At 38.2% G+C, this 144,179-nt stretch overlaps 1 protein-coding gene across 3 annotated transcripts; it reads left to right on the top strand.

The window, feature by feature from the left end:
• The first annotated feature begins 50,796 nt into the window (after positions 1-50,796).
• LOC114479812 (netrin-G1-like) lies at positions 50,797-142,733 on the top strand. Of its 3 annotated transcripts, none has more exons than XM_028473697.1 (7): positions 50,797-50,923; positions 63,898-64,483; positions 102,540-103,183; positions 119,495-119,667; positions 127,708-127,734; positions 129,517-129,561; positions 141,832-142,733. In XM_028473697.1, the coding sequence occupies exons 2-7, from the start codon at positions 64,238-64,240 to the stop codon at positions 142,068-142,070; spliced, it is 1,374 nt and encodes a 457-aa protein (XP_028329498.1). In that variant the 5' UTR covers positions 50,797-50,923; positions 63,898-64,237; the 3' UTR covers positions 142,071-142,733. The 3 variants fall into 3 exon arrangements, with proteins under 3 accessions (XP_028329498.1, XP_028329497.1, XP_028329499.1); XM_028473696.1 differs by lacking the exon at positions 50,797-50,923 and adding an exon at positions 51,468-51,891; XM_028473698.1 differs by lacking the exons at positions 50,797-50,923; positions 129,517-129,561 and adding an exon at positions 51,468-51,891.
• The last annotated feature ends 1,446 nt before the right edge of the window (positions 142,734-144,179 follow it).

The raw sequence follows: 144,179 nt of genomic DNA, 5'->3' as shown, positions 1-144,179 counted from the left end.
TCTCCTTAGATGCTTTTTCAACTGGACGGATTAATAAAAGACATCATGCCTTTTTTTTTTTTAACAATGACTACACCCCTTTTAGCTATACCAGACAACTAGAAATTATTCACAAGAATTTGGATTTCCTAAATACCCTCAGATGAGAAAAAAATAATGTGTAAGCCATAAGATAGCGAGCACTTTATCAGATTGATCTTAATTTCCAATCAATAAGTATATTCTAATTACACAAAACAAAATAAACATGATCTGAAATGTTAAAAATAAATGTTTTTCCATTTATGTTCTTATTTTTTCGACTTATTTGCAAAATGTATGCCATTTGGTGCATTGCACATTATAAAATCCTGATTATTACAATTGGCAAAAATTTGCCAATTTGAAGGGGTATAGATCAGGCTGACACTACGCTTATGGGTACCTTGAGTCTCCTGTTTTGGTTGGGAAACGCACGTCATGCTAATGAGAGGTGTGATGTCATTATTATGACATCACACCTGTCATTAGCATGAATATGATGTCATGAAAACTGTCATTGTGTTGTTTGCTAAATTATAGCATCTTTGGAGCTATGTTGGCCATTTTTAATTAGGGCTAGGGTTAGGTAGGGTTATGGTTAGGTTTTAAGTCTGACATATGGTTCAGCGTAAAGTCAAAGACGTAGACACACATAGCGCTCTACGTAGACGTAGACCCCCTCCTCGTAACCTGACGTGCGCCTCCCACAAGTGCGACGTGGAACATAAGGGCTGTGATTGGTCCGTTCCAAACCTCAGCCCCGGTCACTGCTAGGGATGTAACGATTCACTCAACTCCCGATACGATTCGATTCATGATACTGGGTTCACGATACGATTCTCTCACAATTTATTTTACAAAATGGGACTGTAGACAAAAAATTTTTTTGGGAAAAAAACTAGAAAATACTGTATTTTTTTCCTTTTATTTTTCATTGTCAAAAGAATTCTTTGATAAACTATTCAAAACAATGCAATTTAACTAAAAATAAATCTTGAATGAAATAAATAAAGGAATAATACAAATGAAAATGAAGCCTATTAATTTAAATTCTGGTTCTATAATAAACAATGCAAAACTGCATAATAGTTCTTTTTCTTTTAAAAGTGCAACTGAAAATGTATTTTGTGCCTTAAAAAAAAAAAACAGTGATTACACTGATTTACGTCATATTTGTTTGGACCAGCAGAGGGCGCTGGTAACACAGTGGTCGGTTGGCATGCAGATATCTTGCAGTGAAGAAGAGAAGCTATGCTAGCAGACAGAGCTAATAGAAAAACGTGACTTTTACAGATATTCAAGTAATATTACAGATATTCTTTCGGTGCTAAAGGGGCAATGAATCATTTATTAACATATTTAAGAGTAGAAGGTGCCTACACTTGTAGTACTGCGATTCAATTTTCAGAAAATCGATATCAACCGTGATACCTATGAATCGATTTTTAACTGCCTTACGATTAATCGTTACATCCCTAGTCACTGCCTTTTCCAGTCACACCGCCGTGTTTCAACATTTTGCAGAGTTGTTTCTACAGTGGATTGAGTGAAAGAAAGAACTGAGATTGACTGAAAGTGCCAGAGTTTTATTATTTCCTTTCATGGCTGCAGCACACATGAAGCACCGCCAAATGGAGTCAATCACAGAAAAAAGGTGTGTGTTTACTGTTATCATCACTACTATTGTCTCATCTCTGTACCCACAGTGTGTTTGTGTGTGTGTTTTATTACCAGTAAACAATGACTGATATGCTGTGGAGGCTGCAAAATGAGCAAACATAACATTATGTTTAAAGCGAGTTTTACAGCACTGCACTGCTCCAACGCCGGGGCCGTGGTCCAGGTTACCTCGCTGCTCCCTTTCCGCCCTATGGCGAGGTCGGGGTCTCCTCACCCCCGGCGTGACTGTCGACTGGAACGGTCAACAGTCCGCTCGATACACTTTTATACTTTGTTTACGTGTTGCATATGTTTATATTGAAAAATAAAATGCACGTTTTGAATTCGTTGTTTTAATGTTTGCGTCCAACAAAATGCACATGTTAGGTACAGTAGGTAAGTAATAATCCAGAAATGAATTACATTTAGGATTCTTAAAAACATAAAACATTGGTTTCTGTGACCGGAAAATGAACAAGGGCTTTTTAATGCTCATTTGTAACAACACGCAACCACACCCCTCTAGTGGCATGGCGGCTAATCGCAAGCAAATTGATGCGTTCCCTCAATGCAGAACTACAGTTGGCCAACCTCTCTGTCACGTTGACGACGTAGGTCCTGGTGCAAAACCATATACCAGGCTTCAGGGTAATGAAGGGTTATCATTAGGGTAACTGTTTAAACACTCACATAAACTGACAAAACAGGGTTTAAAGACACAGACAGGATTACATAGCCAACCCATAAAGACAAAACTAGGAAGAAAATACTAAAATACTAAAACCTGAGCATAAAAAAGACACCAAACTTATCCCAATTGAAACATAATTTATCAATAAAAACAAAAACAACCCACTGTCAGAGTCAAACATTTAATGCTGGTGTATCTAATGACCTGGACATGACTACATGTCTTTCTTTCATTACCTTGAACAGATAACTAGATTTATTGACGTAATCAATAACCCTGATACATGTCGTAATTAATAAAACTGATACATGTTCATCAATAACCCTGATAACAAGTGAGGATACAAGCTTGATCGAGGTTCCCTGCTTCCTTCACAGCAGACTGCCCTGGATGCAATAAGACCTCTGACTATCTGACTCCGCCCCCTTTTATGGTGTTTCCATCAATAGCTTCTAGATTTCCAGGTTCCTGCTTCCTCTCATCTACTTCCTGCTCCAATAGTCGTTATTTTCCGCGACTTCTTGTTGACTCCTTTTCACAATGCTGTGGGAAAAAGGAAACTGTATATTTATTGGAAAAGAAAGGTACTTAAAGTGGAAAAAAAGGTAGCTTATTTGAAGAAAATGACAAAAAAACAAGGTTAAAAAAAGGACAAAAATTGTAAGTGTAAAAACAATTAGGAGAAGAGCTAAAGTCCAAGCAGTCAGAAAAACTTTCTGTCTAGATGATGATAGCTTGTGGAATTATCAATAAAAAATGTTTTGGGATGTTTGTAATAATAATAATAAAAATACTACTAATAAATTAAAACAGAAAAGAGTAAGAAAAAGTTAAACAAAAACAGTTCAAATTACAATTGCATTATTATTAAAGATTATTTGAGACATTTTAGGCTAAAGTGTACAAATGCTCATCTTAGTAAATTATAACAAGACTCACTGTATTCAGTCAAACTAAATACAAGCATAATAATATAATAGAGTCTATAGAGTTTTGTTTATAACCTTGTCTTTGCTGGTTTGGAGGTGGTCACCATGGTGTGTGATAACCATCGGAATGCAACAACATTTTTGAGGCAAAGATGGGTTTGTAAAACCTTACACACATTTTGTCAAAGCGTTGCAGTAGAGGTCACTATTCAATTCTAAGTATTTCATAGAGTTGTTTCCTTTCATTGATTGACAGAAGGTCTGTTTTTTTCCCAGTGGAAAAATGTGTCCTTGTATTTGATGGTTTGGAGATGGAAGAGGCGTCTTCAGAATAACACCCATGCCTATCAGTGTGATTGACCTATTTCCCCATCTTCACTGAATCCCTGCCTCTGTACAGCAGGAGCTGCACAGGACAGGTACTGTAATCCCACCGATACAGTGGGATTTATGGTACATCTGTTATCCTGCCTTATCTTTATCATAGGGGGGAAAACTAGCAGCCAAGCACTGACAACTTTTATCAGATTTACTGTCAAAAGTGGTCATATCTTGTTAGTGTTGAAGAAGATGAACATTAAAGTTCTGACCATGACAGAGATTCAACGATAGTATGTGTAGAGTAAAAAATGTATGGAAAGTAAAGAGTTTACTGTAAACTTAGAAGAAAGGCACAATAGTAGACACTGACCAGAACCGTGTAGATAGAAACCAAAAGGAAGGCAGGAGTATTTAACAGGCATGTTTTTAGACCTTTAGGAGCCTTTTCAAACACGATTTTGAGCTTCATTTATTAACAGGACACACAGAGATGCCAAACACGTGGGGCGATATATCGCGCAACAAGATATTGCAACATAAAAATGCCACAAGATGCACTGTCAAGGGTACGAGTGGTATCGGGAGAGGTCAGATAAAAATCCTCAGGTATACTACACACTAGATTGTTACGATTTGTTTTTAATGTTTTTTAATATTATAAAAAAGGTCATTCCTACAGTAAGTATGTCTAGGGTTAAGGTCAAATAAAAGCATGGTTATTTTTCCAACTGCAATTTTTTTGGCATTGCTGACTCAGTGTATCTTCCCACCCCTACGAGTAAGTGTATTTACGTTTGACTGACAGGTTTTAGCTGTCAGCTTTACTGGCTGCATTGATGCAAGGAGAGGATGTAAGCAAAATAAAAGGCGACAGAGGGAACATATCTTTTCTGCTTGATTAATATTTCTGGACTGAATGAATCAAGAATAATGCAAACATTTCTCCTGAGCTATTTTTTTTCCCCCCGTTGTTTTGATTCCTCCATCTATCCCTCTTCTCTTGTCTGTGGTTATTCTTGTTTCCCCCACCCCCCACCCCCACCATTGACATTCTCACAGCTAGCCTTCCATTCTCCTTTTTTATTTTCATATTTGTGTACTTTGAATCAAAAATATGTTTATTTTTATCATCTGCTACACCTCCATAATTTGTCACTCTGCGTTCCCACACCAGAGCTTACGTACAAGTGAAAAAAGCCCTTGTTTAAATTCTGTGGTTGCAACCGCTTTTGCACCTGTTTTTATTTGCATCGGCAGTCTTAGCAAATCACACACATACAGTAAGATGAACAAACTATTGCAATCTGTTGTTGTGCTCACATAATTTTTGGCACTTTATATTTGGGATGCTATCCCAATTTGAGAAGTGTCTTAAGATCTCTGGGAGGGCTCATGCCTTCTCCATTTTCTTTTTTCTGGCATTCAATTGACTTTAGGCCCATTAGTGCAGCAGATTAATTGCATATCTCAAGAGAATCGTTCACTTTGGTATAAAAGCATGACAGATGCTCTCTAAGAGCCACTATTTTGGAAAAAGGCGTTGGCCACTCAAATATTCAATAAGGCTTTTTTTTTTTTTTTTTCAAGATGGCCGCTATTGCTATTAGTTATTTTATAACTAAAAAAAAACAAACAAGGAGTCAGTGGAAAGGTCTGGTCCCCTCGAGTCTGAATATGTGCATCACCTCAGGTAGAGTTAGAACTGCACCTGCTAGAGGCAAAACACTCAATTGCAGTGCAAAATAGCGGACTCTACCCGAGAGTGATGCACATATTGGAAATCGGGTGCACCAGACCTTTCAGCTGACACCTTGTTTGGCCAGATCCGAACATTTTTAAATTATAGAATAATCATTGAATAGTAATGGCGGCCATCTTGAAAAATAGTTGCCATATTTAATTTTTGTAGTGGCCAATGCCTTTTTCCAAAACAGTGGCCTTAGAGAGTATCTGTGCCAAATGTTTTGCTTTTTATACCAAAGTGAACCATTTTTTTTTTTTTTTTACTAATCAGCTGCACTAATTACATCAGTTCCTTCCAACGGAGTGATATTTACGATGCAACTTGGACAAGCAGTGATCAATAGTGATAATGTAGTGTAAAAAGCAACCTGTGCCAGTTGCAGTGAGTTTGTCCGGTAAAAGGATGGGCTTAAAAGGAGGAAGTCCTTTGAGCTTCAAAGCAAACCATGTGCTTTTCCCATTACTAAATAAAAAAAAAAAAAAAAACTTTGCTGAACCTTTCAAGATACACAACCCCGATGACTTGTAACTGCTATGTTACCCAAAGATAAATAAGTAAAAAAAAAACTGTGAAAGGAGTCTGAGCATGGTCACTAAAGTTAAACAGCAAAACATAAACAAAGTTAAATATTGATGGAGGATGCAATTCTCCCGGGAAGGAAAGCGAAGGCATCTTTTGGTGCCTTGACGTCTGTCTGAGCTGCAGCACAGCTCGGGGAGCCTCTGTAGCTATAAAAGATGTGAAGCGGTGCATGTAGTCACTATCTTTACTAAGCCGCTATGTGCTTAACTCGTTTTTTACTCATTTTATAACATAATGTGCACTTTGTTTTATCACAGCGATGAAACTCAATCCATGCAAGAGTTGTCCACTCATTCTATTAATCGATTTTGCTGTCATAAGCCACTCTCTTCTGCTCTCTCTATCCTCTGCAGTCTCTCTTCCTCTCTGGGCTCTCTGTGGAATATTGATGGCAGCCAAACGGTCATTGCCCAAGCCCAGCAGGTATTTAAGCTTTCATCAGCTCAGGATAATGTGCATTTACTCCGTGAAGCTAAAAATGTAGCTACTCAGACCTCTCTAATTCATTTAGCAACGCCCAAGGAGGGTGTGCGGCGCTGCATCTGCGAAATCCATCAGCTGATGGAAAGAGTGTTACAAAGAAAGTGCCAAAGGTAGCTCAGCAAAGTGTGTGCAGTTTTAATCCTTTGTCACAACGCCTACATCTCTTCAGATGTGGAGCGATAAGTCACTTTAACTGACTTATTGGAAAGACGCATAAAAGGAAAAACGGGATGAATAGTTTCAGTACATTAGGTTCGAGGTAAATGGTTGGAGCTTCCTCCCTGGGTTATTTCTTTCCTGTGCTGCAGGCAGGTATTCTTGTTGTTGTGGGGCTGCATATTTGGCGCTAAAGAAACCAGGACAACCACCTTCTGACAACTCCCTCACACAGCCGACACAAGCATGCACACACACAGGCACACGCCAACACTACTGAAGGTTGTGATAGGCAAATAAGAGCACTCTCTCTTTCACTCTGAGTAGAGGGAAGATACTAAAAAATAAAGGTGCTATTCACACAACCATATAATTTCAAGAACTGAGCTCTGACATTGTAAGAAAAATATAAACATAAGTTGTAATTTATCAAAAACATAATTTCCTTTGGTCACTATAATTCAGCCAGGAGCCATTAATATGGTAGAGTTGATTGAAAAATAGGTTGAAGATTGTAAGCTTCGAGATATTTGCACTACATCATAGAAAAAATTTAATCTGCAAACTTGGTGGGTTCCCACTTTTACATCAAATGTTCAGTCAATATACTGGGACCTATTTGGCAGATTCACTCCTGCACTGGTCTTCTGCAGACAGGAGGACTGTTAAGGGTTTTTGTCAGTATTCACCAAATATCTTCCATAATGCACGTGGGAGAAGGATGCATAGAAAATATAGTGTCCCCACTAGACGGCAAAGTGATCGCCTGCATCATCAAGGGTAAATTTGAGAAAGAAAAAATGCACACGCCATATCAGATGCAGTGAACTGCAGCGAGACTTCAAGTTGCTTCACCGTCACACAACCTTCTTTGCACAAAATATTGACTGGCTTGCTAGAGTGTCTTAGTGTGTGTTCACACTTTGCTGAGTAAATGGAAGTCTGAATACTGTGAGCGGACACTTTTGCACTCAATACAAGAATAAATGGTAAGCATCTAAACTACTTTTTGCTTCAAATGGGAGCTTAAGTCATGCAATATCCTAGGGTTATTTTTTAATTTTCAATGATTTGAGAAAATACCTCTTTAACTTCTATTAACCTCGGTTTGCACCTAAATTTTCATGTGATTTCATGTCCTTGCTTTTAGGTTAAGACTAAGACACCTACACATGTAGTTGATGCATATTCATGTGGAATTGTTGGGTTTTTTATTAAGCGCTATACAAGATGACTATTGCTGTAATTGGCGCTATATAAATAAAGTTGAATGGAATTGAATGATAGCCCCAAAATAGGTACACAAAGATGTTTGTGGCTATAGGTACAGTAATAACATGTAGGCCTACTGGTCTTTATCTCTTACATCTAACAATAATCCTAGGATATGAGTATAAATTAAACCATGTTCATAAGCCGTAGTGTTTTCGGGTGTAACTCATTCAAAACCAATGGACATTTACCAAAATTGTGCAGAATCTCTCTAACTGCATGCCCCCAAACAGCATCTTGCACAAGATCTCAACAAGGATTGAAGCAGCTCTGATGGTACAGTTTGTTCTGAGAATGATGATGTATTACAACAATATGCATGCTTCCTGACCAGTGCGTTCATTAACTATTATTGATTTGCCTTTCAATGACAAACTACTATAATCAGTTATCATACAAGCCCCAGGGACCTGACCTGACCCAATGGGGACACAATGTTGCAATCTGTACAGTTGTTCAGGCCATATTTCTTTGAGTTATGTTAACTACATTTTTTCACCTGACTAAAACCAGATTATTAATAAACATAAACTGCCACACAGGCAGGATGTCTAAAACAATGACTAATAAAATGATTATTGAATCTGTGTTTTAAAAGAGTAACTAAATCCCAAAACTGCTGAATACAGATATATTTGAGTATGAAGTAGGGCTGTTGATTCATCCTGGTCCAACTCTCAACATTTTAGTCAAAGTATTTCAATTTGGCATATTTTTTTCTTCTACATTGTCTGCACATGCTGTCGAAGGTCAACACTTCAAGAAGTGTAATCTTTTAAAGACAACAATGCATGTTTTGTTATTGAAATTAAATAAATGAATTTAGGATAGTGGGCGGTGTTACATCTCGGTGGGAGCAAGGGAACAGGGAAGAGAGACACAGGGTAGGAAATGGAAAGGGTGGGGAAGAGTTGACTGCTTTAGAGTGAGAGTGAGATGTGATGTTATAGTTGTGCTTATTGTGTTGTGTAAACCGCTCAGCCAGTCTGGTGGCAAGTGTGGAGCTAAAGCATAATGGTAGTGGCTGTGAAAAGAGGGAAGGAGTGAGTGGTAATACCTAAAACTGGTATTTGGGATCAACTTGTCTAAGGTTAAGCCCAGTATGAGTTTATCTCACAGCCCAAGACATGCTAGTGCATTCATAACCAATGTATGTGCCAGAACCACTTCTGCGAACCAAAGCACCACCCCGGGCCCATAGACGCAGCCAGATCGGCAGAAAGAGCGGGGGCCAAGAAGCACCAGGCCACCCTCCCTGTTGTAACTGCTCCAGCAGCCCAACCCATAATCAAGGCATTTTTTAAATTTCCCTCCTAGTGGCAGGTCAGGAGAAAGCAGGGGTTTAGTTACTCTAAGTAGTTATTTTGAGATTCCATGTAATGGCAAGACCTGAGGTTTATTTACCTTGATGTGAGTTCGAAACATCTCCTACTTGGAGACAAGTTTGCCCATCTCAACCAGGAATACATTGCAAACAATAGGTTTGGGTTTTTGTTGCTCTTGTAAGACTTGTAAGCTGTTTTTTTCAAACAAATTTTAGTTAATTCAATACTGTGGTCCTACTGGGCCCTGAGGTGATAATAACATTCCTGTTACTAATAAAAGATTGTGTGAATAATGAAAGTTGTGATAAGGAACAACAGCCATGAGGCTGAAAAAAAAGAAGAAAAAAAAACATTATCACAAAAATATACTGTAATTAAAGTTGTATAGTCATAGTTTTGAATCATTTGTTACTTGGGTTTTGAGCTCATCAGCATCTTGGATGGAGTCTTTCCTCAGTGTTAAGCTGCAATGCACCATAACCAAAGTAAGTACACATCAACACTCTGGTAAATTGAAATCTCAAACTGACGGTGCTGTCCCTGGTGAATTAGCAACATGGTTAATGGCCTTGCTCAGGGCTTGCCGAAGCATGGCTTGTCAATACAATTCCCTTCCGTTTTTCCCACTTGCAGTTCCCATCTGAAGCCGATACATGAACTGTGAATGTGCGTACCTTTCCCATGAGGTCGCCGCCTCTCTCAGCCTTTCACTTAGCCCCAGTCCTCCCCTCCAGATCCCCTGAGGTCCTCTCCTCTCTCTCGCTCCACTGAGCCTCTGTTCATTGTGACAGACAGTACAGTGCAGTGCATTGCAGTGAATCACCTTCCTCTCTATTGTAAGGGCTTTATGTCTCACAAAGCAATAAATCTGCAGCTTCAGATCAGAGCGCTGCTCACTTTCCTGTTGTATGCAGAATGTGAACAAATGTGGTCACAGTTTTGAGGAAGTATTTTATTAAAAACACAATTTACATTCCGAAGCATTAAATAAAATTAACATTTTTTTTCATACTGCCTTGAAGTGTTTTATTTTTATATCAGGATTTGACACAGAGTTGCATTATTTGATTTTTTTTAAGCTGGATTTTTCAAGGCTATCAAGTGTCCAGTAAATGCCCCCTGATTTAAGAAGTGGTGAATATCTACAATAACCACGGAGGTTAATGGGGATGCTTGCAGGCTACAGTGTGAGCGTGGAGAAATGAGAATAGGCTGGGTCAAAAACATCACATTATGTCGGCTGCTGTTTGCCCACAGGATGAGATGCTGTTGCCAATATATAGACAAACAGATTTCAGAATCTCTAATTATGTATCAGCGGCTAACCTCTCCTGTGCTCCTATACTGCATCCCTCAAGTGGCATAATTTGCTTGAGAGATCAGTTTATTCTTCTGATATATTAAATGTGACTTCTTTTTTTTTTTAAACCAATTAAAGCTATATATAGCCCATTATACAAATGCACTCTCAATGATAGGTCTAAAGGTAAAAAAAAAAAAATAAATGAATAAAACAGTGTTACTAATTTGTGTAAATAATGACTTTGGAGGCATTGACATCATCATTTTGGAGATTTTAGCTAATCAGGCAAACCTTTTGTAATTCCTCTCCTATAGAAGCCTATGGAGGAATACCATTCTAATCCACCCTTTTCCTCACATTCCTACTACTAAAGGTCAGAGCTGAAAGCATTAGATTACAAGTACTCACATTACTGTAACTGAGTTGCTTTTATGGGTACTTGAACTTAAGTATGTTTTAAAAGAAGTAAAGTAATTCATTACATTTCTACATCCAACCGTTACTGTGTAAATTATTATTATTATTATTATTATTATTATTATTATTATTATTATTATTATTATTTTTTGTTTTAAAATGATCAACGAACATTTTGAAATTACAAAAAAATGAAATGACCAGACAACAATCAAATGCATCGCATTATAGTCGACCAACCAGATTAAAGGTAATGCATCGCGCCAAAACAGCATTAAATGATAGATGGTTAGAGCCTGAGATTTATTTATTAAATTGAATTCATTGGTGTTATTTATTTATTTAAAAACAAAACATTACATTTTGACAAACCATGCATCTTATGGGACTTCCGGTGGAAAGGGGAATGGAGTAGACGTGCGCACCGTGTGCTCCCACACCAACCTGACGTCATATAACCTTTTCTTTACAACCCATAACGCTGTAATATCAAGAACAGTGCTTGAACATACCCCATGGCTTACGGAACAAGACTGGGGAAAAAAAAAAAGACACTAAGAAGGATGACTCGTCTGCGGCGGCTAATCAGATTAGCATGCCTGCTTTTACTAGCTTACTGGAGGAGCACCAACAGACCATAGCAGCAGAGATTTCGGCAGAGCTCAAATCGGCGTTTGTCTCCCTGGAGACTAGACTGGACTCTTTACAGGCCACAGTCATCGACTGTGGTGAATGCATTGTAAGTGTGGAGTCTGGCTTTACGTCAAATGAAGAACGGATTACTGACCTGGAGGCCTTGGGTGCTACGCTAACCGAAACTTTTGCTAAACTTTGTGCCAAGAATGCAAACCTGAAGGGACCAAACCGGCGTAATAACATTTGTATCATTGGCCTACCGGAATCAGTGGAAGGGCCTTTTTTGCTGAAGCCCTGGTGGAGATATTTAGAGACCAGCTGCTACCAACGCTGCCGGAACTGGACCGGGCTCATCGCAGCCTTGCCGCTAAACCACGACAGGGGGACAGGCCCAGGCCAGTGATTGCATGTTTTTATCAATATCAAACTAAGGAACTGATCGTCCGGGAGGCCAGTAAACGGAGAAACGACCTCAAGTACCATGACTTGCAAATCCGCATTCATGAGGATTATTCACCTGATGTTTTGGAGCAACATGTGGCCTACAGCGACCTCATCACCTTCCTGAACTCTATGAGCGCAACTTAAATTTGTTTAGTGTCCCAACTCACCATTAGCTGAAGCCAACGCCATTGCTATTGGCTAATTTTGTCACCATTACTGTCTCAGACTTTTAAAAGATCCATCAAACTGTTGGATTGCAGGAGTTTTGGCGTGTTATTGTTTAAGTTTAGTGAATTATGAACGCATGTGGCTTATGGCGTTTTGGGACTATTTTTTGTTTTGCAGTACTGTTGTATATCAGGGATTATTCTAAGGGACTATTTTTCTTTATAGAGAATGCCCTGTTAAATATATACAACAGGGTATCCTTTATATATATATATATATATATATATATATATATATCCCTGACACGAAATGCTTGTCAGGAAGAGCATCCATATACTGTATATATTGTTTTTAGTCTTTTCATAACTTGTTTATTGAAATGGTTGCACTTTATTTTGTTACGGCTGAATTTACGGTTGACCTCATTTGGAGACATGATTTATTGCTCTGGTTGAATGAGAATTGAATTGGAGTCCAGGCGAAGCATTGATGGTTTTATAAAAAAGGTTTATTCTAAACTAAGTTAAAAAGTACAAGATGGAACAAAAGAAGTGACCGTCCCGGCCGGAGGTCCGATGATTGAGAGACACACAGTTCTGATCCAACACGTATATTCCCCCCAGTCCCCCTCCCTCCTCCCCCCAGGAGATAGAGATAGAGGGGTGTGCGCTTATGTGTTTGTGTGTGTGAATGAATGTGTATGGCGTGTGTATGTGTGACATGTGACTGTGTGAGCATGTGAGTGCGCACACAGAGTGCCTATGCGTCCTTGTGCGATTATTGTTTTGGGGAGATATCGTGTGCTTTGGACAAGGCAATCTGACCCAGCAAAGTTGAAGACATGAAAATCAGACAATGGAAAGTTACCCAAGGCTTAAGGATTAAAATATATGAGTAAATGTATTATTAAGCCTAACTAATAATTTCGCCCCCCACAATTTGTATTGAAAGGGTTACACGTGATCCTGTGGGAGTAGTAAAGGTATGGGAATTAGTGGGTATGTATAGGAACTGGGAGCTATATACAGTAGGTATATGTTAAGCATGAGTGCTGTGTATGCCTGTGTGTTTTTGTTTTTTTTTTTATCATTTTCTTCCCCTCCCCCTTTCAGGGCATCATTGCTTCTTATCGCTCCAAAAAGGTTGAGTAATGTCTTACACTTTCACATCACGCATTCGTGGCTGTCGGTTTGTGTCATGGAATGTTAGGGGGATTAATGAGACTACTAAGAGGAATAAAGTACTTTCACATTTGAAACAACTTAGAGGTGACATTTATTTTATTCAAGAGACGCACCTTAAAAGCTCAGAGGTTTCTCGCCTTAAAAGATCCTGGATGGGTCATGTATTTCATTCAAAGTTCAAGGGCGAGGGGTGCAGCAATCGTTATTGGCAAGAATACGTCCTTCGAACCCACAAAGTCTATTGAAGACCCAAATGTACGTTTTGTTGCAGTGTCAGGCAAGCTGTTTGATATTCCGGTTGTCTTAATGAGCGTCTATGCCCTCGTGTGGGACAATGACCAATTTATCACTAGTCTTTTCTCCTCTCTTCCTGACTTGGATTGCCACTACCCGATAGGCGGTGATTTTAACCTTCTCCAAGATCCCGCGTTGGACAGGTTCTTTTTTAAGTCTTTTGCTTTATCCAATTCTGCCAACACATTAAAGGCATTTGCGGACCAACTTGGTTTAAGTGACCCCTGGAGATTCCTCAACCCAGCCAACAAAGTTTATTCATTCTATTCCCATGTCCATTGCACATATTCTATGATATAATTCTTCTTAATAGATAATAGACTGTTGGACTGGATGGAGCCCAGTAATGTCCAATCATGGACCCACCTTGGTAGACATTAACTTCCCAAAATTCAATGCCCCAAATACACATTGGAAACTTTCTTATTTTTTGATGAACGACTCAGACTTTAGACTTTTTTTTCAAAAAGAAATAAATTTTTTTCAAATCAATGACACCCCCCCGTTATCTCAAGAGGCACTTTGTGGGAGGCTTGCAAAGCCTATTTGAGGGGGCAGGCCATTTAATTTGCCAGTAGTTGGAAAAAGGCTGAGACTGGGAGGATGATTTGGCTCTCAGATCAGATCTTAAAAATTGATTCACAATATGCCGTTGCGCCCTCGCACGATCTTTACAACGGGCGTCTTAAACTTCAGGCGGAATATGATCTCTTGTCAACAGCAAAGGTGGAACTTAAAGGGTCCATGTTTAGGTAAATTGAATTTTCTGTGCTTTAAACATCATAAAAGTGTTATTTGGGCTTCATACACACGCCCAAAGTGTTTTTTCATTGATTCCCTCAATTGTTAGTTAGAGGTGATTTGTTCCTTTCTGACTGCCTCGCTCAAATTTGATGAATTGACGAATTTGACGCGGCACTGAGCTGGAGAAGCCACGCCTCCAGGAAGCTCTCTGCCGTGATTGACATATAAACAGACACACCTACAAATGTGAGCATTTCAGCATTCTTCATGCAGAGCTATGTATGTATTTTCTACAGTCTATGTATGTACCGGCAAATGCCCCGCCCCCATCCTCTGTCTCGTGTTTATAAAGCAGCATGAGCTTGGCTACGGAGTGGGTGGGAGGGGGCAGGCCGTCCTCTGGCCCTACGTGCGGGAAGAAGGAAGTCAGTGTCCCGTCTATAGACACGCCCACTCATGAATATGCAAAAGTAGGCCGCAAATCCACCCGTTTATGTAGAGTTGCTCAGAAAGTGACTTTCCAGAGTGCTAAAACTCCGGAAAACAGGCAAGTTTGGGAAAATAAACCTCAAATACTGTGTGTGGGGTTCTTATAACAAATGGAGATGGGTGAAAAATAGCATGACATGGGACCTTTAAATTGCTAAGAACCAAACAACGTTATTTTGAAACGGAAGATAAAGTTGGGAGACTTTTAGCTAATCAATCTAGGTTCACATCCCTCTCGAGGTTAATTCCCAGAATGAAATCAGGGGCAATCATTTCTGACCCTAAAGTGGTGAATGATACCTTTTTAGATATTTTTTCCCTCCTATTAAAAAAAGATAAAGCTCCTTTGGAGTGCGGCAGCTATAGGCTCATTAGTCTTTTAAATGTGGATCAAAAATGTTGGCTAAGGTCCTGGCCATGCGTTGGCAGCAGTCTTTGCCAATGCTGATCTCTGCAACCAGACCAGGTTTATGGCTGGGCAAAACTCATCAGTTAATACCAGACAACTTCTTAACATTATTGGCTCTCCCGGGTCCGACGTGCCCTAGGTGGTGATTATGTTGGACGCTGAGAAAGCTTTTGATAGGATTGAGTTGAAGTCCTTGTTTTACATTTGATCAAAATTTGGTTTTAGCTCTGATTTTATTGTGTGGATTTGGGTGCTTTATGATTTTCATTTGTTCTTCGTCGTGGTACCAGACAGGGATGCCCCCTATCCCCTCTTCTATTTACTCTGGCAGTAGAACTTTTGGCTATTTGGCTTTGGGGGGAGGACAGGGTCTTGGGTATCACGAGGTACGGCATCACCACGTCTTCCTCTCAATGTGTTGTCGTCAACACATTTAAAATTTTGGTTCAATTTTGTAAAACTTTTGATCAAACTGAACCATCAGTTCTTGCTCCGATTGTCAAAAATAATTTGTTTCTGCCATCTAATTCTGATCTGATTTTGTTAACTGGCGTCGCAAGGGCCTGGTATTGATTAAGGACCTTTACACAGATGGACATTTTTACAGATTTTAATGGACTTGCAAATAGGTTTAACCTACCGAAATCACATTTTTACTGTTTCTTTGTTCAAGCTACCTACTCTAATTACCCCAACTCATCTTGGTTGACTTGATGCTCACCTTTGATTCAGCTCAGAAGCGCTCTATATCTGTTATTTATAACTCTATGGTATAATTTAATCCCCAGCATCTCGATAGTCTAAAACAGAGATGGGAGGAGGAGATTGGGGTGTCCATATTAGACGGTCAGTGGGAACAATTCCTTAAGCGTGTTCATTTCTCCTTGATCTGTGTCAGACATGGTACTGCAGTGCAAGGTTCTCTTTAGAGTGCACTACACTAATGCTAGGCTTTCTAAGATTTACCCTATCGTCAATGACAGTTGTAATAGGTGCAATCAATCCCCTGCAAGTCACACGCATATGTTTTGGTCATGCCCTAGTCTTGTCGGTTTTTGGCGTCAGGTCTTCGATGCGCTGTCGGTGGTGCTTGGCGTGGACCTTGACCCGCACCCATGCACGGTTCTCTTTGGGTGCCCTCCCCTCTCTACACTCAGTTTGCCGACGGCGAAACCCAGTGTGCTGGCCTTTACGACGCTACTAGCGAGACGTCTTACTGAAGTGGAAACATGCCTCCCCTCCGGCGCATAATAGCTGGCTTCGTTAAGTTCTGACCCACATTAAACTGGAAAAGATGAGATTTTAGCTTTCTGGTGCTGGCAGTGTTTTCAACAAGACCTGGTGACCCTTTATTGAATATTTAGATAAACTTGTGATTCACCCAGATAGTGACTGGATGCCCCCCCCCCTTACCAATTGAAGTGTGTAATGTTTTTGTATTGTACACATATTGACCTGTGTTTAGGTATGTGTGATTGTTGATAAATTGTTTGTTGGATAAGCCATTCACGTTTATGTTCTTGTACTTTTTGTTGGTTGCTGTCCTGGGAGAAGAGTCTCTTTTTCCTTTCTTACGGGAACACTTTGGCTGGACAGTATGCTTATGTATGTATATTTCTAGAAAAGCTGTGAATAAAGATATTTGAACAAAAACAAAAAAAAAAACATTTATCTTATACAGATGCCTTTGTGAAAAATAAATTAAGTTCCAATAGCGCAAGATCTCGTCTCTTCCTTTTTAAGTTTATACATGAGATGTTTAATGTATGCAAGGGAACCGTGGCAAGATTTATTACCAAAAATAAACATTGGGGGTGGAAATAACTTGTGCTTTGAGTACAATTTAAATGAGCAACTTTTTACCTATAATTGAGTATTATGTATGGCTTATTTGTACCTGTACTTGAGTACAATTTCAATCAAGTTGTGTATCCTTTTAAGAATATGAGCATTAAAGCAAAAAGGTATCTAGAGGGGATTGAATGCATGTAATATTTCCTTTGTCTGGTCAGTGCATAGATTGCATTGTAGCTTTCCTGTCAGAGGTCTAAATAGCTTCCCTGTCAGTGATCCAAAAAGTAAAGCTATAATTTAACCTTAGAGCTATTAGACCTCATACAAAGTTTAAAAGCAGCTCAGCTTCTGGGTTAGCAAACATTCTGTTTATAATGAACAAAAAATCTTTGTAAGTCAAGTGCCGAACAGCAGGAGGCTGTCAGACAGGCCTGGCCAAGGGGGGTCTAGTTCCCACTCACCCAGTCAAAGTGCATATTCATTCACACGGCTCCGTTATGGTTCACCACTGAACTATTCAGCTGTGTCTCAAGGGTGAGCGTCAAACAGGCATGATTTCAAGGCCGTGCACTTCTGCTCTCATTGTTATGCTGAGCCATGTTTACCTGTTTAGTTCAGGGAGGAAACAGCAAACGGCTAAGATCAATGTTTGGTCGGAAAAAGAGCATGAATTGTCGAAAACAGCAACTGAACCAAACTATGATTAAACTTGGATGATTTTTTTTTTTTTTTAACAAATCCACCCGAGTAATGTGACAGATTTTATAATAAGAACAACTACATGAAAGGAAATAGGTGCAAAACGTTGCCACATCAGTAACAATAAACAGTATGTATTGACAGATTGTAGAATAGTGAACACAAACAGGGTGTCTGTTCTTTGTGCAGAGTTGATTAAAAAAACATACCCTCAACCTTCAAAAAAAAAAGAAAAAGCCGGGTTGAGTTTAATACCAACTTGACATTTACATCAACTCACAAGTAATCCTTTTTATTCCAACTTGAATCATTTTTCAAATAAGCCATTAGAGCTTTATTCATTTCTCTAATGAGAATTAGGCTATAAAAAATGTTATAATAGTGATTGTAATTTATAATGCATATGATTTTTTTTTTTTTTTTAAAAACAATGAATTTCTGATGCCCCCCCCCCCCCCATTCAATTGTAACCAGAGACATTATAAGGTTACATAAAACAGACCATGAATCAAAACAGTGGACACTATACAGATGATACAAAGGTCATGTCGTAAACAAAAACCCTCATTTTTCAACCTGCAGGTCTCTTTCCATAGCAGGCTGAACTGTACCTGATGTACACAAACCATTAGGGACAAGTGTCACTTCCCACGAAGCATTGCCTCCCAGCAAGGGTGGTGAAAACATACAATACATCACAATGTGTTGGATTCAGTGCACAACACCTTAGGCGCAGGCATCTGTCCCACCTGTCTCTCTCCAACATCAGCCTCTCACAGGCAGCCAAAGCCACCCACCAGCATCCATAGCTACCAAACTGTAGCTGCTACAAAGAAAAGTAGGCAGGCTTTCCATAACTCCATGCACAACAGACACAAGGATATGCTAGTTTGCAGAGATGGAATAAGTACCACATGTACACATTGGTAAATAAAGAAAGTTAGCTGGGATTCTTATGGTTAAGTGACCTATAGAAGTCTATCAAAATATTAGTTTTACACTGTGACATAGAAAAAATAACCTTTTTATATAAAATAAAGGATGTTTTTAAAGTGCAGAACACAAAATGTTTCAAGTGCTGATTTATTGAAAGGGCGCATTGCACATATCGATGGGAGAGTTATTTACAGTAGTTGGCAAAAAAGGGATATATTTCCTTGCACTCAGGCTAATAATTTATAACTCATGTACACACCAACTAATTTGACTGTTTTCTGGTATTGATTTGAACAGCTTCAGGTCAGAAACAATTGGCTGTTTTTAGCAGCAGAGTCAAGTTTCACATTGAACAGCTGATAAACTGTTTTGTTAAGTCACTGTGAGAGTTTTGGTGCAAATGTACATATTTTACACACTTTTAGGACATGTCGTAATATCATATATGTATAAAAACGTGACCAAAAAAAATCTGTTTTAGCTTTCAGTGTGAGCTTGTGCATGCGAGGGCTCGAGAACGAGCAGGGAGACAGGGAGACATGATTGGTTAAAAAAAAAACTGTTTAAGCTAGCAGTTGTGATGGGTTTTAATTCTGTGTGTGCGGGGACGGTGGGTAGAGGGCGGTTACTGAAAGTAGCTGGGTGTGTCTTACTGCTACAGCAGTAACACCCATAATTAAGTATTTTTTTGTATTTCCCTACTAGTGGCAGCTCAGCAGAAGGCAGGGGTGTATTTACCCTTTAAATTACTGCTAGTTTTCCTTAATATCTTAATTAAAGTGAAATCGAGAACATTTAAGAAGTGTATCTTAAACCAGTAGTCCTTCGAAATATTGATTACCTTTGAAGTAGCTCACAGTTTCAGAAAGGTTGGTGACCCCTGCTTTAGGGAGTCTGTATAAAACATCAAATAGCAAGACAGCATCATCTAATCTGACTTGTAATTTGTCACTCTGCTCTGCTTCAGTCCTTTCTTCTGTGTGAAAAACTTTGTTTATGTTTTAAATGTGAAATGCTCATAGGCTGTCTGGACCCATTAACAGAAACCTCTGGCAAGTCCTTCGTCAGAGCTGTGTTTTCTTCATTCTGGAGAACAAAAGCATTTTCGCCTCAGTATCCAATTACTGAGAGCAGAGGTTTGTCACAGGTAATGAGTTCAGGTCAACCCTCACCTCTCAGTCAGTGTCAGTGCCCTCATTTTCATCAGCACCCTCATCCTCAGCGCTCTCAACCTCAGATTCCAGCATATAGTAGCACGTGACTGTTCCAACCATATTATCTTGCCTGCTTTCTATCCATCCATCTTCCAAACTCCGTTATCCAGGTGAATGTCAGGAGATGCCAGTGAGTGAAAACTCAGGCGGCAAATACCAAACACTCCAAGGAAATACAAAAGGCTGCTTCCCAAATTATTGGTCTCCCCCTTACCGCCGACTTCACAAGTATAAAAATGATGCCTTCACACTTTTCAAATACAATAGCACCTAATGCCGCTCATCCACTCAATCTGAAACTTATACCTTCTGAGTAGAAATACTGGGCTCAGAGAGTCAAAAGACATAGGCGTGCAGAACAAAAGGCCGTACTGCAATTGTCTTGTTTGTCTTGGTTACAGTATTGTTTCTTTACTGGTACTTCACAACATATGGCTGTATCTCTGTATAAGGTTCAGAAGTGGAAATTATTATATATATTTTTTTTTCAATTGGGACTAAAAAAATAACAGCTTATCCTTCCCCACTAGAAATGTTACTGATGGGTGCTGAAAATATGACAAATCAGGATACTGCAGACCTCTGGGTAAGAAGCTTTTCCCCATTCTTGTATCACATACAACATACAATGTGTGCATTTGTGTGCTACTTTTGTTTGCATTCATTGTTGTTTGACTCTACGTTTTCTCTGCACCATCTCCCTATTGGTTGTCTATCTTTCTGGCACACTGCAGAGACTTTTCTGTTTGCACTCAACCTCTAGTTCTAAATTCTTGAACAGGAAACACAATCCTGACCACTTTGATCTGTGGTCCATGAGAGCTATAGCAACAATTGTTTCTAATATTTTTTTACTACCTAACTTGCGCTCAAGTTTAATCAAAGGTTGTTATGAGTGTGCACAAAAGTCAGAGGAGAGAGTTTGTGATATGAACATTCTGTACATGGTACAACACCTTTAGAGGTTCTGCTTAAAAGGAATAAGATACAGCATGTGGACAAACCCATGTCTAGCCATATGGAGGCCCATTGAAAGTTGTTCTTTAGGGGTCCACAGCTTGCAAAACTACATTGGGCGACTCCTAATCCAATAAAATGTCAATGAATTGCTGAATGATTGGTACCTCTCAATCCAACTCCCATAATATCTGTCAGTTGATGCCACACAATGCCCACTTTTAGAGTTGAAATGTATGTATAGCTCAAAAATACAAAGCACAAGTGTCTTGTGTCATTCTTTTACCCTAAATTTGTTTTTAAGCATATTAGAAATGCAAACGGGTACATTTCATTCTTTTCAGAAAAGGTCAACGACTCAGCTTTAAGGCCCCCTATTGGCTCATACCATCCTATGCATTTGCATAGTCTTCCTAGTCAGAAACGGCTATATTTGCAGAAACACTAAAATAGAATGGTTACTATAAATGCAAGATATCAAGTCATCATCCTATGGCAGGTGGATACTGCAGAAGGAAAGGGCTGCACAAAAATAAAAAACAAAAACACACGAAATGAGCAAAATGCATACAAAATGATTAGAAAAAAAACAGAAAATTGTCTTGCCCTCAGATCAAACAATCAGTTTTTTGAGGCCCGCATTGTAATGGCAGTACATCTCTGCTTTAAAAGAACTTCTGTTGCTCTAAGATTTGTAGATATATTTAAAAAAAAAAAACATTTTCAATCCCATCTAAGTTAAATAAAAAGCTCACAGTAGTGCTGCCACTCCAACAGGCTAAATTTCATTGGTGTTTAAAGAACAGATTTTTTATTGTAAAAAATGTAAGAGTCACCAGGGAACGCCATGTCTTAAGAATGTTAAACTGAAAACTTGTAAACCTAATAAAAATGTTATTTTGCTGATTACATACACAATCTGCTTTCAGTACATTTTGCTTTTCAGATGAATTAATATTTATCGGCTTGTCTCATTATCATTTCAATCTGTCTCCATAATTCTGCTAATTTGTGATAACACTCTATAATAACCCAAAGATGGTGGAGTGTGAAAGACAAGGCGGTGGAATATTGTCCAATATGTGAGTAAAGCCTCTTTTTTTTCTCACTCTGAAAACAAAACCAAAGCACGGATCAGAAATCTTTCCAACACAAACCTCGGCTTGGAGAGTGAAATGAAAAAGGTGGATCCTCCTTAGCCGTCAATATTAAACACCGATGCTGCTCCCCCACCTCTGTCCTTCTCTGAAGTGCAGAAAATATTACACAGCTCCCTTTTTAATGTTGTCTGTAAATCCTGTCGGGAAATTACCTGTGCCCGGTCACCACCGTTTGTGACAGATGGAAAACCTTTCCAAAGGGATTATGATGCCCTAGAGTTGCTCTCGTTCTCATTTCTTTTAAAGCCCAGGTATCAGTCATCTGTCAAGCAAGCTGAGGATTGCCATGACAGAGGTGCACATGTCTCAGCTCAGCCCGCGTCAGAAAGCGGATAAAATTCCACGACGTGACCTCTCTGTCTTCGCCATTCACAGCTGTCAGGCAACAAAATGACATTTTGTGACATTTGAAATGCACCCTAATATGGCCCTGTTGGGTCTTGTTACCTCTTTCACCTCGACCTAAGAAAAAGCTTTCTACCCTATCAACAAAGTCTGTGCCAAAGTCTCAAGTGGCCCTTAAAATGGGATTAACTTTTAAGCACACATTTGAGAGAGACTCAGTTTGAGGGGGAATTGACGGAGCACTCCATTAGAGGAGATACTGTTGACTTTTATTAACATCTACTGTACCTTGGGGGAAAGTCTTGCGCTAGTACCTGATTCAGTGATGTGAACGTAAGCTGCTGTCCACACATCAGGAATCGCTTGTTCTCGTCTCTATGTTAACCCCGTGTGTGGCATTACCACACATGCGGTTTGTGGAATAACTCTGAAAAACTGTGGTGAAAGTAATGGATTGTCACGTTACTGTAAATGAGTTGCTTTTATGGGTACTTGTACTTTTTTAAGTATATTTCTAAATAGGTCATTTTACTTGTACATAAGTACGTTTTAAAATAAGTAATTTGTTTAATGTATACAGCCAACCGGGACTGAGTAAATTATTACTTTTTGTAAATATTTGTTTTCTTCACTGCTGACCATGTTTATGAAGGGACATTGAACATAATCCATACTGTATGTTCTTAGTTGTGCCATTTCTGATCAAAGACCAGCCACTTTCCTGGGTTCAGATTGTGGTTTCTACCTATTATGTTGTTACTCACACTGTTTTAGAGTTCATACAGATCGCTATGCTTAGAGCCTGGGAATTTTTAAAAAAAATTTTTATTATTATTTGGAATAGAATTCATTTGTGTTATTTTATTTTACAAAGAATTGCGCATTTTGAAAACCTTCTGTTTCATACAGATGCCTTTGCTGATAAAAAAAAATGAGTTCCAATTATGCAATATTTGGTTTCTTCCTTCTTAAGTTTATACATGAGATGTTTATTGTATGCAAAAGAGCCATGGCAAAATAAATGTGAGGGCTGAAAGTAACTAGCAGAGGTGGGAGTGAGTCACTAAATGCAAGTCTCGAGTCAAGTCCAAGTCTTAACATTAAAAGTCAAGTCAAGTCATTCCATTGTAAGGATCAAGTCAAGTCACAACTACTGTAAGTGATCGAGTCATGTCAAGTCGCACGCAGGCTTGTTTTACAAATTTTAACTGTGGGACTTTTATTACTAATTTAAATACAAAATTGTACAACACAAATTAACCTAAATGTAATAAATACAATTATATATTTACTTTAAGAAGTACTTTAAAATGCACTGAAAGAAAAATAAAATTAATGAACATAAATTAATAAAGATGAATTAAATGGACAAAACTTTGCAATAGCAATAAACACTGTTCATATGGTGTTTACTAAATAAAAAATTTAGTCATAGTCAGTGTTGGGAACGTTACTTTAAAAAAAGTAATTAGTTATAGTTACTCACTACTTGTTCCAAAAAGTAACTGAGTTAATAACTGAATTACTCTATAATAAAAGTAACTCATTACCAAGGAAAGTAACTATTTGCGTTATTGTTAAAAAAAGAAGTTACTATATGTGAAAGAATTCAGATTTTTTAGATGCGTGTGTCGTTGTGAGGTGCTTCATTAAATTTGAGTTGCGTATAACAGATGTTGACAAAGTCTTCACTCCTGGATATAATGAACACTTCACATACACGTTCTTGCCTTTGACCACAATTCATTTAAAGTAGTGTTTGCATCGCCACCTTAAAAATGACAACTTTTCATCAGACTGCTCCACGCTCGCCATCTCTGCTGATTCGTCAAATCTGTAGTGGTTGTGTGTGTGTGTGTGTGCTGGCACATGTGTAAAAACACTGGCTCTGATTGGCTACCATGAAACATGACGCCACCTTAGCCAATCATAATCGCTCACCTCGTTTTTTTTAACCCACCTCCACTACAGCTGCGTATGAAGCCAGGGATGCTTTCGGATCGCAGTTTATTCAATCAGTGCATGTAACGCACCGCATTTAACGTTAAGCAACGTTAACGCCGTTGTAACGGCGTAAAAAGTAATTAGTTAGATCACCCCGTTACTGAAAAAAAAAAACTGTTACCTAACGCCGTTATTTCAAACGCCGTTATTCCAAACACTGATCATAGTGCACGTTCTACCTGAGGCACTCAGTTTTGATTTACCTAAAAAATATGTAGCACAGTATGAACTACCTCTAAGGGGCAGTGCAGTGCTCAGAAAAAAAATAGAAAATAAATAAAAACATTTCCCATCTTGTGCTAGCCCTACATGTAGTTATTTTGCTGTGATGTTTTGGCCTTGTCCCCTATCAAAGTGTAAACTAAACAAAAACTTTCACAGTTTCAAATTAATCTAATTAGGCCAAGATGAACAAGCTTAAAAAAAAAACTTAAACCATATCTGGGCATTTCTTATATTGTGACGTGTTCAGACAGTAAAACATGCCAATGTTTCTCTCTCAGGGGTGGTCAGAAGCTAGGAATCCAGTATCCATACTATTATCTTAGTACATATAATCAAAAGAAAATAATAATAATACAATTGTTGAACTGGATAATCTTCATCTATAATTATCCTGATGCATCTGTGTAACTGCATAAACATACCGTAAAACCATCTTTAAGTCGAGAGTTTATTGTCATTTCTCCTATATTTGAAAATACAGTTTTTCCCCAAGATAAACATAAAACAAATATGTTGCCTTAAAAATAAAACCAAAAGACTTAAATAATCATTACTACAAATAAATTAAAGGCTATGAACTTTGCTAAATTAAATAAATGCAATTGTGTAATATTAAAGCTATACAAACAATAAATATATACAAATGTTCATTTAGCACTGACAAGCTTAACTGACTGGACTGTTCTGAGTTATTCAAATTAAATTTGTTTTCTCATGAAAACACAAAGCGCATTCAAGTTCTTGAAGAAGAGCAGATTATTTGCTTGATCACAGTGAAGTCTGTCTGGTCCTGACAGTATGTCATCGCTGATCTACGTTCTCTGCGTGCTTCGCTGTCTCTAAACAGGCTCTGTGTGTGCGTCCATTAAATCAAACATTTCCTGTGTGTGCGTAATGATCTCTATCATCGTGGATAAACTGATGCTCGAGATGAATTGCAGAAGTTCCTTGTGAAAAATGCGCTGACTGACTCTAAAGCTGAAATCATGATGCTTCTGATGTGTCGTTATGAGGCGATTCGAGCGTCAGGAAACACAGAGAGCTGCTCGTCCCCGCGGCGTCAATGTGATGGGTCGAGTTAATCGGTGCGCACACTGTGTAAGCAGGTTTGTACCCGTGTAATCGTTAAACCCTTACTTTAGTATCTGTGGAGCTGGTGTTGTTGTAGTGTCCATGTTGTCAGCGGAGGGATCTGCTGTTGTTGGGCCGGCGGCATCCGGATAGCGCCAACGGTTTACGCTTGGTTTTGCCGACTTATTGAAACATTTATAGTTAATTCTTAAATATAAAAAATCACAAGTTTTCCTCAAGTAAATAGGCTCAAGTCCGAGTCAAGTTTAAAGTCATAAGGAGCAAGCCCAAAGTCAAGTCGAGTCTTTTCAGAGAACTAATCAAGTCTCAAGTCACAAAAATTGCGACTTGAGTCAAGTCACAGGATTCGAGTCTCTTACCTCTGGTAACTAGAAACATTTACTTTGAGTACTATGTATTGAACTACTTTATGCTTGTACTTAAGTTTTAAACTTACTTGTACTTGTACAACTTCAATCAAGTAACAGTACTTCTACTTGAGTAGGATATATCAGTACTCTTTACAACTCTGCTGAAAAGCTTGAGCCTGGATTTCATTTACTTTGTTATTGAAGTATGGCCATAATAGAAATATGTTTACTGGCTTTGTATATGTTGTGTATGCTTTTCTTTTTTTGTTAATGTCTCTTTGCTGCAGATGTAGTGCCATGCGTAAAAACGTGCCATGCACGCAAACATATTTTGAGGTTGATCTATTAACACTATGCAATAAGGATTGTGTTTGTCTTATTGGCATCTCTGCCAGAACATGTATAATAGGAGGAGATGCAAATACTTTAATTTGGCACACGCAGTGTGGTTTACCAGACAGGAAACTGAATTGTGAGGACTGCTTGTGTATATTTATTTAGCCCGTTAGCTTCTGTCACAGCTTTACTTACAGATGGCTGCAGTCATTGTTGGAGGAAGAAACCTATACAAAACAAAAGGTGACAGAAAGAATGGATCTTTTCGGCTCAATCAACATTTCTGGTATAAATGAAAGCAGGAGTAGAAACACAGCACTCACGACCTGAATCTGCCAAGGTGACAGAGTTTAAAGCAGTCTGATTCAGGTCCTCTGACCAAAAGCTTGGCTGTTACAGTTTTACTTGCATTGATGCAAGTATGCAAATCTGTTTTTTGGTATAAATGAAAGAAACATAATGTAAACATTTCCAAAAAGCTATTTTTCCTTTGTTATTCTGTCTATTCATTTGTATAGAAGTCCAGCCAAAAGGGTCATGGATGGTGGGAGGAAAGAGACAGCAGAAATGTTTTTGCCTTTCGTGAGCTTTTATTTACAGTGGTTGTAAAAGCAACACATGTTCACAAAATGGCCTCCAAAACAGAATCATTTGTGATGTATGGCATGCACACGTTTGTAGCAGCACAAACTACGTCCCTTTCCTCGCTTCAGTCAAACTCTCCTGGCTTTTAAAGCACAGCTAATTACAGAAATAGCTGCAGCTGGTTGTGGACCACTTCATTAAAGGGTGAAACCCACATTTTACCTTAATACCAAACAAAAGGTATCAAACTCTGAATTTGACATTAACTTATTTACCCAATGAAATGACTTAAATAAACAAATTAAATCAATCGACTTGATAAATAATCATTACACGTTACAAATTAAAATGTCAAAGAACAAAATACCTGTCAGTTGGTTTGGCCCAGAGATGTCTCTGGTGACATCGCCAACTCTGAAAAGGCAGGAAATGATGGTCCTGCACTCTATTTGTTTACCAAATAACACACTAAACAAAAACAAACACGTGAGTATACATAAAAAAACAAAGACTAAATTAAGATGTTTAAATACACAGTGTGTTGCTTTCAATTACTATGCTCTGATGTAAACTATAACTAAATGCTGACACAAATAAACTCCGTATAGTAAGTGTTGCAATGTTATAAAAGCCAAATTAAGTTAAATTGATAAATATGAGAAATAACAATGAGTGACAATGTGAGACTTTGTCACACCATTTCAACTGCTGTTGTTTTTTGTTTGCTGTGGTTCAAGACAATGTTCAAGAATTGACGTTTGTTTTTTGCTTTGTTTTTGTTCGTAATATTACAAAAGCTGTAAAAACCACCAAGGTAGAAGTTAAGGATTTGCAAGCATCCAAACACGCTATCCTCTGAAGATAATAACGTGCAAAATATTTTCATCAGTTGGTATCATGAGCAAAAAGTTTTTAGATATATTTTAATTTGTATTGAACAAAAATTTCTCACAACCTGGCATCAAAGAATATATTTTTGACCCGTCCTCCTATATTGATGGTGAAAAGAGCATTCTTGAAGGGCAAAACTATGCATTATTTAAGATGCTATGACACGTAAGCTGGAGAAAATAAGACACCAAACAACACGAGCACCTCACCCTGACCCTGGAGGCAAGGGGATGCAATTCAGAGTTGATTGAAAAGAAAAAAAAACACCCAGCTTAGAAAGCGATTTCTCTGTTCTTTGAGTACTTGCTTTTAGTGCACCACAGTCCTCCCACTGGTTGCTGAACACAAGCTCCAGTCTACCCACATGGTTAAAAAGAAATAGAGCCTTGCAGTGGCTCATTTCCATAAAGTCCTCTTCTCTCCACTGCACTCACCAACAATAAAGACTTTACTGCATATATTCATTCTTGGCACTGTCGTCGAGAGTATTGATCTAGTTCTCACGTTTTTGACATTCATTTAAATGAAATTATCTATGTTAGTTCCCAAAGGTCCTCAGTTCTCATTTTCTCCCATTATTTCCCTGGAAAGACAAAGGACATGTCTAAATAACTGATATGAAGGGAATATGGAAACTGCACGATTGAATGTTCAGGAAACATCTATCTATCCAGCATCGAAGGAATTCCTACTACCTGGGAGTCACTCAAAACGGTTTATTACAGACTCAGTAATAAGAAACTTTCCTTGAATCCATCCATTCTCCCATGTTCTATCTATAGATAGAAGGAGCTTTCATGGACTCACATTTACAGGCACAACCCCTGGATATTATTTCTCATTGGCACTAAAAAACAAAACAAAACGTATTGCTCATCTTTTTTTTATTGCCTGTGATAATATAGGGATATATTTCAAAGAAGGGGATTGTTGTTAAAGTTGAATGTTTTTCAAGCAGAAAAGTAAGAATTTAAGCACATTTCTCCAATAGTCTTCTGTCCTGAAAAAACCTGAGTTGAAATGTGCCTTTTTTATACAAAGGTGTAAAAATACACAAAAAACCTATATCTGGAATTGCTACAGTTAAGATACTGCAGGTTGGCCATCATGGGCCGTCAAGCCCAAAATAGCCGAAATTGGGAATATTAACAGCGGAATTCTAATGCCTGTATAACTTTTTTTCTACCTCACGTGGGTTGCTTGATGCGTGGGTTGTCATTTACCTGGGGAATATGTGGCACCAGGATACATGCTGGGATGAAGTCAGCGTGATGCTTTAGGGCAATCCTCTGCTGGTAGACCTTTAAACATGCCATGCTGATGTTACTTTACTCCATATTCCCCAAAGACAATGCAGGTATCATTCAGGGGGTTTGCGTGCCCTGTCACTGTCTTTAGTACAGGTTTGGTTTTTGCCATTTTGAGTTTATAATGATGACTTGAACTCCAAATCCCCCACATCAAAGTCCCTTTTTCATTTTTATTTTATCTTATTTATTGCAAGACAACCATAACAACTAGAAACAGAAAACCATAGAACAAAAAAAAAAAACAACAAAAACCAGACATAGTACAGGACGGAAGCAGATTAGTTATACAGTATAGTTAAAGCTAGGGTAGGTGATTTTCTCCAGATACACTTTTTCAGTTTTTAGTTGAAATTGTCTTAATGTCCTGACAGAAATTAAGATCTTATGTGCTCTGAAAAAGGAATGCATAAAATCCATCAACTGTAGCAGCTGTAAATCTGTAATAACTTCGGCCAATAGAAAAAAACAAACCCTTTTTTTTAACCAATCGTGTCTCTCTGTCTTCCTGCTCGTTCTCGACCCTCGCATGCACAAGCTCACACTGAAAGCACGTCACCACCGACAGAGTTAAAACAGAGTTTTTGGTCACGTTTTTTTAACATATATAATGGTAAAGTTGATTGTTTATTTACTGCTGAATGAGACATGAGACAACAACGTTTCTACACAATACAAGCGATGAGCTAAGCTCCTCTTCTGCAGCAGCTGTGCGCGTGCGTGTGAGTGAGACAGAGCACAGAGGGGAGGGGGGAGGAGGTAAAGGCAGAGCCAGCGAGAAAGCTACATTCAAAATCAAGCTAGCTTTTGAAAATCACCTACCCTACCTTTAATATACACATATAAAATAAAAGGAAGATGACGTGCAAATTGATATTAGATGTAAATGACTTTCTACTCATTGAGTCATAAACTGCAGAGGCCGGATCAGATGCTACAATGGACCTAATCTGTAGGCGAGGTCATGCTTCACAAAATTGATGTATTGAAGTGTTAAAAGTCGGACAAAAATAATGTTGAATTGCACTTTTAAAATGAATGAAAATTTCAAAAATGACCATGTTTTTCTGGTGTGGCCTGTTTCAGGCCAAACAAAGGAAATTAATTGTGTTTGACGCTACTGGCCTCATGCCTTTCTTAGTGCTTTTAACGCACTTTACTGAGGAACATAAAAGTATTGTGAGCAATCATCTAAGGAAACTTTGTAAAACAGTTTGATATGTGTTGTGACTGCAATGATTCCTCTGTAGCTTAGCATCAGTCCCTGTCAATATTTATAGCAGGGGTAAATTAATATATATCTCCATGGAACTAGCTAACTAACCCCACATCTCAGTCTAATTGAGCCTCTATAGGTTGATCTTAACAAAAGGCCAAGTATAAAGGTCTATTGGAGTAAATGGCTTCAAAGGTCAGAGGTGTTTTTATATGAAAAATGAACCTTTGACAGTTTTTATTGTTACCTTACATTATATATCATATTATATATATATATATATATATATATATATATATATATATATATATATTTTTTTTTTTTTTTTTTTTTTTTTTTTTTTAATAGTTTTAATATCTTAATTTGTGGTCTAACTTTAAATCCATATCTTGCTTAATCTGTGTCAGAATGTAGTGAGGAGGACCAAAATATAAAGAGAAGAAGGTGCGGCGCGGCTCTGGTCGTCTGCTGGGCGTGGGCTTCGGTTCCTCCGCTGGGGCCTCGGGCAGGGAGTTCTCTGGGCCCTCCCCTCGGGGGGTTGGGCGCGGGGGTGTGTGTGGGGGGGGGGGGGTCGGTGGGGTGGGGGGTCTGGGGGTTGGGGGTGGGATCGGTGGCGTGGTGCGCTGGGTCCTTGGCTCCTTGGGGCTTTCTCGGGTGTGTATGGGGGGGGCAATGGCTGCCTCTCGGCTTGGGACCTTGGGGGCGTGCGGGGGGCTGCTTGGCCGTGGGGTGGTCGCCGGGGGCCCTTAGGCTGCCCGCTCTCGCTGCTGGCCTGACTGCTTCTTCGGGCCCGGGGGCGGCTCGTGGGTTTTGCAGTGGCGGTTCTTGGAAATACATTTGTCATGTATGCACTGGCCTTGGGCTGTGGGATAACACTCATACTGGGCTCAACCTTAGACACCTTGTTCCCAAATACCTGTTTTATGGAATTTCCACTCACCTCTTCCTCTGTTCACAGCCACCACTATTATTCCTAAACCGCACACTGGTCACCAAACTGCACAATATACACAACCACAATTTCACATCGCATCACTTGGAACCTAACAACTATTCCCCACTCATTCCATATCCTATCTTGTATCCCTCTTCCCTGTTAACTTCCCCACCCCCCTCCAACCCCTCACCTTGGTGTAAACACTGCCCTCTCTTTTTTTACATCCTCCCTTTAATAAAGTATTTCTTACCCTTCCCTAGGGAGGGCTGGTGATGGTCACAATTATGCAATGAAATAAATAAATTTATTTAATTGCAATAATAAAATATGCATTGCTGTTAAAAGATTGCACTTCTTGTAGTGTTAACCTTCGACAGCATGTGCAGACAAGGTAAAAAAAAAAAAAAAAAAAAAAAAAAAAAAAAAAAAAAAAAAAAAAAAAAAAAAAAAAAAAAAAGAAAATAAAGGTGATAATGCACAAACTGTAAAAAATAAATAAATAAATAAATAAAATACTAAACTGACTGGCATACAGGATGAGAACAGACTAGGCACTTGGAAGACATTCATATAACAATGATCCATCAACCATCTGTAGCCACTAGTAAAAATAGTGAGGGACGTTACTTAGGAGACACCTGAGTGGAGATAATGAGAAAGCCTATTTACTCTCTCTATCACACACACACACACACACACAAGACTGGGTGTGGCACGAAACAACGAGAAGAGCCAAAATCCACAAGTTACTGACAAAACTGGTCATTTTAACAAACACCAAATAAACCTTAACTGACAGAATTAAAGTGAAATACTCCTACTAAAACTCATACGTATACGGATCAAGCCAAAAACTACAAAAACCTCCACAGGCCATGACTATTTATCCATTCCACCTGAATGCAACCCTAGATAATGATTGTTCATCTAATCTCATTCAATGACAACCAGGTTTATTATTTACATGGCCCTCTTTTTGAGTCATAGGAATTTAAAGATATAAAACTGGACTAAATCAAGTGCCCCAGAAGTACCTGTTTATGCAATATTATTAATGTGTTATCAGTGAAAGTTCATATGGCCTTTAAAGGCCAAAGAAATTAAATGTAAGACACCATTTCCCAGGACAGTTTATTACAATCGATTTTTGTTTCGAGTAGAATTATGCATGAAAGCTAAAGTTTCCTCTCCTGTTTATAAAGATAAAACCAATTTGAGTTTTTAAAAAATGAAACAATTCAAATTGGGCAGCACGGTGGAATGGTGATAAGCATGTCTGGCTCACAGCAAGAAGGTCCTGGGTTCAAGCTAATTCTGTGTGGAGTTTACATGTTCTCAGGGAATTAGGGGCCCAGAAGGTGAATACATTAATTTCAAAAAAAAGAACCTGTAATTAAAAAAGAAAAACTCTGCTAGTATGCAGAGGTTAAAGTAACATATTACAAGACCTCACATTACTGTACTGAAGTCAGCATTCATCCATCCATCCATCCATCAATCCATTTTCTTCCGCTTTAGCCGGGGCCGGGTTGCGGAGGCAGCAGTCTCAGCAGAGATGCCCAGACCTCCCGATCCACGCACATCTCCTCCAGCCGTTCTGGGGGGACCCCGAGGCGACACCAGGCCAGCTCAGAGACATAGTCCCTCCAGCGTGTCCTGGGCCTTCCACGAGGCCTTTTCCCAATAGGACATGCCTGAAGCACCTCCTGAGGGAGCATCCAATGTGAACATTTTTAATTAATAGTTAAAGGCACTTTTTTTCTCTACTACATATGACTGAGGAAGATTGTTGGTCATGTTGTTGATGTAATGTGTTTGTTGCTGATTTTAAATGCTTTTAGTTCTGTGCCTTGCCTGGTAATCAGTGTTTGGAATAACGGCGTTTAAAATAACAACGTTTGGTAACAGCGTTTTTTTTTTCAGTAACGGGGTAATCTAACTAATTACTTTTTACGCCGTTACAACGCCGTTAACGTTACTGAACGTTAAATGCGGTGCGTTACGTGCACTGATTGAATAAACTGTTATCCAAAAGCATCCCTGGCTTCATACGCAGCTGTAGTGGAGGTGGGTTAAAAACAAGGTGAGCGATTATGATTGGTTAAGGTGGCGTCATGTTTCATGGTAGCCAATCAGAGCCAGTGTTTTTACACGTGTGCCAGCACACACACACACACACAACCACTACAGATTTGATGAAGCAGCAGAGATGGCGAGCGTGGAGCAGTCCGATGAGAAGTTGTCATTTTTAAGGTGGCGATGCAAACACTACTTTAAATGAATTGTGGTCAAAGGAAACAACGTGCATGTGAAGTGTTCATTATCCAGGAGTGAAGACTTTGTCAACATCTGTTGGAAGCAACTCAAATTTAATGAAGCACCTCACAACGACACGCATCTAAAAAATCTGAAATCTTTGACATATAGCAACTTTTTTATTTTTTTTTTAACAGTAACGCATATAGTTACTTTCCTTGGTAATGAGTTACATTTATTATAGAGTAATTGGAACAAATAGTGAGTAACTATAACTAATGACTTTTTTAAAGTAATGTTCCCAACACTGCTTGTAATTCAGTTGCTTTTATGGGTACCTGACCTGTACTTTTGAGTATATCCTTTTACTTGTACTTAAATATGTTTTAAATTAAGTAATTTGTTACATTTCTACACCTGTTACTGAGTAAATTATTGTTTTTTTTTTTTTTGTTTTAAAACATTGTGAAACTACAAAAACTGATATGACCAGACAACAATCCAATGCATCACATCATAGCCGACAACCAGATCAAATGTTATGCACCGTGCCAAAACGGCATTGAATATCAAGTTATTTTTTGTGAGCATCACCAGGAGAAGAACTTGCCGACTGCTGCTTTTGTGAACCAAAATTCATCATGATCGTAACCTTATTTTATTTTAAAAAGAATTGAACATTTTGACAAACCTTTTATTTTGTAGATGCATTTTTGGAAAATAAATTAAGTTCCAATTTTGCAACGTTTGGTCTCTTCCTTTTTAAGTTTATACATGTTTACTGTATTCAAGGGAACCGAGGCAGAATTTATTACCAAAAATACATGAAAGTAACTAGTAACTTTTACTTTGAGTACTATTGAATTCAGCTACTTTTTACTTGTACTTGAGTATAATTTCAATCAAGTAGCGGTACTTCTTCTTGAATAAGATATATTAGTACTCTTTACATCTGCTAGTATGAAACTTAGGTGTGAAATTTACTCCAAAACAGGCACGCTTAAAGTACATTTTTTAACAGCAATTTCTTCTACTCCCATAAGAAATATATTTGATGTTATTAAGCCTGTTTTAGCCTGAGTAAGAAGTTGTGGAAAGCATTGGAAGTAGCGAACGGCCTTGTTTCTGCCTGATCTTAAATTATTCCCTTTAAATCTGAGATCAAGTCTGGACACAAGCGTGACGAACAAAAACTTAACTTTGATCATCTCAGCATATCGTCTGCCAGGGAAAGTTAAAAATACAGACCCATTCGATGTCACTCCATTAGACCTCTGTGTATTGGACTATTACAGTTTAAACATGAACTCCAGTTTTTTTAATTTTTTTTTTATACTTGGCGCTTTCAATGGTTTGATTGTATGAGGCATTTTTCTTTTTATGTCACCGCCTTAAAAGAAACTCATAAAGATCAAGATGAGGCGACAAGCTGACTAAAACGGGTCTGTCATCTCAAAATTAAATCTTTCAATGACGAAAAACTGGAAAGAAAGCAGCGGAGAGGGTAATCTTTAGAGACGGGGTAATTTTCCTAAGTGAGTCATCAAAGATAGCCATTTAATCCCAAATCCATCCCAGACAGGAACTCTTTTGATCAGGAAATGGGGCCAGTGCTGAGCCCCAAGAAAAATACCTCATTTCATTTTCAGGGATTGAAGTTCGTCAGAGGAATGAAAAGATCAACAAGCGCTCGTTTGTTAAATGCAAAGTCCTTCGAGTTTAATGGGGAATATGCAGAGAAATAAGATTTACACTCTTTCCAGGGATTATTCAGCCCTGTGCATTTATTGAACAATATATTTAGAGGGATGGCATTTTATCTTCATTATTCATATATACCACCGTGATACCCACAAACTCACGTTTGGTTGTTTATGTTTATGTCGCACGATTTAGTGTCATTGCTTCCAGAGAACGAATACAGATTCGGCGCTTGTTGTCTATTATCGAATGGAAAGAGGAAAAAAGTGCAGGTGGTGGGTGTTTAATATTTGAGAGGTCTTGCTGGATGCCTGCACCTGCCTTGCATACAAAGGTAAAAATAAGGATTTCTTGGCCGACCTGGCTCAGGGACCTTATGGCCTCTATGCTGCCCTCCATCCTGCATCACCCTCAACCCCAATCCGCTATCTACCCACCATTTCTCACACTGCCACCATTGTCTTTAATTATAAAATTCTACTCCCTACCCGAAGACTACACTCCAAGCCACTGTGCTTTATTTCTTTTTCATAACATGAACATCACAAGTCTCTGGCGATAATGTATATGCTGACAAATCTCTAAGATTCAGTGGTGGGTAATGGATTAGTGCTGTTAGCATTGTAATGTGAATATATCGGATCTGTCTGAATCTGGATGGGGATGGCTGCCTGTTTTGGCAGCAATGTGAGAATTTGTCTGTGAACATAATGCTTTCTTTAAATGAGACAAAGGATGGATGTGTCCTTGTTCATCTAGGGATATCTTTATCATAATTCTCTTTCAGCTCTTTCCCTCTCTGACGGTTCAACGCTAAGGCGTCCACATCGACATCCAGGCAAGACATCCCAGCACGTTCCCTCAGGACTCCCAGTTTAAGCCTCACCAAAGCACTGGGTAGAGGAACGGAAGCAATGTTTTCTCTTTTAAATGTAAAGAGGTGTCACGCAGCTTCACTAAATGAAGCAGGATGGCGACAGATTGCGGTTTCGAGGGACTGTTCCAGTGTCTGTTTGGTGCCTATCACTTGCTGCTGTTTCACCTCATCATAAATAATGCAGCCACCCCCCCTGCCTGCCCAACAAACACCCAAATGAAAACAGGCTGCATTGCAGATTCCCAGAATGAAGGAAGGTTACTTGAAGGAGCACAGAAAAGTGCAAAAGACAGGAAGGATTCGACAAATATCATTCAATAATTACTATGAGAAAAGGCTAATCCCATTATTTTACACAACTTAATTGAAACACGCCATAGCAACAACATATATATATATATATATAATTTTTCATTTTTTTTCTCATAGATGGACATTTTAACCCTCAATAAAAAAAAGCAAATAAATGTAACTCAAAGTAAACTTACTTGTTATTTTATTATTGTATTATTAATAAATGTACCATAATGGGCAAATATTTGTAAAAAATTAGGTTTTGTGATTGTTAATTTATATAATAAATTATATAAAATATAATTCAAAATTTTAATTGACCAAGCAGATATCAATCAAAGCAACCAGTATTGATTAATTTAGAGAGGAAATACGGTTTTGAAAATCTTCTCAAATTATTGACGTTTTTTTTTTTTTTTTTTTTTTTTCCCCAGGTTTAGTTTGAAATGCTAAACACAAACCTGTTTTATCCTGTAATCATAGGTTCATGTAGGTGCTGCTAAAATACTTTTCAAGGCATATTTTAAAGTATTGGGTCCAGCAGACCACATGTCCCTGTTTAATAAAAGTTAATTTAATGCTATATTATTTCATTGTTGAACATGAAAATCTGTTTTTCTCTGTCAAGGATGCGATTCATCAAACCATCATATATTTTCACTCACGTCATGATGAGTGTGCGTGTGTTTGCATGATGTTGTCAGCCTGCTAGTCTGTATATAACGCCATGTATGTGGGTGGAATAAATTAAAGTAACATGCATACAAGGAGGAAGCATCGAAACACAACAGCAGACTCTCAGAGAGGAAAATGAAGCCAGTAAAACACAGTCGCTCCATCTCCCAAAATATCATGTTTTAAGTGAGAAAAGATCGGCAGAAGGAAAATAAGTGATGACAGGTAACTTCCACATAAAAGTTTGCTCTTGCAATCCTCCGGAAAACTTACGTTATGATTGAAGATATGCTCCCAACCTCAACTTTCAATAACTAGGGTTGTTGATGACGGCGGAGGTGGAGGAGAGGTGAGAGTTATGAGAAAACGGATAACAATGAACTGTCTAAACATAAACACACACCAATTGTTTACCTTGAAATAAAGTACCGTAAAAGGTACTCAAATAGATTAACGTGGACCCTTTGGAGCAAGAAACTCCTACCCATTGCACTGGATCCAATCCAAGTTACTAATGCTGCGTTCACACCAAACGCGCTTTGAGCATCAAAATCGTGCCTCACTCCCCTAATTGGACGCTTATGCTCATTGAATGAATCTGGACGTGCGCCCAAACAAGTTGGGAAGAGAGCGCGTTTAGGGGAGGGGTTTCTCTGTTGCCGGTGGTGTTCATACAATGGATGATATTGTGGCGATCAGTTACGTTCATAATTCACCCAGTGACTGTGAAGTGGTTTGGGAACATTGTGTTGAGAAGACTGGTTTGGCTTTATTTGATAAATAAAGCCAGACAACGTCGTCAAAGGGCAACTCAGTGCCGTTTCTGGAATAACCAGAGCTGCGCTCGAACGAGAGTCACTTTCCCAGGCCCAGTTTGACGACCTGCTGAATCGCATCGGCCCTTGCATCTCCTACCAGGACACTAACTACAGGCGCACTATTCCAGCAGAAGAGCGCCTGTCCTTATGTCTCCGGTTAGTGTTTTTTTTTTTTTTATTAATCTGAATTCATCATGGTTGGGGAAAGCTGATTGGTCGACGCGCCACAATATGCTCCAAAAGTTCTAACTACACAAACAGGCTGATTTGCGGCCTACTTATGCATATTCATGAGTGGGTGCGTCTATAGACTGGACACTGACTTCCTCCTCCCCGCACAGTGACATAGGGCCACTCCGTAGCTGAGCTCATGCTGCTTTATAAACACAAGACAGAACGTGGGGGCGGGGCATTCACCAGTACATACATAGACTGTAGAAAATACATACATAGCACTGCGCGAAGGACGCTGAAATGCTCACCTTCGTGGGCGTGTCTGTTCGCGTGTCAATCACGGCAGAGAGCTTCCTGGAGGCGCGGCTTCTACAGCTCAGTGCCGCGTCAAATTCGTCATCAAAGTGGGAACGCGTCATCAAATTGGAGCGAGGTGTTTGGGCTCGCCCTGCAATAAGAAAGGAGCAAATCACCCTCTAACGATTAAGAAAATCAATGAAAAAAACACTTTGGGCATGTGTATGAAGCCTAAATAGCACTTTATGATGTTTAAAGCACAGAAAAGTTGATTTAGCGTAACATGGGCCTTTTAACAGACAGACGGATGGATGAACGGACAGACACACAAACGCCAGGTGAAAACGTAACCCCCTTGGCAGAGCTAAAAAACAAGAACAGGCTCACACATTCACAGCGTAAGTTAATTTTTAGAGATCCCGTTTACCCTAACAGACTTATTATTTACCATAAATGCTATGCTGGTACAGGGAGAACAGCTCTGAAAAGGCAACTTTTGCAAGCCAAAAAAAAGTTGTATTTTATTCTGAATGCTGCCCCAGTGAATCGATTCCCTATGGCGCAGCTGAACATTAGCAGGCAGAGCTGGCCTCAAAAGACGTTAGCTTCAATCAAAGCTAATTTGGTAGAGGTCAGTGACTACCTGCTTGGCTGCCAATGGTCAACATTCTAAATAATGAACCGCTCACAACATGACAGCCACAAATAAGCTTAATTGATAGTCAGGTGAAAAATGGAAACAGAAAGGAAAGTAGCTTTTAATTAATGTGCTTAGCAGTGTAACCCTCACACAGCACAGCCTGTATAATAGAGCTGCATGTAGTGATAAAGAAAGAATAATGAATGCCTGTCCTGTATTTTAATTAATGACCATAGCAACAGTTTTCTGTGCCAAGCTCTGCTAATACTCTGTATTGTCGGCTACACTGTTGACTGTTTCCTATGTATCGTCACAAACAACACATATCCAACAGTACTGTTCTGTGTTATACAGTCCAGTTTTTAGATAATTGATTCTGGGATTTATTCCATTGAGCATGCCTTCTGCGAAAGAGTGCTCATAAAATGGCTAAAAAGCTTTTAGATATAAATGTTGAGCCAAAGATAGTCTTTGTGTTACTCATTCAAGTTATTTCCTCTTTATTATTCAGTAAACTGGAAATTTGTTTATACGTAAAATGACTTAAACGTTTAGCTTCAGTGATGTAGCTGAGTGTCACTGGGGGAGTATGTATTTATTACAAACTAATGTAAATACCGGCTGGTTGCAGATGATGAAAATAACATTTCGTTAAAGTATGAATATCATTGTTGATTTTTCTGTTTTCTAAAAAAAACAGTTACATTCAGGGGTGGACTGGCTATCTGGCTTACAGGCATCGTCCTGGTGGGCCGTCGACCCATGGTGGGCCGGTCCGGTCCACTACCTTTTTTTTTTTTTGCGAGTGCAGACAGACACGGTATAAAAGGTGGCCAAAAGTGGCAAAAACGTGGCAAGAAAAGAGTGAAAAGTGACTAAAATGGGCCAAAAGCAATCAAAAGTGGCCAAGAAATGGGCAAATAAAAAGGAAACGGTGGTATGTAATGGCAAAGGATAACCTACATGGGCAAAATATGGCAAACAATACTGAAAAAGGGCAAACGTGGAACAAAAAGCGGCAAAATGTGGGGAAAAGGGAAACAAGTGGTATTTATTGGGCAAAAGTTAGCTTATTTGGATAAAAAGTGGCCAAAAAGAAAAAAAATTAATAAATGTCAATAAGATCTTGCAAAAATTTGAAAAAAGTGTCAAAAAGGGTTAAAATGGGGCAAAGGAAGTTGCAAAATGGCCAAAGGAAGGAAATAGGTAAAAAGGGATTAAAAAGTTTCCCCCTTTTAAGGTTTTCTGGGGGGAAAATAATTCAAATGAAAACAAAGAAACGTGTTGAGTATCACTGACTTAATAATGCTTCTACGTGATGTTTGCTGATAATATAGTGGTCTGGTCTGGACAGAAAATGCCAAGACTGCATTTTTGTCCCAGTCCACCCTTGGTTCCATTCTATTTTGGCTTCATTTGTTGGACAATATCTCCAGCTCAGAAACAGCAGGATCTGTTGAAGCGTAGCGGAGTTTAATTAACCATCAGTGGAGTATTATAGGACGATATTACACATCAGATCAAAAGAGCTGTAAACTACACAACACATCAGCTACAGCAGTTATTGATTTGCTTTACCTGGCTGTTAGCATGCTAATATCTTCTTTCAGTGGAGATCTTTCTAGCTACGGACTATTATTAACACACAGCGGACAGGGCGCTTGTATCTGTGCATACACATGCTTTTTAATATCAGGATATACCTAATTTGCTGTCGTGCTTTGACTGACTTTTGCCATTGATCAAGTGTTGAAATCTAGCAGACTGCTTATTGATTCCCTAAACATCAAATCAGAAGGCAAGCACTTCCCTCTATAATAATGCCCTTCCTCGTTCATCGTCAGTTGATTTGGCAGCTAGACCGTCCACAGGTGAGTTAATAATACGTATCTCTTGAGCAAGGCTGCTTGCCAGGTAAGGTTTTCTGACATTGGAACAGATGGATTTGCAGGTTTTATTGCCTGGTATAAACAGTTTAGTCCAACTAGTTCCAGTTAGCAGAGGTTGTCATGAAAAGGTCACAACAAGACCTTCCAGGGTGCCGTGGCCCCCTCGTGTCTGCTGGGTTGGGCCCATCGGCCTCTTTGGGCGGCAGGGCTGCCAGCTGAGTCAATGTAGGTTTATTTATTTATTTTTTTTAATCTTTTGTTATTATTATCATTATTGTTATTACTTATTTCTTTATTAATATAATATTTTCCTCTCTCCATCCCTTTCCTCTTGTCTCTCTCTCTCTCTGTCTCTCTCTCTCTCTCTCTCACACACACACACACACAATCAGCACATGATGCCAAGGGCATCACAAGATTAAAGTAATGGATCACAAGTCCTCACGTTACTGTAATTGAGTTGCCTTTATTGGTACTTGTACTTTTTTGAGTATATATCTAAATTTTACTTGTACTTAAGTACATTTTAAATAAAGTAACTAATTACTTTTCTACACCCATCCGTTACTGAGTAAATTATTATGTTTTGTCTTAAAATGAACAACTGACATTGTGAAACGAGAAAACATGAAACGATGAGACAACCTTCAAATGCTTCACATCATAGCCGACAAACTAGATTAAACGTAATGCACTGTGGAAAAACAGCAATGAATGCTGGTTATTTTCTCAGAGCAAAAGAAGAACTAGCCTACTGCTGCTCATGTTGACCGAAGTGAACCATGGACAGGATAGGAGACATTCTGGAGAAAACACAACGAGAGAGATGATGATGACTCCCTGGCTGCATCTCTCTGACATATTTGCATTTGAACATATAGGAAAGGTGACAGTATCATTCAAACACTTTTTCTGTCTGTTTTTGGCCACTCTAATTTGCAACTTTTAACCAGTTTCTGTGGTTTTTAATGAAATTACAATTCATTTTGTTTTTCTAATTCTATGCACACAAAATAATGAAAGTACTTATTTATTCAATTGTATGCAAACAATCTGGGTTATTTAACACATATCCCTTTTTTATTTTTCAAAATATATTTTTTAAGTCAAAGTAGGTTTTTCAGATACAAATAATATATTCAGCATTTTTTTTTTCCTCAAAACCTGAAGCGAGATGCTTTCTACAGTCAAACACAATGGCCGAAAGAATATCTGAAACAATAAAAGACAGGCCAGGTTCTTCTTTGTTATTCTGCATAAACGTATCAGTATGGTTTCTTAGCTTGTTTAGAACATTCTTTAGAAAACTGAATTGTAACTATAATAATAAAATCCTGGGTTGGCATAACCATGGTTGACATTGTAATTCACAAAAAAGTATTTGACAACCATAAGCAAAATGTATCAAAAGAACAGCATTCTCCATTACTGTGAGCATTTGTTATTTTTTTATTTCGTAACATCCAGTGATGAACTGAAGGAGCTCATGAAGTTCTGGGTTGGATGGGAGACGCCTACAAACAGAGGGGACTCACTGTAGTCGACTAAAATCTGCCATACTCTTTGAGAGTCTCTATCTTCCTTCGCGCTACAAGGACTTCATTACATTAAAGGAACAATTCAATGGGTGAGGTGCGCTGGGTCCTTGGCTCCGTGGGGGGGGCTGCTCGGCTGTGGGTGGTGGCCTGGGGCTCCTTGGCCCCCACTCTTTCTGCTGGCCTGGCTGCAACTGCAACTGGGTTTGCAGTAGCGGTTCTTGCACAAACATTGTTCTACGATACACTGGCAAATCTTGGGATGTGGGATAAAACTCGTACTGAGCTTAACCTTAGACACGTTGATCCCAAATACCTGTTTTAGGTATTAGCACTCACTCCTACCCTCTGTTCACGGCCACCACCAATATACCTAAGCTCTATACTTGTCACCAGACAACTATCGCATCACACTCTCACTTTAAAATAACCAACTCTTCCCCCACCCCCACCTAGATGTAACATTGCCCATTTTCCTACCCTGAATCCCTCTTCCCTGTTCCCTTCCCCATCCCTATAAAAAAAAAAAAAGTGTTTCTCATCCTTCATTAGGAGGGGCTGGTGATGGCCACAATTATGCAATAAAATTAAAATAATAAATGTATTTATTTAATTGCAATAACAAAACATGCATTGTTGTCTTTAAAAAGATTGCACTTCTTGTAGTGTTGACCTTCGACAGCAAGTGCAGACAAAGGAAAAAAAACAGAAAGAATCAATCTGGCAAAGGGTATGTTTATTATTAAAGGTTGCAGAACAAATTGTCAGCCCTCTGGAAATAAAATAAAAGCATTCTGGAAATAATCAAATGGCATTTTTATTGTACAAAGTTTGCAGCAAACAGCCCATACATATTTATTAGTGAAACACTTTACCTTAGTAAAAAGTTCCAGGTGATCAATGTACAAAATATCCTGTAACAAGTAAAATATGTACCTGTAAAACTTGTGTTTTGGATTTCCTTTCATATTTACAGGCAGATTTTATTCATTTATTTATTTATTTATTTATTTATTTATTTATTACAGACAGAAGGTTTTGGCAAGATTCTAATTCCACTTCCTGTAGAGGCTGGCTTGCTGCCCACTGCTTCTAGGGCAGGAGGTACCACTCTCCAGCTGCTTGTATATGAGTCTGATCTGGCAGAGAATGAAAGTGTGTCAGCCTCTCCTTTGGACTCTTACAGGTCTGTCTTTAGATACAATCTGATATTGTTTAATTGTTTATTTTTTTTCTAAATAAAAAAAAGAGAAAGAAGAAGAAGATGGTTATATTTGGGGTTGCTGAATGAATTAATGCCATGTATTTGACTTTGAGTGTGTGAGTCATACTTAAGCGCCCAATGATGCGTTGCGGGCGGAGCGTAAAATCAACCTAGGACCGGCTTCCAACTAAAAGTCAAACATCCCTGTTTCAAAACAAAAGCATCTCTTCTTCTCTTACATTAGTTTTTTAACGCTTCTGTAAATAGTTTTGAAGTAATGTCAACCAGAAGTTTAGTCAGTAGCACAATGACGGGTCTTGAAATGTCAGCATGAAATATGTTTCCGTGAGTTTGACCTAAAATGCTTTCCGGACTTTCAAAGGTGACAAATTATTGGAGATATTTAACCTCAGTGTGTTTCCGCTTTTTGTCACTGTAGTTTTGAAATGCATCTTGGGAATTCTCATCATCCTAATCAAATTAAAGTATACAGTACAGACAGTATACAGTATGCTCATTGAGTTTGTAGTGCATTGTGCAGAGTATGCCATTTATAACAGCTAAGCACAAAACGTTGGATCGTAAAGTTATTTCACAAAAGACTTTGGGAGCGGAAATATGAAAAGTGATCCTGACGTGATGTTAACTTGATAAGTGAACACTGATTGGCAGAAATGTCTGAAATGGCGATGACCACATACAAAAGTATATTTGATGAATTTGAAGGCTAAATGTTTATAAAAATGACTCTAAAGTGCATTTTTAAAACTTTAATTTCAGGGACTTTACATCTGGTACATATTTCATGTGTGCCTGCCAATGGAAGCTTCTACCATATTACCCCCATAATGAGAACCATCCATCAATTTACTGAAGACAATAAAAAAAAAAAAAAAATTCTGTGACTTCGGCAACAGTAATTTGCTAACTGCTGTAATTTTGCATCAAAATTATAACACTCACTTTGATAAAACACTAGTTATTTAGCAATGCAGTTATACATGTTATTTAGAATAATTGTTGAGCTCAGCTCTGTAGGGGGAGTGTAATGCACAAGGAGAAATTAAAGGGTTGGTTTTGACATTTCTCCTGGAGTGACATGCCAAAGATTTAGTCACAACATTTAAATCCCTAAAACGTTATATATTTCATATTTGTTAAAAGAGATAAACAGTGTTGTTTGCAATGCTGCAAACGACCACCATAATCTGCAAAGAATGCATGTTCATGCACACACATTAGAATGCAGTTCAGGTGCTTGACGTGTTTCTGAAATCAGTATCCTGGTTTTCCTTACATCTTTTTCCTCATCCCGATTCCTTCCCATTTTAAAATGCACTGCAGACACACTCCCAACGATTTTCATATCTCTCTCTCTTACACCAAGGATTTCATGTGTGGCGGCGGTTCATTCAAATTCACCAGTTTGCCTCACATGGCGCGAACCATCTCCGCCATAAACCATCGTCACTTCAAAGGTAATGCTACATCTTCATTTTTGGAAGGTTTCAGGTGATGCAACGTCTTCAGATTAGTAGGAATAAAAATAAGTCTTTCATCCAAGCTATACAATAGATGAGTCATATCTGTGAGAGCGCTGAGGATTTTAAGTAAATCAATAACAACTGGAAAACAACTTTTGGGTTAACTTCCACAGAGGCTCTGGAAGTGATCAAATATTTATATTCCCTCTAATTACATGCCATAATTACAAGCCTGGCCTTTAGAAAAGGTTTTGGAATAAATTGAATTAATTTGTCACCTATAAGTTGTGCTTGCCTGCTGATTCATTCAATATCTGATTAAATGCTCTATCACACATGGGTCAAACTCAAGGCCCGGTGGCCGAATTGGGCCCCTTTAGAGCATCCAATTTGGCCCGCAGGAGAAAGTAAAAAAAAACAAAGAAACCATGAGTCATTGTAGATATCTCAGCCCCTACAAATACACAATTTCAATGAAACTCCACAGTATTTTCCAGGGATCACAGTTGTTCCATGCTTACATCACCTGATGGCAGTCTTTTTAAATTTAAAATTGTTGGAAGAACTCAAAATTTTTCAAAATCTGGTAATTTTCCTCACATTCTACTTCCAAATTTCTCCAAAATGAGTACAAATTGGTCACAAAATTAAGGAAATCCTGCAAAAACTGATATCCGAAATGTATTGCTTGGATATTGTCAGTGCTTTACATAATTTACATATATAATTTAGTAGAGGAAGTGCTAATAAGGCACATTACTGTTACAATGACTCCTCTTTTCTAACAATAATATGGAGCCCTTTTGACCTCAAACTGATCTGTATTTGGCCACTAAACATATCTGATATGTTATATTTTAAAAGAGTGTTTATATAATTCCAGCCAGATTCTTTTTGTCTGCTTTTTGAATAGTATATTTTAGTATATAATAGTACATTTTTGGACTAACAACTGCCAGTCTTCGTCAGAGGTGTCTGCTGATCGCTCTGATGTTTCCTTGACTTCCTTGTAATAATTCCAGCAAGATTATTTTTGTCTGCCTTTTTTTAATAGTATAGATTGCATTTATTCAGACAACTGTTCCTCAGGAAATCCACTTTGATCGCTTGACATGTTTTGACCGACAACTGCCAGTCTTCGTCGGAGGTGTCCGCTGATCCCTTTGATGTTTCCTTTGAAGTTTCCTTGACTTTCTTGTAATAATTCCAGTAAGATTATTTTTGTCTTCTTTTTGAATAATATGTTAAGATTTCATTTATTCAGAAAACTGTTGTCTCAAATATAAATTGTAGTAAAACAGTTTTAAGTGTACCTCTGTGGAACAAAAGGTTTAGTTAAATTCTCTTTGCAACTATCAATTCCTTCCTTTTCTCCTCAGGCAGACACAAGGACTGCTATAGTCCCGGTCCGACCCCAGTGTATTCCTACTTGAAGCCGAGGTCATGGATGATTAAAGCAGTGGCAGGTGGACTTCACTTTGAAACTATCAATACACCCCAGGGAGCCGAATCAACAGTGAACCTTCCATCTCTCTCAGCGGGCTCTCGGTGGCACCGAGGAAACGGACATGTGGAGGGTGAGAGGTCAGAGCGTCGTACGCCGCAGCACTCTGCGGAGTCATTTTGGCATAGAATTCCTGACTCTCAGATGTGATTTCAAGCTCGCTTTATGGATTCACTCATAGCTGACCCCAGAGCCTTTGACCAGGAAATGCCCAGGAGAGAGTGAGCAGCTGCATAATTTATTCCTGTCTTCCTGAGCTTCAACAAAGACATCAGACATCTATCTATCTATCTATCTATCTATCTATCTATCTATCTATAGCACTGAGACTGTGGGAGAGGTATATATTGGGGGATTTCCAGGGAGGAATGAGGAAGAATGATTTAATGGAAATGTCAAGAGCAGCTGTAGCTCCGAGCGAAGGCTGAACCCCAGGACACAATATGGAACGTTCAGCCCTACCGTGATAAGAGACTTGTTTGTCATTCAGCTTGAGTCCGTGCCCAAATCTGCTTTTATTAGAACCGAAAAGGCATTGTCACTTTTTTAATGAGATTACAGGTCTTTGGTTGCATATCAATGTGAGGAAATCGATGAATACCGCAGTTTTGTTTAGGAGGACTGATTGACTGAGAGGAATAGATTTTTTTTTACAAATAAAGTCATGCAAAGCAGGGTATACAAAGACTTTTGCATTTTGATATTATCGATAACCCGATGGGAACAGAGAAGGAATGGTAATGACCAAACATGTTGGTATTTACAATGGTAATATTAGGTGATGGTTTTAAAGGAGCTTGGTGCTCAGTCACATACTTTTTCACACTTACAATATCAATATCTACCTATAAGGTATAATAAAGGCTTTGTTACAAGCTAATATGTAAATATGTGATTTTTCACAACTGATTAATCATAAACAATTCCATAACTACATATTAGTGCTCTATGGCTGCTGCTTTAGTTGTATTTGAGCTGTGAGTGCAATTCAGTTATTTTTCAAAAGTGATACTTAGATTGGCTTACAGAGTTTTATCTATAAAAGCTTCAAGAATTAAATGTATTTATTTTTATTTTATTTATTTTTTTACATTAAAAAACTTAGTTTTAAAAGGCAACCTGAAGGAATAATCTATATTTCGTGATTCCACGTTAATCCCATTTCCCATGATCCCTTGTACAAATAATAATAAAATAGCTTTTGCTTTTAACTTAGAAAATGTTTTCATATTAGGGATGTGACCTCTATGGCTTTACTGAAGCACAACGATGATAACAAATAAAGGCTAACTGCTGTTTTTAGACGGAATGTTAAAGCGTCGCCTTTAACACCTACATTAATACAAGATCATTTTAAATTATGTACAGTGTTCCTATAGGGCAGAGGTGTCAAACTAATTTTGGTTCAAGGGCCATACACCATACGGTTTGATCTCTGAAAAAAATCTATTTTTTTTAAAGGGGGAAAAAATATCTAATAATTCCATCATTATTGTGCCATATATAAACAATGTTTTTAAGTAATATCCATCCATCCATCCATCCATTTTCAATCCCACTTATTCCTGTTTTTAAAGGGTCGCGGGGGTCTGCCGGTGCCAATCTCCGGCTCTCATTGGACGCTGTTTTTAAGTAACATTCAATGTCAAAGCAAAGAGTTACAGTTTACAGATTAGGATCGATTTTAAGACCAATTTGATCAAAATAGAAATGTGCTGTAATATGTGAGAATATATTTTGATTATTTGTGATTTTGAAGTTCTTGTGACAACTGGTGAATAAATATTACTGCAATCATGGATCAACGAGCAGAGGATAACTGTGAGCCTTTGCATATACCGGGGAGTTTCACTGAATTTGTGCATTTGGAAGAAATGAAATGTCCGCAATTACTTTCACCAAGAAGATAATATTTTCACCAGTGTTTGTTTGTTTGTTTGTTTTGCTGGATTAAGCCAAAACTAATGAACATATATTGATAAAAATGGAACCAAAGATAAACTTTACACCACAGAAGATTATCCAGATCAATAAACGGATACTGGATCAGTTTCAAGATTAAAAAAAAATCTATATCTCATTATTGGCAAAAAAAATCAGTCAATCAAGAACAAAAATATGAATTTTCTCAGTTATGTTGAGTTGGTTCCTCAATTACCTCACTGAACATCATCTGCATCGGATCCGGATTGCACATTTTATCTTGTTTTTTTGGGGGTAAAAAATGGTGGTGTCCACGTTTGGACTATACTGCTTCATAATTAATGAGGGTAAATTACCGCCCAAGTCTTTAAAGTGTGAATGATTATGGTGCTACAATCAGGATCACCGATCCAAATAACTGCAAATACCTGCAAAAGAGGATATTTGGCATTTGGCAGGGTGCTTATTATTATGATTTTTATGGTAATCTACTATTGGACCGAAGTGGACTCTCTGGTGGACCAGATTTGTCCAGCGGACCTTGATTTTGCCACCGTTGCTACTGCAGCCTATACAATCACAGTGTGTGCAAGAAGGGAAGGTATACCATGGATACTATTCCGGTCTGGGCACTCATTTACGATGAGAGCATGCAAACTTCACAAATGTGGAGGACACACTCCTAATAAACTCCACCCACACGAGACATTTGTGTACCAACCGCAAGCAAACAGTCAAGAATCACAAGCAAAATGACAGGAAGTGGACACATTATAAGTAATATGTTTTATTTTTTAAATTACTTGTTTGGTAAAGTCTTTTTTTTGTTTGCAATTCACCCACAAGTCTGATTCCTATGGAAGCCCATTTCCACCACTAAAAAAAAAAAAAAAACAACAAAAAACACTATGGCAAGTCATAATTATGAGTTAGTAAAGTCATAATTATGATAAAATTATTTTTAATGTAAATTTGCAAAGAAACATACAAAACGTGTGACAGCATTATTTTGTAATAAAGACTTATTCATGTACTATTTTCTACACTATTTACCATGTGTTGAATTCTAAGAACTGAATAAACAGACAAAATATGTGGTTTGAATGAATTATTATTCAAGGTGTAATTAAGAATGTAAATGTCAGTGTCGGTAGACTGCTGCAAGTAAGTATGACTTCCTATCTCATAATTATGACTTTCTATCCATAATTATGACTTTCTTTTTATAATTATGACTTTCTAATTCACAATTATGACTTTCTATCTCATAATTATGACTTTCTATCCATAATTATGACTTTCTATCCATAATTATGACTTTCTTTTTATAATTATGACTTTCTAATTCATAATCATGACTTTCTATCTCATAATTATGACTTTATATCCATAATTGAAACTTTGTTCTTATAATTATGACTTTCTATTCATAATTATGACTTTCTATCTCATATTTATGACTTTCTATCTCATATTTATGACTTTCTTCATAATTATGACTTCCTTTGTCATAATTATGACTTTCTGTCCATAATTATGACTTTTTTCTTATAATTATGACTTTCTTTCTCATAATTATGACTTTTTATCCATAGTTATGACTTTTTATCCATAGTTATGACTTTCTATCTCATAATTATGACTTTTTATCCATAGTTATGACTTTCTATGTCAGAATTATGACTTTTTATCCATAGTTATGACTTTCTATCTCATAATTATGACTTTCCACCCTTTCTTTCTTTTAGTGGCAGATATGGGCTTCCATACATTCCATAGACCTCCTTGTCCATTAAAGGAAAAATAATCGTTTCACAATTCAACACAACATAAGTTTTGTTTTGAGAGAATTTCATTCAGCTAAAACAGGAGCTGTCCTGGGTGCTGACAGTTGCATTCAATACAGTTAAACACAATGTCTGCGAACTCACATGAGATGAAAGAGTAGTTTAACCAGAAGTTTTGATGACCTTTTTGCACTTTAATGGGCCACAGCCTGCTCAGAATGTGTGGTGACCTTCAGCTGGGTGCGGTTGGAGTCATCGTGCAGTTCCCCCCACAGTTGGCACTCCGTGCAATTAAAATGCGTATTCAAAGTGACCTGTCAGCCTGGCACCCTGCAGGGGAGTGGCTGACATCTGCGGCTGCTCGCCAGGGGAGCCCTGCGTGCGCGCGTCTCACTGTGGCTTTCCTTTAATTTGTTTCTAGCAGAATCCACTGAAACGCTGATAAAATATTTCACAAACTTCTCCTCCGAGGATTTTTTTATGTATTTATTTCACCTGTCGCCTCTGCCCGATCCTTCCTATTTCTTCACATTAAAATAAAAAAAGGTAAGATGATTTATTTTTCGGTGTGTTTTTGGTGGAAGCTGTGGGACCTCTTGGCGCGCATTAGCACAAGCGCGTAATCGCTCTATTTACACTGGCGGCTTTTCATGTCTCCAACTCTCCAGGACTTTAACATTGCGTGTTCTAAAGTGTTGTCAAGATCAAATGTAGGGGTGGTTGCACTCCATACACGTTTCATTGAAATAATTTATTATCAAAAAGTATTTATTAAAACAAAAACAAAAAAACAGAAAACGTTGTGCATAGAGAATATGGGAGTATCCATGTAAGCCGCCAAAAATAGACGTCAATTTGGAGTTGTAAAGTAAATGTTTTTAATCTAAGAAAAATGTATCTATCCACCGGACACGTGTGGCTATTTGTCTGTGTTATCTTTAGGACCCGGCGGAGCGCTTTCATCTAACTGTGTATAGTGGCTCCATCTGGGAAACATTGCTTATCTCTCTCTCTTCCTCCGTCTGAGACCACTACAGTTTCTCTTAAACGACCACAAAAGGTGCTCTCGGTCAAAATGGACAAACGCTGGACATCCGTGAACCCGTTCAAGAGTAAAGTCGCTTCTTTTCTTCCTCTGATTAAAGCGACGCAAAGCAACGCTGCGTAAAGTGGCAGCTGCGTGCGCGGACAAGAGTCAACACAGAGCAAAGCTGTTACTGATCGAGTCCTGGAACAATATCCTGACAGAGAGGAAAAGCTTTGGTCAGAGGAAGCAGTTTTGGGTGTTTTTTTAAAAAAAAAATTTATTATTATTTTTTTTACAAGTTGGAACGAAACAAAAACGTTGCGTTTTTACGCGATTGCGCGCATGCGAGCGTTTCCATCTGGTGGAAAATTGGTCAAAAACGGAGTGATAAAGAGTCAGCTGGTGACATGTAAAGACTTTTCTGCAACTGGCCGTGCCTGCAAATAACTTGTTGATTGATCAGCTTCTCCCAGAGGCGCATCTAAATGTGAGTATTCTGTTCGTTTTACTTTTATTGGCGAGGACAATCATCAATCTTGTGCGTCACGGGTTTTTTTTTTTTTTTTTTTTTCTAATATAAGGACGAATTCAACAATATTACCATCTAAACTCAGACGGATACGATTAAAATAACCCAATCATTTATTATATGAGTTTATCTTACATTCATATTGATTAATCTTCACTGTAAACTTTTTTTCATTGCTTATGTTGGAGTCTTCTACCTATGACTCGGTGCTATAATCAACAAGAAAAATGTCCTTATTATCTTAACCTGTTGCACGTTGAGCTTGGAAGAGTTAATATTATGCGCCGCTCCATGTGCGCAACATTAAAATATCTGAATTTCGGCAGCATCTTTGGTCTGTAAAAAAAAAAAAAAAAAAAAAATTAAAAAAAATGTGCATTTAGAAATGTTATTTCAGAAAGGAAATTGACATAAATCATATAATGTCTAATTTCCTCTCTAGTCCGTATCCCCTATTTATATTTATATTTATATTTATAAATGTCACCGACAATTTAGTATAGGGATCTTTAAAACATGTTAATACATGAGCAAAGTTTTTAGTTTTTGTTTTTTTAATTAAAAAAAAAAAAAAAAAAAAAACTTCATATATACAGTAGCATGCATGTACATTTCATATGTGGCTGTGTGGCTGTGTGTGTGTGTGTGCGTGTGCGTGCGTGCGTGTGTGTGTGTGTGTATGTGCTCGTGTGTGGGAAATGGCTCTGTGCAGGACAGCTTAGGGAGTCAGTGCCTGTTAGGAAGGAGTGATGGGGCTCCAGGTGGAGGGGAAAAGTGCAGCCCGTGCTGATGTGAATATTGATTAGCTCCAGCAGGATTATGAAAGACATTTGAGAAATGACAAGAGAGAACTCGACAGGACAATGAAGCAACGTTTGGATGCCTGTGAATTGGATTATGTCATCATATTAAGAGAATGCTGGTTGTTGGTTATACAAGAACACTGGACGCACTAACCTGTTTATTGTTGCACTTATCGTCCACAAAGCAAAGCATCAGCTTGCTCAAACTGTCAGGGGGATGAGCGTTATTGGTTGCGAGTCAACTGAATCAATGAATACAATGAGGAATGTCGCATCCAAAATTTAGACCTCAGGGCTTGTACAGACACAAAATGTAGGTTGACGAAGCACAGAGGAGGATTCTGCTCTGAATTTGTCTTATATTGTCATATTTTATACGTATAAATAAACCATCTTGCATTTAGTGATGTAAGCCTATAGAGCAGAATGCAGAGAGACACTGATTTCAGCACCACGGACAGCCCTCGTTGCTCCTATAGTGTGTGAGTAGCAAGCCACACTCATAAACACTTGAGCGAGATCTCTTCAAAATGAATGGATCCCATCCGTCATGGTTTTTAAAGTGTCTGGTTGGGAGTTTGTAACCACCGTAGTAAGCTGTGGGGTACCACAGCCCGCTGACTTTTAAAACATTACGCCATGCATGGGCATGGGCCGCCCAGGGGAGGGAACGCAAGCAGACACAAGTAAAGGGGGTGTTTGAGAGGCTTTAAAAACAAGTGGAGGAAAAGAGACAGAGAGTGAGCGTTTGAGGAGAGGAGGGGGAGCGAGGGAGAGGTGAGGTGGTCACCCTGAGCTCCATAGCTCTCCCTCCTGCAGGATATACGGAGAGCTGCTCGGATATTGATGGCCTTTAATATAGAATGTGACCTCATATTTTTCTCAGAGAAATTATGAGATTTTCCTGGATTCTCGTTGCATTGGGACGAGCCACTGAATATGAGGCAGATAATGTAAAAACAAGCAGCCTCTGGTTGAGATTCATAACGGGTTTTTTTTTTTTTTTTTCTTTTTCTTTCTATGTATGTGTGTGATATTTTCAGAATTACATTTACATCTCAAATTATCCATGTTCAATTACAAATCAATTATGATAATGGCGACCGGCTTTTTTTCTCCGCCAATTACAATTGAAATTACAATTATTATTTTCCACTGAACGCAAATTACAATTACGCTCTCAATTACTAAAGTTCAAACTCAATTAATCACTATTACCGAAATAAATACCCCCATAGAACTTGTCCTTCCTCTTGTGTTAGCTTTCTGTTAGCATCTCTTATGATAACGGCTACATTTTGATCCATGTCTTAAATCAGCTAATTTGTCTAATTTGTTTTTCATCTCTTGATTACCTTGTTAGACTTCCTTATCAATGAAAATATTGGTATTAATATTTAAGTTGTGGGCACCTGAGTCTTTTTTTTGACACTATAAGTCTCGATTAATTATTTTTTTTAAATAGTAAAGTTATCTGAAACATATTTTAATAATTGTTAACTAGTGTGTGAGCTATACAACTGTAACGTGGCTCCACAGGTTTGTGTTGAATGAAATTGTAATTGACAGTTTTGATGTAATTTCCTTGCCAATTGCAATTACAAAGTTAATTATCTTAACTCATGTACAATTCAGTTATGACATTTTTTTTAAATTATAATCACGTCATAACTTTAATTGATTATCAATTATGCAATTACAGTTATAACTGACCCCAACCTCTGCAGGTAAGATATTTGTAGTATAAGAGATAAATGTAATGCACTCACTATACTGCAGAGGATGATTAAAAATCACTGATCTTTATTACAGACGCTCCAGCGAGATGCAGTTCTCTCTGTGGCTTGTTCCAGGTAACATACAGTATAGGCTGGGACACAGAACCAAGATTAAACTTTCAATGATTTCAGTTTGAGAAGAATTATGGGTTAAATTTGCTGGTGCAAAATGCCACACAGGCACATTTAGTAACAAACAGCTGCACAATATGTGCCACTTTTGGCTTTGTCTTCTATAAAGGACAGCATGTGTGAGTGAGTGCTTTTCATGCTGGTCTGAGAAGGAGCAAAAGCAGCAACTCCTAAAAGGAGCATTTTAATAAACAAATAGGCAATAATCTATATTAGGGATGTCCCGATTCAACTTTTCCATTTCCGATACGATACCGATATTGCCCCCTTGCGTATCGGCCGATATCGATATTGATTCGATATCAGCATGAATCATACATACTTTTTTAAAAATGTATTTAAAAAAAATAAAAATGAAAAAAAATTCTCTTTAATACAAAAACAATAATGACTTATTTTGTAGTGTGGACTGTTAGAAAAGGTTTGATCAAGTAATGTTACTCAAACAGAGAACAATAATCAACAAAACTGACCCATTTATTATTAACCAATTGGTTACATACATTTTAACCTTAAACATAATATCTACAGTATTCTACAATTGAATAAAATAAATGAAAAATGAATTAAAAAAAAGAAAAAAAAGCAATCGGAAAATCCGGAAATTTTAAACCGATATCCGATATTTGTTTTCAGGTTAATATCGGACCGACATCCGATATTGACATCGGATTGGGAAGCCCCTAATATATGTATTTTTTAAAAAAATTATATAGGCAATATTGTAATTTTCTATATTGCCAAATTAGAAAACTCAATATATGTTGACTCTCGATATATTGCCCAGGCCTAGGAAGCACACAATCAGGCTGAGGGGAGCTGGACACACAGACACATATTACACTTGTTAAGCATCCACCTCATTCCTGAAAGTGCTACTGCAGCTATTAGGATGGGCACTAATCCTGTGTGATGGAAGAGGTAGTTTGCAAGAGGCAAGCAAATAAAGATTTGACGTTTTTATAAAGTCCTACAGTCAAAGCTTTGGCTTGTCTTTTATATAAAAGACAACTACAGTATGTTATGATTTCATGACAAAAAACAGGAGTTGAAGTTTACCATAATACACAATAAATACACAGTGTGACAAAAGCTATTTCAGAATTTGTTTTCTATCTTTCTTTTACAAATACATTTGCTCCCATATTTAACTTATTGTTGAATGAACTACCTGAAATGTTAAATAGCTTAAATGACACAAAAAAACATACCCTCAACTTCATATTATGGGAGAATATCAGATATAAACATTTTCACCATATCCTGCCCTCCTTAATCAGTTAGCTAAGTGCTTAGCTAACGTTTGGAACAGATAAAGACGAACAAAGTCAAATCACGCAAAATCTCACAAGATTTGAGCAAAGATAAATTCAATTATTTAAAAAAATGTAACTCGATTAATCCCTATTAAGCATTTTTGGCATGGTTTTGTGAAGTTCAGTGTGTCATAAACTACTTAAAATTCAAAAAAGCCAATATAACATTAATTGATTTATTCTGAAATTTGGGATTTGGGAAACTTTGAAACAAAAAGTCAGAGGCCTTTTATTCCTAGTGCCAATATATACAAACAACAGGGTTGCAGGGGTCTGCTGGTGCCTATCCTCAGCTCTCAAAGGGCTCTAGACAGGGGGTACACCCAGGATAGGGCACCAGTCCATCACAGGCCAAAAAAACAGCTACTCACACTCCCAAATACTTTTACTAGATAAATAATAATAACCATTTATACATTTGGACATATTTTTAATATACACAAGCAGCTATTGATAAAAAAAAAAAAAAAACAAGAAACAAAAGTATAAATCAGGGGTCACCAACGCGGTGCCCGCGGGCACCAGGTCTCCCGTAAGGACCAGATGAGTCGCCCGCTGGCCTGTTCTAAAAATAGCTCAAATAGCAGCACTTACCAGTGAGCTTTTATATATATAGATTTATTTATTTAGCTATTCTTGTTTAAATCACACTTACATGTAACTTAGAAATGACAATACATATATATAAACACTTAAAATGTAAAGTGTTTTTTGTGTTTAATACATACTTGCCAACCCTCCCGATTTTCTCCTGATTTCTGCCCGACATTGTCCGGGCGGACCATCCTTCACTGAGCGTCGTTTCCAGCCGGACAATAATAACGATTACACCGCATAAGAAGAGGAAGAAGACTCTTCTTCCTCTTCTTATGTGGTGTAATTATATTATTGTAATAATAATATTGTTGTAATAATAATAACGATTACACCGCATAAGAAGAGGAAGAAGACTCTTCTTCCTCTTCTTATGTGGTGTAATTATATTATTGTAATAATAATATTGTTGTAATAATAATAACGATTACACCGCATAAGAAGAGGTGTAATCGTTATCATTGTCCGGCCGGAAACGACGCTCAGTGAAGGATGGTCCGCCCGGACTATGTCAGTGAGGAAATCGGGAGAAAATCAAATCCAACCATGTGTAGGGAAGTGTTTCTGTTATGGTTATAGCCGTTGTTGTAGCTATGTTTAATTTTCCTTTTGTTGATTATTTTTATTTCAAGCATACATTGCATAGATTGATGGATAATTTATGCAATGTATGCCTTTTTTGTTTAATTTTATGTTATTTATTTTATTTATTCTACTACTACCACCATTTACCATTTGCACGGGTACTGTGGAATTTGTTCTTTACTTTATATGTGTTTTTCAAATAAAAGAACACTGTGAAATTGAATTATTTCATTTTCTCTTTAAAAAGCAAACAACCCCCCCCCCCCCGGCTCTTTTGAAAATCTCCCTAATTATTATTTAAGTGTGTATCAAACTGGTAGCCCTTCGCATTAATCAGTACCCAAGAAGTAGCTCTTGGTTTCAAAAAGGTTGGTGACCCCTGGTATAAATGCTAATCTCACCAGTGTTCTAGAACACTGTGAATCATTTGAAGGATCAGAACCTAATGCAGGAGAGTCAACCTAAAGAGCCATGGGCAAAATTTAGCTTGCCAGAGTATCCAATTCAAGCTGCGGTTGGAATTTACTCAAAGTGCAAATCCCATTAAAGATCAGTCCAAGAGCGTCATACTCACGTTAGTTCAGGGGACACTTTCAATCCAGTTTGAGTTCAAGACCAAACCAGAATATTCCAAGTATTTTTTATAAAAAAAAAAAACAACTATTGTGCTGCAGAGGACAGATCAGATCAATGGACCTAATCTGTACCGGAGGCTTTCATTTTGACACATGTGTTTCAGTCCATTGGGTAAATTACAATACAGTACATCTAAGTTCCAGATATCTCTAACTGAATGCATCACACCTTAAGAAATTCTTATACAGTCATTTACATATTAAGCATTAAAAGTAGGGCAAAATAATGTTGAATTTTTCTTTTAGTTATTATTATTTTTCTGTTGTTAAATGATGTGTATACTGCTACTCTGCCACTCACATGCTCACTTTATATTTTGTATATTCTGTATATTTTATATTTTATATTTTATTATTAGTATTATTATAGTCTAGTATTTTAGTATTCTTAGTATTTAGTATTATTAGTTATCTTTAATTGGGAATAGTTGGGTTCTTTTAATCTACCTCTTCATTTTCTTTGCTTATTATTACTGTGAAAGGGAGGACTCGCAAAATAAGATTTTCATTGTGTGGTGCAACTGTCTGGTTTTACTGTGCATATGACAATAAATATCTTGAATCTTGAATCTTGAAATGAAATGTGTTTGACGCTACTGGCCTCATGCCTTTCTTAGTGTTTTTAACGCTCTTTATTGTGGAACATTAACCTTCCTATTATCCTGAAATATTATCTGACTCCAAGGAATATTTGCTTCCAGAAAAATGATTCCCAGAAAATTGTTGACCAAGTTTTTTCCATTAGACACTGTTAATTTGTTGAATACATAAATAAGAGTTAATGTGTCTTTTCTTTTCTTGTATGTTGCTGGTCCCGAGAAACACATTTAGTTTTTATAGAAACATGAAAATGAATCTAATTTGGGGTGCACGTTCATGGCTCTCACAGAATGAACCTTATTGATTGTTGTTGGCGAGCCCCCTTTCCTCTCATAAACATATGTATTGACTTATTTATATCTCCTTTTTGTAATATATTTAGGGTTATTCACTATAAAGTCTTCTGTCTCAGACACTTTCTCCTCTACGTCACTTTCACTGTTTTACACAGCTGAAACAGCTTGGGGTCAAATTGATCCCAGAGGAACACCAACGCGTGCGATATGTGTTCAGCACAATGAAAAAAAAAGAAAACGTCATCGTGATAATTTTATGCTTAATCAATTGCACCCAAAAATCAGGAAAAGTCATGAAATGTGAAGCAAACAAAAATAAAGTTTACTATTTTTTAAATTATAAACATTAAATGGGGTCAAATCTAAGGAAAGTTTGTAAAACAGATCTTATTTTGCATTGTGACTGCAATGATTCCTCTGTTTTTTAGCATCAGTCCCGTCAATATTTATAGTAAGGGAAAATAATATATCTCCATGGCACAAGGTGGCAGTAGTTATCCCAGTCAGGGGTGGAAAGAGTGCAGAAAAAATCCACTTAAGTAAAAGTACTGTTACTTTGATATACTTTTCCTTAAAGTAAAAGTAAAGTCACTGGTGTAAAAATCTACTTGAGTAAAAGTCAAAAGTAGCTCACTTAAAATGTACTCAGAGTAAACGTTACTTGCCGAAAGAGGAAAAAAATTATACTTACGCCCCAGGGTGACGTGCAAATACAAATACAGTTTTATATTAAGAATAATAATTGTAATTAAAATCACACGATCATTGCGAAAAACTGCTGATCAATTGGCTACAACACCTGTAGCTGTTATAAAAAAAAAATGTAAAAAAACGCACACACAATGCGTAAAGACGCACAAGGGCTTATCTGGCACTGCTGGAAGACGAGGCACATGGGAGACCAGAGTCGTCACCAGGCAGTTATAAATGGAGGGGCATTAAGAAAACTTCGAGGGGCACAAAAATGCTCCGCTCTGTGTCGCACACAACCTTATGCTATATAAACACAGCCACACAAACAAAGTTAGCTCGCTAACATGCCTTATGAAGTGGTTGCTACAGCATCAGCAGACCCTGCTCCTCCCGACCGCAGACGGAGGTTTAAAATCCACTTTTCACTGCGTTGTTCTGTGAGCTTTTTACATATCTCACCTTTGTGAACGACAATCTTTGGTTCTCTATAAAATCTCTTTTCCTTTTCTCGGTTAGAATGAGTGGAGCAGCTGTAAACTTCACAAAACACGGGCATTTTGATGATTTCAGACTGCAGATTCCCAAGTTTTAGCGCTCTCGCTTTGTCGCGATGCAGCAGTGTGAGTGACGTCACGTGAATCAACGGAGCAGGCCATAGACATATACACACTGATCCTGACAACAGCACTAGGGTATGTTCAATAGCACAAATGTAGCAGACTTTACTCTGTAAAGGAATCTATTTCAAATGTAGCAAAGTACTGTTACCTGAAACAAAATTTACTTAAGTAAAAGTAAATTTACCATTTTTAAAAAGTACCAAGAAAAGTAGAAGTACACAAAAAATTACAGTAAAGAGAGTAAATGTTATTCGTTACCTGATCCCAGTATTGCTATATTGTGAAACCATTTTTGTAATGTAGACATTTTTTCAAACCTTTATTATGATATACAGTAGTGATATTTGAACAAAAGTAGTCTTTCTAACTTCCTAATGGTTTCCATTATTCCAATCTGTATTGCTTTTATTGACTTAAGTGGAGCTCTGACAATGAGTGAGGTTTACCAATAAGCTAGATACCCTCCATTCCCTCAATGGGTTTTATTACTCCAGGTGTCGGTGAATTAAATCCAATCTCCTCGATGGTTAGCTTCATTTGCTGTTTCGTATTAGCTTTAAATGCTCCCCGTTAAGCAGAAATAAGATAAGTGACCCACAGCCCTCATTAGGTGGTACCTAATTTGAAATGCCTGCATTTGAAAAGTCAACCTCCACATTATAATAAGGCAGTGAGGAAGTGTGATGAGGTGTCTTGGTGCGTGTGTAAGTGTGTGCACGTCAGATGAGAGCGGTCCATCATATGACGCATCTCTGATCAGGGACTGACATTTATAGTTATGAAATTTGATACGGGCATTCCCTTGAAAGAAAGGCTGCATTCATCACTCAGAGTTATCAAATTTGTAATTGCCCGCCTCTTTGGGTGTCCTGTTGATTGACACAGGCATGTTTAAAAAAAAAAAAAAAGCCTATGTTCTGCTTCCCTGCCTTTATTTCCACATATTTTTTTTTATTCCCACCAGAGGCCTGCCAAATGACGCATGCCATCCACACCTGCTGATAGGAGGGCTCATGTTGAAAGCTCCACCACTGAGTTGGAATAGCTGCACAGATAATTTTTTCTGGCTTGGGTGAACCTCTTTCATTCCAGTCGGAGTGTATTCAAGCCTGTAGTCATTCTGTAAAAAGGGGCATTAGGTATCTGGGAAGGGAAGCAGTAATTGCTTTACATGTGGTTGAACCCATTGAGGTTTGAACAATTTTTATTTAAGATAAGACGAGCAAATTGAAACCCTAAAATACAAAATGTGTGTGTGCGTGTGTGTGTGCGTGTGTGTGTGTGTGTGTGAGTGTGGTCCCACAGAAATCTTCAGCTTTTTAGACCATGTCAATTTGTTAAGATTTTAACCAAAGCCGAGCTTATTTGACTTACAAAAATAGTGAATGTTATTGGGTAAATTCCACTTTATTTGTACAGTGCAAATTACAACAAAGTCGTCTCAATAAGCTTATCAAAATATAAAATTCATAATCAGAAAGAAAAAACCCAACAAGATCCACATGAACAAGCATTTAGCGACAGTGGGAAGAAACAACTTCATCTAAATCTTATAACAACTCACATAAATAATCACATTTTCTATAAAAAGGACTTTTCTCTTTCTTCAAAAATCAAGTTATGGGGAAAAAAAAAAAAAAAAAAACTTTATTACAGCAATAAATGCCAGTCATAAAGGGGCAGCTGTAGCCAGGGGGGAAGAGAGTAAACCCGCTGACCGTAAAATCACTGATTCAAGTCCATGTTTCAGCTCAGGGAATGAGGGCACAGGTACTGTCTCAGACTGACTCAATGTTCCCATAAATACGATGTGACAGTATCAACTTAATTAAGAAATAAACTTTTTTTTAAGAAGTTTGCAGAACCCATTCAACAAAAATACGAATTGTAAGATAAAAAGCAGCCAACAGTCACTTAAACAGTCTATTTAAAGTGTTGTATTGTTGGAGGAAGCAGGAGAGCATAAAACAGCTTTATTTATCTCTAATCTATCTATGTATCTATCTATCCATCTATCCATCTAACCATCTGTCCATACTGTACCCTGTGATACCCTAAATGAAGGAACAATAATGAGACAACTGAGGTCTCCACTGACTGCCGCCAGGCATCACTGTCTATTGAGCTTATCTGTTTGACTGAATGTGATAGATTTAAGGAACTCCCAATGGCTCACATAGAACAAATATGTCACCCTATGTTTCTCCAGTTTCTCCCAAATGGCCCAGAGTCTCAGTGGGGCAGTAACTCAAAGAAAATATTTGATATCTATAAACACAGAAAGGAGCTGTTTGGACATGATCAAGCTTCAAACGACAGATAGTATCACCAGCAGAGTGAGATGTTTAAAGAAAACCATTATTCTATCAACATTGCCTATCACTTGTCATTAGACACATCTAAGCATGTAGCAAGTTACTAAAGCTAGGGTAGGCAGTTTTCTCTATATACACGTTTTAAGTTTTTGGTTGAAATTGTCTTCAAGTCCTGACAGACATTAAGATCTTATGTGCTCTGAAAAAGGAACGAAGAAAATCTGTCAACTGTAGCAGGGGGGGGGAGGCTACATTCAAAATCATGCTAGCTTTTGAAAATCGCCTACCCTACCTTTAAGCATGAGCCATCACACCCCCATGCTTCTTGTCAACCCGGTTTTATTTTTTGGGGAAAACAGAAACAGATACCATTAAAGGGACACTGTATATGATGCCGTCGGGCTAAAATCTCATCTGAGATTTTACCGTAGGGGGCGTGGAGTGGGCGGGGAATGTATATGTGTTGCTTTCAAGGCAGACGGAGTTGAAAAAGTGCATTGGAAGGCCACACATCACACAAACCTAATGTCGTTATTGTATATGCTATCTCTGTTTTGGAGATATTTTGACATGCTGCGTCCGGGACGCTTTAAAGTTACCTCATGCACTGCCAGCCATTTTCAGAGTAGCCAACCCCATATTGACAGGCGTTTTAGAAGATTTTCACTGATGCTTTAAGACCCACAGAATATTTCATCAGTAAAAATATGTTTGTTTCTAGCTTGTTTCGTTCTTCCGTAATCAGCAGTTGAATAGAGGCAAGTTTCACACAAATCGCCAGTTTGTGACAAAAAGCTGAGAAAAGCGGCTTTTTCTGAAAAAATCTATTAGTGACTTTGAAGCAATTTTTTTTGCTTTAGGAATACCTCAACATTGGTTTCCTTCTATAAAACTACAAAAACAACACTGAGACCAGGCTTTTGATGGAATTATTATTTTGCTATCTACAGTATGTCAGAGTTGAATGTTTTGCTTGCTGTATTTTGGCCGTCCTCCAAGTCTCTCCCTCCGTCATTCTCCCACACATGCAACTTCCTCCTCCTCCTGGACATGCCGAGTCTCACCGCTTGCCCCGTTTTCTGATCGTTTTATCTCTCCATTGCGACACTCTCAATACTCCACTTAGTTCTGCACATGCTCTGGTCGAGTGTGAGTTGCTGTGAGCTGCTGGGAACTTCAGCATCAACTCTCGTAGCGCCATTTTCTGTCTCGTAAACTCCTTTCCTCTCCCTCTGAGCTCTGCCCGTCACGGGTGATCTCTCATTCAAAGGTGCCCTGCTGCCACCTACATGTCACCAGTTGGTCACTACATCACGGTACAAGTTAGATATTCACAGGAGACCGTCTCCGAGCAAACCCAGTCGAAAAACACAATTGATGTCCTTGGCATCAATGAGTAAAGATTGGAAATTTAAACTTGGAAATGCTGATTTCTGAGTTGCAAATGGCACCTCTAGGTGTCACAAATCTGCTTTAAATCCTATATAGTGCTCCTTTGAATACCTTTTGGCACATCACTTTCCTTTGTTTATGATGTACTCTAATACATTTTTTAAACTTTTCCCTTTACTAATGCCAGTCTTTCTTCTGTCTTCAGGATGTCCTAAAATCACACGTGAAGGAAGATCAAGGCCACCTTTAAGGATTGTTACTTCAGTCGTCACATCTCACCATTGACTCTTCCAAACTTGGAAGGATGATCACTTGTTGATGAGACGGGTAGAGAGGAGAACAATAAAGGAAAAAGAAGAACTGGAAGCTTACTCGAGAGTAGCAAGATGTCACCACAGTTACTAAACCGTCTTGCATTCTGTTCAAAGAGGTTCAACTGAACATTTCTCAGCAATACTCTTATCAACCTGCTAATGCTGATAAAAGGACCATAAGTAAAAGTTTCATCACTTAAAAGTCACAAAGTACACAAAAGTTGATCAACAATGCTTTGGTCTGTGTTGTTCACTTTCCATGCTATGTGCGCTAGCGTAGCACATGCTATGCAACATTACCCAGCAGCCTGGGGACACTACGATGTGTGCAAGTCCCAGATCTACACAGAGGAGGGCCTGGCATGGGACTACATGGCCTGTCAACCAGAAGCCACTGACATGACAAAGTACCTGCGAGTGGCCCTCGACCCCCCAAACATCACGTGTGGAGATCCGCCAGAAACGTACTGCGCTTTGGTGAGTTGTAACCTCGCCTGTTCTTTGATAGAGACAAATGAGGCAGTAGGCAGCACCGCACTACATACTGGGTCAGGGATAGAGAGCAATGCCCCGCCTTGGCAACAGAGATTAATGTACAGACGTATATGGCGTGCATTTGGGGACACATTCAAGATGCAACACAGACTGAATTTGACCTATTGTTCTGTAGACAAGCAACAATATTGGGTACACATTTTGGACAATGTTCACTGTACAAATATATTCTAGAAGGTTTGGGATTTTGAAGGGTGAAAAGAGACAAAAATGCTATAAAAACAATTTAATCCTTTTCAGAGTTTACCGGCAACAAAAATTTTGGTAGTAGGGCTGCTCGATTTTAGAAATAATAATATATATATATATAGATATATATATATATATATATATAGTCTTAATTGAAATCACGAGTATTCAAACAATTTCTCAAACAAAGGGTAAGTTATTTTTTTATACAAAAAAACATAAAATATATTCTTTAAACATAAATAAAATCCTTCAAACACTAAAATCAAGTATGTTCACTTTTGCACAAAACAAAACACTTGTTGCACGTGATGTGTCTTTGCTCTAGGTCTTCATGATCAAACCCAAAGTGTTCCCATAGAAGAGAATTTGACTTGCCACTTGTTTGCCAAGTATTTTTGCTGCGTTTCTTCTGACATGTTTCAAGACCACTAGCAACAACTTTCCTCATGTTGGCCTGCAGGCAAGCTTTGGCTTTGAGAGGGGCGTGGCGAAGGGGAGGAGCTTGCATGTGCTCGGATTAAAGAACTCAAAGTTAGTATTAATAACATGTGTGTGCCAAGCTTTATTATTTGTAGATGTCCAAAATAGTGGGTTTGTTTTATTTAGCGAATAAAACATATGTAATTTTTTATTAATTTATTTTTTAATAATTGTTTTTTCAATTATGTTATTTTTGTAGTCGTTGGGTGTAATAATCAAAATCGTAATCAAATTTCAATTAATTGAGCAGCCCTAATTTGTAGTCATTAATACAATATTTTTGGGACATTGTTTTTTATCCCCAAAAAAATACACAGATAAGTAAGTCGGGCTTTTGCGTGCCTGTAAAGACAAAGTGGCACAGTAATGGTCTCGCCCTGTTGTCATGCACTGCATATTCACTGCATTCATTGGCCTTTATCAACACTACCAACTCCAGGTTGCGTTTGTTTAGAGTCGCACACAAACTAAGCTGTGGGAGGCTGAGGGCTTTTGAAGACTTCATTAGAAGTCGCACATGCTTGCATGCAAAGATCTGCTGCTGGTAAATATTTACCATTTAAAATGAGCATCGTGCAGAGAGTTTCTTTTTTCTTTTTTTTCTTGCAGCTCCAGATGGCAGTGAGACATTTAATGCCACTGTAGGATGAAAAAAGGGGCCAGTCCCCAGTCAGCCTTTGAAAGCTAATTAGATATTTAATAGAAAATGTACATTACCTTAGCATCACTGTTAATGTTTGAAATATGTTTTTTTGGTTTTTTTTACAGCTGTTGTAGCGATTTAAAATACATTTTTTCAAAGTACACTGCAAATGATCATTTAATGCTATACTCAATGCTAAATATATGATTAAATATAATATTATATATACATAAGTATGTAAAGGGTTTTATGTAAAACTCGTATACCACTAGTACATGGTCTTTAATGAGTTTTGTTAAAATAAGTTGATAAAAATAACATATTGTGTCATTTTCATTCAAGCTGGGTTTTTGACTTATGTTATTGCACTTTGGGTCTTAATGAAGGCTGCGTCCGATTAGTCCCTGTGATCTCCTTTCCTATCCACCGTTACTTAACCCCCTGAAGTGTCTAAGTGGTGGCCATGATAAAGAGCTTTCAAATTCTCTTTAAGCTAAGGAAACGAGGCTCAATGCTTCCTTTATAACCTCCTTTAGCCTCGGAAAAAGTGATGCATCTTTTACCAAAGGAGACGAGATAATGCTGACCCACAATTCCTTGAGGCGACAAAATTTAAAGGCACACCTGAGCGTTTACGGAAACTCACGATGACCGACAACGGATGGAGCTCATGTAAGTTACCAATACAATAATATGCCTTGAACAACTTTAAATATAGTAGTGCCTCGCTATAACGTGGTTCACCTTTCGCGACCTTGGTGTTTCGCAGATTTTTCTACAGTGCAATTTTGGATGCATTTTTTTACAGCCTATGGACGCGCATTTTGTTCTGCGTCCTGATTGGCTAAGGCTGCGTTCACCCACCAACGACACATCCAACCCGGTCAGTTTCACTGCCTGCTGAAGCGAGGAGCTGCGCCCCTTTTTCTCCTCTCATAAACATAAACCACCAGTGAAAAAAGCCCTTGTGATTAGCAGCTAATGCTATACTAGCTCAGTGCTCAGAGCTTTTACCTGATATGCAACATAATAGAAGCTGTTACGATGTTATGGCAAAAATCTTATTTTGTTGACTTAAGTCTATTAACACCATTGGTAAAAAATTGTAAGAACTGCTGTTTGTGCCATTGAGAGTACAATCGCTAATTACAAAACATGACATTGTGCTTTTGAAGATTTGTCGATTGAAGCTAAAAATTGGTGTAAACATTCTGTCATGTGACCTTTCATCTTTCTCTGAATCTAATGGTGTGCGTCTAACGGTTGTCCAAATGATCAGAAACACAGGCTCCTCATGGACTCTGTGAGATGGGTTGTTGTGCATGTGATCTGTTTACCCTCACTGTTGGCCCACACATGCAGACTGACACCAGTGACCTTATCCGTCGGTGCTTCCTGAGAGTTTGCTGGAGATTGGAGGGGCATGCAAATGAGCTCCCTGCAGCCAATCGCTGATGTTGCCTGCAGTTGTGAGACCAGTCTCATTCGTTTGGATTAATTAGTTAATGTAAAAACATGGGACGTTACTATTTTTGATTCCGTAGTTACACATTGCCAAACATTTACAGACATTTGGGGATGAGCAGCATTGAAGACAGGTGTTCTGCATTAAGGAGCAGTCATTCACCCCTGAGTTTTAGTTGTTTTTTTCAAGTATGCATCGCACTGTACCAACGGGGGCTGATTTATTGTTTACAATCAGAGGCAGTCTGAAACATAGGTACTATATGAAAGAAGCTGCACTCTTGTCATTATTTCCTGTTGTTTTAAGACAAATAACTTTAGTCAAATAACGCAATTTCTAATTTAATGCCACGTTTTGTTAATCGATTAGACATTAAAGACTGTGACAATTGCACCTTGAGCTCTGACAAGCAGCTATCAATACAGTGGAGTATTATTTCTGATTTGGTTACCAGACTCAATTCTTTAAAGTCCAAATCACATTCTCTGCGGTGGGTTTGATTATATTTCTTCAAAGAGGCAGGCGTGTTATTAGAAGGAGCTGAATTTTCATTAAACCCCCCAAAAAACAATCTAATTATTCTCAATGCCTGGTGTGGGAATTGGACTAGGCTTTGACAGAGCATTAATAATTTAACGAGAAAAACATAGTTCTATGCAGATGATTGTCTCTGCCAGAGTTGGGTTGGGTTTGAAATTTGTACATTACTTAGTTGCAACCAATTGAGGTATAAACTGTAGGAAACATACAAGATGGACTATGTATTGCTAAAGTCGAAGTGACCTATTATCAGTGACGTGCTGTGACCACTAGGGTTGTGTAGGCACATTGCAAATCGAGACCACCAATGACAATTTCGTTTATGCTGGTGTTAAGTGTTAATCAAGATATATCTCATGACACGGCAGCGCAGCCGTTGTTTGTGTTGGAAACACAGAAACACGGACAAAATGACAACAACAACAACTCAGAACAGCCTCAGTGAGGCTCATCCACAAAGCCAATCCTTCCTTTTGTACCAAAGTAGAAAGTACCAAAAATTTTCTGACCTTACCTTTGCTGAAGCTCTGGTAACTCTCAACTTTTAAAAGCTGTTGTTTTTCCTCAAAAGAAAGTTTCTTTATCGTCTCTAGCGCTGTCATCCTGACTGTAATGTTATCCCGCCCACTAGCTAGAGAACGTAGCAGCTGCAGCGGCCACGCTAGATCAATTCACTAATGCACTGTGAACGTACATAGAGCATTTAGCATAGCATGGTTGGATGAAATGGTTTTCATCTTGGGGAACTGACTGCGCATGCGCAAACACATAAAAACACGCAATGGGAACAGAAGCAGAGCAGCCATGTGCTTTTGGGAGGGGGTGTGACCTCCTCCTGCCTTACAGCACGCGAGACAGTGCAGCGTCTCTGCCGTACCAGGAAATATCAATGTTTAGTCATTTGGGCTATGAAAAGCAGAAATTGAAAAATAAATAATTTATGGTTATATTATAATTAAAACAAATAATCAAAATATCAATTCACCCTTGGGTAGGCACTACCTACCTTGCCTACCCTGACTGCACAACACTGCCTATTATTGAATGAATGGATGTTAGGATTGAGTTTGTTCCATCTGCTCACATGACTCAGTTGATCCAACCACGTCACACTGGCAGTTGTGTAAACATGTTCACGATGATTCAGTAATGGTCTTTTTAGATGGGGAGCTCTTTGATTTCTTCCTGAAATCTTGGCTGCAATTTTACCACACAGAAGGGAAGCAAAGACTCCTCTAATCTGCTCAAAGACCATCACATCCCTGATACTCAATGCAAAGGATTTATATTTGTTGGCAGTGACACACGTCACTGTGATCTTTCAGTCTGTTGCTTGAATACGCTTTAAAACTGATGTGAATGTTTATAGACTAAAGGGATGGAATGTTTGTTTTTCAGGAACATAAGCGGTAAAATAATTGAGAGAACACGTCTATTTACAGCTGTAACAGACCTAAAAATGAACATTTATTTTTATTGTTTTATATCAATAATTGACTATATAGCAATCACACCACTTTCATTGCCATTTTATTAAAACCAGCCAATGTTAAATTAGATCAGTCACTTAAATGGGCTGAGTAATTTTACATTTAATTATTAAAGATAATAATCTCATTTTAAATGTTTTATATAAATATTTAGAATTTTTTACAGATTCGGCTTTCCCCAAATCAATGGCGTAGCTAAATTAATGGGGACCCAAATATGACATGATGGAAAAAAAACAACCAATTTGTGGCCACGAAATACTAATTTGTGCAATGAGCCACGCTAACCGCTAGCCACAAAATTATTTTTTTACCATTTGATGTCTGGGGCTTTGTATAAACTTCCCTAAATTGTGGCGAAAATCTTGATACGGGGTTAACTCTTGTTAGTGATTTGTCTTTTTCTCTGCTTCAAATGTGCATGCTCAAACAATACAATGCATTATTTTACATCACGGGATTTTGAGCGAGATTAGATGTCCGTTTGTTTATTTTATCTTGACTGTTAAATTGGATCAGTCATTTAAAAAGGCAGATTTGTTCCGCATTAAACAAAATAATGTAGATATTTGTAGGTAAATAAGTATAGGGCCATCGAACATCCATTAAAAAAAATTCCTGATTCAGTTTTTTTATGTTTCAACGGCTAGCTTAGTAGGGATTCATTAATTAATCATTGTCAAATTTAATTTTTCTATGTTTTGGAAGTGCACAACTAAACAATATGTTCAAATCTCATCAGATTTTGTGCAGGATTTCATGTTTGTCGTGCTGAACTTGCTATACATTCATCTACTTGCTTGAAGAAGAATAATGTGATGAAAATGAGTGATATTCTCCCAAAACATGTATTTAAAGAAATATGCTCATGTGTCATGTAGCTATATCCCTTTCAGAAGGTAAATTCCATGATATACATGAAATTCCTGTGATTGCAGTAAACAGTAAATAGGGCCGTACAGCAAAAAAACACATTTAGATTATCCATGAACTGAAATGCGAAAATAAATTGTCATATAAACCGTATATCAAAAAAAAAAAAAAAAACAAATCCCCAAAAAATTGTGTTTCAAGAAGTTGGAAGGAATATAAAGCCCAACATAATACATAAAATAACTCACAAAACACAAATCAACAGCAAAATGCACATGGTACACAAAAACACACAAAAAATTCCAAAAAATACACAAAATAACAACAAAGACAGACACAACAACCACTTAAACAAACAAAAGGACAACACAAACACAAAAAAAGACAAAGACACACACACTGTCAACAAAAATACACAAAATGACCCCAAAAATGCACAAATGGACAACATACATGCAGAACATGACAGAAAAATACACAAAATTACAACAAGAACACACAATATGTATTAATGCTCAGATCACTCATTATTAATTCTGACATAAATGTTGATCATGTGGCCCTGGGATCAGATACAAACACATTTTTGGGGCCCTTGCTGTGATAGAGTTGCCCATATCTGATGTATATCATCAAAGAAGCATAAAAACACAGACAGAAGACCACTATCATCAAAGATTGGAATTCATTCTGGATTGCTAGGATGGAGGCTAAATCTGGCTTTCCACAAGATGTTATGCTAAAACAAAAATAAATCAAAGGCTCTAATACCAATGAAGACAGTTTTTGGGTTATTTACACAGTTAAATGTGTCTCTAAAGTGTGTGAGTTGATGTTAAAACAACTTTGCAGGCTTTTGACCACAGCTCAGTGCTGTGTTACTGCTAGCGCGTGCCAGCTGTATTAAATAGAAGGCTACATACAGAAAAAAAAAAGAAAAGATTCTTACCGCACAGTGCAAAGCACGACGTGAGCCACCATTTGCTTCTGATATTGCTCCTTCTCTTTCTGATGCCGTACGTTACGGGCCGATAAGGTTTTGCTGGCCCGGGACCCAAAAGGTTTTCTAAACACTCCAGTGCAACCTCCATTCTTCAGCAAAAGTAAATAAATGTGTCCCGGTGTCACGGCCTGTGTTTACCTCGTACTGAGATGGATTATGAGCATATATGTGCATGCGCACTACCGGAAAATGAATTTTTGCTAAAAATAAATAATAATAATTCAGTTTTGTTTATTTTTGTTTTCAAATGGACATGTGTTTTATTAGTTTATTGGATTAGGTTAGGGTTAGGATTTAACTCAGACACCGGAAACAAAACAACGCGTAATCACGCACCAGATCGCGTCCATTTCTGTCCAAATCACAAAGATGCCTATTCGCGTTGGATTAGTATTATCACATGACCTCGGAGTTCAGCAAAATATAGAAGGTCATTTTTACTTAACAAATGACTGACATGGCCGATTCACACATCACAGACATTCTTCGCAATTATTACAAATCGCATGTGGTCCCTAGGTAAAACTAATCCTGTGTTACTAGGGCTTAAGTGTTGATATCCAGACAGTGGAAAGTACTGCAGGGCAGAGGTCAACCTTAAACTTGTCATTGCCCCTCTTTGATCCCTGCACTCTTTTTTCTCCACTGGAAATTCACTCATTCATATGTTTGTTTTGGGAAAGGGAACAGTTGGAGCGTTTAACTTGCTGTCACCCTGTTGCCCTTGACTCTGTTCTGAACTGGCACTGCCCAGCACATCATCACCGCACCACTGCGTACCAAGACACCGAGATGACATGCAACATGTCCCCTGACTCCAGAAGAAGGGAGAGTCATTGTTTTGTCTATCACTCGCCTGCCATCTCTTTTGTCTCCTACCTTTTTTATTATTATTATTATTTACCTGTCCTTATTTGTCTGTCAGCTGATGATGCATAATATCTGTTTGAACATGTAGGGCTCAGATGCTTCATATGAGGTACGCCTTTGACAGATATGTTGGCATTACTTCTCAGGATCTGACAGGCTAATTCTTGGAGGGTTGTAAACACAAAGATGGATGCATTATGCGTCATTATAAAAAAAAAAGAAATGGAACGGAGTCTCTCTGCACAGCTTAGCATTTGAAAGTTTTTTTTTTTTTTTCTTGTCTCAAATGAACACATATCACAACATGCATGAAAGACTACATGTGATTTAAAAAAAAATATTAAAGCATCAATAAAGACTGACAGGCCAATTTCATACACTCTCCATTGATGCATGAAAACCTGACATGTTGTTTACTTATGTGTTACTCAGGAATGTATGGATAGTTATAGCAACACAGAATCTCTATTATTACTTCATGTTTTATGAAAATGTATTTACATAGTTTTTTTTTTGTTTTTTTGTACGTTCTATCAAGCTCTTTTCACTGATGTTTCTCACGTCATAGATATATTAGTTCAGATCTATTCTGAACCATTCACAAAATGTTCGTGCGATCAGATTACATATAAAGTCAATAGATAGACGCTGCCCAGAGGCAAAATCTGCCCAGTGCGGTCTGATCCTGACCGTGCGAGCGCGCTTCAGATTTTTGTCATATTCGCACATTTGCACATTCGCAAAAGTTGAAAATATTGAACTGTGACTTTTTCTTTGTTGACGATGACTTCAGGCCCTCAACCCGGACACTGGTCTGTTCACCCATTCAACCATGGAGTAGAAGCTGTGTGTGAGCAGCTGGAGCTGTATGACATGACCTTTATAACTGGGACCGGACTAGAAAGGGTTTGGCGTGGAGGAGAATCAGCGAGGAGGTGGTAGTAGCAGGTAAAAGCTCTCTCTGTAGTTTTCATCTGTGAAAGTCGGCACTGAGCTAGCATAGCATTAGCCGCTAATAACACCGGCTTTTTTCACTGGAGGTTTATGTTTATGAGAGGAGAAAAGAGAGCGCATCTCCTCGCTTCAGCAAGCAGTGAAACTCACCGAGTTGGATGTGTCGCTGGTGGGCGGGGCTTCGCTTCAAACGCGCATATGAAGCGAATGGGGACATTTTTTGATCCTGCGAAACTTATGAAATGTTTTGCGCGGTGCCAGAGAAGACGCATTCGGTGTGTAACGCAGCACAAGGACTACAGTGTCCCTGTATTTTATCCAAAAGTGGTTCTCATCCACATCTGATGCCAGTGTGACCTCAAAAACATAGCAAATGTGTCATTTGTGTTGTTTTAACGGGTTGAAAATTGTTTACAAAAAACAATGGTGATTACATGGAAACACACACATTTGGTGTGAGACATGAATGGGTTTGGTCTGATAAATGATGGAGGTTTTCCTGATACTTCACTCTGAGACCTGAGGATGTCCTAAAATGTACATCCTATAATGTGTGGTATAAAACGCTGTACTGCATACTGTAAGCGAATTATCATTTACCATAGTGCATTCATGCTTTAACAATAATTTGTTTTGTTTTAGTTAGTTATATATATCTTGCAGCAAAGTAATACAAGGAGAATCATAAACAAAGAGGAATGTGATACAAAAAAAAGTCAGAAGAGAAAGCAAGAAACATTCAGCAAACTAGAGTCAGAGGTAGCAGTCATCCATCTCATCTGAGGTAACTGAAAAAAAAAAAGACTAAAAGTGCAAGACAGAGAATAAACAATCATTAAACTGCAGGCAGGTGGAACCGAGAACTAAAGCTCAGGAATTTGTAGCTCCAATTAAAAATCCCTGCAGGATGGTAAAGCCAGCGAGGATGGAGGAGGAAGCACAGACTACAAGACAGAGAGAATGATATGCAATCACAGCAAAGTTTAAAGATTTTAATAAAACCAGTTGGAGAGGGAAGTTTTTTCCTGGTGGCCCGTCTAGGTTGGAAACCACCATGCACATGATTACACCTGGGAAGGGCTTCAGCTCCAATGCAACAATGTAGAGTCAAAGTGTGACTACCTGGTGATGTTGACAGATGTTCATTCATCATCATGCAAAGGGATGTCAGAGGCATAGCCAAGTTAGGGGCCACCAGTGGGACTTGAATGCCACAGTTTTTTTTTCTTCATTTTAAACATCATACATTCATATATTGGCTTCATAACAGCATTTGTTTGTTTGAAAATGAGATTATGGTTATCATTAGAGATGCGATGTTTTTAAATTTGAACAGTATTTGGAAAGATTACTTTCTAATGTTGCCAAAAAGTATACATTTTATACATAAACTTCCAATTGTAATTCAAAATGTATATCCAGTGGAACCCGGAAATATATAATATATTTTCCTGTGCAAGATGCATTTCACAGCATGCCTGACAAAATAACATGAGAGATATTGGGTTCTTGTTTTTTTTTTTGACCAGCTGTCCGCGACCCACACAGTACAGGTCCATGGGTGCCGACCCACCAGTTGAGAATCGCTGCAGGCTATATCAGTGCTTCCCAAACTGGGGTACATATACCCGTAGGGGTACTTGAACATCTTTCAGGAGGTACACAGAAACATTTGTCAGTTTATTTTTTAACATTATAGATTTTTTATATGCATCTAGACTTTTTTCTCATCCATCAATAATAATTTGATGGATGAGATAACTCTTGGGATAACTCTTTAAAACACACCAAAAAGTGAAGTTCAAATTTTAAAACGAGCAAAACATCAGAAATAAATAAACAAAATGGCCTAAATTCAAGGTTATTGTTTGACGAGGCACAGGAAAGAGTTTAGACAAGCCTACAGACACAAATAAATAATGTATAACATGAGCTAAGGGGTACTTGCAATAAGAAAAAAAAGGCTCAGGGGTACATGGGGGCAATCAAGTATAGGAAACACTGGGCTATTTGTGTAGAATAACCAACTCACATGTGCTGCTTATGTTCCCCATTTGTGGATAAAGACTTCAACAATTGTCTATTTCTTCTCCAGAATGATAAAAGAGAGGAATCAAAAGCTGTGATATAAATACGTGGTTATCCCCAGAAAAACTTTTTGGATACATGCTGTTGAAAATGTAATAAATCAGTAATCTTGAGTAATTTGTCTAATGAACTGTCTGATTTCAGACTGAAAATCTAAATCAAGGGAGTGTTTGCCATTCTTCCCCTTTGGTAGGTCTATGCAAATGCATAGGGCCCCATCAGCCACAAGAGGACCCCAATAATATATCCCAGAGCTGTCAATAAAGATCTATCAAGTTAAATCTACCTTTCTTTAAGGTCCTATGTCATGCAAATCAACTTTTTTTAGCTCTTAACCTTGTTACAATGTTAATTCCGTATCAAAAACACCTCCATAGTATTATTGGGCTTCCTTCCTGCATCTCTGAGAAATCCTCATAAATCCTGCTTTCTGAGCTGCTGCTCTGCCCTCCTCTGAAATGCTAGTGACGTCACGAGCATTATGAACCGCCCCCTCCAGGAAGTGCCTGCTGCCGGTGCCGCGCCTCCACGGTGAACGCTGCAGTGTAGGCACTCAGGGAGCAGACATTGTGTCGCCTTTGACTTGATCTGACGTGTTCGTGACCCAATGCGACCCAACGGTTGAGGTGATAAACAAATGATTATCACCTTAAATGCACTGTTCCTGTATTTAAAGATGAGGAGGAGAAGAAAGTGAATTAGTAGCTTAAAACTCTGGTGAGTGTTTGAAGCTGCTGACTGCTGCTGGATGAGCACACACAGCGCTGAGACAGACTCACACAATAGCCGCTTAAATAACCATGTGTTTTACTGTAATGGGCTTTGGTGATCACTGATCTGCCTCAGAGCGAGTCATTCAAGAGCCTCACAGGCAAGTCAGTGTATAGACACGCCCACTCATGAATATGCATTAGCAGGTAGCAAACAGCCCGTTGGTCAGGAAGTCACTTTAACACTGGGAAACAGGCGAGTTTGGGAAAATAAACCTCATATACTATGTTTTTGAGGTTCTTGGAACAAATGGAGATGGGTGAAAAATGCATGATATGGATTGATTTTCAATGAGGGGTTGTCCTGACTGTATCCTTTTTGCTGGTCAAATGTAAAAAAGTAGCAGTTTGTGGATCAATAATGGATTACGAATCTCTCCATATATCTCTCCCCTGCAGTGAGCATTGACAAAAATTGCAGGTCAGGGCCCAACACAGGAGAGTACTCACCTCAGGTCAGGACTCAGCAGTTGATATATTTCTAAAGGAAACAGGACCCTCTCTGAGGACAGCAATGTACAGATCTTGACGAGAGAAGATAGATGATTTGAGAAGGGTGTAAAAAAAAAAAAAGCCATCTTTGTATTACACAAAGAGCCACCCTGAACAAAGGAGGGGAGTGGAGACACAATCTCTCCGTCCTATATCTATAGTGTTGACTCTATAATCTCTCTGAGTTAGTTGATAGTCATAGAAGCCTCTAGGGTGGGAGGTAAAACTTCTTCAAGCTAAACTCTATGTCCACTTGTCTCCACTAAGGGACCAAAGTCAATCTATTTATGGCAAACTGGGGGGCCAGAAACAGCATCTTTAAAAGGGCCCCCCCATAAAGCTGGAAACATCTCTGCTCCTGCCTTAGTGTTTGACAGGGTGCATCAACATCATAGAAGGCCGATGGCTAACATTATGTTGTTTGCTGGACCATAATAACCCTTATTTAAAGAATGTAAATGATCATAATTATATTTGTAAGGTTCTGACTTCCACTGTGGTGTATAATGATCAATCTGAAAGGTGTGGGAGCCCCTGCTCTATGGGCTCTAATACAGCGCACATTCACACACTTGAGTGCCACTGCCCCCTATAGTAGTGCATGTGCAATTACACGTTACTATAGTACAGCAAAAAAAATGCATGTTCCCCAGGGTCCATAAAGTGGTAGAATTAAACAATTTCATTGTGCTTCTTCTAAAATATCAAAGTAGCAAAAAGCTCAACACCCAAAGGGTAGTAATATATTTAGGTTTTGGGGTTTCTTTTTCTCTTTTTTTTTTTTTGTAAGTCCTTGCTAAAAGTTAAAGACTTGCGAAAGAGAAATAGTGTTGCGATAACGGGCAACTGTTGCGACCCACCTTCCCTTAGGAAACCCAGCCATCATGTTGTCAGGCTGTATCGATCGCTGAGTAGGAGTAAAAGAGACTGCTGTAGAGGAAGAGAGGGAGGGGTGCATGGGAATAAAAAATTACAAAAGGGAAGCTGTTCCTCTCCAAAGTGGCTGGTGTGATTTTATCATATTCTCATTGATGGGATGACATTTCAGTAACTCTTTATTCCTGGCTTTGGCATTTGAAATTAATAAAGGCCTCTAATAACTATGCAGATTGAAAAGCTGGAAGATGAGTTGACACACTGGGGAACAATGCAGCAATTTCATTTGTGCTCTCTCCGGTTTTTCCTTTTTATCAGATATTTTTTTATCTGTTTCTCCTTGAAGACCCAGGGATCTCATTATGAAAAGCTGAGTTAGTGACCTCTTAATGAGTGGGCACCTCTGAGTACCATCACTTCTCTATGAAAGTTTGGGGTGCTTATATGAATCTAGCCAGTCTCAATCAATGTTGCATTGATTTTCAGAACAGCCTGTCTGCAAACTGCTAGTCTGGGGATAACAACAGTATTGGTCTTTCATCCTTTTTTATTCTTCTTTGAATTGTCTTATTGGGATTGGAGGTGAGATTAGAGAATTGAGCTGCTCTGGTCTCAAAGCGGTTTATTTGATATCGGCAGTACTTTTATATATTGGAATTGTAGGTTTTTTTTTTTTGTTTGTTTTTTTACTCTAGAGTTAGTTACTAAGAACATTTAAAGAGTTGAAATGAATAAAGATTTAGTTTTTTGTGATAAAACATGACGTTATGGGAGTGTTTAAGAAGAGATTAAGATGTTTAATGAGAGAGATTAGGAATGTAGGAGGGTATTTTGTGAATGTTTATGTCACCCATTGAATGGCAGAAAGATAGATATCGAACATACAAATGAGCTTAAATTTGAAAAAAAAGGCTCTGATGACTATTGATGGGAATTCTTCACTTCCTGTCCTATTGGGGATGGAGAGTCCCTGGAGAATTGACCACATTTCCTTTGTTAATACTCCTGATTACTGATTACTAACGTAAACAATGGTGTCTGAATGCAAGTGCAGAAGATGCTAAACCACTACACGTCATCAATCTGTGATGCTTTGCTTTAAAAGTGAATAAAATGAAACTTGTGCATAACAGGTTTTTTTTTTTTTTTTTTTTTTGGTTTTTTTTAAGCAAAGATCTACTAATCAGTACATTTAGAACCTTTTTTTTGCCAACTTTGTAAAACCAGTGGAGTCCCTTTCAGAGTTGGGGTCACATACATTTTTCAGTTAGATTTTTGTTTTCCATGTACCCATGTTCAATTACAATTTAATTATGATTACAGTAACCAGCATGTTTTCCAATCACAATTAAATTACAATTCGTGTTTATCCTCGGAAAGTCAATTACAAATTTGTTCTCAATCACTAAAGTTCAATTACAATTCATTACAATTACTGAGCCTGAAATAAATAACCTAATAAAAGCTAACCTTCCTCTTGTGTTAGCTTCTCTTATGACCTTATTACTTTGTTAGGATTCCTAATCAATGAAAAAATAGGGTTTTAACATTTTTGAAATGGTAAAATGTGGGAAATCTTGATCTGAAACATATTTTAGTCATTGTTAACTACATATGTGTAGAAATGTACATAGAACTGTAACATGGTTCCCCAGTTTTGCATTAAATTATAATTGACAATTTTTATAGAATTTCCATGGCAATTACAATTGCAAACTCAATTATTTGAATTTAATTACAATTTAATTATTACAGCAACAGATTATAATTACACTGAACAAAAATATAAACGCAACAATTTTGTTTTTGCTCCCATTTTTCATGAGCTGAACTCAAAGATCTAAAACATTTTCTATACACACAAAATACTACATTTCTCACAAATATTGTTCACAAATCTGTGTTAGTGAGCACTTCTTTGCAGAGGTATTCCATCCCATCTCACAGTTGTGACATATCAAGATGCTGATTAGACAGCATGATTATTGCACAGGTGTGTCTTAGTCTGGTCACAATAAAAGGTCACTCACACAGCACAATGCCACAGATGTTGCAAGTTCTGAGGGAGCGTGCAATTGGCACGCTGACTGCAGGAATGTCCACCAAAGCTGTTGTCCGTGAATTGACTGTTCATTTTTCTACCATAAACCATCTCCAAAGGTATTTCAGAGAATTTGGCTGTACATCCAACCGGCCTCACAACCGCAGGCCACGTGTAACCACACCAGCCCAGGACCTCCACACTCAGCATGTTCACCTCCATGATCATCTGAGACTGGCCACCTGGACAGCTGCTGCAACAATCAGTTTGCATAACCAAAGAAATTCTGCACAAACTGTCAGAAACCGTCTCAGGGAAGCTCATCTGCATGCTCGTTGTCCTCATCAGGGTCTCCACCTGTCTGCAGTTCATTGTCGTAACTGACTTGGGTGGGCAAATGCTCACATTTGATGGCATCTGGCACGTTGGAGAGGTGTTCTCTTCAAGGATGAATCCCAGTTTTCACTGTTCAGGGCAGATGGCAGTCAGCGTGTGTGGCGTTGTGTGGGTGAGCATTTTTCTGATGTCAACGTTGTGGATCAAGTGGCCCATGGTGGCGGTGGGGTTATGGTATGGGCAGGCGTATATTATGGACAACGATGACAGTTGCATTTTACTGATGGCATTTTGAATGCACAGAGATACCGTGACAAGATCCTGAGGCCCATTGTTGTGCCATTCATCCACGACCATCACCTCGTGTTGCAGCGTGATAATGCACGGCCCCATGTTGCAAGGATTTGTACACACTTCCTGGAAGCTGAAAACATCCCAGTTCTTGAATGGCCAGCATACTCACCGGACATGTCAATTGAGCATGTTTGGGATGCTCTGGATTGACGTATACGACAGCGTGTTCCAGTTCCTGCCAATATCCAGCAACTTGGCACAGCCATTGAAGAGGAGTGCAGCAACACCACAATCAACAATCTGATCAACTCTATGCCAAGGAGATGTGTTGCACTGCGTTAGGCAAATGGTGGTCACACAAGATACTGACTGGTTTTCTGACTGCCGCCCCCCTTGATATGCCACACCTGTGAGATGGGATGGATTATCTCTGCAAAGGAGAAGTGCTCACTGACGCAGATTTAGACAGATTTGTGAACAATGTTTGAGAGAAATAGGTCTTTTGTGTAAATTGGGAGCAAAAGCAAATGTGTTGTATTTATATTTTTGTTCAGCGTATGATTTCCTGAGTCTTGTGCCTGTTCAAGAACACATTCACCATAGAGAGAGGTGTAGAACAAATTTGCAACCTGGGAAGCAGTTTAACACATTCATCCATCAATCATTAATTAGAGAAGAAGATCAACACATCTGCCGCGTCTTTGCACAAGAGCGAAGAAATAATGATTGAAAGTTGACAGCAATTGGTTTTGCTGCCTTTACTTTAGTTAATGCTCCAGCTACTGCTCTAAATCTTTCTATTCAGCACAAGATGACTGTTAAATCCGCGCATAAATAATATTGTAAAGAGTGTTTTCAGCAGGATGAGAGTGTATGATTATTTTGTGATTACCAACAGTCTTACCCATCTGCTCAGGACTTATATATATTTCATTTGCCAGCTGTTGTTAGCAACCAAATGCATTATTTTACAATTACCTGATTTAAGCCTAGAACCAAAGTCTTTAAGAGGTTATAATGACTAATGAAGTTTCAATTTCCCTTATGGAGGAGTTCAAGGTGGATCAACATGTTGTTCAAAACCACTTAAACTTTTACAGCATGCGAGTTAGAGTCTATCAGTATTGAGTGATTTATTAAAGGGCAAATAGCTGTAGACACTGCAGCAAAATGAAGTCTTACAACTAAATAGACAATGATCATTTTTAATTCCAATAGCCTGAGATCATCAAACAACTTTTGAAAAAGATGTTGAAACTGTCATAATGCTGCATTGGTGTTGATTTGTTTAGGTAAGGTTTTATATTTGTGTAAAGTTACTATCATCATGCTGACCAATTTTGTTATTTTTATTTATTTATTTTTTTTATTACTGCTAGTCATTTTGGCTTTTTAATTTAGTTCATAGTTCAAAGTTTGGTTTTGGGTTGTCTGTCTGTTTCTGTTTGTGGGTCTTGGATTCCTTTTGTGTCTGTGTGTAAGTGCAGAGAGATTGAGGCAGTGCTTCCTTCCTGTTTCCACTTGTGTGGGCCAAGTTTCCTGATTGCCTCCATTTTCTATTTAAAGAAGTGTTTGGACAGTGGTTGTTGCATTGCGTCTGTATTTCTGCCCTGGTCACTCTTCGGTTTTGATAAATTTTATTTTTCATTTTGTTGTTTTTGGTAAATAAATGGACATTATTTTGAATCTACTCATGGGTCCTATAACACCTCACCTCCCTGACAGACACTACTTTTTAAAATCTCTTTAACATGCTTAGTCTGTCGGCACCAAAATCAGCTAATCTGGGTGTTTCAGAAATTGGGATATTTTTTAACCCACAAGTCTCTCTTGGGTTTACAGAAATACATGAAATAAGAAAAGTGTCAGTTCTGTTGCTGAATTTCTTGTTTATGCCGGAGGTCAGAGGAGAAAGGTGTGATTGCTATGAGGCTTTAGAAAAGGTTACGTTATAACTTAAGCTGAACACTGCATTGGTTTAAAGTAGGCATGTAACATCTCTGGCTGTCAAAGAACCTTTGGGCTTCAACCAGAAGACCAAACGGGATGGAAGTCGTATCAGCTTGTTTTTTTTTTTTTAACAGAAACATATTTGTGACCCTAGTTTGCCGTTTCAGTTGTGCTGTGTATGTGTGATGATAGACTTGCATTTTTTGGTATTAGTAAGTCTGCTGGGTTGTGGCCGGTTCGTGGATGGCCCGGGGGCTCGCCCTTGATGGTTCCCTGTCCTGCAGGGGTACTGGCTGGCTGGGCTGGTACTGGTGGGGGTCTTCCGGGGAGGGTGGTGCGGGCCGTGGCCTACCATGCCTGCCGGTGTGGGCGCCTTGTGTGCCGGGCTCTGCGGTGTGGCTGGGCCCTTTGGTGGCGCCCGTTCGGCGCAGCTCTGGCCGTCTGGTGGGCGTCGGCCTTGGCTCCTCTGCTGGTTTCTCTCTGGGCTCTCACCTCGGGGGGTTGGGTGCATGGGGGTTGGTGGCGGGATGCGCTGGGTGCTCGGCTGCTTGGGGCTTCCTCGGATGTGTGTGTGGGGGGCGGTGGCTGCTTCTCGGCCTTGGATCTCGGGGGCGTCTGCTCGGCCGTGGGGGGGTGGCCTGGGGCTCCTAGGTCCCCACTATTTCTGCTGTCCTGGCTGCATCTGCGAGCCCGGGGCAGTTCCTGGGTTTGCAGTGGCGGTTTTTGCACATATATTGGTCTACGATGCACTGGCACGCCTTGGGATGTGGGATAAAACTCATACTGGGCTTAATTTTAGACACTTTAATCCAAAATACCTGCTTTAAGTACTACCACTCACTCCTTCCCCCTGTCCACATCCACCACTATTATAGCTAAGCTTCACACTTGTCACCATACTGGCTTGATTACACAACATAATGAGCACAATATGTTCTACAACTTCATATCTCACTCTCACTGTAAAAGAGTAAAAAAAAAAGAAAAAGAAAAATCTCGCAAGGACAACCACTGGGCCTTGGACTGGTATTGATCCGTCAACACAGAACATTATTAAAATTATAAGCAAAAAGAGTAAATGAATGAGAGGCATTCAATTATGCACACTTTGGCTTGCTTTACAGCACAATGTGGGGGAAACCGAAGCACCCGGAGTAAACCCTAAAAAATCACTCACTCACTAATTTTACTCCAAATACCTCAAGCTCTACATTTTTTCTCTTTGTGTCTGTAAAAACTCCCTTTCCACTTAGAATTAAGGTATATAAATTTAAGACTATACATCCAAACTTGTCAAATGGGACAGCTGATCAGCAGCTATTGGTAGGCTAATTAACTTTGTTAATTTATATGGAAACTCCAGTTCCCAATTCTACCACGGTACTCAAACCAAGGTGCCATTCTGCACTACACCAGCATGCTGTCATTGTGGTATCACACACATTATCAAACCAGCAAAAGATTGTAAAAGCATTACTTGATGTTAATCCTGCATTCAAATTTAAATGGTATCATTATTTGAAACAAACATCTTAACAGCTATGCACAAGTTCACTGTATTCCTTCAGGTTTTCTTTCAATTTTGACTTTCTCACATTATGTGTTTCCCCTACTAATCAAGAGACACATTGAAAACGTCGTTTAAAATATATGGACGAGAGAAATATCATGTCTCAACAAACACGCATTCAGCCATTCATGGTGTGACTACTAAAGAATACAAATTGCGTCTCGCGCGTGGAAGATCTTGGAAACAGAGTTGAACATTGTCTCATTATCGCTATGTTCAGGCTTTTTATTGAATCCTGACATCAGAGGGAGTCTAATCCACCACACATCCAGAATCCATCAATCAAGCACACACTTTCCAATACACTGGTATGCATGATGAATAGCTACCTGTTCCTATCAACAAAGAAGAAACCTCGTAAATTCAGACAAACACACTGATGTGAGATCTTCCCACCATCATCATCATCATCGTCATCCATCAGACCGCTTAATACTGTATTTAGCCCAGTGGAACCACAGCTACATGGGACAGATAATGAGGCCAGGTGTTAATTAATGTGAATTGCATCTCCCCCAGTTTGCTGACGCCATGTGAATCCCAATCAAGGTAGCAGTCCTGGGTGGTGGTGCGCTTCATTTGCCAAGCACTGCACTTCAAAAGGCCGGCCTGGCTGTGTTACAGCCCTCAAAGGGACTGCTCTGCCAGTGACTGTGTTCCAAAGGCCACAGTGTTTGGCATGGGGTAAACGGAGACATGAGTATTGGGAGAAGTTTGTGGATTTGATCAGAGAACGGTGCCAATAATAAGTTAGAGCTATGCTTCCTGCATGCTCTGATGTGCCGTTTGCTCTCCCACCTGATGTTTCTGTTGGATTTCAATCACATTTACTGCAGACCCACATATTACATTAGGATGCCACAAACCTCTACATTTTCTTTGACAAGTGTGACTGTGTGAGATATCTTTAAATTGTTTTCTATTAGGCATAAACCATTATTATTGTAATTGTCATTGCTCCTGATCAGACATGGACAAAGTATTCAACTTCATTACTTGAGTGAAAGTAAAGATACTCCTTGTGATCAGTGTTAATTTGGATAGCAAGTTTTCATTTAGTCTTTTGACTGAAATACAGTTTAATTTTAGTCAAAAACTAGTCATCACTATTTCAGCCATAGTCTAGGTTTAAAGGACATTAAGATTTTAGTCAACTAAATTTGTTACAGATGTAGTCCAGTAAAATATACAAAATAATAGTTTATGCATTTTAAAAAGATTAAATTTTCATGTATCAACCTGATATTGGATGGTCGGCCTAATAATGTTTCAATACACAGAAAGATTGATGTGATCAATGTGTAAGATTACATTATCACATGAGATCTGATTGGATTTTGTCATGAGACGAAATGGTAGTTTCCTTTTTTTTTTTTTTTTAAAGTAATTGTCTAGTTCAGGGGTCACCAACATGGTGCCCGCAGGTACCAGGTAGCCCGCATGGACCATGTGAGGGGGCCCTCAGGAGCTCTAGTCACCAATTAGCTCCGTCTGATTTACTTTCAAGGATTCAAACTCAAAAATAAATAAATACATCCAAGGAATGTAGTTTGTACTTAGTAAAGTTAAATACTGCTGCACATGATTAAAATTTAGCATTAAATTACCATCTTTAATGTTTATTTACACTGAAACATTGCAAAAAATAGTTTTTAAGTGTTGCAGATCTGGTCTATAGTCAGTGTGTTATACATAACAGTGTATATATAACATCATTTTTAAATACACAAGGTGGATTTTCTACAATATTTCATGAAAATAAAACAATTACATTAATTAGGGGAAATAAAGTATTTAATGTTGAAACCTCAACAAGCCCTACCTTTTTAATTTACTGCTAGCCTTTCCTATGAACTGCTTTTCTAACTGGTAGCGCTTCAGGCTATACAGTACCTATGAAGTAGCTCACAGTTTCAGAAAGGTTGGTTACCCTCGGTCTAGTTATTGTCACTTTAAAAAATGTAGTTGACAGAATTAAGAATGGGCGCAGAGCAGCTGATAGTGTGACACCTTTGTTTATTTACTCGCCATTCACGTGACCGTTTACAGCAAGACATCCGCGGAACAAAACAGTAATTTGGTCCACCGGGGTCGTCTCCAATCCGTCGAGGACACGCGTTGAGCCTCATTTGACGTCACGTCCACTTATGGGAACAAATATGTGATCTGATTTGAAATGTTGTACTTCCTTTTGCTACAAGTACAACATTTATGACACATACCTGAACAGTGTCACTGTATACAATTTTTCACTTAAGGCATTACAACACTCATAAAAAAGGGAGTGTGTGTGTTTGAAGATAATGTAAGGTAGCGCTACTTGTCAGCTTAGTACTGAATAAATTCTTGGACATTTGAGTGGAAAAACATTTGGTAAATACATAAAATGTCATCTGTCACCGGTCTCTTTCTACCAGTGACTATAGGTTTATTAAGGGTATCTACTTTGCTGTTTGGGGCATAAGCATAACATTGATTATCTTCACCCATTCAGAGGCTATTCAATTGTACATATGATAGGATGGCGTATTCATTGGGAGAGGTGTGCGATCCGCTCGCCCTTTGATTCTCTGAAGGTCAGCAGAATGAAAGGCCTGGCTCAGTTGTGAGTCACTTCTGGCTTTGACTGCAGGTCATTAAAGCTCTATTGAGTTTTTGCCAAAGCTCTGACTCAACCAATATCTCGCCGAGACTCACCTCTGCTGTTGGTGCTGTCAATCTTATATCCGACTTTGAAAGGATCAACCCTCAGTGTTCAATACTCTTAAAGCCACTCTTTGATACATTTATTCCTATACATTCACTCATTTATCCATCCATCAATCAATTGTCAGACCCGCTTGTTCCGGTTTTTCAGGGTCACGGGGGTCTGCCGGTGGCTATCTTAGTTCAACCTACACAACCAGTCAAAAATATTAGAACACCACACTTTTTCCAGTTTTTTTGACAGAAAATTATTCAGTGTATTGTGTCTTTGCACTCTGAAATGAAAGCTTAGAACAAATAAGCAATTTGAGTTGAAAAATAAATCATGGAGTCCAGGAACTATACTGATGCTCATGAGAGTCTGGAACCACAGTGTGTTCCAACACTGCTTTTATGCAGACAGAGAGGGTTGTAACTGTAAGTGACCAAGAAAAGTTGGAACCCCTGTAGGAATTAGTAGCACCAGCTTTCAAGGCTGATTCAATCTTCATTGCTGCAGAATAGCTTTAAATTGTTAACCCACTTTGTGTTCCCTGAAAAAGACCTATTTGTATAATTGTGAAATGTACATTATTTTTTCAGTTTTGGGTAACCAAACTTTTTTTCTTTACCTCTGGCTGTTCAGTGCTTACCTTTGTATCATTTCTAGCTATTCATTGGACTTGCACGACTTGAATTGCAATAAATAACTGGAAAAATTAGGGTGTTCTAAAACCTTTGACCGGTAGTGTATTTCCTGGGCATCACATCTTTACATGTACAACTACATGGTGCAATACCAAAATGTACTAGACAGTTGATGACTGGCCACCAATGGACGTTATTAGTCACTTCAGTTAAGTATTATTCTACACACCTCTCTCAGACAGGCAACCAGCTGTGGCGCACACAGTGAGAAAAATGTCTGATGGAGCTGAGGATGTTGTGAAATAACTGTGTGGGAGGAATTTTGTGATCCTAATTTGAAAGACATTGATAACACAACAAGCCAGATTACAGACTAGAATAATTCAATTGTGGATAATACTGTACCACAGGGCCGGTTGTAGGCAGGCATATATGAGGGGCAGTCAGAAATGTGAAGGGGGCATCATATGTACACGTCATGCTCCAGCACTTTGTTTCCCCTGTGCTTATAGTAACAGTGTATTCTTCATTGAATTGGGTTGTTAGCTGTGTCCAACCCCAACTTAGAGAAGTGGATTGCACTCAGTCAGGCCTCTACCTTCAGACCAGTCCAACTTGGGTGTCCCACCTGAAGACTAAACTCACCACAATAAGGTGGCAATCTCTCAAGAAGGAAAACTGAAAAAATATTAATAAAATATCCTACATTCAGATTTTATCAAACAACATAACATATGTCTTAACTGGATGGCCTAATTCTCAAATACATTTTAACCAAAAGTAAGACTTCACACACGAAATTGATACTGAAAGGTAGTCTTATGAATAATAATAAATTAATAAATAAAAAACATTCTCAAACTAATTTATAAAACAACAGATATACAACAGAACATTTTATGTTTTCTTTCTTTTTTTAAAAAAAACATTTTGGGCTTTTTTTTGTTTTTGTTTTTTTGTTTGTTAGCAACCGAACAGTTAAAAATCTCCTTTCTCTCCACTCCACATGAGTACTACACTTTTTAAAAGCTCTGAAAAACATATCCATTACACAGCTTTAACTTTCTCTTTGTGAGCTGCAGGAAGCTGGAGTGGAAAATAAATAAGTTGGCTTTGTAAAAACCACTGTGATTAAATGAGACAAAGCAGCGCAAAGCCGTTGTGACTGAGAAAACGCAGCTGCTTCTTCAAAGTCTTATCGCTCCGTGGCCGCGCTGAAACCTGACACCACATTGTCCGGCTAATTCTTGACTCATTTGTATACTAACAGTGATTGGATGTTTACTGAGGGCTGGGGGGAGGTGCGTCTGTGTGCGCTCACAGTGGAGGGACAGAGAGAGATGAGAGGAAGCTGATACTATATAGTCTTCATGTTCCCTTTTCGGCTGATTTTTCTGCTACTTCTAAAATTTAGATTCGAGGGGCCAAGACATTTATTTGAGAGGGCGCTGCCCCCTCTTTCCCCTGTGTAGAGCCGACCTCGCTGGGGCCGTATTTCTCTAACAATAAATCATAGTTTAACCTATATGATAGAGACTCTCTTCAAGGAGAAAATATAGTATATGTCTGAGAATAAGGATGTGCTTAACTCACTGGCTGCCAGCCATTTTCAGAACAGCTACCCCCCTCACTGCCAGCCATTTTAGAGCATTTTGACTGATTTTTAAAGACCCACAGAATATTTTGTACTATGACAATCTAAAATCTGAAACCAGATTCAGAAAGATTAGACTCTTTACTTTCATCAGATTTTTTTTTTTTGTTTCAAGCTTGTGTTGTTCTTCCATAATCAGCAGTTGAATAGAGACAAATTTCACACAAAAGGCCAGTTTCTGACAAAGCTGAGAAAAAAGGCTTTTTATGAAAAATCCTGTCAGAGACTTTGGGGTATTTTTTTTTTTTTTTGCTTTAGGGACACATCATTGTTTTCCTTCTATAAAACAACAAAAACAACACTGAGACTGGGCTTTTGATGGCAAAATTTATATTATTTTGCTATCTGGGTCAGAGTTGTATGGTTTCCTTACCGTTTGTTGGCCTACATCTAACACCTTTCCTCTCCCTCTAACCTCTGCCCATCATGGTTAATCTCTCATCCAAAGGTGCGCTGCTGCCACCTACATGGCACCAGTTGGTCACTACATCATAGTACAAGACTGATTTTCAAGGGAGAACTTTGCCACAGTGTATCCTAGCAACCCCCGTTGAAAAACACAATCGACGTACAATAGCAGCGAGCGTTTGGATTTGAAATGATCCATATATGCGTCAATGGCAGTGAATGAGTTAAGGAGGAGCAGAAGAAGCTGAGGATCAAGATATGTGAGAGGGAAATTCTGTACCGGACAAAGCTAGAAGAAAAGCTGCAGCAGAAAAATATCAGTAGAATTTGGATGGGCGTTAAAACCATCTCAGGCCACAAAGAACGGTGGGTGAGCAACAATGGATGGATGACGTAACCATTTACTTTAACAGGTTTGAAGTGGGTTTCTCTGTCCTCCAGCTCTAAATACTATGATGCAGACCACGACTTCTACAACCCATGGCAAAAATTATAGAATCACCAGTCTTGGAGAATGTTCATTCAGTTGTTTAATTTTGTAGAAAAAAGTAGATCACAGACATGCCACAAAACTGAAGTCATTTATAATGGTAACGTTCTGGCTTTAAGAAACACAAAAAGAAATCAAGAAAAAAAAAATGTGGTAGTCAATTACAATTGCTTTCTTAGGTCAAGCAGAGGGAAAAAAAATATGGAATCATGAAAAACAAACAGACAAAATAAAAAAAAAAAAACTACGCACCACTTGTACTTTGTTGCACCACTTCTGGCTTTTATAACAGCATACTGTCTCTGAGCCATGGACTTAACGAGTGACAAACAGTACTCTTCATCAATCCAGCACCAACTTTCTCTATGCGTCTTTCTTCAAGAAAAGTTTTCACAGTTTTTGCTCTATGGCAAGATGCATTATCATCTTGATAAACGATGTCATCATCCCCAAACATCCTTTCAATTGAGGGAATAAGAAAAGTGTCCAACATGTCAACATAAACTTGTGCATTTATTGAAGATGTAATGACTGCCATCTCCCCAGTGCCTTTACCTGACATGCAGCCCCATATCGTCAATGACTGTGGAAATGTACATGTTTTCTTCAGGCAGTCTTCTTCATAAATTTCATTGGAACGGCACCAAATAAAAGTTCCAGCATCATCACCTTGCCCAATGCAGATTTGCGATTCATTACTGAATATGACTTTCATCCAGTCATCCACAGTCCACGATTGCTTTTCCATAGCCCACTGTAACCTTGTTCTTTTCTGTTTAGGTGTTAATGATGGCTTTCGTTTAGCTTTTCTATATGTGAATCCCATTCCCTTTAGGCGGTTTCTTACAGTTCAGTCACAGACGTCAACTATAGTTTCCGCCCATTTGTTCCTCATTTGTTTTGCAGTGCATTTCCTGTTTTCAAAACATATTGCTTTAAGTTTTCTGTCTTGACACTTTGATGTCTTCTTTGGTCTACCAGTATGCTTGACTTTTACAACGTTCCCATGTCGCTTGTACTTTGTCCAGATTTTAGACACAGCTGACTGTGAACAACCAACAGCTTTTGCAACATTTCGTGAAGATTTATCTTCTTTAAGAAGTTTGATAATCCTTTCCTTTGTTTCAACTGACAACTCTCGTGTTGGAGCCATGATTCATGTCAATCCGCTTTATGCAACAGCTCTCCAAGGTTTGAGCACTCCTTTTCAACTGCAGACTAACGATGCAGATTTAATATGATGCAGTTGTTAGTTTTGGATATGGAAACTTACAGGGTGATTCCATAATTTTTTCCTCAGAACTGAGTGATTCCATAATATTTTCCATCTGCTTGATCTAAGAAAGCAATTGTTATTGACTACCACAATTTTTTTTTCTTAATTTTTTTTTCGTGTTTCTTAAAGCAAGAATGTTGCCATTTTAAATTAATATAGTTTTGTGGCATGTCTGTGATGTATTTATTTTTTACAAAATTAAACAACTGAATAAACATCTTCCAAGAGTGGTGATTCCATAATTTTTTGCCAGGGGTTGTACAAGTCTAACAACAGGTCCCATCCCTCTCAGCACATCTACCATCACTAATCTTCTGCAGTTCATAACAAGCTACCTTTCTTCACTGCTTATCTCTGGTACACATCCCCCCCCTCCCCTCAACTCTCCTCCTCTAGCACATAGACTAATTGTCCCACTCTGACCATCACAGTAGAGGTGATGAACTAGCTCAGGAAAACTAGCGCGAAGAAGGTTGCATGACCTGATAGCACTATAGCTAGAGTACTGAGGTCCTTTGCACACTAACTGTGTGGAATTGTTGGTGCCACAGTTGTGGAAAATGTCTTGTGTGATGCCTGTCCCTAAAACATCATACTACAAGGTTTTCAGGAGTCCCACAGGGAACTGTTCTTGTTCCTTTGCTATTTTTGCACGGTGCATTATTTTTACACTGGTTCATCGGCTATGATGTGATGCATTTGATTGTCTGGTCATTACGTTTTTTTTTCTAGTTTCACAATGTCCATTGATTATTTTAAAACAAAAAAAATAATTTACTCAGTAATGGTTGGGTGTACAAATTTACTTATTTTAAAATGTACTTAAGTACAAGTAAAATTACTCATTTAGAAATATACTCAAAAAAGTACAAGTATTATTGTTAAAATAGTATTAATTTATCGTTATTATTCTAGCCTTGTTAGTTATGTTAGTCATTTGTTTACTCCCAATGTGTGAAATGCTGTTTTTTGGGGGGATTTTTTCTCTCTGTTCTTGCCACTGTAACCAAATTTCCCCACTCTGAAACGAATGAAGGTCCATCTTTTCTTGTCGTGTTCTTGCGTCCCCTGCCCGAACAATGATTTTGCATCCATGTGATTTCAGTAAGCTGTGGCTTGTCAAGCCATGTGATAGATTGGAAACATGTTCAGGGAGGGGTGTTTTCAATGTTATCCAGGGGAAACTTTTCCTGCTCTAGTCTGACCCATGAGCAAGGATGGACATGTGGAGGTGTGATAGTAAAGTTCTGGGCCAGCGACAGGTCTGCGGGTGTCATGCGCCAAGTGAGGAGGTGTAATGCCGAGCAGGCTGATGGTCTGATTAATCCAGCAACACCTCCGATCCGGCGGGAGACAATTCTCTTGCAGGCACAGACAAAATGTCAAGGTAAAATACGTGCACAGGGGTAAACCAGAGAGGGTACTGTCCATATTTCTTCACATGCTACATTGTTCCTAAAAGCAAGCGAGTTGAAGAAATATAACAATTATTTTTTCAGGCATTATATATTTATTGAAATTGTTGTTGAAGTGTTTAAAAGCTACTTTATTCTACAACATACCCCATTAAGTCATTCCTGGAGTTTTCTCTTTATCACAGCCATTGGATTCGGCAGAGTTGGATGCAGATTTAAATAACAACTTGCAATATTTACATCATTACGGCTGAAATCAACCAATCCATACATTCTTGGGGGAAGAAACTTAACACGGTGGCTCCAAATCGAGAATGAGTGCGTGTGTAATAAGTGTGCATTTGAGTGCATATTGGTTGGATTAATCTGTTCGCAAAATGGCTTTTTGCTAAATGTATCTAAAACCTGGTAAGATGACCACATGGATAAAAAGAGCTTTACTTAAATGTATTTATTGGGTTATTTAAGCACAACATAGAAAACTCAAGATTACGTATTGTTGGAAGAAGCGGAAAAAAAAGAGGCCGTTAATGTAATGTTAAGCCACGCAAGTCCTTGCAAATTGATCCACATTAAATTTTCTGTTCAGTGACTGGTAAAATTAAAGGTCCCTTCCCATTAACCTGATATGAGAACGCTGAATAGTTGTGGAATGTTTCTTGGCCTTCAAGTGCCATTTATGTCATTATGTTTTTGTTGTTTCTGTGTTCTTTACAATTTACTGATGTGCAACATGTGAACTCAAACATGTAATTATGTTTAAAAGTCTGATAATCATCTTAACAGAACAACCTGATGCTGACTAGCTCCACTCTTCGTCTACCCACTTGTCTCACTTGCTTATCGTGTACTCAGTAATATTGGATTGACCTTTCAGGCTGCAGCAATCAGAACATCATTAGTTGTGACGAGCCACAGACGCGCTGCTTCGACCTCCTGCACTAAGCCCCTCCCCCTGACAGAGAACATTACATTGATAGAAACCAGCTATGCTTTGTGGCATGGCAGCCAAAGTGACAATAGAGATGTCAGTAACAGCGGGGAGAAAGAGGCCATTAAAATCCCTCACAGTCTCAGGTGCAGATTCGTGGCAAAAAGTGTGAAATTGGTTCTGGTTTCTGACTAAAATTAGGTCATATTCAAAAGTACATTTTTAGTTCTAAAGTATATTTTTGCCACGTTTCAAATTACCATCAGATAATTACATCAGTGAGATATTATTCAAGTATAAACCCAGTAGGTTTTCTCGGATTTGTGGACACTGGTCAGATAGAATCCGAATCAGAATCAACTTTATTGGCCATGTAATGTATGTTATACACATGAGGAATTTGACTTGGTGAAATGTGCTCTCTCTCACATTGTAAACATTAAATAATAACAATCAACTAGAAAAAATATAAACATAAATATAAACAGTAGTTTGACTAATATGTGCAAAACTAAATAATAATAATAATAATAATAATAATAGGATAATAGTGCAGTGATGAGTAGTGCAGATGAACATTTAAATCAAATGGTATACATTTATGTACATGAACAGTCACAGTGACAGTTTGTTCCAGGGTTGTTACGTGTTTAGGTCCAGGGTTATTTCACAGCAACAGCATCAAATGTGAACATTTTTAAATCTAAGTTCAAATTCTTCTTTTCTCTCACAATAAACAATTTTTTATTTTTTTTCCAGTAAGCAATCTGTATCCAATCAGTTCAAGGCAACTTGAACAGAACAAATCAGATTTTTTTTAAATCCCAGGCCCCTCATATGTGGTCTTAAATCCAATACATATCTGATATTTTGCAATGTGATTGCTGTCTGAATGGCCAGGTCGCATTTGTCTGACCTTTACGTGATTGAAATAAGAGAACCATCACTATTCGGGTTGCGGCGGGAACATTTTTTATTTTCCTAAAATTAGTTGGCTGGTGTGGTTCTTGATTTCATTTCATTAATTTGTTTGTTTGTTTCGAGCAGGGCCAAAAAACAAAAAAAACTACAAAGCTGGATTTCCTCTTATCGCGCTAACTTCCGTTATTTATTCCACCTGTCCTGTACTACGACGCTGAGGCTACATCACCATTGCAACTTAGATTGAATGACTAACCTGGTCGGGCATAGGTTTTGTTCTGGCTAGGATATGAGCGAGTATGAAAGCCCCACACGTAGCTGGGCTGAAATCACCTGGTTTAAGTGAACGTGTTGATAACCTGCTTCGCAGTACAGGTGATCTATGATGGAGAATCTTTGGTGAGGTGAAACCTGCTAATGGAGAGATATTCCAGATATACTTATTCAGATGGACCTCTTTTCTTTTTGCTCATTCAGGTCACATCAGGGTCACATTCAGTTCATGCTCTTTCTCAAAGAGTGGTCAGCGGGCCACTGGTGGTCCTTGAGAGACCCCTCGTCATCCATTAGTTTATTGGGCAAATGTTTTTTTTTTTTTTAATTGAAGTGTTTTTCAAAGTGTTTGCGATCAATGTAAATTTGTATTGTTTCACTCATGAGAATGACTGTTTTACAGCTATTTACGCAGTTGTACTATGTTAAAACAGTAAACACGGTCAACTGAGGATGTTATCGTGGTCCTAGACGGGCTCTATTTGAAGAAAAATTAACGCAAACGCTGACAACAGGAAAGGGGCATCGTCCTGATACATGTGATTCAGATGTCACAAGTGGTTCAGCTGCAGCGACGAGCGATTCCATGCACACTGAACCCCAAGAGAGCAATTCACCGGCAAGCGACAACCTGGCTCAAAGTTGTGAAACGCGACATGAACATGGAAAGACCAGCGCTAAGATAAAGAAAAATTACCTGGATTGGATTCTTTTGGAATGGCAATGAGAAAGAACCCAAAAGAAGCTGATTTGCGCTATGAATCGCTTGCGTACGAGGCTATGAAGCCTTCTAAAGTAACATTTTTATTTATATAATTACAAATTTTATAATTAATAATATATATTATATTAATTTGTAATATACTGTTGGAGTAGTAAACAGATGTATTGGTTTAGGATATTTTTTGAGTTAAGTCAACAGGGATTTTTATTTTATTGGTTAAAGCTGCAATAGGTAAGTTTTTTTCAGCATTATTTGGTTGAAAAGCCATAATCAACTTTGAGCATATTGTAATCCAAAGTGTTTTGAGTGGACAGTGAATCTCTGCTCCTTCTTCTGGCCCTGTAAATGAGCTTTAGAAATACAGGAGCATGATGCTGGACTTCAGCCAATCAGAGATCTTTCTACCAACAGGGCGATCCCATGAGCTGCTCGTCAAAAGTCTATGCATGTTCACAATCTGAGAGTAGGGACAGTCCCATGGCATTATGTTCCAGCAGAAGTCTCTAACGCAGCTTTTGGCACAGCGGTTACACGGCAAATCAAGAGGGAAAAGGAAGACCAAAGTGGAGATGCGATAGAATAAAGGCACAAACGTGTTCAGGAGGAACGGACTCATGGAGGTCCCTCTGACTCGATATGTGGCGGACTGCGTGCAGTCAGCGTGCAGTGTACCCAGAGTCAGATAGAAATAGTGATAACAGACAGGATAAATAGCTTGTAAACCTAAGAGAAACATAATCTAAGGTGAAGAGAGTGTGTGACTTGAGTTCAGGAAGGGATTGGGGGAGCATGGAGTGCTTTCACGAATCTACAAACTGCAGCATTAAGCGGTCCTTGGTCTGAAAAAGTTTGAGAAACACTGCTCGAATCTTATATAATGACAAAGTTGGATTTCCTCAACCTGAATTGTGCATTAACACCTGAACGTATGTCTTAGAAAGCAGGTTCAGGATTCCATTGCTCCTTCCCAGTCGTAATCATTCTACTCTCCTCCACCTCACTCACGCCTCCTTAGCTAATTAGATGATCGCTTTCACCTGGTCATTGTTGTAGCTCACCTACACACACACCATAATTAAGACACTCGCCCATGTGTCTGTCTCTGAAGTTACCTTGTTTTATTTGCCGACAGTAACATCAACTTGCACCTACCTCAAAACTAAAAATTAATATGAATGGATTTTAAATATTTAAGTGCTGACTCATATTTATATTACATGCTTCAAATGTATTTAAATTTTCCATCAATTGCTTTTTATTTATTTATTATTTATTATTATTTTGCAGGAGGAATACCTTTTTCAAAAGCTTGTTTTTGGAACATCTGGATGAATCAATCTGTGAAGTATTTAAAAAAAAGTATGTCAAAACATATTTTAACATTTAAACTGGGTCTTTTAAAGGTAAATCACAATTTTTTTCACACAATAGTGATTGTGTCCAAATAGATTAGAGCCTTCGATATATTTTACAATTTGATTTCTCATTTTTGTGCAAAATGGAGCTTTCTTTCATATCCTATGCTGTATCCTCATGAGTAAAGGATTACATTTGAAGGCTTTATTGTTTTTTAAACCCCAAGGTAGAGCCCTCAAAGCCCTTTGGATTGAAATGACCATTAAAGGTATTGATCTTCATAAGGCACCATGTCTTGTTTTGAAGTAACAAGAAGAAAAGAATCAATATCCAGGTTCTGACCTTTGCTTTGCATTTCTCATTTAATCCTAAACTGGGCTGCATATGAACACAATTCTCTAAGGTGACGGTAGATTAAATAGAATAAATGCTTGACTCTAATAGTTTTGAGACTGAAATTTCTCATTCTTCTACAAGGAAATAGTTTTTTCCTCATTAGCCATTGATGCTGCAGTCAGAGGTCTTCATACCGTTTGTAAATAGGAGAGCGGCCATCCCACTGCTCCCTGAAACCCACAAATAATGGAGCGAAAAACACTGCATCAACAACCAAAAAAAAATCCACATTTTTTACCATCTCTCTTCTATTTCCTGCTCCTCCTGTGTTCCTTCACTGACAAGGTCTAAACTCTAATCAGACCTACAAGTGTTGAAGCAAAGAATCTAACAAGCCTCAGCCCTCAGTGGTAAACAGTTGACACGTGCAATTTTTTTTTTTTTTTTTTTGTCTCCTTGACACACTGATGCAGCAACCACCCTTTCTATTATGCCTTCAACTAAACACAAACTCCCAAACATCTTCTTTACTTTGACTCTGGCTTTTGACTTCCAATGTAGTATATGTGTGTGTGGGTGAGAGCACACACTGGAGAGTTGCACACTTTCAACAACTGAGCGCTTCTTAAAAACATACAGCAAGAAGAGTCGTCTCTTTTAATCTTCCATTCTGTTGTGGAAACAGAACCCCTTAATACCCTTCTAATTGGATCATGTGATGCTCCTTTGAGTCAGCCGAGCAGTCCTAGTGACCCACAATCTCTGACTTTCATTGAATAGTTATTGCCTGTGGATGTGAAGTCACTGATAGCATATCTTGGTCCCGCCAAAATGAAAGAGACTCTTGAGATTTTTATCAAAACATGGAAGTCATTCATATTCAGTCTTGTGAGAGAGATAAACCACAAAGTAGATTTTTCCCCTTTGGGTTGTGAGAATTTAGGATACTCAAAGACAAAAGGCGGCCATTGGTCTTTTTAATCCAGTGCTATAATGTGTGCTTATCAGTATGCCTGCAAGTGATCTATGAAATCTGCTATATTAGAAAGGAGCGACAAATGATGCAGACAGCGCTGCTCTCAGCCTCAGATCATTTTGCATGTAGAGTGTGGGACAATTGCCGATTATTGACCTGATTTACAGTTGATCTGAATCTCATCAGCACTTAACCTCATTGTTCCCGGTGCAGAGGTGAGTGGAATGTCAATTGGAATGTGTCTCCCTCTCTCTGGCTCTGTTCGGCTCCCTCCTTTCCTCTCTCTGCTCCCACTCAAACACGCACACAGATACGCGAGCACGCACGCACACACATGCAAGTACACACCAGAGCTCTCTATCCCTCTCACAAACAAACACAAACACATCAAGCTCCTCTATTTTTCCTATGGTGCAGAGCAGACAGGCCCATGAAAAATGCATGTCCCTTCTACGTGTTTCATAAGAAACACTCATCGGAATTCCATTCCACTCCCAGTATAAATATCACACAGGAATATCAATTACGCTGGCAATTTGGGTGGCCGTGAAGGCAGAAATGGGGTTATAGTATTTACAGCGTCATCTACAGGTACCTCTCAAAAACTTTGAATATCATAAAAATGTTTAATATGTTTTGTCACTCGTTTCAGAAAGTCAAACCCATATACAGTATGATATAGGCTCATGACACAGAGTGAAAAATTTCAAGCCTTATTTCTTGAAATGTTGATGATTATGGCTTACAGATAATGAAAACCCAAAATGTAGTGTCTTGGAAATTAGAGTATTACATTAGAACATTAAAAAAAGATATTTCAAACAAAAATGTAAGGCTTCTGAAAAGTATGTTCATTTCTATGCACTTAATACTTTTTCCTTTTGCATCAGTTACTGCGTCAGTGCAGTGTGGCATGGAGGCGATCAACCTGTGGCACTGCTCAGGTGTAATGGAAGCACAGGTTGCTTTGATAGCAGCCTTCAGGTCATCTGCATTGTTGAGTCTGGTGTCTCTCACCCTTCTCTTGACAATACCCCATAGATTCTTTATGGGGTTCAGGTCAGGCGAGTTTCCTGGCCAATCAAGCACAGTAACACCATGGTCATTGAACCAGCTTTTGGTGCCTTTGGCAGTGTAGGCAGGTGCCAAGTCCTGCTGGAAAATGAAATCAGGTGGCTCTTACGTGACCCATAGACCTATATCAATGCGACCCGATGCAACTTTGTTATGTTCCGCAATGCGCATGCAGAAAAGACATCGAGACGTTTCTTAGAAACCCTGGATATCACTTTAATGGCGTTATTTTTTTTAGTGTTATTTTTCTGTAATGAATTAATCGCAATTAACACTTTAAAGTCCCAGCCTTAGCAATAATTTTATGTACTTGAATGTTTAGTTTTTAATCTACTAATTTATCAGTTAAAATGTACTATTGTGTAGGGGCAATTTCAGATTGCGAAGGATAAAAATATTTCAGCCCTCGCAGTGCCGTGTCTAAGCCCATACACATCCATCTCTGCCTAATGTAACACAAGCCTGGTGCTTATTTGTTTATAAAGCAGTTTCTAGTGGCTATAGTATCGGCTAAAATCGATAACTAAGGTATGGCCTGTATTGAATAGGACTAAGGTTTTTACTACTAAACCTGTTACAATATTGGGTGATTAATATAGTTTTTAAATACATAACTTATAGGCAATTACGAAATCATGAATTAAACACAAAAGTTATGAATACTGAACTCCCAATGCTGTTACATGTGAATGGCTTTGGATGGCAAGCAATATTCAGCATCACAGCAACGGTGCACCACATCGCTCAAAATAAATTCACAATAATTATTTCATAGCAACAGCATTCCCTGATGGTATAAGTAAATGTCAGACAGGCAGAAGAACATACTAAGCACTTGAATAACGCATATATAAACTGTGCAATGAGTTCAAAATGTGACCAAGCTTTAGCAAACATCAGCACTCACCAATTCCTCTGTTAATGCTGCAGCTGATGGTAGCAACAGACTCCAACCCGGACCGGTAGTACCCTTAAAAGGTAAAAAAAATTGAGGCCTTTTTCTCCAGTGATTTAGACCCATTATTGTTTTTCTATTAAAACTATATTGAGGAAAAAAAATACAGAGCTTATATCGCTTATTATTTTTGAGTAAAAATATTGAGATGTGAATAGGTCTAATGTAACCAAAGCAGTAATGTTTTATCTTGCTATAGTCATATGATTAATGCGACACATGAGTCTCACCTTAAAAAACATCATGAAGTAATTCAACTGCTGCCTTGTTGTGTAGCAAGTGTGCACCTTACTTTAAAGCTGATATCCGGAGTTTCTGAGAAATCTGCTAATGTATGATTCTTTAGAAATGCAAAAAAAATACCTAACTAGTCTTTAATGTCTATAAGTCCCTCCTTCATCCTATAGACCCCTGTTTTTGAGTCTGTCAATCAAAGTGAATACGGAACTGTGCATGGAAACAAAGGCCGCGCGTCACAACAGCAAACAGGTAAATATGATTTTGGCTTTTACCTGACCCATAGACCTATATCATTGCAACCCGATGCAACCGTGTTATGTTTCGCAATGCGCGTGCAGAAAAGACATTGAGACGTTTCTCAGAAACTCTGGATATCAGCTTTAATGGCGTTATTTTTTTTTAGTGTTATTTTTCTGTAATTAATTAATCGCAATTAACACATTAAAGTCCCAGACAGAAAAGAAGAGGCGTGGTTTCAGGTAGATTGCAGAGGCAGTGGGAGGAAGTGAGGCTGTTTAGGGCGGGACATCGAGACGTTTCTCAGAAACTCTGGATAGCAGCTGTAATGTTGATGTGTTTGAGTTTTTCATTTTGAGTTAAGCAAAAATAAAAAAAAATCTTGATAAATTTGCGATCGTGATTTTACAAAAGAAAAGTTTTGATGATATTTTTCCCATTTTGCCCACCCCTATTATTGTGTATGTATATTAGAAAAACAAATAAAACAATTTGTAGTATGTATGACATTGCATCTAACAAACCCTGAATTTGCAATTTTGATGTACCATAAGGCCTTATTTCTTGGTGTAAAATGTTTGAACCTCAGAGAAATTAAAATGTTACAAAAATGACATTTTGGGTCAGTTAGTGGTTTGATATATAATGCCATTGCCTCCGAGTGCAGAGATAAAGCATTTGAGCCCCATTTGTTGATGGTCGACATCCTATTTATTCCTGTCGCTCTATCAAGGATAAAAGTGTAGGAAAGTGCGATAAATAGGGAGTGAGTTGGATTCTTTGTGTGTCTGTTTTTATAATCACGATGGTGAAACTTTTACAACAACTTCACTTTTGTTATCTGCTCTTGGGGGCTGATATTGCACTAAATATTTCATTCAGAACTAAATCTTTAACTGTTTTTTAAATGTTCCAACCAAAATTCAAACCAAAGAAAGCAGCTGATCCCCTTTGAATCTTTTAAAATTACCTCTAGTTGAATCGGATCAAACTGATGATAGATGAACAATTATGAGACACACACCAGTGTTTCAGTAAGATAAAAAAAAAGAGGCTCTCTGGAACAGTGATTCTTTGGGACATAAAAACTTGGCGGTCTGAAGGTGTGGGATCGGTAATTTCTATATTCTATTTAGTCAGTTCATTCTATGAAAATACAATTATTATTGAATTTTACTGCTGGAGACCAAAGTCTCAAGGCTACCAAAATTGTGCTAGCCTGAATCAAAAACAAATCGCTTATCATCATTGGCCTCCCCCACACGCCAGCCACTCAAGGCTGTCTGTCTTCTATTTCACCAAAGATGTTATGCTGACTGAGGCTCCATCCCCCTCCATCTCCCCATCCTTTTCCCCCATCGCCACCTGGACTTTTGTTTTCTGAACCAGATCTACCAAGGTCGTCACACATCGTCTGACTGTATCAGAGGGAAAGCAAAGGGTTTATTTTTCAATGCCTCCGTACCCCCTCCCTCCCTGCAAGCTGCAAGGGAGCAACAGCCAAACACAGCTGCTCACTTCATCAAAGACCCACAATAAAAAAGCACATTTAGCGGTGCCAGACAGTAGCAATACTGCTGTGAACACACACAACCCCGGTGGCTCGGCAGTCCCCCCTCCTCACCGAGAGGACACAAGGCAGATTCAATAAAGGTTTAGGGGTATAAAAACTTGTGCAAATGTCACTCCACGTGCTAATAAGGAGTACAAACTCCAGGGAATCAGGACTGTGCGTCTTCAGCGCAACAGAATGCACCCTCAATCCATTTAGCGCATTTCCCTCTGATGAATATGTAAAGTAGCCGGATCTCTTAAAGGGTGCAAAAAAATGGGAGGAGGACATGCAAATAAATTAATGCAGTGGGCGCAATGCAATTCATCAAATCTGGAACTGTTTGCGGTGATTGTTTTAGCACCAAAAAATTGCACCTGCTTGTCAGACGTACTAACACACACAGCGCGTTACCCTCATCTCGAGGGCAAAGAGAAACCAGCCTGTGCCCACTTTGTGGCTATTAAACCTACCTTGACTAATTGCTCTGATAGCATGGAAATAATTTCTTGGATATCATGCTGTTCTTCTATGTTGTGCTGCTGTTTAGCCCGTGTTTGTTTGAGGTAATAAATACACGAGTCCTGTGTGCACGTTTTCTGAGGCTTTCAATCACTGCCTGGGATAGTTGGGTTCAGCAGTCTCTGTCACTGATATTTCGAGGGTCGCCCTGCAGTAAGGAAGGAGCAAATCACCCTCTAACTAACGATTGAGGGAATCAATGAAAAGAACACTTTGGGCATGTGTATGAAGCCTAAATAGCACTTTATGATGTTTAAAGCACAGAAAAGTCAATTTAGTTTAAAAAGGGCCCTTTAAAGGGAACTTACAATGACAACTGTGTGTGTGTGTGTGTGTGTGTGTGTGTGTGTGTGTGTGTGTGTGTGTGTGTAATTACAGGAGAATCCCTACATGTGCAACAATGAATGTGATGCAGACACTGAGGAGCTGGCCCATCCTCCTGAGTTGATGTTTGACTTTGAGGGTCGCAACCCCACCACTTTTTGGCAGTCAACATCGTGGAAGAAGTACCCAAAGCCTCTGCAAGTCAACATCACACTGTCATGGAACAAAACCATTGAGCTGACTGATGACATTGTGCTCACCTTTGAGTCAGGACGGCCAGAACAGATGGTCCTAGAAAAGTCCCTGGACTACGGTCGAACCTGGACCCCTTATCAGTTCTATGCCACCGACTGCCTGGACGCGTTTACCATGGAGCCCAAGACAGTGAGCGACCTCACACAGCGCACCCTGCTGGACATTATTTGCACAGAGGACTACTCCCGTGGCTATGTGTGGAAGAACGACAAAACTGTTCGCTTTGAGATAAAGGACCGCTTCGCTCTGTTTGCTGGGCCTCGGCTACATAACATGGCCTCCCTGTATGGTCAGCTGGATACCACCAAGAATCTAAGGGACTTCTTTACAATCACTGACTTGAGGATTAAGCTGCTGAAGCCAGCCACTGGAGCCACCATGGTGGATGAGAACAACCTGTCGAGATACTTCTATGCAATCTCTGACATTAAAGTGCAGGGCAGGTAAGGTACACATTTGTGTGTTATTTGACGAAGTTTAGAGCTGATAATTACTTCTCAAAGTATATGAGTCAAGCATGGTTGTAGAGCAGTAAGCACTTCTGTCTCAAAAGAAAAAGGGCGTGGGCTTGCTTTCCTACTTTCATTATCTGTCATTAGCATGAATAAGGTGTCATAAAGGCTGTCATTAATAATGCATTGGATTTTATATAGTGCTTTATCATACACACTCAAAGCACTTCACAGAATTAAGGCATTATTCTTTCACTCCACACTTTGTGGTGGTGAGCTACTAATGTAGCCACAGCTGCTCTGGGGCAGACTGACGGAAGCGAGGCAGCCATAGTGCGCCATCAGCCCCTCCAACCACCACCAACACTCACTCACACACTACATTCATTATGCTATCTTTAAGTGCCATTTGCTAAATTGTGACACCTTTGGAGCTTTGTTGGCATTTTGTGGGTTAGGGGTTAGAGTAACAAAGGGTTAGGGAAACTGAAACGTGCCCGTCCTCTGTTAGGATCAGACAGTGCACGGTTCATCCCCCAGTCGTAGGCTCTCCTCCCATACCAGTGTCATGGTCTGAGTTTACATCATACTGACATTGTATATGCGCATGCACGCACTTGCGCACTATCAAAAAATTAATTTTAATTCATTTTTGTTTTCAAAGTGAATGGACACATGTTTTATTTGTTTATTGAACTATGTTAGGGTTAGGGTTATAATCTCAGTACGGAGGTAAACTCAGACCGTGACACCGGACCACAGTCCACTCTCCCTCCATCCTCCTCTGATTTTTATTCAATTCGACTTTGTTATATATTAATAATAATTATAATTCTTTCCTGAATTGTTTTATTTAATAAACAGTTATTTTTTTAATAATGTATTTAATAATAAGGTAGGTCAGAAAATAAAAAAAGAAAACCCAAATGGAAAAGAAAAAAACTTTTTTTTGAAAACAATTTTGTTTTTTAAAAAAACACTTTTCTTGATCACTTTTTGTGCCCAACCAGTGCATCCATTGTTTTGCTAAGGGTTAGGGTAACAAACACCCCTTAATGACAGCATACGTTTATTTATTTATTTATTTATTTATTTGATAGGGACAATGCACATTAAATGAACATCTGCATTGAAACAACAAAACAGATGTAAACATGCCGGATTATAGCCACAGGGCTAATTTACATCCGTAGTCCCTAGGCAGATGACAGAAATACAGAAAATGCAACAAACATTGTAACAGAAATGAATAGGTACAAGCAAAGTAAAATATTAATTTAATGCTCACAAGACTGGTTTGCTTTAGGCCACACTTTGAGTTTGGTTTAAAATATAGGAAATGTGGGACAATAGATTATGTTTTTGTAAAATATTGCAAATATGGAAAGACATTGGCTTTTTATCAAAGACTTTTAAGGCATTTTATAGAGCGATTCTATTGATTTGAGTGTGTTGTAAAACAATATTCAATATGTGATAAAATCATAGAATATGAAAACATTTTAGCAGCCCCAAATGATATGAATTGACGAATTTGTTTAAAATGGTAAAAATGGTAAATGGACTAGATTTATACAGCGCCTTATCACCACACTGAAGCAGTCCCAAAGCGCTTTACATATCAGCTCATTCACCCAATCACTCTCACATTCACACACCAATGGGACAGGACTGCCATGCAAGGCGCTAGTTGACCATTGGGAGCAACTTAGGGTTCAGTCTCTTGCCCAAGGACACTTCGACACATAGTCAGGTACTGGGATCGAACCCCCAACCTCTCGATCAGAAGACGACCCTCTACCACCTGAGCCACGTAGATTAAATTTGACTGTATTTGATACTCTTTTTACGTGTTTTTTAAAACTTAATGTGGAGTCAAGGGTCACACCAAGGTACTTAAATTCCGAGACAATTTCTAATTCTTTTCCTCTTAAAAATACACCAGATTGTTTTATGTCGTGAGACTGTTTAGTGAACATCATACAAACTGTTTTTTTTAGTATTGAGTAGCAGGCAGGATTTAAAAAGCCATTCATTTACAGACACCTTATCCATGCTAATGACAGGTGTCATGTCATAATTACAGTGTAATGTCAGCCTTTATGAATAAAACTTCAAGTAAAGTAAACTTTTCTCGTACTGAGTTGGACCACACAGCCAACTTAATACACAACGTTTAGCCGGCATGTTTTTTAACTGTTTACACACCTCTCATAGTATACAGCACAGGTGGATTCCACACATTGTCAACATACATCAAACTGAAAGCAAAACTGACGCTCCTGCACTCAGTTTGATTCTGTAATGCTGCAGAAGCTCAGATTAACTTTAAAATACAATACATCAGCTGATGATTTGAAATCATTACCTGCCAGCCCTTTCCAACCCCATATTGCCAGGCGTTTTTAGATGATTTTTACTGATTTTTTTTAATATTTTGTTTCTAGCTTGTTCCATTCTTCCGTAATCCGCAGTTGAATAGAGGCAAGTTTCACACAAATCACTAGTATGTGACAAAAAGTTGAGAAAAACGTCTTTTTCTGAAAAAATCTATTAGTGACTTTGAAGCTTTTTTTTCCTGCTTTAGTGACATTTCAACATTAGTTTCCTACGATAAAACTATAAAAACAACACTGAGACCAGGCTTTTGATGGCAAAATATTATTATTTTGCTATCTAGGTCAGAATTGAATGGTTTTCTTACTGTATTTTGGCCGTCCTCCAAGTCTCTCCCCCCGCCATTCTCCCCACACACAACTTCTTCCTCCTCCCGGACATGCTGAGTGTCACCGCTTGCCCCGTTTTTTGATCATTTTCCCTCACCATCACGACACTCTCAATAGTCCACTTAGTTCCACACATGCTCTGGTTGAGTGTGCACTGCTGTGAGTTGCTGGGAGCTTCAACGTCAACTCTTGTAGCGCAAACTCCTTTCCTCTCCCTCTTAGCTCTGACCATCACGGATGATCTCTCATCCAAAGGTGTGCTGCTGCCACCTATATGTCATCAATTGGTCACTACATCATGGTACAAGCTCCATATTCACAGGAGAGCTTCGTCACACTGTCTCCTAGCAACCCCAGTCGAAAAACACAGCTAACCTCTATAGATGTCTTTGGCACGTTACTAAACCAAAAGACGTATTTAGATGTCTTTGGTAGTCAATGAGTTAAAAAGCTCATTAAACTAAGTTCAATAGAGGCTTTACTGTGGAATTTCAAATCATTTACTCATGCATATTACCAGATCAATGTTAAAACATGGTTTTTTTCTATATAAAAAGGCTTGGATGAAATGATTTTTGTTAATGGTTTATTAAGTTTACCTATTTTTTTGTGAGTCCTCGGTATGCCAGTGTGACTTCACAGGGAATGGAAACATTGTCGTTCGATGATGCATGGAAATGGCCCACATGGCAGTCGTAAAGCCTCCACAGCTGCTCTCCAAATGGGCCCTGTGTTGTTTGCTGCAGTTAGTTTATATGAGGGTAACTCTGCTGGTAATGACCCATCTGATGGGCCCTAGGTGAATAGAAACAGTTACTCCCTAATTCGAATCCAGTTGACAACAGTGGGAGATTAGTAACATTAGCACGTCGGCTAATTGGTGGGAGACTAATCTTGTAATTAAGAGCATTTACAGCTGATTAAATGGTAATCATTTGGGACGTTTTAGTGAAACACGCAGACTGTGAGAATTAGTAAGCTGGGGAACCAAATTTTACCTCATCCTGTTAAATTATTTCACGTATTGCTTGATGAATGAGCTTTCCTTTTCAAGCAGTCAAGCTTGTTGTGATTTCACACACACATTTTAAAGACTTTAAGCACTTAATTATGTATTTGTTTTAGCTGCCGCAGGAACAAAGACAAAAATGATGTAGCATTGCTTAGGGACACTTGCTGCCTTTCATTGAATGTCGGGCATTATTTTATGATTGTATAAACAAATGTGTGATGGATCTACGCTGACAGTCAGAAGCAGTGTTTTGATCTTCACACATATATAATCTAAGCATGAATCAATGTGTTGTAAATTACAGCACCTGCCACTCTGGACATTACAGCATCTCCTGCGGTTTTCTTGTTTTCTATTCATCAGAAAGAATAGCAAATTGAAGTGAGGAAAATAAGTTATTTTGCTCAATTTTTCATCCTACTCCTGGGCATAAAATTCAATTTCTAACCCTAGATCGGTAACTCTTTTGAAAGCAAATGACGGCAGGTGTGAAAAGACTTGATTAGCGCAGCCTGCTGGCTACGACCAAATGTGAGAGCCTTATTATATGATGGCCGCAGTGATAAGCATCACTGAAACTAAGGACATACAGTATCCACCAGCAAAGGTATATGCTGTGTGTATATCTTATATTTATTTATGCTTATAAAACCAAAAACATCAAGCAATATGTAGAGAATGACCCACATTTGTCAGGGTGTCACACTGCCTACCGTACTGGAATACCTGTATATGTGGAAAAAAAACCTCCACAAAATGGGAGAACAAGCAATTCACTCAAAAAGACAGGTGCTGAAACATCCAAAGGTAATCACAGGTTGTAAAGGACTGTCAGTGCCCAATCTTTTCGGATCCTTTCAACGCATGCGCAAAACGCGTACATCTGGTTGGCCTATTTTAGTTTGTGTACACTTTAAAAGGTTGAAACCCAGCTATTTAAAATTAATTAGTAATGAATTTTTTGAGTGAATTCCGATTTATTTTGCTTTTTTATTTTATTTTCTGTTTGGTTTTTGATTTTCAATGTCATCCATTGTGTTTTGGTCTGTTTTTGTATATATCATCTCGCGGTGGTTTTTTCTTTTTGTTTTTTTTTTGTTTTTTGAAATTAACAATTAAAAACACCACAAAAACAGTCACATATTTACATGTGTATTATTAAAATATTTAACAAACATCGTATGGTCGGTTGACATTCAAACATCACGTCCCAGGAGCTCTGTCGTAAAGATTGCGAGTGAAGGAAGTGACGTAGTCTACACGCATGCGTTGAAAGGATCTGAAAGGATCAGGCACTAACAAGGATGTTCCACTGCAGTTGCAGCCAGTTTTGCTATGAATGAGGGGAACTCGATCGCTTATGCAAGTAGGATGAGAACATGCAAACTCTGTACATACATGGTAAACAAAGCCAGGGCTGTAATTCCTGCTTGTGCAGAATTTGTCAATGAAAAAATATAGCTATAGCATGTAAAATAATCTAAAATCACAACATCTGAGATTATAAATTGTCAAAATACTAAAATAACTGGACATAGCCTTTATCCTAGTGTTTTCTCTTATCCTATAAAATGGCTTAATTTGGATTAATAATAATGGGCAAAGGAGAAACAACACATTGAAGATAGAAGAAATAGTAAATTTCGCTCTCTCGGGTCAGAGCGTGTGGCATGGCTCACTGTGCTATTGATTCCTTATGTTATTTTCACATCAACAGAAAACAAAAACCTTGAACCATGCGCGCTGTCGCACCTTTCACGTCTCCCTTAACATCGTTCCTCACTTATTGATCAAACGTCTGCTTGTTAATTAAGACATGACCGCTACTGGCTGCTTGCACGGTCAGCACTGCACATGTGCCAGGGCTGCAGCAGGGCCTGGGAATAAGGGGCAGCTAATCCATAAGTGCTAATGCGCTATTTCTCTCACTCCCTTGTGTGTCGTGTTATTTTTTTCTCAAACCTTTCCTCAGGTTTCTTTTTACACCCATTTTTCTCTTAATGGCCCACTATATCACCAAGTATTTGTACACTGTCAAAGTAACCTGATAAATCAGAGTATATGTATCGTTTTAGGAATCTTTGAATGTGGCATGGCTTTGATAGGATATTATATCTGGGATTGTTTTAGGAATATTGATTTGTATGGCCAAATTTTAAAATAACAGTTACGTAGTTTAACATGCCACAATAGTGTGCATCTGATCTCAATCCTCATTATCTGCCTTTTAAATAAGGATACTGCTGCCAACTAGCTATTGATAGAAGGAGTGAGAGGTTTTTTGTATATTTTGCCCATTTAGATGGTGTTGTCCTATTGGTTTCATTACAAGAGGGCCTCCAGCGTGCACTGGATCAATTTGTACTCCTGAGTATGAAGCACTTGGAAAGGAGAAGCATTTAGCATCTCCAGTTCAGAGTCAATGGGTTCTTTCTGACTAACTCTGCAACTGGTACAAGGTTGCAAGTGGGACAGCGGTATCTGCCTCCAGCCATCTGTCCATTAACCAGTATTGAAACTAGAACGATGAGTTGAAATATCAATTTTAACAAAAGCAGTGCAATGTAATGCTTTTTTGCTACGTTTAGTAGGGCCTCAAATTTTTCCATGACCACAAAAAATGGACAGAAAGAACCAAATTCATCAATGTGACACAAAAATCTGACCAGTTTCTTCTTTCCTTCTCTTCTAAAATTGTGTCCGCCAACTAGAGCTGAAGAGCTTATTTTCTGTATTTTACACAGGCCCCGGGTGCCCTCTGTAAAATGTATAAATTATGTTTCAAAACTTAAATACGACTCATTCTTGAGCTGTGTGCGTGCACAGATTTGAACAGTGTCGGGCTGTAAAAAACATAAACTTCATCCAGATTTGGACGGGTTTGGGTCGTTCGTATTAGAGTTTAGATCCAGCCCGCAGGCATAAAGCCTGCCCTGACCCGAGCCCGACCCATTAACTTAAGTTGTAGGCCCGAGCCCGAAGCAAACCCGACGTAAATTATTATTTTATTGAACGCATTGAAGCCGGTAGATTAACAGCGCGGTGCAAAATCAGCAAATAATATTCAGTGAATGTGAACGCTGAACAACAAAACGCAACAACGCCGTCAATATCCCATCCCACTACTAGCAGAAATCACTTTAGAAATGATACCACAACAATATAGAGGTGTTTTTGTGTTTATTAAAAAATAATATTAATGTAATATAGATTGAAAAAAATTTTTTAAGAAACTCGGACCAAGAATCTAAACTCCAGTTTGAATCATGTCGCTTTCTGGCCGAACTATTGAGGCTTGAATACAGCTCTCGCCCCAACATTACATATGCTTCACATGCATGTTTTGAGACGATATCACGTAATTACATGCTCTTTTCCACTGGAACACTGGTGATTCAATGTCTAAAAGATTTGACAAATGGACAAATACATCCCATCCTGCCAATAATCTTGTTTAAAATCTCTCATGTTGCGGATCAACTAGTGATCATGTTATAGTGTGATTGAAATTCCATACAGAGCTCAATCTAAAGTATTCTTAACGTGTTGTGCTTAATGTGTTGTGATGAGCGTGTGGTTCACATTGTTATAAGTGAATTCAAATCTAAAATGGTATAAAGACAATTCACAAATAATGTTTTAGGACTATTTCCTTGGTATTTTTTCCTGTTCAACATGTGGCTGAGGGTGTAGCAGAGTCGCTAATGTCAATCTTGAGACGTAACATTGTGTGATTTCATTCGAATTTTGTAAATCATCTGAAGCACAATAAATACAAAAATTAATAACAGTTGTTGACTCAATTAACCCTATTGTATTTAGCATGTTTGGTACAATTTTTAATAGGCAATAAAGTTATCCAAATAGGTAAAGATGATACCATGAAACAAAATTTTAATCGGAGGCCGTAGTCTTGATAAGAGGACAATCATACCCAAATGTATTTTTAAGATACAATAAAGAGATAAACACCACTTAAAAAATCTCCATCTGAGATGTAAATGTGGATGATTCAAAGTAAATCTAATAGTTTTAGATAAGGTTAGACGGATTTGAGTGTTGTTTCATGTTCCCCTATGTTTCCCTCCAGCGACAGACCAACTCTTCATCTCCCTCCCCCAGTGGGAATCATGAGCTCAAAAAAAGTACATCACACACTTTAACTTTATCTCAAAAGGAGTTTAAATTGGCATTTTCTTGAAAACACATCCACAAGAAGGCACCCTGGTGAACCTGATACTGAAGATTTAAAGCCTGGGGATAACACTGGTGTCTGCTCTCTAAGGACTTCTACACAGAAATGTTAAGAGTAGATTCTGCTTGTAGCATACAGGCTAATGTCTAGCATGCCTGGTCACTTCTTCTGTAATTTAAGTTACTGATATATAAATATATATATATATCATATTCTGGTGGTATTCTCTTTCAGCATCTTTTTTCTCTTCCTTGAAATATTGTAAGATGTCAAACTTAAAAAAGACCAAATCTTGAACACAATTTCTTTTCCACAAAGGCATCTGTATAAAATAAAAGGTTTGCCAAAATGTACAATTCATTTTTAAATAAGAAACACCAATATATTAAAATAAAAATTCTCAGACTAAGTATAGATTATCAAAGTCAAAGTGAGCTTTATTGTCGAAGCCACTACATGTACAAGACATGTAGAGATTCAAAATGACTGTTCTCTCTGCGCCAAACATTTACAAATACAAAAACACGACAATGTAGAATATATAACTTATAAAGACAGGACAACAACAACAACAACAACACAACAAGTATTTACAATATTATTTTGCTATACTTGGATTTATGAACAATAAAACTGAGAAAATAACCAGCATTTAATGCCATTTTGATTGTTGAGTTTTACAATGTTCGTTGCCTCATTTTAAAACAAAAAATAATTTACTCAGTAGCCGTTGCATGTAGAAATGTACCAAATTACTTTTGTTTTTTCTTAAGTAAAAGTAAATTTACTGATATAAAAATATACTTTAAAAAAAAAGTACCCATAAAAGCAACTCAATTACAGTATCGTGAGTACTTGTAATCTGTTACTTTCACCTCTGTATAATAGATAGAAAAGAGATTACGTAAGATCAAAATCTTTTTGCAATTTCTACTCATTGCACAAAGTGGAATAATGCAAAAAATGTGCAAAAAAAAGTTGTGCGTTCATACAATCAATTTTTCTTCTGCATCTTTCCATTTATAAACTATACAGGTCAGTTAGATTTTCGCTCCCACACAGAGAAGTACACACACACACACACACACATGCATGCGCACAGTCTTGCATTTTGTCTTCTCAACCTGTGCCTTGTGAACCGTGACGGCTGCAGCCAGCGTGATTGACAGAGTTTGAAAGTCAGGCTCCAGTGTAAGTTTGCTTCATCCCTCACTATTCACCGCGAGCTTCTCTCCATCGCCGCCAACGCTTGCTCACATATTTTGCACCAGATGTCTGTCACATGCTGCAATGTTTTCTGCCAGTCATCTCCCAGTCTCCAGTGTTTAATTAGTGCTCATTAAGACCTAGGCTTTCTTAGTAAATGATATATGGGTGTCAGCAAAAGCACATTCACACAAGCTGCCTCTATACTGACATGTGCTTATGCAAATATTGTTATAGGCTATTGTATAGTACTTCTATAACATGTAGATTTTCTTCTATTTTGAAATCACAGGCTTAAGGGATGTGTTTACTTGCCCACACACCTGAGAGACCATTTAGCATGATTGACGTCAACATACACAATCGTCCCTTTTTTATTTATTATATAAAAAAAAACATTCTTGATTTTCATGAATGGTACAGTCTTCCTATTCCCTGCTGAAGCCTGGGGTGGGAATGGGAGGGGTTATATAAAGCAGACCTTTATCAATGCACAACCTCAATTACAGGCGCTGTCATTGAAATAAATTTAAAAGCTTCAGGGTCAGTGGCCAAAGCCATCCGAAAAAAAAACGTCAATTTCTCTCAGCAGTGAATCAGAAAAGCGGGAATTACCTTTTGATTCAATTCTACTTATTCTCTCGCAATTCTAGCAGCCCTAGAGAGGCTGAGTTACATTTTGATTGGGAGCACAGTTTGCTTGATGTGAGTTACATTACAGAGAGATGATTCCAACAGTTTAATAATAAAATAAGATTGTATTGTTAAGTCTTGAAGACACTGAACTTTCCAAATACCAACCCAAGCTTCCAATTACCAATAAAGCTTCATTCAACGTCAAAAAATTGTCTAAGGATCTCTTTCTTTAAAGGAAATGATGCAAATAGACAAAAAAGACAAGGCCTGGCCTCTAATAATAATGGCAACTGTCACGAGAACTGTCATAGTTTTCTCATTACGTAGCCCCTTTAGCTCATGTACTCCACTGTTCGTTTCTATCTCGACAAAAAGACTTTGAAAAGTCTTTTTCTTGTCATGTGTTGGCAAGTTACTCGAGTTCATTCAAACTTTCACCAAAGACATAATTTTTCCAAGATCTTGTCTCTCACCTTTCATCATAGCTGCTACAGGTCAGAAAATGTGACATTTTGAGCAGGAACTACAGTATCTGTAAACGTCAGTATGCATTTATACAGCATGGAGGAAAATTACAGATTGGAAACATGAGTGACTCATGTGGGGGAGATATGGAGCTCAGGGAGCCATGTTTGCACTTTCCTATCAGTCAGCAAGACGGTCAAGGATTTATTTTATTTTGTTAATATATTTATCTATAAAATGTGTTTTCTGTAGAGCCAATTCAGATGACACACTGCATGCTTTTTCCAACATGCCATGAGGGGTGTTTGGCAAAAACATATTTTGTGTCATGAAGTGAAGAGGTGTTGGAGGACACAGACACAAAGATAATAGAAGAGGAAGGTGAAGTAGTCTGTTTATGGAAATATTTACAGCACTTAGCTTAAAAATGTGGAAAAAACTGAAATAAAGTATTTTGTTCATCAATTTCTGAATAAACCTTCAAGTGATCATGTAGACATGAATTAGATATTTGTCAAAAACAGCATGAATGAAGTTATTGAACCATTTACACACATCTGTAATCCATTATTGGTAAGAGGGGTATTTCCAGATAACACAAAACAGCTTTATAAAAGTGGTTCTCAAATATTTTAGAAAATGTGTTTGTGACCAGGTTGAATTCATCAAAATATATAACATTCTAAGCAATAACCAATATGGATTCTGTGCTAATCACTCAACTACACCAGGCATTAGACAAAAAACGATTATTAGGAAGCATACAGTATTTGTGGACCTACAAAAAGCATTTGATATATATAATCATGGAATATTACTGCACACACTGTATAAGTGCAGCATCAGGGGAGTGGCACAATGTTATATATATATATATATATATATATATATATGTATTTTTTTTTTAAAATATAAAAAAGTAAAAAAACTTGAGTACACATACAAACCCAATATTTTTACAGTTAAACTTATTATGATTGAACAAATAGATAATACAGCAGTTTGAAAATCATATATATATATATATATATATATATATATATATATATATGGCTTACTTAATGTTTTATCAACCAAAATATAAAGCAAATTCCAAAAGAGAAAGAGTAACAATGGAAAGGTACATTTCAGTGAGGGTAGTTCAGCAATTGAATAATCTTGAAGATTAAATTTGAAGAAATAAAATCTAAATCCACTGTATTCAAGAAGAAAGTAAAACTATGTTGATGGAAAAATATGAAACTGCAGTGTAAGCAGCTTCTTTATTATATTCTGATAAATACAGTTGAAATAGAAAGTTCAAAGAGTTATTGTTTCATTTACTGTTTGGATTGGGATTGGTAGCATAGGTTTATATTTCTTTCTTCAATTCATATAAATTATATCTGTCTCTCTCTGTGTGTGTGTGTGTGTGTGTTTGTATTGTATGTTTTGTTATTATTCTTTATTAGAGAATGACAAACAAGAAAATGAAAAATGCATATTCATTGTGTTATTCTTTTTTACGCTATAATGGTATGATATGTTTTGGTTTGTGTAAATAACTTTTCTTTGTAAGAAAAACAATGAAGTGGCCTAAAAGTTTTTTCCTTTGCTTTCCAAAAAACAAAACATTTTGTCCAAACGCTCTTTAAATAGTAAGGGAGAGCAATTGGCCACACCTGAGTGGAAAAGGAGGTAGCCTAATTCTTCAGACAGGTGCAGAAACACACTCGATCCACAAACCACAAACCACAGACACAAACAAACTAGGGAAGTGCAAAATAGTACAAAATGGTTAATGATACTATCGTAAATTTGGAGGGACATTTCAGAGAGCAATATTTATGGGCGTAACCTTTGGCTGGTACTTTTCATTTCAAACCCTGACGGTTTCCTAGCCTGCCTGCCTGCCTCAGGCTGTCTAATTAACGAGTTCAGTACTCCTCTCCTTGTCTTGAGTCAGTGGTGATACAAGCTGTCACAAGAAACAGAAGCTGTGCTCGACTCAGTCAAGCTGTCAGCATTGTGCTTGATTTGGCTTTGATAAACCAAAGTTAGAGAGCAAACTGAAGATAAAACACATGACTGCAGTCTGCACTGTAACAATTGCACAATTTATCCCTAACGGGTAATTGTTGCATCCACTATTTTAACAATAAATGCATTTACTTATGTTTGTATTTGGACAATGTGTTGTTATGCAGCCAGTATCTCTGTTACATAATATAGTATTCAAGGCACAGCACTGACTAAATGCAGACTTAATGATGTCATAGTCTTTATGAACTATTGGTGAAGGTAAAGCTAAGATTATTTGCTATTTCACCAATTTATCAGGGAAATTAAAGGAAATTGCACCCACATTAAGAAAATAACTGCGCAAGAAAAAAGAACACAAGCACTTTGGAAAGCTGGTCAAACCACTGTCCTGGAAAAGAGAGGCACACCTACTCCTATGCCTTTGTTAAAATTCACTCAATTGTTTCTCCCAGCTAAAGATGTGCACTGAATGGGAAGGACAGAAAGCTTTGATGATTCCAAGTTTCCTCAGGCAGGGTCACTTGCATGGATAATGTAAAACACAGAATCCTGTTGGGCTGCGGTTGAGATAAAAGGTCATTAAAACCGAATAAAATCAGTCATCTCTGCAATGACATTGATTTAGAAGGTTGGGCGTGCAGGGCCATCTCTTTCCTACAAGAGATGGCCTAGATGACTAAAAACTAGAAAAAGAAAAACACTCGGATTTCAATGTGACAATTCCGGAGGCAAAAGCATTGCATCCCAGAGCTCCCTTAAGCCCACAACCTCTCCTCTAACAGCCTCTGAGCCACACCGGGTGGGCCTGATGATCTTGATTTTGCTGGTTTTTAATTAAGTGCAAGGTCAAATCTCATTGCTCCTGACTTGAGGGAGCTGCTGCTGTCTGCATGGCAGAATAAGAGGTACACCCCATCATTAATTTTATAGAGCAGGGACTTTAAGTGATTAAAAAGTTACAGACTATGGGGAATGTTTGAAAACAGGCACCAGACTTTAAAGTAGTGATTGTGGTTTTGATTCTGCGCCGTTCATTAGAAGATGCTGACACGATGAGACAAAGTTTTAAAGTGGATTATTTATTTGTTGATGACTTTTTATGATGCCAAGACCATAACAAATAACCAAATTGCTGTCCATGTTCTCTCAGGTGCAATGATGTAAAAAGATCAAACTTCAGAACAATAACCCTCTTTACATTTGTATAGCAGTTTAGACTGTAAAACAGAGTAGAATTGAGCGTTCTCTGTTACTAGAATAAAGCCATATAGCTTTTTTGTTTATTTCTAGGTTAAAAAATGGTGTTGGAAATATTATTTGATTGCTTCAACACACACAGAGTCATTAAAAGTCACTAATTTCTGTAACGTACCCACCTTATTCCTCGAGAAGGGTTTGATTCCAAAGCTATACCCATCCATGTGTCCTTGAGCAAGACGCTGGACTCTAAGTTACTCCCAACGGATGATTATAGCCTTGCTCAGGCCCAGTGTCACCAGTGGTGTATAGATGTGTGTAAATTAGTGAATGTGGCTGAAATTGTAAAGTACTTTGGGATGATTTTGATAATAGTTAATTTGCTATGTAATAAAGTAATTTTACTACTGTAGATATGATTGTAGGCATGACCTTCTGTGTTGTAGAAGTGAGTAAGCAACTGGCGAACCAATAGTTATGGCCATGGTTGGCGTTAGGTCATTCGGTGCCCTGTGCCGCCTCCATATACACAGTATGAACACATTATTTATTTTAAATATCAAGGCAAAACAATGTAATTCTTCAACACAACAAACCATAAAAAACACAACCTATTATAGAAATTATAATAATACAATTTAACTACATGTATAGTGCAAATGTCCTGAGGGAACAAAGACAACAATGGTGAAAAAACCAAAAGCAATGAAAAACAGTGCAATCAAAAGTTAAAATAAAATAATAAAGTTTCAGTGCAAGGACATTTTTATTTTCCTGTTTGGTTTTACTAAAACCAAACAAAAAAATGTGCAAACACAATATAATTATATAGAATAGAACATGAATTACTACATATGCAAAAAGGTAATGAAATGAGCTAGGTAAAATAAATAAAATTCAATAAAATAGCTTAAATATGGGCAGAAGATTGCTTGTAAGTAGCAAATAAATACATAACGATCACTATCATCTACAATGTTGTTTAAAACTTCACACATTCATAGCAGTAAAGGCATCTGTGGTTTTGTTAAATGAGTTTTAGATTTTTCATATTAATATTTAATTAAAAGAAAACATGTACAGTGAGTGTTAAGGATTTCTTTCATGTTTATTTTACATTTTTAATTGCATTTGGTTTGGGATCGCGCCCAAGGCAGCCGCCTGGGTTGCCTAGTGGCAAGGCCGGCCCTGTTTATGACAGTTCCTATTAAAAGATAAAGTGCTATTTTTTAGATACTTTATAATCTGGTTTGTCATCTGGTGATAACAGCCATAAACCTTATATTTAACGCTTCTGTTATTAAAAGGCTAAACGCAGACATAACTAATACCGTCACAAAGCATTCAAATGGATGACTTTAGAAGACATGAGCACTCAAAGCACAAACCTCTGCCAAGTTTAGATCAGCTCACCAAATTTAATTTAAATTCATTCTTACTTTTCTGAAATATTCCTGCTCAGAAAATTCTTCTGGATACTGTACCTACAGTACCTTTCGGATCATCTCAAAAATCAAACTTGTTCTTTCTTTTGACATTTTCTATCAGCTCATTTAAATCAAGTCAGTACTTTTTGACAGTTTTTGCTAACGAACCACCATCCACATTAACAGGCATACAGTTGGAAAACATTACCTCCATGGCGGAGGTAAAAATAAAATATATAAAAGATAATAGATGGCTGATGGTCCATATTTTGCTGCTACTTCCTAGTGATGCATGGATTAGGTTTCCTTTACATCCCACAGCTATCTATCATTAATGTGAGATGTCACAGTAAAGTCAGGATGTCAATTAGAATGGATGTATCACTGCCTCCCCCTATCATTTCTCAGTCTTGTGTTAACCAGAGAAATCAAGCAACAGATAGCACACTTTTGACTCCCTAACCCGGAGAAATATCCCCTTGGAAGCCAGTTACAAAAACAAACACGGGCTCGATGTGAAACCATGAGATGCACAAACCTCTCGGGGGGTCTAGTGTGTCAGATTCACTGAATGATTGGTGTTCTTGCAACTGTAATGATTCCTTACACACAACTGGGAAGATGGAGACAGCAGTTGTTACATTTTGCCATCTAAACTAAAGGAGTCATATTATAAATGCAGAGTAGCAGACTGCAAAAGCTCATGCAAACACTGAGAAACGACCTTTTTGTTGCAATTTTGATGAAAAACTAAATGTTTGTAGCTCTCACTCTCAGAAAGGGAAGCGCTTTAGTAACGCACTAAGTAGTTTTCTCTTCGAGCTTTCAAGTTGGCTTGCTCCATGAGGTCAAAAGGAGGAGGATCTGATTGAATACTAAAAGCCGACAGGCCATGTCTGTTCTTTAGTCACGAGCATCTGTCAGCACAAGCTTAATTTAGTCTGATAAACTAATACTGCCAACTGGTAAGGCTTCCTGCCCAAAGGCCCCCCTGCCAAATGCCACAATAACTTTAAAGAGAAGAAATATAAAGGCATTTCACACTTTGCAGCTTCTGTTTTTCTCTCATCTCTCTATGAGATCCCCATTTTGTGCTCAGTGACTGAATTTGTACAGAATGCCTTTCATTCCCGCTCAGTGGCAGAAGTGACCTTACTCGCATTGCAGTTCTCTCTGCAGGGGAAGCAACAAATGAGGCCTTGTGTTTTTAAAGACAGCCATAATGAAGGTTTGTGAAGGCCTAATCCAAGTCGGAGAACCCACCAGGATTTTAATTTTCGTCTGTTAGAATATTTAAAAGACGCTGATACACATTGCTGCAAGAACAGAGAGTGTATTTCTGGTAAATAATTGATCGAATGGGTGTAGAATAATGCATTTTCACATGTTTGTCTTCTGTTGTCCTGCTTTTTTCAGATGCAAGTGCAACCTTCATGCCAACAGCTGTGTGTTTGACAAGGGGAAGTTGGGATGTGAGTGTGAACACAACACTACAGGACCAGACTGCAGCCGCTGTAAGAGACACTACCATGGAAGAGCATGGAGTGTGGGATCCTACCTTCCCATACCCAAAGGAACGGCAAATATATGTAAGCAAACGTGTATTTCTCCAGTGGCGGCTCCTGAAAAATTTCTCAGGGGGGGCAACTGTTCTCATGATGACTAAGGTGACCCGTTACATGGGAAAATTAATAGGCAGCAAGACAATTGCCACATCTTGTTATTTTCTAGTCAACTTACATAGCAATACCAAATGTAACGGCTACTGGGATAAGTTAAATCCAGGAGTGTTCAACCAAAAAAATCAATTAAAGGTATTTAGAGTTCTTTAAAGTAGTTCTTTTCATTACAAATAGTTTATATAAATCCAAATGAAGGGGTAGTGCATTCAAATTACTCAGCATTGCACAAACAATACTGTGTTTGCAGAAACAAAGAGTAAATACAGTATATGTACAGATTTTGTGCAGCCCAACTATCTTTAATTGCAAATGAAAGTGCACGCATTCAACAGTGACCAATTATATAGATTTGCAAAAATAGACATATTGCCTGAAAGCAGTGTTGTGCTAGTTACTGAAAAAAGTAACTAGTTACCGTTACCGTTACTAGTTACTTCATTCACAAAGTAACTCAGATACTATTTTGATTACTTACACCAAAAAGTAATGTGTTACTGGAAAAAGTAACTTTTGAGTTAAATAATGTATTATTGAATGCATTAATAAATAATGTATTATTTATTTTGGGTAATTTGTGTCCATACAGCTTCATATCAGTGCTGTAATAATATAATAATCCACTGTTGATCAACTGTGCCCCTGTTTTAACATTGTTTTGGATAAAAGCCTCTGATAAATGAAATGTTATTGTATCCAACCCTACAGTTTCTAATCATTTACATTAGTACTAAACTCTGCTCAGTTCTAGTCTTTACAAACACCAATCTGACTGAAACACCAAGTATTCTTTCAATACCAGTTTATTTACCTGAGACCAGCAGAAACTGAAAATGTTACAAGCAACTGTGAAATAAATAAAACACAAAACAACCTGAATATTATTCAAAATCAAAGATAAAAAATTAAAGTGGCCTCAGCATCATGAAACGGTTGTGTTTAGCCTTAGAATCTTACAGCTTTAGTACAAAAACTAGCATAATGTTCAACATAAACACAAAAATCCTTCTAAAATAAATAAATGAAGGCAATCTGAATTAACATTTGGAATACATTTTGACCAACTCTGCTTTACAAAAACTGCTATAAAACAACCATAAATGATGTGCATATAAAGCACAAAACACCTGCTCAAAAATTAAAACAGTAATTTTTCAGCCTTAGCACAGTAATGTAAAGTAAGCTGTGCATATTCCAGGTGCACATTCTGCTGTTGAAAATGCTTGTAAAAATAAATGTGGAAAAATAAATTCACAGTATTTTTCTCAGCTACACAATGCTAAACAAATCAGTCTAACAAGCTGCTGTTAGCAGTGACTCATCAGCAGCGACAGGCTACTTATTTACAACAGCATATTGTGCAATAGCTTTGCTCGTTCGTTAAAATCCATTCGCTGTTGTTTTGGTGCAGAGGCTTCTGCCATGTCCACCATCGCAGCGTTAGCTTAGCTTCACCGATGCGTCTTTTAGAGACAGATGAGTAAAATAACACGCGTATTTCTACTCTGAGAAGCTCGTCCTGCTCCTGCATTGACTCGCCATGATTGGCGCACGTGATGTAAACACAAACACGCTGACAATGCTTCTTCTTCTTCTGTTTTATCATGTTTGGCACGGAGTCCCGCAAAAATATGTACCGCCACGAGAGGTGTAACGATTCACTCAACTCCCGATACGATTCAATTCACAATACGATTTTCTCACGATTTATTACAGATTGAAACTTTTTTTTTGGGGGGGGGGAACTAGAAAATACTGTACTTTTTTCCTTTTGTTTTTCAGTGTCAAAAGAATCCCTTGATAAACTATTCAAAACAATGCAATTTAACGAAAAAATAAATCTTGAATGAAATAAATAAAGGAGTAATACAAATGAAGAAGCCCATTAATTTAAATTCTGGTTCCATAGTAAACAATGCAAAACTGCATAATAGTTCCTTTTCTTTTTAAAAGTGCAACTTAAAATGTATTTTGTGCCTTAACAATTGGACTTTAAAAAAAAAAAGACAGTCTGCACTGTATTTATGTCAGATATTTGTTTGGACCAGCAGAGGGCGCTGGTAACCCACTGGTCGGTTGGGATGCAGCTATTCTGTGCAGTGAAGAAGAGATGCTATGCTAGCAGACAGAGCTAATAGAAAAACGTGACTTTTACAGATATTCACGTAATATTACAGATATTCTTTTGATGCTAAAGGGGTAAGGAATCATTTATGAACATGTTTAAGAGTAGAAGGCAGCCAGAAAAGTATAGTATAGTAGCAGATTCCACCCGCCGCCACAGCATTTGGACAAGAGAAGGATAAATATATAGCGCCCTCTGCTGTTTAAAAAAAGTACTGCGATTCAATTTTCAGAACCTTGATACCTATGAATCGATTTTTAACTGCCTTACGATTAATCGTTACATCCCTAACCGCCACTGTAAACAGGAAGTACACTGCAGCTTGCAAAGTAATGGACAAGCGCACCATATTGTAACGGTAACAGCATTGTTTATTTAAAAACATTGCGTTACAGTAATAGTTACTGTCAAAAGTAACGTTGGGGCGGTAATGCGTTGCCCAACACTACCTGAAAGCAGCATTTGAATTAAATTAAAAAAACATCATCAATTAATAGATTGTGTCTGTGTGTGGCTCCAATATATACTGTGGCACACTGATTTAATAAATGGCACCAAGTAGGCGCACTTACATGTTTTTTTTACCAATTGGCTTAAAAAAAAAAAAAAAAACATGTTATACTATGATGGATGATGCAGTTTATAAAGGATACCCCTGGAACGATGCCAGTCCATCACAGCACCAGCCCCACACACACACACCACAGAGAGAGAGAGAGAGAGAGAGGCTGCTACTGCGTCATTTCTCCAGTGCATCCGATGTCAGTAAAGTAAAGCGGGAGATGGCATTTCTCTGTTTTTAAGTCTTGAAAACAAGTTTTCCAGATGGCTGCTGATGCTTCTAAGGTTAGAGCAAGGCAGTAGGCTGTTATAAACGTTGGCATTGCCTGAAGTCCTTGAGGTTGGTGATTGTCCATTTGTTGTCTTTGTGGGGAACTGGGGTGTATCACTTTTCTTCTTCATCAGGAATTCACGCGCTACAGTAAATTCCGTTTCAACCACGTCATTTCCAGCCAATCTGACGCCAGCTATGCTCACGTTAAGTATGACGAAAGCACATTAGTGCGAGCAGTCTCGGAACACATAAGGAATGCATTGTAATGACTGGGAAAAAAAGAAGAAAAAAAAATGATTTTACATAAGAGTCTATGAGAGCAGTCTGGGCGATTTTCAATTTGATTGAGGTCGCCCAAAAGGGGCGGTACTTCATTGAGCACAGCCCTGCGCTGATAGGACAATGACATAGAGAACAGCTCAAACTGTCTAGAACTGTCACAGCCCTTTAACACTGTGGAAGAATATGATAGAAAAAAAATTGCTCCTTTTTCTTCTTTGGTAGGGCGTCGCCCTATTGCCCAATGTCCATTAAACTATTCAAATATCTCTACTGGCTTTGTCCTGCACAGTGTTGTTGTGGTCTGTTAGAGCCCATCTGAGTCAATATCAAGTATAAGGCAGGACAAGATATCAAAGAGATGATATAAAGACAGAAACAATGACCTAGTCACTTTAACGACTAAGACAACCCTTCAACACCAAAGGTGTCATCGGCGACACAATTGGGCATTTGGATTTCAGTAACTCCTTTAAAGTTTGTTCTGCTGAAAGGTTTCAGTCTCTGAAATCTAATATGTTCCACTCTATAACTAAAATTGTGGCATTACAGTAATTTTACTAACACGACACAAGCTCACAAAGTAGCCCTTCTGTTTGGTGATAGCAGCAAAGGTGGGGCACCAAAGGGAAAGAATGGGAACGATATTGAAATGGGGTCACGATCCAAAAAAGGTTTGGTAGCACTGGGCTATAGTGTTAAAAAGCTCAAGTATCCAATAAAGTAAACTTACAAGGTTTTTTGAACAGTGGAAGAAAACTGGCTTACCATCAACCCAGTTTGATTTCATACTGAAATTTAATTTTGAACTATGGATACACGTTACCATTTACACCCAATGTAGCTGCAATGCTTAGATATCTGAAACTGTTGTTTGTCTTGGTCAATGTTGTTCATTGAAAATCCTGATCAGGCCAGCTTCTGTTTTTTGCGAAAAATGTCGTGGAGTTCATATTTATTCATCAAGAGAAAAAATATTGATGAAATAGACAATCTCAGCCAGGACCTGAAAGCTTTTTTGGGTGGTGCTTGCAGAGTCCAAGGTCTTCTTAACCAGAGGAAATGTGGTGCCACTATGTCTGAATGGAGTCCAAATGAAGAAGTATAAGATGCAAAAATGTAACTTTGATAAGTTCTTCCACCCTTTACGTTCGGCCTTTCATAAACTACCAACCCAGTAGGAACCCTGTCCAGGGTAAGGTAGACAGGTCCAGCGCAGTTTCTGGCACCAAGCCTGATATTTCACCACTTTCGCCTTGAACAACGTTTTCTCATTTCATCATACACAAACATAAAGGGAATCTGCAGGGAAAAGATTAAAATAGAGTGGGGGTTGTAAGACTCCAATGATCCCAATCATTGACAGCAAGTAAAATAAAAGTTGTCTTGGATCTGACAAACAACTGGATGAATAAGAGATGTAAGTCTAAACTTTAAAGTCTACGTTCAGTGAAAATGACTTGATGCAAACACTTCCTTATATGTGATTTTGGTAAAAAAAACAAAACAAAAAAAACATGAAAGATGTCCTTTCATGTTGATATAACATAAGAGAGGGTATTAGTGTGGCCATACCAGCCTGTCATTGCCCGATCTTGTTAAATCTCGGAAGCTGAGCAGGGGCCTGGTTAGTAGTTGGATGGGAGACCAGTGAGAATTCCAGGTGCCACAGTGGGGGACAGTCGCTCCAGTGGCATCTGTCATTGTGTCTTTGGGCAGGACGCTTCACCCACATTGCCTAGTATGAATGTAGTGTGTGTAAGTGAGCGTTTGTGGTTGTCAAAAGGGCCAATGGCGCACTATGGCAGTCTTGCTTCCGTCCGTCCACCCCAGGGCAGCTGTGGCTACAATAGTAGCTTACCACCACTAAGTGTGGAGGGAAAAAATAATGCCTCAATTCTGTAAAGCACTTTAAGTGTCTATGATAAAGTGCTCCATAAAATTAAATGCATTATTATTAGCATATCAACGCTAATGACATAAGCAGTTGATATACACGGCAGACCCAGATTCCCAGGCTCTTTAATGTCGTCTCTCACTGATTAGCTGATGGATGTGTCACTACGACTGTAACTCTGAGGCAGAAGGTGCTCTTTTGCATTATTCCTGGTATAATCTTGGATGGGGGTTGAGTCACATTTGTCAAATCCCATGCCTGAGGCGGGGGGCTCATTGCCTCCATAAATCTAACGCAGCCAATCGGGAATGTGTCGGTAGATGACCAGGCGAGGTCAGATGGTTGAACTTCCATCGCTTGGGATCCCTATTCGCCATGATTTAGCCTTGAAGGCTTAACTCTCGTGCCTGCTGAGAGTCTGCCGAGATTGACAGCATATTTGTTCAGATTGCTTGGTATGAATTCTCAGACATGCAGCACAGATAAGATTTGTACGGTGATGCAATATTGCTATTGATCCGCTGCTTTGTTAGAAAACTTCAGCTACACTGAAGTTTTGGCTCTTCTTGGACTTGTTTTTTGATTGTGGATTTATCAGAAATGTACCATACCAAAGCCTTTTGTTCACATGTGTGCACATATAGCCCTGTGTGCCCAGATGCATGTGACACATCATTGTGTTCGGGAGCCAGATTGTGTGAACACTGAACTCTAGAGAGATATTGCCGGCTTTACCCGCGTGCCTTTTCTGCATTATGAGAATCCCTGCTATGTGCTGCTCACTGTCAGATTGACAGGCCGATATTAAAAAATCTAACACTGGGCCACATCTGCAGTGAACTGATGAAACTCAGGTCTAGCCATATCAAAAGTAATATTAGCTCTTGTTTAGAAGTGGCATAAAATGCAATAATGTTACACATGGAAGTGACGTAAAGAAATTGGTCCCTCAGGTGCTGAATGAACACACTTTGTCTTGAATTATTCTCTTTTTTCCCCTAAGTGAAGCCCGGCCCCCATAACATGCCTTTATCTATTTCCAAAAGCTCATATATCCTCTGAGGATATTAAACATACAGGCCTCGTATTAAGACAAATATGCTGAACATGCAAAATGTAATTATAGTTTAATAGCTTTCATCTGTCATCAAGTCTTCCTCTTTAATCATCAAAGTCATCTATCTGCTGGGCAGGAAGAAGGCACAGTCTATTACATATTCAAATCTCTGCACACGCAGATATATGGACATTCACAACCCTTTGTCGAATAAATTAGAGCCCCAAAATGGAGCCCTTTGCTGCAACAAGGAGAATGACAGAGAGAGAGAGAGAGAGAATCTAAGGTTTTTGGGCGTAAAGAAATGTAAGGAAAAATCAGAATAATGACCGCAGTGGAGAAGAAAAATCACCTGAATAGTCATGTTGACAGTCCACTTTGCAGGGAGCGTCAACTCATCTTGTTTTCCAACGCAAGTTCACGGGTTCAGAGGAGTCGGGGCCGAGATTTTGATCAAAGCGCAGAATGTCTTTTGGCAATTCTGTCAGGTCGCCATTTTCTACATGGAACACCCACTGGCAAGAAACTCTTTCTCAAACTAAAGCTGAGATTTTGTCAGTTTTTTTCTACTGCTTACACTCTTGCCAAGTGTTGCTGTGACAAAGCAAATCACAGTGATCCGTATTCACAAGAGACAAACTGACTAATCATGTAAAGGTGACTCAAATTCCAATGTTTGAAACGGTCCAACTCACTTACGAACAGTGTTTGGAATAACGGCCTTTTTTTTTTTCAGTAACGGGATAATCTAACTAATTACTGTTTACGCCGTTACAACGCCGTTAACGTTACTGAACGTTAAATGCGGTGCGTTACGTGCACCGATTGAATAAACTGCGATCCGAAAGAATCCCTGGCTTCATACGCAGCTGTAGTGGAGGTGGGTTAAAAACAAGGTGAGCGATTATGATTGGCTAAGGTGGCGTCATGTTTCATGGTAGCCAATCAGAGCCAGTGTTTTTACACATGTGCCAGCACACACACACACACACACACAACCACTACAGATTTGACGAATCAGCAGAGATGGCGAGCGTGGAGCAGTCTGATGAAAAGTTGTCATTTTTAAGGTGGCGATGCAAACACTACTTTAAATGAATTGTGGTCAAAGGCAAGAACGTGTATGTGAAGTGTTCATTATCCAGGAGTGAAGACTTTGTCAACATCTGTTATACGCAACTCAAATTTAATGAAGCACCTCACAATGACACACGCATCAAGAAAATCTGAATTCTTTGACATATAGCAACTTTGCTTACAGTGCAATAAATCAGTGATTCTCAACTGGTTTGTCGGGACTCAAAAGTAGGTCGCGGACCTGTACTGGGTGGGTCGCGGACAGCTGGTCAAAATTAAATAAATGCTTATTGTCTCATGTTGTATTTTATTTTTAAATAAACTTTTCTTTTGACAAGCATGCTGTGAAATGCATGTTACACAGGAAAATATATAGATTTATGTTTGAAAAAATATTGTGTTTTCAAAAGCTATTTTTGAAAAATACAGTTTTGCGATTTAATGTCCGTGGCAAAATGCGGGTCCCAGGGTGAGACCAGTTGGGAACCACTGCAATAAATAATAAATAATTAATGTTATTTGCTTTTCTTTGAAAAAGCATTTCTCATTTCATATGTGGCCCCTGAACTAAAATGTTTGACACATTTGGCTCGGACCAAGTGGACAAAAAAAAAAAAATGTTTTTCCGAATCTAAAAAATGTCAATCATGTCTGTGTTTTGTTTTTGTTTTTACCTGCAGGTATTCCCAGTAATCATGGACCAGTGCGTAAGTTGAAAATGCTTTTCTTATTGGCATGCTGATAAATGTGTCTGCCACTCAGGTTAGTTTGAGTTATTATTGTTGTGTGTGAAAATGTGCTGCCATCATCATTTCCATTAAAAAGACCGTTTTCTATTATACAATCTCTTCTTAGTTTAAAAATAAAAAGCCTTTGGATAGATTTTGTATTTTGAATTAAACTAATTTGACCTCCTCCTTGACTTCTTTGGAAGTATTGCCACACTACCAGGAGGCACATCTAATTGGAAACTTTCAAAAGAAACAAAAATGTATAATTTTCTTTTCTGCTGTTTATTCCCAAATATGTATTAATTAAACACGCACTATTAATTGACTAATTCACTTAACAGATTCCGTAATAAGTGCACCACTTTAATTGCTTGTAGCACAAACCTAGCCAATTCTGCTGCTACCTGAACAAGTAACAACATGTTACATATGAAAGCTTGACAATAACCTTGGCAAGAATGGAAAATTCATTCACTTTTAGTATACTATGGCTACTGTTATGGCTACAATTAATTGATTTTTACATGTAGCCTAGTTCTGCACCAATCTTCACCTCCAAATAAAATTTTTTAGTTTTTTTGTCAGTTACGGGTTTATAATACTGACTTATTGGCGGCTCGACACTTGGTTTTTGTGTTACTTTTCAATATTGTGACAAGGTGAAAAGTTGCATGCAAAAACTATTTGATGGCGGATTTGTTCTGCGATGGCTTTCACAGTAAAATGCACAAAAACAACAATATTTCCTGGAGATAAACCAACCCATTCCAATTAGCTTCATTACGTAAAATAACATCTTCTCAGTTTCTGCTTTGGTTTTCAAATGATACTCATATTAGCATAAAACAAGATAGCAATGATTACTTAAAGCGCTCAGGATGATGATGGTGGTTTTGGTCATATGTCCTTTTTGGATGAAGTTTCCAACATCAATCCATGTTATTTTGAGTGGTAGCATTACCAAACCTATAATAGCAAGGTTGTCCTAAAGGTGTGGCCAGTAATGACATGGATAAAGGCTACTTGGCTTTTAGTGTTTAATATATTTATTGAATTTTCAGAAAAACATTGATTGAAACATAGACCCGCATCTTAAAACCCATTATCACACAGAAAAGTAAAACAAAAAGCACAAAATACAAAGATATAAAGCCAAATGTACACACATGTACAGAGAAAAAAATAACAAAAAAAAGATGAATGCAGCCAGTGTCAGTTTAAAATGAGTCTTAAACCAGTGTTGATGAATGATCTAAAAAAAATTGAAAAGGGCCTCCACACCCGACAGAACCTTCTTTCCTGACCCCCCCATCACATATCTAATTTCCTCTAAATTAAGAGTGGATATCACATCCTTAAGTTGCTTCGCATATTTTGTTCAGAGGGAGACAAAATTTATGGTGGAAAATTAATCAAATAATCGCTACAAAAAATTATTTGTTATGCAAAAAAAACACACTTTACCCCAAATAGAAAACACTTTTTGAAGGTTTGGTTCGAGCCATGCATCCCTATGCATGTGATGCCTAGAAGCTAATGCTAACATACACATCCTAGCATGTGTCTTGTGAATAAATCATTCCAACTGCATGCACAGGTGTACTCACATGTATGACCAAACCTTTCCGATGAGTAGAAAATATGTCTAGACCAAATCTAACTAATCTTATGCATGTTGTCTATATGTTTGTAACTACATAAGATCACAAATTATATCAAATCCAAATGTAATGTATAACCTTTCCTATGTTTACACAGATCGAGCAAATGCTTCATCTCTTGGTGTTGCAAATCGTAACCAAGGTAGGCTTATAGGCTTTGTAACTTCAGCATGACATGACCACCACATGAATAAAATAAGTTTATTGATTAGGTAATGAAAAAAAAAAAATGCTAATTGCTGAATGTGGTGGGTTGTTTTCTCCTTAAACACAAACACTATCATCCAATACTTGCACACACGTTGGTCCTTTCAAAGCAGACCTTTTGTTGTGAGAACTCTGTAGGGAAACTGAGCACATGCCTCATGATCACCAGGTCCACAACCTCTTAACCTCTTTGATCATGGCCTCTTTTTAATTACCCAGAATGCTCTCTTGGGATGCAACCTTTCTGCAATCATCACGTGTTTGAAAGAAATAGGGAAAAAGGAGAAGGGAGAGGTAAGGAGAGAACAGGCTCGAGGGGGGTTTATGTAGATTGATCTCCTGCTATCTTGAGCTAATCCTCGGGCCCAGATATCCTGTGTAGTGAGTGTCAAGTCTCATCTGCACCACTGCTCTCACAGAACGAGGAAGAAAATGAAGGAAGACTTTCAGAATTTCCACAATCAAACACCACGCTTCCTTCTCTATTATAGTCGCCTCAAGCTATAAAACATACCTCTGAAAACAACAGTGTTGCCAAGAGTCTGCTCAACACTAGTTAGGGATCGACCGATATGGATTTTTTTAGGGCAGATGCCGATACAGATTTTTTTCCCCATCAGCCTTAGCCGATGACCGATACGGACTGATGATTTTCTTGAGCCGATACTACTTTTGCTCCCTCATTTTACATCATAAAAATTATACAGTGATGATAACAAATGGAGCGAGTCTCAGTTTTTTAAAAAAAGGAACATTTATTGAAATGACCAAAGGTGAGGTACGACGACAATAAAAAATATTTAACAAATATTAAAAACAGGCGACGTAGATCAAGAAGTAGTAAAAAAATATTTCTGCTCTCTGTAAATAATGCGTATTGGCCAACGCAGCAGCCCGCGTCGAACCATACCGATACACGTACTAAACGCAAAAATCGGCCGATAATATTGGTCTATCGCTACACTAGATTACAAATGCTGCAATGCTTGTGACCATTTTTTATTTCAAGTTAGACATTTCTCAAATAAATATTTGGCCTTAACCTGCATTTATTCCTTTCTGAAAGCACCATAGGGATGATTCTGGATGTTATCTCTCCAAACAACATGGAGAGATTATTAATCCATGAAATACTCCATTAGCTGCTACAATCTATTGTGCTTTACCAGTTAACAGGCTACAGTCAATACAACCTCCATTTAAAATTAAACGTCTGCAGTTGAGCCACTCAAGCAAGATAAGTTGGAAACAAGAAGAACAACAATACTCCTGTATGCTAATGAATAAAATAAACTAGAGTTTAAGCAAGAGCAAGAACACAACTTAAGCCACTGCTTGATATTGTGGTTTATTATATTCATAATAGCCTACATTTATTTTAAGGAAAGTTAAAGATAAAGACAGGATAATTCCATCCTCCCTCAGATAAGGACTCAACTTTGAGGCCCCCTTAAGCCTAAGGGAAGCCTATATGCTGTTGCATGGTCTTTATATCACCAGAAGAGTTATTGTCAGAGTAATGAAAATCAGACAAAACAGAAGGCCTCAGATGAATATGGATGATGTATTTCATTTTATGAATTATTACTATTCTACTACTAATCCTTAAGTGCATAGGCGGAGGAAGGCGGTTCTGAATGCAGGGGTATTACAGCATGGAAAATTGGTATATGTAATATACCAACGTATTTACTAACTTGTTACTTACCATGTTATTTGCAATTTGTTTCTAACCAAATGTATTATGGAATAAGTTATGAAAGATTAAGACATTTAAAAGAGCGGGAATCATGTTGCTTGTTAATCAGCTGCTCCTAAATGACGACAGATGTCTGTGAGGGTGACGTATACGACACGATACACTTTATTGTCCCTGTAGTGAAATTTGTTTTTGACTCCGAGCTGCAGGAATACGGTGCAAACATCCATTTATTGCACATACCCATTTTAGACAATACCTACAGAGATTAAGAACATACAAACAATAAATAAGAATGAAATACAGCAAGACAAGAACGGTGCATAAAAACAGAAGAAATAAAAAGATAAAGCATAACACCAAGGTGTTATTGTACAGTCAGGCTACATTATTATGAGGCACCATTCAAAACCCTGGTTGAGTATCACCTATATCAGCAGATTCAAATTGATGTATTATAACAGTCTTTAAAAGAAGCCACAGAATTTTCTATGAAGGAAAGAAAACCTACAAAATGTAAGAACTGACATCAAAGTGTTGATTAACTTGTATTTAGGCCAGCATTTTTATTAATTCTAGGGGTAAAATTAGGGGCGATATACCATTTGAACCATCACGTCACACACTTCCTCTCCATCCCGCCACTCTACGTCGTGCTTGAAGTATATTTTTAGTTCATTTTGACTCTAACGTTAAGTTAATCATTCAAAATCTGTTTGGTAAGCTTGCTAAAAACTGAAAGAAAAATAAAAACTGTCAAATGTTTCTTCAACCCTACAGCCCATTTCTAGATCACACAAATGTATTATTCTGTATATAAAGATGCAGAAAACGGGGGCAAATATTTTGACATGCTATATTTTATATTAAATGGGGGTACCTGTGAGCACAACGGTGGTGTCAGTGTTATATTGGGTGTCAAAACGTAATTAACAAATTACAGGTGACAGCTATTTTTAGAGTTTAGCTTGTCATACTGTAATCATTATCTTAAAAAGGTAAAGAGTCTTCTACATTAGCGATTCTCAACTGGTGGGTCGGGACCCAAAAGTGTGTCGCAGAGTTGTACTGGGCGGGTTGCGAACAGCTGGTCAAAAATAAATACTTAATGTCTTTCATGTTGGACTTGTCTTTTATTTTGAAAGAAATGTTTCTTTTGACAGACATGCTGTAAAATTCATGTTGCACTGGAAAATATATCATGTATTTTGTCATTATTTGTCTGTTTTGCTGTATTTGTAATTTGATGCAATCTTGAGGACCCCCTCCAAAATTAGATGATTCATCTAGAGGGGCTTATCCTCCAAAGAAAATAAAGTTTAAAAATATATATATATATATTTATGTTTTCAAAAAGATTGTGTGTGTTTAACAGCTATTTTTGAAAAACTAAAAACTTGGTTGGTTAACGTCTAAAAAAAAAAAAAAAAAAAAAAAAAAGTGGGTCACCACCAGTAAAACCCCTGTTCTACACTGCTATTCTTCATTTAAATCCAAAAAGCTTTTATCGGGTGAGGGGGTACTTGGCTATAAAAATACAGTATATCACATAGTATTCCATAGAAAAACTGGGATTAATTTTAAGCTATATAGCACAATAGTGTGCAGGCCTTGTTATTATCTTCATTCCGAGTCATTGGTTCAGCTTTTAATGCCACAGCTCTGTCAAGTGTTTCCAAACACAACACTGCCGCAGAAGAAAAGCAGGTGCTTTCTTTCTCCTGATATTGGATTCCCAACACTGCCAAGTGATGCTATGCCACTGACAGCTCATATTGAACTGTGGAGCCATGAATCATTGACTAATGATGAAGCCTTCATGTTAATACGATAACCGGGGGCAGGGCTGAACACAAGTTTCAGCTTACACTGACATCATGGCAAAATATATTGATTTAGTATAATTGAAGCAACACTATTCTTTCATTTAGCATATAATTAGCAGATCCTGTATCTGAAAGCTGTCTCCAGTTATAGTTAATCGCTTTGGGAAATCTATGTCATTGAAATTACCGTATGGAAAAAAAAAAAAAAAAGGAGCCATAGATATGCGATATGTCGTGTGTCATTTTCACGTTCGTGAGTAAACAGAAACATTAATATGTATTATTAGGCTCCATAAAAGCAATCGATTCTGCAAGAATCGACTCAATAAAATCTGGATTTTCAAAGCAATAAGGACATTGATCTGTCTATCTCAGCATGTTATCATGAATTTTCTGCATTTTAAAGACATTGGTTGCAGTTTATATGAGTTCACAGAAAATAAAACTACAAAACTATCATTTGAAGGCTGCGACTTTGCAAAACAACTAAAAAAAAAATTATAACTAGTCAGTGGTTTAGCTATATTTAGAGCATAGTTCCTTGTGACTGTCTCAGGTCTTGTTGATGTATATGCATTACTTACAATAGGAATGATACATATTGTCCCTGCCATGTCCATGTTGGTTCTAGTGTGACGTTTTTGGGTGTTTTTGTTCTGTGTGCTGTTGCAGCATGGATGGAGCTGTTTTAACAGTTATGCTGTTAAAATGTCACACATCCGAGGTGTGAGGTGAACATACAGTATGTTGAAGTGCACATAAGCTGGTGTTCAGCCAAGACAGGAATAGCTGTGTTCTCACTTGTAGCCATCACAATCCCTGCAGTGAGGGAACATTTTTGTAAATTTGAAGTACAAACGTCCAAAGAATATAAGACAAAGCATTTCTGAAAGATCTTAAAATTGTACAGAGAAACTAGAGCACTCAGAGGGCACAAGCACCTAATATCCTATTTGACAGATATTGGCACTAATCTGGATCATTGATCCTGTATCATGATCATTGACACTTTAAAGACTTGGAAGAAATGTCTATCCCCATTAATAAACATACAGTTATTAATGTTATTAATGACCAGAGGTGGAAAAAGTGCAAGTATTCAAGTAAAATAAGATAATTGACAGTTATTAAGCAATGTCTTAACTGTATATATCCCTAGATTTGTTATTACGCATTTTACTCACGTCATACTTTTACCTCTTAAATAATGGATTAAATCACGTCAACATAATTAGCAGAACAAGTGAACCAAAATAACAAGTGCTTATTGACTGTTTGCCATGGTCACGAAAAATAGCTTTACGAAAGCATCACAGGCCTAAGCCTCTGCTTAAGCAAACTAATTGGGCTACGAAGGCTTTTAGAAAGATAATGGTCCTGTGGGTCTGCTGGAGGACACAGATTATCCTTTGGCTACAGTCAACAATGTTAAAGTGCCGACTAGCCAACGGAGACTCCATCGATCCCATGGAAGTCTTTTCCAAAACACTCAGCAGTTGTTTTCCATTAGCTGTAATAAATGAATAAAGCCTGATTAGACAGCAGTGATTGGAGTGTAACCAGAAAGCCATTAATGTCTCAACTCACAAAGGACTAGACAGCAAGACTCATTTTAGGGTGTTTTTAGCAACTCAAATTCCAGATCCAGACACTTAAAAAGTGGATGTTAGATGCAAAAACCTTGTGTAACTCATTACCGTTTGAGCAGGTTATAGTCATGGTGTCAAAAGTATTATAAGCAAACTTACGCAAAGGCATTCAAGTACTTAACTTCAAGTCTTTTCACAGAACTCATTTCTGCATCATGTATATCTGTTTTTATTCATTATATGGTTGCATGGCATTGAAGGTACAGCCTTGTGCGCCCCTGACAGGACCGTAATGTCTAGATTGCAGACTAGAGTTTTTGCCCAGAAATATTCAGACAGTTTGTAAAATGATGCATCTTATTAGATTTTACACCTTTTAAAAAGAGTCATAATTTTCAATTCAATTCAACTTCATATGGCGCAAATTACAAGTCACCTCAAAGCGCAATCAATCTAAAATTTAAAATAAGGGAAAAAACCAACAAGATCCACATGCTTTTAGCGACAGTGGGAAGAAACCACTCTTTTAACAAGACGGAATCTCCAGCAGAACCAGGTTCAGAGGTGGCAGAAGGAGGAACAGAACAGGATAGAGATAGACCAGAGTGTAGCAGATTAGTTGAGCCTTGAACCATAGATCAGGAACTGTCAACTCCAGTTTCAAGACACCTGAAACAGAAAAGAGAGAGAAGAGCAAGGAGAAGGCGCAGACAGGAGTACAGGAATACAGTGGAATGAGTATGGGGTGGACATCAGTGTAAATGGTGTGTAAGCAGTGTGAGCAATGTGATGGGTATACAATAAGGTTCAGAAGTGGGGGGTTGGCTACAACCCGACAACTTGGAGTGGCAGTCGACCCAGCGGCATCTGTCATTAGTGTTGATGGTGGTCGGGAGGGGGGGCGATGGCAGTCTTGCTTCCGTCAGTCTACCCCAGGGCAGCTGTGGCTGCAATAGTAGCTTACCACCACTAAGTGAGGAGTGAAAGAACAACCCCTTAATTCTGTAAATTGACTTTGAATTCCCAAAAAAGCGCAACATAAAATTGATGTATTATACTATCATCATAGCTGGGAGGGCTGGCTTCATTAAAAGCAACAAAATCTTCATTTTTGAGCCAGGTCTCCGTGAGGCATAATAAACCTAATTGATGGTCAGTTAGAAGATCATTTACTAAAAGGGATTTAGATGAAAGCAATCTGATATTTAATAGTCCACATCTAATAGTTTTTTCATTGTTTTGTGTTTTGTTTGTAGTTTTAATTTTGATAAAATTTTTATGGTTAACTCCTCTACTGTGAGGTTTAGCTTGAAGTGCATGTTGCTCTATACTGCTCAGCAGTGTTTATAGGGTATAAGTGCTCTGTGCTTTGAGTAAGGGGCTCATCTATGCAGGTGTTTGTAGCTGCCTGTTTATTCTCAGCTAGTCAAGCACATGTTCACAGACTAAATTAGATTTTATCATTTGCCCTGCATGTAAATTAGGATGGCCACCATCTTTTTTGAATAGATCAGCATGTTTCCATAAAAGGTCGAAGTTATCAATAAACGTGAAATCATGGAGTTTGCAGCAGGATTATAAGAAGTTATGCTGCTGTAGGAGACGGCTAAAGCATCTTTTTAGTGTAGGAAGAGGACCAGAGATGAATACTGATTTCTCGTTCATGGTCCGCATCGATTCACTTTGAGAGGTATCGCTCATTACTACAATAATAATGACAAATGTAGAAACTCATAACTTTTCTTAGAAAATTCCTTAATAAGCTATTTTAGTACATAATTACACATTTTGTGAAATTTAACTAAAGCTTCTTTGACAGGTGATCCAGGATGCTAAATCATAATGACTTTGGCTTAAACCTTTTTACTTTTGTCCATTCAAAGCTTTATTTCATATATTTCAATGCCGGTGTGCCGTACTGGCATTGTATCATATGGAGATTGTATGAGCGCATGCGCACTACCGGAAAATTAATTTTTGCTAAAAGAAAAAAATAAAGGTTGTGTTTATTTTGTTTTCAAAGTGAATGGACATGCGTTTTGTTTTTTGGATTGGGTTAGGGTTTCAATCTCAGTACAGTTTTGTTTAAAAAAATACTTTGCTTGAATGATCATCACTCCTGTGGTTGCAGCACCTTGCATCCACCGCACAGACACACATGCAAGGCAATGCATAAAATGTAGAACATTGTGTATAAAAGTAACTCAATGTGCCTTACGTGTTTAAAAGTTAATCATTCTGACAGATAATGAAAATAAAAACAAGACAATTTGTTAAATTTGTCAGTAAAAACCTTTCAACAGTTTAAAAAGCAGTAAAATTACTTTAATCATAAGCAGGCACTTTAAAAACAAATGAAGGAATTAAACAATGATTAATTAGAAAAGAAATACACTTGCTTGTGTTTTAAAGCAGACCCAAGCAGCACCACACAAACAAAAAAAAAAAAAACTTTGCTGTTTGAAAGTGGTCCATGGCACATACAAATTTGGGGACCACTGCCTTAAAGCTGCAGGAGATGAGAACAGTCATATAGTGTAGGTCTCACCAATCAATAAATTAAAGATATTTATTCAAAAAAAAAAAACAATTTACTAACAAATGTCAACGGTTGCAATTGCCGTTAACAAATTTATGTGTGACTCCATTACATACAATCGGTTTGTTGAAAACAATGGTCATGTGGCTTGAACTTCAGAAAAGTTTTGCGCGTTGGAATGTGCAAAGTTACATTTCGGATATTGAAGTGTTTTTACTTCTTACCAAAATTTCTTGCTTGACACCATTTTTGTTCTGGTTTGTTTCATAGTCCTTCCAGATATTACTCTGAAGCATTTTGACTCGGTCTTGTCTCGGACTCGGGCTGCCCGGACTCGTGATTTTCGCTCAAGACCAGCACCAATTCCTGCTATTTTTAAACTTTTTTATAATGTGATAATAACACGGAGAAGAATGGGATAAAACAATCTTTAATCCACCCTGTATAATGACCACAACCTTCCTTAATGTGACTGAGTGACGTGTGTGACACACTCGTGTGTGTGTGTGTGTGTGTGTGTGTGTGTGTGTGTGTGTGTGTGTGTGTGTGTGTGTGTGTGTGTGTGTGTGTGTGTGTGTGTGTGTGTGTGTGTGTGTGTGTGTGTGTGTGTGTGGCTACGGTGTCAGTTTGGACCGCAAGGGAGATATGAACTAATCACCGGTAAAAATCCCAGTAAAACTCCTGAAAACAATCACCAGTAATAAATATTATCTCCCTGGTAAAGACAGTAGCTCTAACAACTGGTAAAATGATAAACTGGTGATATTACAGCCTGTGAATGCAGTACAGGGAACGCACTTACTCCGCCTCTGGGTCCTAGTGCCAGCCAGCCGGTGAAGCCTGCTCCGTTTACCGAGGTCCGTGTGTGTTTAAAAGGTCCGTGTGAAAGTCTGCATGTTTATGCCTCTGTCCACCCACTCTTTTCATTATATCCATGTCTTTTAAGGCTTTTATTAAATAGTGTCGGCTGTAGTCCGGGCCGCCGCCATCTTGGATTATGTCATCACCAGCGCGTCATCGCCGCAAATTGCATATGCGCAGAATGACTCAAATAACTGTAAAAGAGGTGTTATATTAGTCTATTCTTTTTAAAGTGGTGTTTTTTTGTGGCTTTAGACTCCAATTACATTTATGTATATATTATGTTCCCCACAATATAAATAGGTTCACAATATAAATATTTTTTATAGTTTCTGTTTCCACTGTATCCAGAATAATAATAATAATTCTCAACAATAACTATTGATTTGTCACATGACTGTTCCAGGGTTTGAGTTTGTTTTATTTATTTGTTTCACATCTACCTGTAGCTCTTTGTTTTTTACACTGATGATAACTTGTTTGTAGTTTTATTTCAGAAAGTTTAACTTTTACAGTTACAGCTGGAAACCTTTGTTGATTGAATATCCTAGTTACATTACAGCAACCAAATTAAACTATATCAACTAAGTGAATTAATAAAAATGGCCTGTGTAAAGGCTTTTTCAAACTAAAAAATTATCTTGTGAAATCTGTGACCTGTTGACCTGCACAGCTCAAAGAATCAGAATCACGAATCGTTATTTCTTGGCAGAAATGCTTTTAAACACTTGCTGTACATTCAGCTGACATAAAAATCTTGTTTTCAAATATGTAGAATAATTGTGAATTTATCAGTAGCACTTTTAATATTTTAGTTAATTTTTTGCAGGCACCTTTTTTGTCCGTCAAATGCATTTAAAATAAACTAAAATTAAAGAGAGAATGTTATTTAATTTAACTGTTGAACCTTGTCATAATTTTATTTATTTATTTTTTTTTTTTTTTTAAATTGAAAAATAAAATGTTTATGGTCTTGGTCTTGACTCGGTTGCGGCTCCCCAAAGTCTTGGTCTTGTCTTGGTCTCAGTGCATTCTGGTTTCGGGCAAGTCTTGGTCTCGGATAGGGTGGTCTTGAACACAACACTAACTGATACTATTCATGTATATTCAGCCTCTGCGATCCATCTCTGCGAATTCTGCTCGGCCGTGCAATTCTGACCAGTCGCTCCAACATTGCTGCTATTTTGACCCAGATTGAGATTTGTCTGCGTATGTGGGGTGTGTACACGTGTGCATGCTTGTCAAGTGTTACAGGGATACGGAAAAAAAAAAAGCTGATCATTTTAGATGATGTACGTGGTTGCTTTTCAGAACCCGAATCAGTTGTAGACGCAAAAGTTAAACTTTTTGAAAAAATGTAATTTTACAGTTTGATAAACATACCACTTGTTTTTTGATATTGATACTTGTGTAACCACATTTGCAAACTGTACATAACATAAGGGCGGGGTTAGAGGCCTGCTGGTCTGTAACCTGAAGAAATTTAAGCTATTAATGCCCAGGTTAGCCCCTCAATGAACACAGAGGGATTGTAGTGTACGATCATAATCTTTATTTACAAGTCTTAATATTAAATTACTTTATTATCATTTATAATTGCTTTTTAAAAACCAAAACACAAACACTGGCTTACCCAAATAATGAAGCGGTTACAAAACAAATTCCAAACTACAGCAGACTAAGTTAGTAACACACAGCGCAACAAAAATAAACTGTGCAAAACTAATCAATGGTTAAGTAGGAAAAAACAAAAAGAAACACTAAACTCGAGCGCATTATTCAAGCACAAACGTGGGAGCATAACAGCAGTGGCAAAGCTATAACGGAACACAATGAAATAGCTTTAATAGTGAAAATCGCTACCTGAGCTCACTCTGTTCCAGCACCACACGACTCTCTGGGTAGTCTCTTAAACAGAATTCGACACAGCCCTAAAACAGGAGCCAACAATAATGTTTGTCATCATAAAACAGACATTCCAATAAAAGAAAGGTACTTACATTCCTGCCACACCAAACCAAGCCAAGCCAACATTTCAAGCATGGCCAAACCCAAAGGGTGCACATGTGCTCTAGATTACCTAATTAAGGCCTACAGAGGGTCAGGGAGTGGCACATGCAGCAATGGTGCATTCAAAGACACTCGGAAATTGCCAACTCACCTTACTACACTTACATTACAGTTAGTTACACTTTACTTGTTCTTGCAAGTTTCAAAAAATGAAATAAATTGTATTTCATACCATTTTGTACTTGTAAAGGTGAAATTTGCAATTATTGATATCGTGATGTACAGTATATCCTATTGTTTAGTATCAGGATGTATGGTATCCTGACATGAAAATCGGAAAGTGTATCATTTTGTCAGATCTGTCGCAATGCACAGCCCTAGTTAGCGCTGCTTCGATATCACAATGAACTACACAACATTTTGTGCGTTAACTTCTTTAATCCAAATACTGTGCTGTACTTCAGCAAATCTTCATTTTTAATTGAAATTCTTCACAATAGTAACTCCTATTGGGATTGATTGTGTGGGTCTGTTTAATTTTATACAGTAATAATACTCATTATAAATCTGTAATAACTGTCAGTTAGAATGTCTCAGTAGAACCAGGCATTAATGAAAATAAAAGCAAGCAAATCAACCAAAAGTCTAATTTGCACTACTCCCTTTGAAAAATCATTGATAATCCAATCATGAGGATAAACACCAACATCCACAGGTGGAATTTCCATTTAAAGCACAACAGCAGTGGCGTCTGCTGAAAGCAACTGGAAGTATTAAGTTAAATGCATTTCCAATACCTTCCTAATCAGTCTTGGCACAAGCAGGATTTTTGTGAAGTTTATTCTGAAGCATGAGCCCCGTTGCTGAAAAGCAAAGATGTGATTACTATTTATGCAGCGGATATATCCAATTACACTGAAATCTCTTGGCAAATATTATCTCCTCTAGGATTTCACCTCTGGCAGCTTCTTGGGATAATTGAGTCACACGTTTTGGGTTGGGGTTTTTTTTTTTGCCAGGAAATGTGAAGAATAGCTTCTGTGGCCTGTATCAAGTCGATATCAGAAGAATTAAATCTTATCTGACCACAGAAGCATTGGAATCAAGCTGTTAGACCTCTTTTATTTAGTCAAATATTATTGTTTTTATTAGAGGTTAAAAGTAGAGAACCATCCCAAGTCTTTTCCTCTGTGTGTTTTCTACCCTAAAAGCCTGTTTTCCAGTTCCCCACACCTTTGATTTACTAATCATTAATTTCACCTCAGCACTGCTATGGTTTGTTTGCTCTTTTGTCTTTCCATGATTATTTGCTTTCAAGTCCCTTTGGTGCTCCTAAAAATAACTGTGAGACGTCTTTTTGGTGTGATTTGGTTTTTTTCCCCCCTCTCTTAGCCAGTCATTTAGTGGTTTTATAAGCTGTTTAAATGAGTTGCTCTGTTCATGTAAATGCACCCTGCCTTTCTGCCTCCTCCTAATCCTGCACTCTTTCTGAAGTCCTTGGATTTATCCTTTTTAATGTGTCAGCTGGGCTCTCAGGACACAGAGCGAGGCAGACAGGACAGGAAGAGGCAGCTTGTGCCCCCTGAACCCGCCTGTTGATGTTCTCTGCCAACCCTATCACTAAGTGATCTATTAATCACGCCTCCCTGTCTCCCCTGCCCTTTCTACTCTGTCTCCGCAGCTCGAGTGTGTGACAACGCGTTGCTGCGCTGTCAGAACGGCGGCACGTGTCACCACCATCAGAGATGCCATTGTTCCCCCGGCTTCTCAGGAGTCCTCTGCGAGAGAGCTCGCTGCCAGGGGCCCGGAGACTGTGATAACCAGTTGTCAGGGCAAGCCTCGTTCCATCGCCGCCCCGCAGACCGCCAACTTGCTCTTACCCTTGGAATGCTTCTGATATCAATTGTTTCCCTTTGCTGAGACTCGTGAAGAAAAATCCTCAACCAAACTATAAAGACCACAACTGCTGAGACTTAACTCTCAACCTTAGGGTCAAGAAGAATATCTAGACAAAGTGCTGAGCATCAACATAATGGCAACTCTTTTGTATATTCAAGGCAACAGTGATTGGTTGTGACTAATAATGGTGCAACAACTTATGCACATTTGTTTAACTGAATGATAAGATTGTTGTCCGGTTCGTTGAAGACCTCATCGGGGAAAGATTCTGAGTGACTGCGTTCAATTTCGAGTATCCGGTATCCGAAGACTGCCCTCGGGCAAGAGTTACCTACATTCTATCAAGTTTTACTATGTGGCACCACGACATGTGGTCTCTGAACATCATCAGAGGTTGTTGAAAAGCCAAGAATGAACTGGGACTTCTTGAAACATCTTGCCTCACTTGCGTCAATCCTTATATGTAATCTTCTTCCTGTTCTCCTCAAACTCCCCTGTTCTCTCACTTTCCTGTGCTTTGGTAAACCTGGTGGTGTGTGTCGTTTTTTGCCAAATGCTGCACCTGTATAATTATAAAGCGCCCCCCTACAGGTACCACTGTAGTACTTTCTGTTTTTCAGAAGCTTTCTAGTCATGCTTGAGCTCACCTGTATGGATTGTAACATACTCTAACTGTAATTTAATTTTGTATAAAACAGATATTTTCAAGATTACGGAAAAAAAAATAAGAAAGAAAAAGAAAGATGAATAACTTTTTTCTATTGCTGCAAATCCGTCCTAGCGTAAGAGTGCGTAAGGAGTTTGGTTGTGCTGTTCCTCTGTTTGTGTAGCACTTCTCTCTATCAGAGAGCTGCTGTCAAAAGTATGTTTACATCCACATTTACACAATACACTTCCACCAAAGCAAGTAAAACATGTCTTTGTCTTGTTGTATAATGGTAGAGCTTTTAGCCGTAACATGACTAATGTGCAGTCAAGCGTTGTGTTGTTTGTAGACAAGCCAATGACAAGAACTGAATGTCAATTGAAAAGATTTGGAAAAAGCCGTGAAATGCCAGTTTTCATATTTTCACTGCAGTATTATTTACTGATAATACTTCAGCCAAGAAAATCACTCTCTGATTTCGTGTCTTTGGTGTAACGCACAAAAAACTAGGGGGATGGAAAAGGTCTAAAGCCCAAATCCTATCAATTTTATGTAAATTCTACAAGATGACTCGAAGAAAAGGAGATTGTGTGGCTTTCACAGAGGTTGTCCGGCTCAAATCTGTAATCAGATTTAATCCTTGAATCGAATGAAAAGAAGGGAAGGGTTTCTGAGCTGGTGTGGTTGAAAGCCTGCATCCTGCTGTGGGAGCCGCAGTGAAACTACACTTTCAGGAAATGAGATTTAATTCACGGAGGGTCAAAGAATACAAATGAAGTCGCGTCCCACTGGGTGACATATTGAGCACTGAGAACAATTTCATTTGAGAGATTAATTTTATTCCCGAGGTTGTCATGAAGGGCCTAATTGTGCTAGTCTAGTGTAAGTGGCTCTCATTAAATGGCACATTCAGTGGAACGAGTAGGAACCCCTTTTTTAATGGAAATTCTGCTATTTGGTGACCCTTTAGAAACAAAGATGAAAAATCACTTGGGGTGCTTTTACGTTGATATAGCCCTGAACTCGGGCCAAATGGGCAAGGAACAGTAGATCATTTCAACATCTTGATTTGGCTCGGGTTTGTGTTCATAGTGTACTTTTTGATCAGCTCCAAACAGCCTCTGATGCCATTGCATGGCCTAGTCGCCTGGGGGGGGGCGCCATTACTGCAGTAGAGGCTTCTCTGGGCAGAAAAAAAAGGAAGCTCTCATCTATTGGTCAAAGCGAGCACGTAATATGCAGAAAAATTCTGCCTTCTCCGCCTTTTTTCACAACATTCAACAAGAGGTCAGCAACAAATTGCTGTATTTATGGTCATTTTGATGTTTCATTAGGCAAGGCAAAATTATTTGCATAGCGCATTTCATACACAAGGCAACTCAATGTGCTTTACATGATCAAAAAGTGCAACAGAAAACATTCAACAGCTTAAAATCAATAAGAACTAAAATCATCAGTAAGATCAATTAAAATCGTCAACAAAC

The sequence above is a fragment of the Gouania willdenowi genome, chromosome 17 (genome assembly GCF_900634775.1).
Source record: "Gouania willdenowi chromosome 17, fGouWil2.1, whole genome shotgun sequence".
Classification (NCBI taxonomy): domain Eukaryota; kingdom Metazoa; phylum Chordata; class Actinopteri; order Blenniiformes; family Gobiesocidae; genus Gouania; species Gouania willdenowi.
Note: the sequence above shows the minus strand (reverse complement) of the source record. Positions and strands in the feature narration are given on the sequence as shown.

Bases quoted from the DNA above. Each gene is read 5' to 3' on its own strand.
- LOC114479812 (XM_028473697.1), top strand. From the start codon at position 64,238: ATGCTTTGGTCTGTGTTGTTCACTTTCCATGCTATGTGCGCTAGCGTA. The intron at 64,484-102,539 runs GTGAGTTGTAAC...GTGTAATTACAG, and splicing joins CAGAAACGTACTGCGCTTTG to GAGAATCCCTACATGTGCAA. The intron at 127,735-129,516 runs GTAAGTTGAAAA...ATGTTTACACAG, and splicing joins CAGTAATCATGGACCAGTGC to ATCGAGCAAATGCTTCATCT.